Genomic DNA, 121,896 nt, shown 5'->3' with positions numbered 1-121,896 from the left:
ATATTTGGACTGTGATTGCATCCCTATTTCACTCCAACGTTGCTGCAAATGGCAGTTATATAGGTCTATGGTAATTTTAAGGCACTTTCCTTTTTAATGTTGTCGCACATAACTTTGTAAAACATTCCTTGCACCCAAACAGTGTCAAAAGCTTTTCTAAATCAGCAAGACAAACCAAAAGATATGTACCCTTTAATATCTTCCACAACCACTCAAATATATCACCTTTAGAGCCACTCTTATAGTTGGGTTTAATGATATAGTTTTTTTCCACATTTTGGGGAAATTTCCCTGAGAAGGAATAATGTTGAATACTGATAGCTCCGAAGCACATAAGAAGCTGATGTTTGGATTATTTCATTATCCTGGAGATTGGTTGGACTTAAGGGAGGCAATAGCAGAGGAAACCTCTATACCAGTAATATGACAGTCATATTCACAGGATTTAGTGGTATTCCTTAAAATAGAATCAGTATTAAAGACCTGTTGATTATAAAAGTCAGTTATTATTGTTTTAATTTTTGTCATAAGATTAGTAAAATGTGCCGGCCAGTCACCGTAATATCCTCTTGTGCATAGCTGTCTAGTTTCTTGTTCTCATCTAGATTTTGAAAAAAGCTTTGGGACTGTCAATTTGTATGTATGTAAAATATTAAATAATGTTGTTTTATAATGTTTGTGTTTCTCATTTATAATCTATTTATCTTTCATCTTAATAATGTAATACTGAAGTAAAAATTCATGTCAAATGGCTTCAGTTTCCCATGCTATTAACTTTATCAAGTCTTTTAAAGGTTAAGCACTCGTCATCAAGCCATGTTTGTGTGACTTTTTTGCATGAGTTTTGTTTTTAAGTGATACTATCCTTGGCAATCCTATTTTCAGATTGCACTTGGTCAGACTATCATGGATAGTACTGGTAACTTCCTGTGTCAGCTTGTTAAGATTTGTAAATTTTAGTTGTTGTCTTGTCAGTATGTGAAACTTCCTGTCTTGGCTAGTCTGTATCAGCATAATTTAATTTTTTTTTTAAATATAAAAAAAAGCTGCTTATCTTTTTCTGAAAGTTATCAAAAGTACAAGCATACTTAACTTTATTCCACTATAGTTATTACGCTGTGACAGGTTTTTGTAAGGCAAGGGAGACAACTCTTCTAGTGATGTATTAATGAACATCATTTCATCAGTTTCGAAAGACAGTACTTAGTGATCAGCGGTGACTAAGATATCTCCCACAGTAAAGGAAAGTAATTTTACTAACAGATGATTAGTTACAACATACCAATGGCAAGTGGCATCTCCCTGATTTATGCCATTTAGCACTCTTCAACTAGTTGATTTGCAATGATTTAGCAAGTTTTAGCACAATCTTTTAAATTTGTTGTATAACACCTTCTTCAGGCTCTTAATATTTTGGTAAATTTTAGCACAAAACATTATTATTGTACATTAAATTATTGTCAGCAGGATTAACTCTGGCTTCGAGACCTTTCACAGTACACCACTTTTGCCATATCAACTGGTACTGATGTAATTAGCTTTGGACAGAAGAAACCAAGTATTTTCCCTGCTGACTAATGATTCAAACTGAATACCATGTGTGATATGTCTTTTAACTAGCATAGCTAGACCTCCAGAGACAGTTTTTTCTAGTCTTGTTTCTCCATACTATCATGGATTTATAGCACTGGAGTTTTATAGCATCCTGTCAGTAAAGTGGTTTATCATCTTTTATTTATTTACATGATCATTTATTCTTGCAAAAAATTCATTGATGTTGCAGACAGTGACTGAGATTTTATTTTGCACTGACATCTAAATCCTATAATGACCACTGAATAATTATCTCTTTTTTCAAGTAAATCATTATGCATCTTGTAATACTCATTGTTATTTCCATGGTTTCTAGAATTGTTACTAAAGTGTTTATTTGTGTGTGGCTTGTGAAAACTACCAAGTTGATTTTAGCCCTTTTGATTCTCTCCACAACATCTGAAGTCTTCCTTGTCATTTTGGGTTTCTCATTTAGGAAATTAAGACAATGTAGTTGGGGCAAGAAGTGTATTGTCCCCGTTTTGACATATATCTGTTATTTCTAATATACAAGTCTTTATTACATGTTTCCTCTGTGTGATACAATGCTATTATTACATGCTGTTGCACTGTCCTATTTTCTGTCTACTGTAAAATAATACATGTGCAGTATATTGTAATAAGATGTACATATGGTACATGTATTAATTATTGGTAAATTGTCTGAATGTCGCTTTGTTTGTAGGTATTGTAAGCCTTGAAAATCAAGACTAACGGTAAAATCTAATCTGCATTGATTACTTGACATAGTCCAGAACATTGATTGTTGGACCTCTATGTAAGACTTTGAAGAAAAAGAGCTTGACTGTACATCATCTCATTGGTAAAGTGGGCTATCCAGTGGACTGCATGATCCTATATTTGTAAGAGTTCCTTGTACACTACTATAATAGTTGCTGTTCAATGTAAAAGCAGATGTGTGAAGTCTCCTATCTTGCCCTCTGTGTGTATGTGTGTGAGATTTACATTTTTACCATAGCTTTAAAAAAAAATCCAGTCATATCTCTACGATGTCTGCAGTGTGGCAGTTTATAGTGATGTCTAGCACTGGGGCATCATGCAGCAGAAATGTAGCATGATGTTCCACCCAGTCACATTATACTGACACCAGACCGACCAGTCCTAACACTAACCTCTTAATGCTGAGCATCTAGCAAGGCAGCTGCTAGTACCATTTTTTGTAAGTCTTTGGTATGACTCAGCAGGGGTTAAAACCCATGACCTCCTGCATCCAAGTTGGACGCTCTAACCACTTAGCCATTGGAGTGGTGTGTATAATGGGAGGAAATAGGTATACTGTTATGAACCCTGACATGTACATGAGAAACAAAGATAGGGACTAAATCATGCACAATGAGACTTATACCAAGTCCCCTTGTGAAATAAATTTTCTCTCCATGAAATAATGACTATTCCTTTATTCCACCAAAAAAATATATCGTGCAAATCAGGTTCAGCCTACAATAGTCTTTAGTACCTTGTAAATAAATGACCGAAAACCAATTGGATCAGATTTAACTGCAGTTCTTGTATAAGAAATACATGAATGAAAAAGCTAGTTGCACTTTAAACTTGATTGCAAAACAAAAATGTAATAACATACAACATGCTCCTGATTGTCTATATTTGGGACATGTGGACACAACTCTAAATTCAAATAAAACATTCAGATTTATTTTGTCAATACATGCGTATGGGCAAAATTTAATGATACATGCATATAGGCAAGATTTCTTAGAATACGGTGCCTTTAAATGTTAGTATATCTGATTCTGCCGATGTACATATTATCATGCTTTTTGCACTTATCTTTTCCAGCATGAAAGTTGAAATTAGCAATGGGTGCTTTCTATAAAATGTTGCTCTTTGCTGTTAGGATTGCAAGAAGTGGTTTAAAGACCAGGGTTGTGATAACAAAAGCACACTTTAAAGTAAATGAATATGAAAACTAGTCAAAGTAAAAGAAAAGTAGTTGTGTAGCATGGAATACAAAATTATATCTGTCTGCTACAGATACATATGTACAAAAGAACATAATTCTGGTGAAAAAAAATCCTTGACTGGCTTGTACATCTTCAATTTCAAATCTAAAATCATTGATCAGCCACTTGGGAAGCATTTCTTCAGAATAGCATGTAGATAGATGTACACATACGTACATACATACATACATACATACATACATACATACATACCATACATACATACATACATACATATATTTATTTTTAAAACCTTGATGACCATGAAGACTCAAACATTCCAATATACATCCTTGTATAATTCATTTTTGTGCCAAACTTTAAAGGTCCTTTGGAGCATATTGTGTGTTTTGGGAAAGGACCAACACAAGTTGGTCAAACTTTGTTCAATCTCATATTGTTTAATTAAATGACAATGAAATATGCTTAAAACAAATCAGGCTTTTTCTTCATATGTCTTCCTCTTTTCAAACAATTATTCATTACATTTTGTATTTATTATACTGTGTTAATGGAATAGCTTATTAATAATGGCATGGTAATAAATTTGTTTAAATATCCAGAACAGGTTTCATACTATGTAATTCAAGGAATGCAAAACTTACCACAATCACAACAACAATAATAATGATAAGAAATCAACAGGAATAATAATAATAATAATGACAACAACAGCAAATTTTCACCAAAACAGCATTACCACATTTATCAACTAAATATCTGTTGAAAAACATATTGGCAAAACACTTTCTTTGCACCCCATTAGTGAATGATTCAATCCTCAAACGAAAGCAGCAAGTTTGAGATGTGGTTATTGTTTGCCTATCCAAAATTATTGGTTTACTTCAGATTTCTCTCACCTCAGAATGCCAACTTCTAAGTCATCAAGAATGTGTAAAATATTTGTAGTTGTTGTAAACCAGAGGTAAAATAAAGAAGTTAAAACTATAAACTCATTTGCCTGGTTTATTGGCCATAATAATCTATTCCAGTAAATTCATTTGCCCAGATCCCATGACCCCAACAATCTATTCCAGTAAATTCATTTGCCCAGGTCACATGACCCCAACAATCTAATCCAGTAAACTCATTTGCCCTGGTCCCATGACCCCAACAATCTATTCCAGTAAACTTATTTGCCCTGGTCCCATGACCCCAACAATCTAATCCAGTAAACTCATTTGCCCTGGTCCCATGACCCCAATAATCTAATCCAGTAAACTTATTTGCCCTGGTCACATGACCCCAACAATCTAATCCAGTAAACTTATTTGCCCTGGTCCCACGTCCCAAACAATCTATTCCAGTAAACTCATTTGCCCTGGTCCCATGACCCCAATAATCTAATCCAGTAAACTTATTTGCCCTGGTCCCATGACCCCAACAATCTAATCCAGTAAACTCATTTGCCCTGGTCCCATGACCCCAATAATCTAATCCAGTAAACTTATTTGCCCTGGTCACATGACCCCAACAATCTAATCCAGTAAACTTATTTGCCCTGGTCCCACGTCCCAAACAATCTATTCCAGTAAATTTGTTTGCCCTGGTCACATGACCCCAACAATCTAATCCAGTAAACTTATTTGCCCTGGTCACATGACCCCAACAATCTAATCCAGTAAACTTATTTGCCCTGGTCCCACGTCCCAAACAATCTATTCCAGTAAATTTGTTTGCCCTAGTTCCATGTCCCCAACAATCTATTCCAGTAAATTTGTTTGCCCTAGTTCCATGTCCCCAACAATCTATTCCAAACCCATCATGAGTGATATAATAATCTAAAGCTTGTATACCTTAAAAACTACGTCCTATCCCCCAATTCCAAATGTGTATTTCCAGTTGTGAAAAATATATACTGCATCAATACAAACAATCATAGGCAAAAATGAAGCTATGACTGTCATTATGAAACAGTTTGGACATGGAATGAAAATAAACAAGACAATAGGAGGAAAATTATATTTTATACAGATTTGTGAATGTACACTTTACATTAAAAATTACATGCATATTTCATACAGGGCCTAATTTTCAATATTCAAATCATTCTTCAAGGATTTTCTTACTATAAAATTATTTCTACTGCAAAATAGTTTTAACAATATATCATACAACATATAAACTTCTTTTAGTTCCTGTAATGTATGCATCAAGTTGAAATAAATCACCTTTAACTTCTAATTTTAAAGAAACTTCATATTTAAGTCTGTCTCTATTTCATGAAGCTAGTCCTACACTATTATTTCAGGACCATAAATCTGCACTTTTCAAAACTAAAAAAAACAACAATAAAAAAACAACAATAATACCATAACCAGACACTATTTAATACTTAAAGAATTTTTAAAATTTTCACATAATGCCATTATCATTAAAATCTTTATAAAAGTTCATCTTCTTGAGGAAAACATTTTACTATTAATAATGGTAGTATGAATAATAATAAGAATAATAATTAGTATGATATTTTTAAACAACACCATCATTATTAATATTATTATTATTTTATACAGTATTTTCTACAAATAAAGTATTTTTAAAAATATTCCTTGTTTTTTCATAACCTCAAAGCTATATTCGTGTACAACCTTTTCTCCAACTTCAAAAAGTGAAGGAAATTATTTATGTTTTTAATTCACTCTGGTCAAGTTTAAAAGATAAAAGTTTTTATTAATTTTATTAGCAAGATATAGGACAATTCCAACCGAAAAAATCTATAATGAACTTAAACTTTGGAAAATGTCCAAAATATACTACCTTAAAAAATAAATGCATCAATCTTTTAAAACTGACACTTTCAATTCATGTATGATCCTTTGAAAATGGTTAATAGTGAAATTTCTTATATTTAGCAAGTTTCCCACAACAACAAAAAATCATTTAAAAAAATTTCAAGACATCAAAACATCTCTCTTTGAGTGAAGTGTATCAGGCCAGCACAGAAAAGTTATACAACAAATTCATTCTGGAAAATGAAATGTTTTCCTAAGTGATGCATTTCTTGTCTTTTTTAATGTAAGTATAACACTGTCTTGATTTAAATCTGAATCTGATTTCATCTAGCAAGATGCCTGAGTTCTTTCTGTCGCCATTGTTGCCGATTTTGTGGCTGTTGTTGTTGTGGTTGCCTCAGATTGTATCACAGGATAAACTGGATCACCTGGTACGCCCATTATAATCATCCAGTGGTTCACTTCCTTTTCTGCTCGATGAGAATCTAAGTAGGTGTGGGACGTTATCTCATACTCTCTTGATCCAAATGGAGTTCTTTCAAGGGAAAAATAAATTTATCTGGATTAGTAAATTAAAACTCAAAAAAGAGTTATTCTGCATCTGTATCAAATGTTGATTAAAATTATCAAAGACACAGTGGTTCCTTGCTATAAAACATATATATATATATATATATATATATATATATATATATATATATATATATATATATATATATATATATATTGCTGTATGAAATGTTTATTAAAATACATCAAAGATACAGTGGTTCCTTACTATAAAACATATATATATATATATATATTGATTGCTGTATGAAATGTTTATTAAAATACATCAAAGACACGGTAGCTCCTCAATATAAAACCCCTCTACTACTGTCCTGCTGATAACGTCCATTTTATCATACATCCAATTAAATAATTTAAATTGGGTTTCATCAATGCAACCTGATTTCACTTAATTTTACTCTGCAACTAATGACAACTGATTACATAATATTATTTTATATTATTAAAACACCCATTATTGTGTTCCTATGCAGTAATATGACACCCATATTGGAACATATCTCTGTATAAGCTTCCCTCAGTTATAATAGAATGGATCCAATAAACAGTATTCTAAAGATGGATCATATATCAACTACCTAGTGGCAGTTTGGTTGCTAAACTATAGTGCTTATTAATAGCAATGAAAAAATTCAATTAAAATGGGCAAGATACTGGGCTATAACTCTTAACAAAATATGGAGGCATGTCCACAATATAAGTATATCAAACGTTGGGCTATAACTACCACCAAACATTGGAGGCAATGTCCATGATATAAGTATATCAAATGTAGGGCTATAGCTACCACCAAACATTGGAGGCAATGTCCATGAGATAATTATATTAGATATAGGGCTATAACTACCACCAAACATTGGAGGCAATGTCCATGATATAAGTATATCAAATGTAGGACTATAGCTACCACCAAACATTGGAGGCAATGTCCATGATAGAAGTATATCAAATATTGGTCTATAGCTAAAACCGAACAATGGAGGCAATGTCCATGATATATCAGATACAGGGCTAAAACTACTACCAAACAATGGAGGCAATATCCATGACATAATTATATTAGATATAGGGCTATAACTACCACCAAACATTGGAGGCAATGTCCATGATATAAGTATATCAAATGTAGGGCTATAGCTACCACCAAACATTGGAGGCAATGTCCATGATATAAGTATATTAGATATAGGGCTATATATACCACCAAACAATGGAGGCAATGTCCATGATATATCACATACAGGGCTAAAACTACTACCAAACATTGGAGGCAATATCCATGACATAAGTATATTTGATATAGGGCTATTATTACCACCAAACATTGGAGGCAATGTCCATGACATAAGTATATTAGATATAGGGCTAAAACTACCACCAAACATTGGAGGCAATATCCATGACATAAGTATATTAGATATAGGGCTATTATTACCATCAAACATTGGAGGCAATGTCCATGACATAAGTATATTAGATATAGGGCTAAAACTACCACCAAACATTGGAGGTAATATCCATGACATAAGTATATTTGATATAGGGCTATTATTACCACCAAACATTGGAGGCAATGTCCATGACATAAGTATATTAGATATAGGGCTAAAACTACCACCAATCATTGGAGGCAATGTCCATGACATAAGTATATTAGATATAGGGCTATTATTACCACCAAACACTGGAGGCAATGTCCATGACATAAGTATATTAGATATAGGGTTATTATTACCATCAAACATTGGAGGCAATGTCCATGACATAAGTATACTAGATATAGGGCTATTATTACCATCAAACATTGGAGGCAATGTCTACAATAGCACTCATACTTTTTACTTCAATGATATATCACACACTGTGACACCAGTTCCTAAAGTAGCCAGCAACTTGATTAAGGACAAGGGGTACAAACATAATGACAGCCAGAGACCTTTATTTATATATATATATATATATATATATATATATATATATATATACATGCTTTCTTAATGAAAGGGTAACAACTCTGCCAAGACTATAGAAAACCTCCATACACTACTTATGTCCCTTAAATAATTATAAGATACAGCAAAAGTCTATTACTAACCTGATTGTAAATTCATCTTCTACAGCCAAGTTTTGGTTTGTTTTTCTGTGATTGATTATTACTCTTTCATTGGCCTGAAACAGAAATAGAATTTGTTTCTTCATGCAAGCATATGTGAGGGTTGTTTTCCTAGCTGTACCACACATTTACAAAATGATTTTTACAAGATCAAGAAAATCAATGCCACAGGAGTATCATTTCCAGTGTAAGGTCAACATTGTATTTTGACAACCAATTAAAAAAGACATGGACAGATGGACAGACAAAACTGAAACAAAAAGATCCTAATGTATCACCATCTTTCAATAAATGCTGCAACAAGAATAGAATTAGTCCTTTAAAAACTTACCCCCCCCAAAAAAGGATATTATTGAAATACTGCTTTCAAACCTAATGAAACATTTTACTCTTCTTTCATGCTTTTAATTGGTTAATTTGAAGCTTTGTGTTAAGACTAATCAAGAGGAAATTATGTTGAATGAAATCTTGCAAGCTTGAATCTAAATTACAATACATCATCCAAAATCTTTGCATAGCCAGTTTAGTATGAGAGGCAGGTCTTATCAGACACAATTTCCTTTTTATTGGTTTTAAACAGGGAACCAACTATTTCATTTCTGCAAGGAGGAGAGTAGCTCAAAATTTATTTGAAAACAAAATTCCCAGACCTTAGATGGCTTGGAAAAATATTCTTCCTCTGATTTATAGAAGAAAAAAATTTACAGTCATTATATTACTTGAAAACAATTAATTATATTCTGGTAAAAGAACAAGAATCCCAGCTTGAAAGAAAATCCAAGGTTCCCACCCCAATCCTCCAAAAACTATATGGTCAGTAACTACATGGTAGATCTGAATGCACACATGAAATTGCATGACCACACATGCAGTAGTGTCTAGGAAACTGAGCTATAAAGAGTCTGATGTATTTAGCCACGGCAATTATCATTGCTCTATATATATCAGATTATAATATGAGAGAGAGAAAACATTATAACATAAATTTTCACTCCATAACTTATTACATGATGCCCCATTATACAATAAATAACTTGCTTTATACACCTCTCTAAAACTTTTGGATCAAACTGTTTTACTTCTTGGGGACATATCACTGTGCATTAAAATAATTTTGTCCTATAGCAGTAAATAGTCTTTTATTTTCACAGAAAATAATGCGAAAGCATCTGGAGGTCTACCTGTTATTTACATCTCAGACTAAACAGTGCGGCATCAAGTGATTATATTAAACATGGTCAGGCTATTTTTACATTGGGAAAAAAAACTACACATATGTGTAAACTCTACCTTCTTTCAATGTGACTGTTGGCCTTGTACAGTGAATACAATACCAATTTCATAATTTTTAAGCATTCTGAATCTGACAGAAAAACAAATTGAAAGTAAAATTTGTGAATTATTAATAAAACAGTGTTCCTTAAAGTGTTGCCCTTAATTTTTTCTACAATAATATTAACTTTCTGTTAATAATAAAAATGTGTACAAATCTATTTTGAACTGACCCTATAAAGTGTTCAGCGTATTTTGCACAGACGCTATAAATTCCATGTCTGACTGAAGAATGCCCATTGTGCAAATAAGATAAATCTATCTGAAACTAAACTTTTTGTTAGTTTCTTAAGATCATGCATATAGCTTTAAAACTGCTACTTTCAATATTACCACAAATCACCTACCCTCCCACCCACCCATTAATTATGCACATGAAGCAGAAATGGGACATAATATCATCTATAAAAAAAATTGTGTCAGGTACACTTCTTTTTATTTTGTAACAGCAGGCCCAGCCACAGGGCAAGGTGAACAAGGCAACTGCCTTGGGCCCTGCACTAACTCGCAATGCAATTTTTTTGTTTGAGGTCCCGTGCTCATCACTTGCTGTCTTGCACCCCACATGCTGCCTAGGGCCACGCACATCCTAGGGCCAGGCCTGTGTAACAGTTAGGTACACTATTCTGTTCTTATAATGTAAACTTTACCTGATGCATCAAAAGTATCAAAGATGTTAAAATATTGTTGGGCACACTATTTTATTTACACCATGATACATGCCTGGTGCACCATTCCACAATTATCTTATGCTTTTCTTCATAAAGGTGAAAAAGATAGTCTAACAAGAAAGAACTCTTTTATTTTAAGAAATAAACAAGATACTCATATGTAAAACAAAACAATCTAATAAAGAGGATGCTCAAGCATGAAAGGCAATCATCAGTAGGCATTTACAGTAGTCCCCCTCTTGAACGGCCCCCCTGACCAGCGGACACCCGCTCTTTATGGCCAGACACCGTCGGCACCGACGAGTTTGTACTCAAAAGTACCCCTCATGAAAGGCCACCCGGCTAACACGACCAGCGACCAGCATATTAGTGCAATAATATACAATTTACCCCTCACAAGCAGCTGCATTTTATTTTGATATGTATCCAGAACCAGTACTTTATTCATAACATGTGTTAAGTAATCCGATTTGTTTCCCGATGTCAGGTTTTCGTTACTGAAAGAAGTGTTGACTAAAGTACATGTACCACTAAGGTTAATATTATATCATATATGCCTTACGAGAAGCCACATTTATTCCATAAAGCCAAGAAAGACTCAAATTTTAATCCATACAAAAGGGTAAGTACATGTAATCCAATTAGCCTTACTTCTGTGTTATCATAAGATGTCTGGTTTAGTCACTTCGATAACTGTTAAGATTACAATTATTGAACAGTAGTAACAGCTGAGAAATGGCAGCATCGATGTACAATACACAAGTCAGCAGGAAAATGGTTTGATAGTCTTTATGGCTTCCCTTAGTAAGATGTTCACTTTGATAATTAGTGGCTAATACTACTGACAATAATTGTCAAAATTACAAATCCTAAAGGCCGTGAGGTCAAATCTGCGTGATCGAAGCCATTTTGGCTTCACACACTTAGTGTAAAGAAATGTGCATAAAAACAATAGGGTACCAGACTGCGACTAACAAATCACGTAACAAGATCACTTCCTTTAAAAACACACGGCAATTTGTTTAGATGCATAAAAAATTGTTTTATCAGTATTGTAGTTGGCAACATGAGTAACTTACTGCAAAACGATCAACATGTCATTGAGGAAAAGAAAAATTATCGGTTTAGAAGAGAAAGTGAAAGTAATTCAACTAACCGAGAGGTTCGGGGGCGGGGGGGGGGGGGAGGGTCGAGGATCCTTGCAGAAAACTAATGTCGGAAAGACTCAGATAAACAATATGGTGAAAGATAAGGAAACAATTCTGCAGAAGTGGGAAGGTGAAATGGACGGAGAAAGGAAGATTGTATGAGCCAGGAGATGTTTGTATCCTGATTTGAGTGACAAGAAAAAGCAACAATTTTGTCAGTTGAACTGGGATATGACAACTTTTCCACAAGTAACAGATGGTTGCACAGATTTCAAGTGCGACACAATATTAAGTGTTCTGTCCTTACTGGAGAATCAGCTGATGTTAATAAAGAAGTTGTCGAAGATTGGAACAAAAGACTAAATGATATATGTTTTTTAGACTGTTACCAACAGAGTGACAGACGATGTGATCTGTAACATAATTATGAAGACGGTTTTAAAACTATATCAGTGGTTATTCATAACATTCTTTTGAAAATGATGAAACTGTTTTTCATTTATTTCACAACATGCATGTGATATTTTAATGAAAATATTAAATGTTTTAAAATTAAATGTACTTGTGACTTTCTTCATATGTATTACTATTCACATTTGTCATCCCCCTCTAGAAAAGCCACCCTCATTATAAGGCCACTTCCCTGCTGCAGTAGGGGTGGCCTTATAAGAGGGGGCCTAATGTATGTATCATCTTGAATTTTTGGTGCAACATTCAAATGGTAAATAATCATTAAATAGCCCCAAAAGTATGTTACATTCTCATTCTACAAAGTTATGATAAATTGAAAATGTGCAAAGAAATGATGATTATGGGTAAAAGATGGACATTGATAACTGATAAAGAGCATCAACTCTGCTAAATGAAGGCAAACAGCAAAGTTCAAGAGGGACAGCTATAATTACACTATATCGGCCAGTTAACATATCAGCATTAAATGGCATCAACATTGGTTACATGCTCATAGATGTTTCCTAACTGCAATAAAGGTGTTAAGATAAGGCCAAATATGTTTTTTCAATAGACATACAAACAGATTCGGCTAAATATGGTGTCCATGACAGCTCTATTGGGAGATGTAATAACCTTAATAATGGACACAGGCTGAAGTACTCAGCCCTAGCGATGATAATATTTTTACTTACTGGGACAGGAATTCCCTCATACTCCATCCTCAGGCGTGGATCAAAATGTAGCACTTGCCATTCAACAAGGAAAGAAGGATTTGAAACCAGACTGACATCCTGGTGGCGAGACTTGTTCACAGATTTACTGAGGGTTGCTCTGTCACTTTGCAAGAGCAACTGAAATTAAAGATATCAAATAAGTTTTAAAAAATATTTACCAAAATAGTACTTTTGTAGGAGTAACTGAAACTAAAGCAAACATGAATTTACTGTTGGTAGGATAAAAAATACCATTTAAAAGTTGTCTACTGCACATACCATTTTATAGTAAAATATAAAGCTTTTGAAAAATAAAAAAATTAAAACCAGTCTCTTGTGGATTGGAAATGGTATACCATTGTAATGATGTGTGGCTGAGTAAAAAGCTTAAGAAGGCTAACATGTGTACACAACAAGCTGTTAATTTGTTACCTTGTTGTTGTTCTCTGGAAAGTTTAAGGCCTATTGCAAACTATTTTATAAGGTGTAATAGTTAATACATAATTCAAATTGGTCAATTATGACTTTCAAGTCTTTGAATTAAAATCATCTGACTTTTGACATTTTTCAAGATATTTTTAGAGGAATATTTAATGGTAGCTGACATTTATATATTTCCATTCATATCAAAATGTTGAAACATTGGAAGAAGAAAAAAATCAGGAATACATCCAAATCAGGAACGTCCTTCTCAGGGTGAACCTATCTTGGAAGAGTACTTAAAGCTGCCATGGTCTTCAAAACTCAACCACAAGAAAACCTAAGTTAAAACTTCTTTGCAGGCTTGGCTTGGCAGTTTTTTCATTGCCAGTTCCAATGCTGATATAGAGTACATTCTCCATTCTTCATAAAATACACAGTAATTAAGTCTGGACCAGAAAACTATCAAGGAACTGTTAGGTGTGAAACTTAATGATCACAGTAAATGTCATTTGTGGTCACCAGTCAGTAACTTGTGAAGGAAACAGAACCTGATTGTGGATTTTTTTTTTAAATCTTTGCTGAGAACTATGAAATATACAACTCTAACTTTTCCATTTAATTGACAAAATACACTGACTAGTATTCATTCATTATTATTAAAACATTTTCTAGCAGAATCTAATTTATGTTCAAATGTTTTAAAAAGTATCTACCAATAATAGTCATTGTAAAAGTAACTGAAATAAAGTAACTCATTTGTAAGCAAACAAATTCATAGATATTTATCATTCCATAAACATGAATTTTGCTTATATGAATTTTCAATCTTTAAAAACATAAATTGCCAAAATGTCTTCATTATATATATCAATGACATGAAAATAAGTTGGATTATAAATTATCTTAAATTTCTTATATACTTACACTTCCTCCCTCACCATCCATTGTGGAAATATAAAATGGCTGACCATATCGCAACGGCTCGCTATTTTTTGAACCATCACAGCTAGAAAGATAAATCAGTCCATAAATAAAAATAAATACATGAATTGTGAAAGAAAAATGCATTTTAATGTTTTTTCTTTCAATTTAAAGCTGTCATTTTCCATGAAAGTTACATGAATAAGTGATAAGATATCACTTGTTAGATATTATTGTGATAAGTGCTTTGTATAACCACCAGTATGTATTCGTAAGTATTTCCCTTTAAATGGGCAAACAATTATTATAAGCCATATTGCTAAATTTTGAAATTAAAAATACTTGTAGAACTAATGGTTACATGCTAACATAATGGACATGGGTACACTGGGCAACCTTTATATCTGTGGGCATCATTACTAAGGCATGATTCCTGAACAATAATAAGAAAAGAATCTGCTTGGCTGCAGAATCCCTATAAGTGTGAACCTCCCAAGTGGGAGAGTAATTCTCCTGGTATCATTAATGCTTCCTGTTCTTACTGCGCCAATGTTAGAAAACTCCTGACTTCCATTTACAAAAAAATAAATATGCGATGCAAAAATCTGTATTCAAACACTACACTATCCTTGTTGGTAACAGCAATACAGTATGGTTCTGAATGCAATATGATCAGCTTGTATGCTACATATATATATATATATATATATATATATATATATATATATATATATATATATATATATATATATATATATATATATATATATATATATTAGAGAGAAGAAATTTTGTTTAAAGTACATTAATAATGTGACAATCTAAAATATGGTAAGGGCAAGATACATTGTCAACAAAAGTCTCCATTCACCATTAAACACTTTAGAATTATTAGTAAATCTAGGAGACATAAATTATATATGTCATGAGTAATGACTAGCTCAACAATTCATAGTGGTAAGATGTTGTATAATTCAGTGAGTGGTAAGATGTTGTACAATTCAGTAAGTGGTAAGATGTTGTACAATTCAGTAAGTGGTAAGATCCTCAACAATTCAGTGAGTGGTAGGATGCTGTACAATTCAGTGAGTGGTAAGATGCTGTACAATTCAGTGAGTGGTAAGATGTTGTATAATTCAGTGAGTGGGAAGATGTACAATTCAGTGAGTGGTAAGATGTTGTACAATTCAGAGAGTGGTAAGATGTTGTACAATTCAGTAAGTGGTAAGATCCTCAACAATTCAGTGAGTGGTAAGATGCTGTACAATTCAGTGAGTGGTAAGATGTACAATTCAGTGAGTGGTAAGATCCTCTACAATTCAGTGAGTGGTAAGATCCTCAACAGTTCAGTGAGTGGTAAGATGCTGTAGAATTTGGTGAGTGGTAAGATCCTCTACAATTCAGTGAGTGGTAAGATGATGTACAATTCAGTGAGTGGTAAGATGCAGTACAATTCAGTTAGTGGTAAGATGATGTACAATTCAGTGAGTGGTAAGATGATGTACAATTCAGTGAATGGTAAGATCCTCAACAATTCAATGAGTGGTAGGATGCTGTACAATTCAGTGAGTGGTAAGATGCTGTACAATTCAGTGAGTGGTAAGATGCTGTACAATTTAGTGAGTGGTAAGATGATGTACAATTCAGTGAGTGGTAAGATGCAGTACAATTCAGTTAGTGGTAAGATGATGTTACAATTCAGTGAGTGGTAAGATGTTGTACAATTCAGTGAGTGGTAAGATCCTCTACAATTCAGTGAGTGGTAAGATCCTCAACAGTTCAGTGAGTGGTAAGATGCTGTAGAATTTGGTGAGTGGTAAGATCCTCTACAATTCAGTGAGTGGTAAGATGATGTACAATTCAGTGAGTGGTAAGATGCAGTACAATTCAGTGAGTGGTAAGATGATGTACAATTCAGTGAGTGGTAAGATGCTGTACATTTCAGTGAGTGGTAAGATACTCTACAATTCAGTGAGTGATGCTCTACAATTCATTGAGTGGTAAGATGCTGTACAATTCAGTGAGTTGTAATATGCTGTACAATTCAGTGACTGGTAAGATGCTGTACAGTTCATTGAGTTGTAATATGCTGTGCAATTCAGTGAGTGATAAGATCCTCTACAATTCAGAGAGTGAAAGATGTTGTACAATTCAGTGAGTGTTAAGATGCTGTACAATTCAGTGAATGGTAAGACCCTCAACAATTCAATGAGTGGTAGGATGCTGTACAATTCAGTGAGTGGTAAGATCCTCTACAATTCAGTGAGTGTTAAGATGCTGTACAATTCAGTGAGTGGTAAGATCCTCTACAATTCAGTGAGTGGCCAAATGCTGTACAATTCAGCGAGTGTTAAGATGCTGTACAATCAGTGAGTGACAAAATGCTGTCAATTTAGCGAGTGGCAAGATACTGTACAATTCAGTGAGTGGTAATATGCTGTACAATTCAGTGAGTGGTAAGATGCTGTACATTTCAATGAGTGGTAAGATACTCTACAATTCAGTGAGTGATGCTCTACAACTCATTGAGTGGTAAGATGCTGTACAATTCAGTGAGTTATAATATGCTGTACAATTCAGTGACTGGTAAGATGCTGTACAATTCATTGAGTTGTAATATGCTGTGCAATTCAGTGAGTGATAAGATCCTCTACAATTCAGAGAGTGAAAGATGTTGTACAATTCAGTGAGTGTTAAGATGCTGTACAATCAGTGAGTGGTAAGATCCTCTACAATTCAGAGAGTGAAAGATGTTGTACAATTCATTGAGTGTTAAGATGCTGTACAATCAGTGAGTGATAAAATGCTGTCAGTTCAGTGAGTGGTAAGATACTCTACAATTCAGTGAGTTGTAATATGCTGTACAATTCAATGAGTGGCAACATGCTGTACAATTCAGTGAGTGGTAACATGCTGTACAATTCAATGAGTGGTAAAATGCTATGTAATTCAGTGAGTGGTAAAATCTTGTACAATTCAGTTAGTGGTAAGATCCTCTACAATTCAGAGAGCTAAAGATGTACAATTCAGTGAGTTGTAATATGCAGCACATTTCAGTGAGTGGTAAGATTCTCTACAATTCAGTGAGTGACAAGATGCTGTACAACTCAGTGAATTACATGACATTTAGGTGCAAATCTTTTTATACACTGATGGTATTTGATATGTCCTGCACCAACCTGATGCATCTTTCTAGTTAAAAATTAAAACAATAAATTAAACTTTAAACTATCATTGTTAATTGTTTCAAATCTGGCCAATCTTCATTCTGTCCCATCATTCATATTTATATGCATGAAATTTCAAAAGATATTGAAGTACAAAATTGATTATGATTTTTGTCCATTAACGGTAAATGAAACACTAAAAGCAAACAAATATACAAGTAATACAGTAAGTATGCATAAAATGACAAGACAGGAAACCTTCTAATCACAAAACAGCTCCTCAGGTTAGGTGTGAGGTCTCTTGCCCCCGTGATTCCACAGGGCTCCTCAAACTTGCTGGCTTCCAAGATCCTGTTAATTTCTGGATACACACTTAGCTGGCAGTCCTGTCGGGGTTCAAGATGCGCAAAATATTTTGTCTTATCCTTGGTTCCAGGACAGCGAATACTGACAATATCTCCAAAATGAACAAATCCATCCCTTGAAATAGTGAGATCAATCTGAAAAAAAGACACCAAAATTTATAAATACTATACAAGAATCTAAGACTCTTTCAGTAAGGATGATTTGTATCTTCTTAGTCACTTACTCAGATAGATCATTTATGACATTAGTTAAATTAAACAATTTGTTTTGACATTGTTTTATATCCTTTAATAGTGCTTCATTCCATAATAAAACAGCATAAACTATGCATGGAGTCCCTAAAGTGGAATCCTTTCAGGAGTCTGGTGTTGGGCAAAATAGGATGTCAGCCTGTACATGCAAGCTATTATAGGTCTGTTTTCTGTCTCACTGTAAATTTACTGGAAAATCTATATATTTGTTTTATTAATGCACCTGATTTAAATAGCTGCATCCAGTCTGTGTTGCTAACAGTAGGATGCAGATTAACAATTCAAAAGTACATATAACATGGATGGTGTGCATGCCTAACATAAATATTTAAATAGGCACCAATCCCTGTTATTTACAGTTTATACAGACTAACAGTACCAAAGCATCAAAGACACTGCATGATTATAATTAATGATGCAATGGGTACCAGTCTGTGTTTTTTACAGTCTGATACAGATAATAACAGTATAGACGCATCATGGACAGTGCATGTTTAAAATATTGTAAAGGAGTTGACTTAATAGCTGACAATCACATCAAATATTGACAAATTTATCCCTATATATTGAAACTTCCCTAAACCAGACTCTCTGTGATTCAGCTTGGTCGTAATTGGTCATAATTATTTAATACAATCAGACCATTCTGATATCTAAATTATTGGTCTCACCAGTATCTGGTCTATGGAAGTTTCACCATAGATTGAATGATATCTTTACCTTTTTGAAGATAGTTTGTTCAAACTTTGTCCTCTTCTGATACAACAGCTGCCCTTTGTCTCTCCTCTCAAGGAAGTCTTTCAGTGTGTCCTTTCAAAATTAAAAAATTCTCATTAGATGCTCTCCTAAATGGAGTTAATCATGACAAAACTCACATTTCTTGATGGATGGATGGACAAGAGCTTGCATCACTGCTTTATTACCTATAAATAATTAATATACACTTCATAATATTGTTTGTTTTTCATTTTGCAATTTATATTGTTACATGTATATGACTAAATTAGCAGCAATACAAGATTCTGTGGATGGTTGAATATTAGAATAGTTTGATGGATGTTCTGATTGGAAATATGTATGTACATTTGGCTGGATGAATGAATGGATGGACAGACAGATACACTTTCAAGGATGGATGGTTGATATGCACGGTCAGTTAGAGAACTGTTCAAACACTGAAATATGGATTTTTTTATTATTAAACTTGGCTAATTCTTCAATAGGCCCAAATTATGAAAGATTTTTGTTTTCTCAATTTATTGGTTTTCATACTATAGTTATAACTTAGTGCTATTAGTCATCTTTAGATATACTGGATTTTTACCTCAAAAAGTAACCATATTGAAATTGGATTGATTGACTGTCTAATTGCCCCTTTATGAGCTACATGAATAAAAAGGTATAGTCAATAAAATACTTAGGGGTAGAATGCCCTATAATGAAAACTACCACTGGTCAATTGGAAAGAACTTAATCAATCAATTAATAATCATGCAGCCTCGTTTACTATTTTTTTTGAGCTGGGAATTGAGATCAATTTTGTTTGGTGTGACATCATTACTGACACTCATGGAATGCCTGTATGAAACTATGATGAGAGTGTGTGTGATTTTGATTTTTTATGTAGCTTTAACAATTTTTCAGTCATAGTGCTACGATCTGCAGTGTGGCAGTTTATAGTGATGTCTAGCACCATTTTTAAAATTAGGGTAGATACAGTAGGTAGTTATTGTAAACATTATATGTAAGTACTGTATGTCTGTATATATATATATATATATATATATATATATATATATATATATATATATATATATATATATATGATTTGTATACATATTGAAAATTCATTTTTTTCCCATCTGGGTAGGGAATGTGCTAGGGTTGCTGGCAAAAAACGGAGATGGTAGGCCAGTGAGAAACACACATTTTTTTAAAACTTAATTCCAAGAAGAATTACACAACAAAGTCTGAGCCCAACTGGATTCCATGCAATATATTGAATGTTATTAAGGCAAGGGATAGATTTCATAAATTTAAAGATAACAACAAGTACAGGTTATGGAGAAACAGTCAAGTCAATGATTCAATAAGAAATATAATATGTCCATCTGTATACACATGACCTAACAAGAAGTTCAACAGGTAATGTACATTATGTTTTACTATTTTAGCTATAGGTGTATTCTGGGGGAACTTGATTGCACATACCTTTAAATGGTGATTATTCAGTTTATTTCTCTTAGTCATTCATCAGTATCCCTTGCAAGACAATTATATAACCATCACAGGAAATATATATGCCAAATTCAGTGTTATAGTACAATAAATGAAGACATTTTTTGAAAAAGTAAAACAAAAGGTGTTACCCAGTGTAACCCAAAATAAACATCACATGCTATGATGTCATAATAAAAGCACTGCATATTGGAGAAAATGTATACTACTATATGCTGCTGATATTTAGACATAATGTCCTCTTTTTAATACAGTTTAGGACCCCAATACCATTGTAAACTAGTCCAATATGTGATCAATAATTTTAGTCTGAATTTTATGATGACAACTAAAATGCAGATCAATCAACAATCGGCAATGTAAAGACTTTGGTAAAGTTATATTAGCGTTACAGTTTATTATTATAAAAAAAATTAATTTTATTGTAATATCAATAAAGGTGATCACTTGGATATGCACTGTAGACTTTGCCTATTTCATATCAGCACTACAAAGAGCTAATTCTAAATCATTAAATTGAAGATTTGCTTTTCCTTTTGTTTGGTTCCACCATATCAAAGACATCCATAAATACTTGTGAACTTTACGAGTGTGAAATAAAAATGAATTACCCACCCCACCCACTTTAAATATGGGCCTTTCAGTCAAAGGAAATGTGTCGTGCTACCTGCGAGTACAAAGGCGACAGGCAAATACAAACCTCCTCTAGCTGTATATCTTCATTCCAGTTTCCGACTCTAACGGACGGATTGTAAGTTCTGACACTCATGTTGAAGTTAGTTTTCCGCCTGTATCTGGTAGACCACGGCTGTTTTCCTTGACAACAGTCAATTTTGACATGAATAATAAACGATCATTTCATTTGTCAAAATAAGTTTACCAAAAGAAATTCCAGTACAGATATAGTTTCTTACGTTGAATTGTCTATATTTTATTATAACTTAATAATAAAGATTTTATTCTTCAAACTTTACTTTGTAGTATCGACGTCAATTTTGACCAATAATTGCTCAGATATTGACTTGTGTACGTCATGACCTGACGGACGGCCATCTTGGCAAACTGGAGGAGCAAATAACAAATCACAACATTGTCTCTTTTTAATTTTTTAAAATTTTGGTGTAGAATACAAGAGCAGGTGTGATGACAACAGAACAGACAGCAATTAAAAGAAGAAATGTGGCTAAATCTCAAGGAGCCGAAGGAGGTCCAAATGAAGCCGAGACAGATAAGCCCATTGAGGAAAACGAAGAGGATCTGGACTCGAAAGAGACACGTCTCACTCTCATGGAGGAAATTCTACTCCTGGGACTCAAAGATCGAGAGGTGTGCTTCAAGTTTAGTTTAAATTTTCAGGTTACAGACGAAGGGATTTTCTAACATGTCAAAATTCCTGAGTGAAACTCGTTTATGAATGGAATTGATAGTATTCGCACACCATCCCGTTCGTTCCTCCCTACCAATTAAAAAAAAAGCATCAGTGATATAAATAATGCACAATACCTAGTCATTTAATTCATTGGTTTGTAATTTCTAACCAGATTGTCGCTAGGGGGCGTCCCAAACCGTTCAATCACAAGGGCATGTATTGGTTGCAATGTATCCAAGAAATCCTGCATTTAAGGGGGCCGTCCATTTAGTACGCACGCTTGGAGGGGGGTAACCCAAATGCAAACCTAATCCTACATGTAAGACTTTGACACTGATATTTATGTTTTGGGCATCAGGGTCTTACTGCCTAACTAACAGCACTGTGTAGTGTGTTTTGATGTCGACTAACATCGTAATGAAAGTCAAATTTTCTGGAATATCTCACACAACTGGCAACAAAAAATAACAGTGCTTTTCTACAAAGTAAAGTCATAATGTTTTTGTCAGACTTTACTTACTCTAATGTATTTTCTGTAATAAATTCAAATTCTCACAAACGAAATGGACCTGTTTCCAAGTTTCATTGGCCTACATTTCAGTTGACTGGAAAGCGATGAAAGCCGGGAATGCCGAAATCAGAATAGGTTGAAATATTATTCTTCAACGAAACAAATAAAAATATATTATGCCTATTGGAACTGTAAAGCAACGTTTTGTTTCATTCAAGAAACATATCTGCCACATGAACCTACTTCAACATACTTCGGCATTCCTCGATTACTGTCGCATTGCAATAAATTCAAATGTATGCCAACGGAACATGAAGATGCGTCCATTTGCTGGTGTCATATTTTCATTCCGCCAGGATAAAGACAGAACAGTAAGTATATTAATTACACATAAATTAGTGGAAGAGTGTCGTTATATGCTGCCAGATGTGGAAGATATTCCTGAAACTGTGACTACTCGTTGCGATGTCAACGACATCGGAACACGCTATACAATACTGTTATTGGGATAGTAAGACATAGCACTAAAACGAAACCAACATGTGCTATGTCTTACATTGTATGACTAGGGTGTAACCTTGATAATAATTTGATACATAACCTGTTTGACTGGGTTCAGTCTGCATTTGAATTAAAGTGGACGCTAGACAAACTTTTTAAAGTTACGCAGATTATTTCTTTGATGCAGCCAGATATTCAGTGTCGGTGGAGTATCTGTTTTATTAAACACATTAATGTTATTAAACCTTGATCTTTTCTGTGCTGATTAAATAAAGACTGTTCTATACAATTTGGGGGGAATGCGTCAAGCATACATATGCACATGGAGGTGTAAAAAAGTATGCATATGTACAGGGAGGGGTCAGGCCTTGCTAGATTTTTTTTTGTATGTACTAAATGGATGGCCCCTAGTCAAGGATCTAATGTATTGCAGGTGTTAAGGTTAGCAATCAATGAACAAGTAAATAAAACCACTTACCTTTAAGATTATATTTATATATATATATATATATATATATATATATATATATATATATATATATATATATATATATAGTGTAAGTATGAAATGTAGGTAAATGGTATGGGCCTCTGGTCAAGAAGTTGTTTCATATCAAACAATAGTTTCTTTAGTAACATGGTCACCATATTTGCATGGGCAAGTCTGTTTCAGGTAACAATTGTGATATAGTTCACCGTCTTTGATAATTTCAGTGTCATAAAATTTGTAGTTACATCTCTTGAATACGTGTATAAAAAAAGTTCTTCATTTTCCAAAAGATAGGGCCCCTAGGTAGGTGAGTGGTCTAAAGTGCTGGCCATTACCAATCTCTGCCATCTCAGTTCTGTACAAGTGGTTCAGGTCTTGGACTTGGCCAATGTGGTTTTATTAGAAAGTTCCCTTTGGTGTGTGGTTCTTCCCATGGTTTTCCAGGTTCTTCATCCACCAGTAAAATAGGCTGCCATGTATAGCCTATGATGTGTTGAAAAATCAAATTAAACCCACAACTAGGGCATAACCGACTTTTGATCCGGAAATCGGATTCCACCGGATAGTATGAACTTCCGATTAATCGGAGTTGGACAAGGCAGGAACGACCGATTCGGATAATAAAAATAATGAAGTTGAATTTCTATAGCACCGTGTCTAACACTGCGTGTCATTCGATAGTGCGTTAATAAAGTTAAATAAGAAGTCAGAAAAATCCAATATGGTCAACACAACGGGGTGAAACGATAATACTTGAGTTAGACCGAAAGATTTAAATTTATTAAAATATATAATACAGTCCTACCCGTTTATGTCAACATCCTCAATAATGAAGGCATAATATTGAATACATTGACACATGCTAATGAGGTATTAAAAGAAAATGATTCCGCAAGAGGCCAACTTTATAGGACCAAACAAAAGCCTGTTTTATTTTTATTTGACATCGACATTAGAGCATGGCGGCAAGATCAACTAATTGTTGAATAAAGTACAGGATGGAACTGGCCGCTTGCCAACATAAATGATTAAGGCGGGAAAATAAAAGCCTGGCGGCAAGATCAACTAATTGTTGAACAAAGAATGGGTCGGAACTGGCAAAAAAATAAAAAATTTCATGGATTCTTTGTGGCTTTGAACTTCGTTGCATTTTGCTATAGTCCTGCCATATCCTTCCCCTTGTGACATCGGTGTGATATGCAAAACGTGTGTAACACGGTTTAAAAAGTTAATTTGAAAAACCTTTTAGTTTAGCATTTCCAATTAATTGAATCGTATCCGGAATCGGAAAAATTTCATGCCCAAAATCCGGAATCGGAAATCAGTAGAAAAATGCTAATCGGTTATGCCCTACCCACAACAACAACCAGAAGATTAAAGCTAAATGTGTTACCATTCTGTTAAAGGTATGATAAGCTTACGTGCGTTTTGGAACCCCGTGCATCTTGGTAAGGGGCTTAATCCCTCCATTTTACAATCACAATAAAACTCTGCAATAGAGCAGTAAAATACTTACAAATCACCACCATGTTCAGCCAGCATGCCGATGGATCTCCACCATGGAACAGCTGATCAGCATTACTGATTGACAGCCAGTCATTGAAGACCACTCGTGGAAAGATTTCGTTCATATATATGGACAAAAGAAATTAATATAAAGACTTGTATCTTTCATTTAGAAAACTTGTTCACTGACTTAAGAGACCCACCATATTAAGCTTCTCTTTAACACTGTAAATTTATCCTACTGTACAGACATGAAAAGTAATCCACTGAGGTATGGACAGTTAAATTCCAGATAGCAGCTTCTGTTTAAAAACACGGCAGGAAAAAAAAGAAAACAATGAATTTGCACTTAAATGTGAACATGTTTAGTCCTTAAGCAGTAATGGCCCAGTTATGAGATTGAATATACACACATACAACTATCAACTAGTTCAATTCTGAATGTGCGTATACTATAAAGGACTGGCCATTTAATTTTATGGGACTAATTTATTATTTCTAACTGGTATTCTTTTTTATTTTGTTCATCACAAAATAAGTTTCTTTCAGATAAAGCAAGGAATGTCACTGTCCTATTTTATACCAAACATCAGAATAAGACAGTATTTTCAAGCATGATGCGTGGAGTTTCGATAATACATATGAGCTGTACTGTATATAAAATAATTGGAAAAGTAAAAAAGTATGATCCTTAAAATATAGGGTCAGATTTGCATATGTTATTTGATCATTATAAGAAAAAGTTCATCATTGAGCAGGTGTAAAATGCATCTCACAGGAAAAGTTAACACACTTGATGATAATATGTTGCACTGCCTGTGGACACACACTGTAATTATATGGGTTAAGGTTCAGCCTTGAGGATGTATGCACAAAACCTGTCCACAATCAGCACAATACCAACTCGAGTCTGATTTGTTCTGTATGATGGAATGCCAGTTCATTGTTAGGCATGGTGTTCCAAAACTTGTGTGTGTAGTTTTCATTCCACATTTATTACTAAATATTTAGAACTTAGTCTTGTTTAATATTTGAAGTCGTTACATGGAATCTTCCATTGAGACATGAATGACTGCTTCATATGCATTTTTATTGCCCTTTATACCAATATGACTAAAAGATGGTGAAAACATTTTTGGAGAGGTTTCAGTGTAGTTCAGAGATTTGAGTGTGGCTCTAATTTATGTAGTAAAAATAGAGATGGTCCAATTATTGGGGTGTTGCAGCAGCAGTTGTAACCTTGTCTTCATTGTTCTGTTTTAAAGAAGAATTCTGCTTTTCTGCTGAGGAGAAGAATTGGATTCTCTATGTTGTTGTTTTTTTTTTTAATTGTCTCCACTCCAAACTGTCTGACCAGTCACATACCACAGTCACCTTTGTAAAGTATTAATTCTGTATATTATTTAACATGCGATGGTTGTAAATAGTATTCTGATTGGTCGTAAGTTTCTCCTCATCAAACAAATCTTCGTGTAATGGAAACTGATGGAATTGAAAGAAATAAACATGCATGCAAAATGTCATATTGAGTTTTTGAAAAAGAACAGGACACCAAAGGTTTGGATAAAGGTTTGAAAAATGTATGGGAATGGCTCAGACAAAAAGTAGATGGAAATGTAGTTGGTCAGTTCATTAAGAAAACTGAATGCAAGAGAACTGGCATTTTATGGTCTTTGCAAGAAAGATCTCGGTTGCCAGAGTTTGGAGCAGCAGTCAGCACCTCAAAAGAAGCTTCATATAGAGAAACTGAGTATCAGAAATGCAAATTACAGCCAATATGTAAAGTGATTTAGATGAACAAAAAATCTTGAAGGAAAAAAAAAGAAAAGATTGAACATTGAGGCAAAAACTTCAGTGGTGACTAAAAGTAAAGCAAAAGAAATATTTGTCAGGGCTGCAAAAAGAGTAAGATTGGTATATCAGTATCAACAGGTTGTGTCCAGCAGAGGAAGAGAAAAGGTAATTTGTGATTACCAATATTTGTATATGATTGATGTATTTAGGTATTTTATATTACATTTTTTCTAAAAAGAGGAATGAGTAATGTTTGCTGCAAAGATTGATATATTATTATTACTGAATTACTGTGTGAACACTGACATGCGCATGTAATAATTTCAGCATTAATAGTATTGGAGAACAAGTTGATGTATCAGTACTGTTAAATTCTTCAAGTATTGATGGAAAAGTTTCTTTTTTTAAATGATTTTGATTGGAGTGATAACAAGGTCCATCATGACCAGTTTTGTATGAATGTACAATGCATTTTTGGCTGTTGTACCACCATAGTATGGGGACTGCCACTGGAGACCCTGTTGCAGGAGGACCCCAAACTCCATTGCATATTTATTTATATTTTTTTTTTATGGTTGACCAAAATCATGTCTAATACAGGGATGTATGGCAATATTAAGAGGGTTTCATTTAAATGAAACAGTAACCATCAACTTTTCTTGTTACAGGGTTATACTTCCTTTTGGAATGACTGTATATCCTCAGGACTCCGTGGCTGTATATTGATAGAACTTGGGCTTAGGGGACGAGTGGAACTGGAAAAGGCTGGAATGCGTCGCAGGAGTCTTTTAAACCGCAAAATAGTCTTCAAATCCATTTCCCCAACAGGAGATGTCCTTTTGGATGAAGCCTTGAAACATATCAAAGAAACAGAACCTGCAGAGACTGTTCAGTCCTGGATTGAATACCTGAGTGGTGAGAGTTTATGAGTAAAATTCAAACTCATTGACACAAAGTCTTAAATCAGTATTTGTTTCAAAACTAGTTTCTTATTGGGATTATACTATAACAAGGGCTGAAATTTGAATGAATTTCATTCTTTTAGTGAGATGTATTTGCAAAGCTTCCAATATTTGAAACTTTGATGAACTAGATCAGATAATATGTTACCATTTTTGAGACATAACCATTTCAGTATCTTTTTGATGGCCATCTTCTGTTGGGCATCAACTGCAGGAAAAACCAGATATTTGTTACATTGCTAAAGCTTAGTTTCTATTATTGAATTTTCTTAAGTGCAAGTGTATTTGGGTATAAGATAAACCAGGAACCTTTTAAAAACAAAATGGTCAAAGAGGGCCTCATTCAGGTGAAAACAGTTTATGCTGTTCCAAAAATGCTAAATGTAAATTTTTCTAATTTATGTAGGTACATGTTCATTTTGTGTCCTCAAATTTAAATTCTTCTCAATAACTACAAAAGGACAATCAGTTTTTAAAGCAGATTTGGTGCCTGGCTTAATGGCATATGTATCACATTCAGTTTTTACATTTTTCTTTTAAAATATCTTGAAGTTCTGGCATCCTGTGAATGAGACATCTGGCCTTCCTCATCCATTTATCATAAAGAATTACATGGATTAAGGCCAGATTTGGTATTACACTGCAGAGGTAGAACAATGTTGGAAATCGTTGATTGTTCCAGAGCAACTAGCTTTAAAATCTGGTTACTCAACCAGTTTTTCTGGTTGTCTGGTAAATCACAGTTTCCCCAAGATTTCTGTAATTAAAATTAATCAGAAACTTTTGTCACATGTATAGTTAGTCCTTATTGCACATAGTGTTTGTAACACACCTTTAGTCACTAATGGATAGTGTAGTGTTGTGCTTGTTGATACACATATTTAATCTATTTTGATGTCAGGAAATACAAATTAAATGAAATGATGCCATTTTTGGACAGTGTCTTGTCTCGACCAATAAATCACCCCTCACCCATGATATTGATTTTCAGTTTAGGGGCTGATGTCACTATTCATTAAAAGCTGCACAAATCTGCAGCCAATTTTGGCTGCACACATCTTTCTGTATTTTATGCATTTACTGGTATTTCTTACGGCTGTGGAACTACCTTTGGATGAATGGTTCTTTTGGTGATGTACATTATATTTCCTGATCAAATCCTATGTTTGGTGACTTGCAAATCCATGTGGAATAGCACAACCATCTGTCCTGTGGCCATTTTGAATTGTATATCATCCATCAGTATTAACAGAGATTTAAGGGTTTATTTATTGGACTATGTCTGTCATATGCCTTCATTTTAATGATCAGCCGCCCCAGACCAGAACCTTATCCTTATTAATGTTTGTTAGAGTTGATGTCATTCTGGTTCATGTTATTGTTCATCGGATACTAGTAATCTTTTCTAAACTGTCAGGGAACTACATTTTCCAGATGGAATTTTTGGTTAACCAGTAATGACAATCCACAAACCTGCATAGAGAACAATAACAATTTTATTGTGTGGATTATGTTAACTTTATTCTTTGAGCTAAAGCTATACTAATAGAAGCACCTATCATGTGCTGAACAGTGGACACCCATTTCTTCAAAGAAGAATGTAGTTTGTTTTAGGGTTCATCCCAGGGGGATGGTTCTATGGACTGTCATTATTTAATCAGATGAGTAACTGGCACACAAGGATTAATGTGGCTTCTTACTGATAGCCATCACTTAATAATCAACTTAAGAATTATATGGAGACAAGTCCTTGCAGTAGTTACCCATTGGAACAATGCACGTGTGAATGTGCAAGAGTGAGTTTTTCTATGCATTTCATATCAACAACGCATACAATACATTTTGCCTTGGGCTGTAACTCACTCGCAGAACTTCCTGGCTACAGTGAGGGAGCATCACAAAACTCAAAAATTACTGGAACTCAATGTACATCTAAAAATATTAATATGGCGAAGTTGTTTTGCAACAAAAAAATGGGCAACGTTTACATTTTTTGGTGACTTAGTTGTCAACTTTGTCTGGTAGCTACTGGAATGACTATCAATAGTAGTACATGTATATTGCATATACAAGACTCTTTTCACATGATTTTATATTGTCAAATATACTAATCAATATAGAGACAATTGAGTCTTTATATGGTGTAAATAGTAAATCACTCTTGACATTTCACTGTTTCTATGGATGGTATTCATACATTGGCTTTTCTGTCACTCATTAGTGTCAACCAGCCCCCTCTGTGGTGGAGAAGTGCAAGATGTTTCTGTTGGGTTATGATAATGGTCTAGAGATATTTACCCTTCCAGCACAGCTTCATCATGGATGAGAGTGGATTGGATTAAATGCCCCACCTTATTATACAGAGAAACAAAAACTTGCATGACCTCTACTGTAACATGGGATTTTCTTATGATGATGGTACTAAATGAATATGGTGTCAGTCTGACATCAAACATGGCTACAATGATGAAATCATGCCATCTCTATTCCTTTTGAACAGCTGGACATAGGGAAGGACATGGGGTTTTCCCTAAAATACTTTATGTATTATAGGTTGTCCAAAATGAAATTGGTGATGATCTGACATAAAATCTGGTTGTCATGATGGCCACCTTGAAAATCTTGCTATTGCGTCTCTTCCTGAACAGATCAGTATGGGGTTTTCACTAGAAGACTTTTAGTAATGTGGACGGTCAGAAATGAAAATGGTACTTATCTGACATTCAGCATGGCTGTGTAGTTATCTTAACTAATCTTGTAATTGCTACTCCTGTACTGCAATGAAGGTTATATTGACATGTTTTTATTCACTTAATGGCATATAGTTGGTCTGAAATTAAAATAGTGCTGATTTATCATCCAGCATAGCCACTATTGTAGCCATCTAGAAAATTCTGTTTTTGCTAGTTCTTCTGAATGGATTGGTATATGGGCAGTGGATTGTCACTAAAAGACTTATTATGTTACATAGTTGTGTAGAATGAAAGTTAAAGATTTTGATGTTACAATATGGCCTTCACCATCTTAGATAACATGAAAATCTCATGACTACTTCATTTGACCACTTCTTGGAAATGTAGTTGGTTCACTGTTAAAATGATACTGATATTGCCTCCAAAATGGCTGCCTTGACAGCAATCTTAAATATCTTCTTGTACGCTACTTCTGAAATGGGTTGTTGTTGTTGTTGTTGTAGGGTTTAATGCCATTTTTCAACACATGATAGGCTATACATGGCGGCCAGTAGTAACGGTGGAGGAAGAACCCAGGAAAACCCCGGAAAGAACCACCGACCCATGAGAAGCTACTGGCAAGCTTTCTCACATACCCACATTAACCGAATCTGAGACTCGAACCCATGCAGACAGAGGTGAGATGGCAGTGATCCGTAACAGAGAGCACTTCAGACCACTAGGCCACTCAGGGCCCCCTGAATGGGTTGTGTATCAACATGGCATTTCATTAAAACAATATTTAGCATGTTGGCTAGTTGATTGATTTTAATGGTATTTTCAACAAATTACTGCTCTATCATGCCAAGGAAGTGGGAAGCTAAATGCCTGACACTGAGGCAGCCAACCTTGGCTGACCTAGACAGGTATGAAACTTGCAACCCTTGGATTACTGCGTCTCAGTCCTGAAAGAAAACGATCAAACCTTCAACAATGCAAGCATATTTATCATCTTGAAGGTCTTGTTATCTTTGTACCTTGAAAGAGTTTGCTTTGATATGACTTTTTCCCTAGAACACATCTTGCATGCAATGTGTAATTGGTTCTGGACCAGTTATGAGCAGATCTACTACCAACTAATCCTGCATTGCAAGACAGTGACTAATATACGTGACCTCTTACTTAGATGTCTTTTCCAAACCAAACTTAATCCCTATACAATCAAGTGGTTGCATATTCATACTCTATTGATGTCCAGTTCATTTGGCTGAAGTGCGATGATTGCCAAAAAATGAGGGAGTCAGTTGAACCTGGAGTAATTTTCTTTAATGAAATCGATTTGTGTGCAGGTATAATTACATTATGTTGAATCTGATTAAACATGTTACAGATTTCAATTGCATTGGCCATATGACCCAGTTGCCACTTACTGTTAAGAATTGGGCTTGATGATGTTTGTTCCTTGCTAGCTGATAACTATCATACAGTGTTTTCCAGTAGCCAATATAATGTTCCTGTTACCTGTTTATAACATCATTGTTGATGGTGATTTTAGCACATGATCTTGTTAGCATGCCTACTAACTTGCCTTATTATTTTTTTTGTCTTGGTGTCAAGAACCTCGTTCATGTGTCGGAAGTTAGAAATGTATTATCTCAGTTTTGCAATTTCTCCCACCCCCATCCCCAACATCTCTCTGAACAATTAAGAAAAAATAAAACTTAAATTTAATGTCTGTAACATATTTAAAACTTTAATGTTTTTCAAGGTAGTAAATATAATTCTCTCTCTCTCTCTCTCTCTCTCTCTCTTGTGTAATGGGGGTGGGGTTTTAAAAAATATAAGTTATCTTGTGATAAAAGAAAAAATAAATATAACAGATCAAAAGAAATCACATTTCCCCATTCATTTCAACATTTTTTCTCTTACCGATACTGTTTAAAATGTTAAATGTTCCTAAATATAATGAAGTAGTTTTAACAAAGTCAATTCATTGATGATTATTGAGTAATCTGCACCTTAGTTGTCATCACAAAACTTCTGGATAAAAAGTATTGATCACATTGGAATTTTACAGGTGGAGACCGGCATTAAATTGGTTCAGGAAAATCGAGTGACAAAACCTTCAGGGGTTAATGAGTTAAAGGTCTTGACTTTTGGATTTTGTCTTTTATTTGTGACGAGGATTAATAGACAAGTGGTGTTTCTTTTGACCATGAGGGTATGATAGTGTGGCTTCTTACGATAGCAATCACCTAATATAAGGCACAGATTTATTTTGGAGATTATTCTGGCACTTTGCTTAGGTACCTGGAAAGACAATTTTATGATCAGATGTTTGTTGCAGGTAAATATCATATTTTTTTAATAAATGTACACAATATTGCAGTTGCTGGCCAGCATTAGTTTTTAGTTATACTGGTCATAGACCAAAAGAAGTTTATTGGATGGCCTGTTGTCTTCCAGCTTTTAGCAAAGGTTTGTTTCACTACTGCTTGGGATTGGCAGGAACTTTAACACACACATTCATCCCAATGTCTAGTTGTTCTTAATAAAAATGCTGCTGCTCTGACATTCAATATATCACCCTAGCAGCCTTATTGAAACTTTTATAGCTACTACTCCTGTATGGATGGTTATATATTTACATTAGGTTTTCACTAAAAGATTTCTTATGCTGTCCCATGAAAATGGTGCAAGTCAGACATCCATTATGGCTGGCACAATAGCCATCTTGAAAATCTTTAATTAATTAGGTTTATATAAACAATAAGGGCTATAAAGACCTATCTGGGCTTAAAATCTTAAAATCCTTGTAAACTTGTACAAGAAATACAATAGCCATCATGTTATAGCATGTAATTATTTCTTTTGAAGGTGAGACATGGAATCCATTGAAATTACGTTACCAGCTACGGAATGTCCGTGAACGTCTTGCAAAGAACTTGGTGGAGAAGGGTGTCTGCACAACAGAAAAACAGAATTTCCTTCTATTCGACATGACAACACATCCTCTTGTGGATAGCGGAATAAAGCAAAAACTGATCAAGAAAGTTCAGGATTCAGTTCTCAGTAGATGGACAAATGATCCACAGCGCATGGACAGACGTATACTTTCCCTCATATATGTGGCTCATGCTTCAGATGTGCTTGAAAATGCATTTGCTCCACTCTCAGACGATGATTATGATGTTGCTATGAAAAGAGTCCGTGAACTGCTGGACTTAGATTTTGATGTGGAAAGCATGAAAGACGGTGCAAATGAAGTAATGTGGGCTGTGATTGCTGCATTCAGTAAATGATTCCATTGTCTTTCTACTTAGAAAGTAGCACACAACTGCTGCTCATCCAGTTTCCATATGTTTACATATTATCTCAAATGCAAATACTGTAAAATCTTTAAATATTGGTTTGTTATAGGGCTGTCCTCATTTCAGTCCAAATTGGAGTTTATATGAAATTGGTACCTATTTCATTTTTGCATCAAGTGTATTAAAAGGCATCCCTTTAAAACCAGAGGGCCTACTTGTAAACCACTTGTACAATTTATTACAGTGTATAAGACATTTGCAGTTCTCTTTCTGCATACTACTTTATTTGTGTTCACTTTTCATTGAGAAAAATTTAATAATAACATTGGAATTCCAACACTTTTTATACATCTGCCATAAGATGGAGCATTTTCTTGTATGATGTCTGTATATCCATACATCTTGTCACTATTTTGCTTCCATGCAATAACTCCTGTTCTCTGCCATATACATTTACCAAACTTTGTGAATGGCTTGCAGTTAGGTAAAGAAGAACCCTGTCAGTTTTAGGGCAAATGGTAAAAGTCACTGACAGAAAGAAGAGTAATGTTTTCTGTACAATGGCAGAAGTTTTACATCATATACCGGGACCAAATTTTGTTGATGGGTTGCACTTGGGATAAGAAAGAAGCTATTTAATTTTTGTATCAAAATGTATACGGTCATGGTCACTGTGAAAGAAACAATGGTTTTCATGTAATAACATTGTTTTTTATAAGAGACTTGAACCAAACATGTGGATGGCTTCACTCTGGAAAAGAAAGAAACCTATTGATTTGGGGTCAAAAAGTCAGTGGTCAAGATCATTATAAATGAAAGAAGAAAATAGTTTCTGTACAGTAACATTAATTCTATATTACAGTCCTGAACTAAACTGTGATTACTTTCTGCCTGGGATAAGGAAAAAAGTTTTGGGGTCCAAATTCCTACCCAGAAGAAATTAAGTAGTTGTTGGATTGCATAATACATGGGGAAAGAAAATAAGCCTTTTGATTTTGGTTGACAGTCAATTTGTCAGACTGAAAGAATAACAGTTGTTTTTGCATTATAATTTTAGTTCTGGACCACATACATTTACCAAATTTGTGATTGACTTGCACTTAAGGTGTGAAAGAGGCCTTTTGAAATTAGGGTCAAAGGTCACCATTGTGGCTGAAAGAAAAATGGGTTTTGCAGAATAACTTTTATTCAAGAAGTGTTCCTTGACCAGACTTCATGGATTGTTTGCAGTTAGGGTGATAAAGAAACCGATAGATACTAGGGTCTAAAGGCCATAGGTCATGATCTTGGTAAGTTTAATAAAAGTAATGGTGTCTGCACAGCAAGTTTGGGAATGTAGAAAAGGGATCTCAACTTGACCAAAGATGTATCCCATAATGATGTTCATGCTGATGTCTTTGATTTGATAAGATAGGTTTGTAAAAAAAAAATTGACTTTTCATTTTTATGGATTTTAGCCCTTTTTTGCCTTAGTCTTTGTTTTATATGCTTTGGGTGGGTGACTGTCCAGACCTGCTTGATACTGTAAAGCCAGGATGGCCATTAAATCCCTTACGTTACATACATGCATACATACCTTGAACAAAGATGCATGCATCCATACATATGCACATTGAAAACCACATACCTTAACCAAAGTTGCATGCATGCATGTATTTAAGCCTGCATCCCTTGACCAAATAATCCAGGTCATTGGGATCCGTTGGTGAGTACTCTCGAGAATCGTCTGTGCTTTGTTAGTGCCTACATTGAAGACTATTGAGTATGGAGGATGCATACATAATATGCCATTCATGTTACTCTGTTGAGAAATGGCTTTCATTCTTGATTACCCCAATTCTATTCATTTCCTTTTGTTACTTTTCTCCTTTTTTATCAGTTCTCTTTTTTTTTTCAGTACTCTTTCTTAACAGAATAAAAGAAAACCATCATCAAGCTATTGAACTAGTTTAATTGCAGGAATTAAACACAATTTGAAATGTAACTTTGCTCTTGCTCAAGCAGTGTGTTGTATGAGTTCAGTGAATTTGTTGTCTTCTCAAATAATCATGATATTTTTAATCAGGTGATTAAATGAAGACTAATCTGTATTATATTATTTACAGATGGACTCAACTTTACATGTGTTATAATGGATCTTTCTTGTGAAACCTAAATTGTCTGCTAGAGACATGATAGGCATCACTTGTAGGGAGCAATGGCAGCATTATCAGCAAATTTAAGATGGTATATTGAAGATTTAGAGTTGGATAAATACATCATGGAACAGTTTGCTTTTGAGACTGTGTTCAACCTTTGTTTCTGTTGGCAGGTAGAACCCATTTTGCATAGATCTTTGGTTTTATCACAAAGCCCACAGTGCATCGGGGTGAAACAACCTGTGTTGTGTATCATATATATTGCAATACACAACTTCTGATAAATACGTTATTGATATGTGTATCAACTTAAAGTTGCATTCAATTTAGAATTACTGTAAATGGTGTTGTGCCATTTCAGATGTGTTGATGCATTGGCCAAGATTCCATTATGCAGATTGCAGACAGACCCAAAAATACCTGCTCACAAGCCAATCTCACCCTTGCCAGAATAACCAATATACTTGCAAACAGACTACCTGCTGGTCATCGGTGATTCAATATGAGCATATTGCTTCATTTCAGGCTGCTCCCTTTGATTGGATTCAAGATTCAGCTTGATCACCATGCCTGTCATTTTGTACTGAATAAATGCATTTAGTTTATTTAACCCCCAATTTCATGTCTTCAGTTAAATTTTGAAGGCATTATGGCGTGGTCTTAAAGAAAGAGAAGAAATAGTGTGATTTCATCATGCAGTTATCCAGAACAGGTTCTGATGTGGGAATGGAGATGACTAACAATCAAATCCCTCACACTGTACCGCCTGCAGATGGAGAAAAAAAACTGTGACCACAGGCATACATTTCTGTCAGTTAAAAATAAAAACCATTGACAATACACTCCTGTTCTAGATACCTTGGTTAGTCCTTTCACACATTTAGCCACTGATAACATATATCAGACATTCCAAGCTTGTTCCCCGTGTACAATTTAACTACTTGACTGACCAATAGCCACTTTTTCATGAAGTTTCTTTTTTTGCTTTGTATCTTGTCTGCTTGGATTGAGTTTGGATATTTGCACTTCTGGTATGTTGTAGTGAACAAGCTGCTTTCAGATAATATTGGTGGCTATTGTTTTTGCTAGACTGGAACAAACAATAACCACCAGTCATAAATGAATATAGAATATTTCACTATATGATAAACTGGAAGTGTAAGCCCCCGACCCCAGTCTGTGATGACTGTCACTGAAGAATTCAAAAAAGGCTATAATTATTCCTGAATACTGAAGAATCTTTGGCCTGCAGCAAGGTACATATAATACACGTATAGTTACATTAATTCAGCACTTTCAAGGTGAATATAATTTGGCTTGTATTCATGATGTTAATGTTCGTTCAGAAACAAATGTTTAGTGTATATCTTTGAACAGGAAGATGCAGGTTGTACCACCTAATTTCACTGAATAATTTGGCATTTTCAGGATGGATGTAAGTTGACTTGTATTGGTGACTTTAGTGTTGTTTCTTGATAGTAATTCCTAGCCTAGTGCCTGACCAGATGTCACATATAGAATCCAATTGCATAAATTGTCAAGCACATGCAAGTAGCACTTACTATTCTGCTTGAAATAATGGGATTGTTTTCATAATGCAGTCATGGGGATGACATGTCTGTTACCTTAGTGTGTCATTGCATTGTGTACTTGGAGGCAAAAATTTATGGTTGTGAATTCTGTCTTTTATTAAATAATGTAAAAGACAGATTTGCAATTCATAAAATCGAAATAACAGACTGGTGAAAGAAATAGTAAAGTCAGCAAAAACTTAATTAGACCTTTGTAAATCACCATTGTGCTTTACAACCAGCCTTAAATTTGCCCTGCAGGCTTTTCATTGTTAAAATAATATTGTGACCTCAATAATTGTGTCAGATGAGCAATTTCACTCACCAACATGCACTCTTTCTGTAGTTAATCTGTGATCTTAAACTTGTGAAAATCTGATCACACTTTACTACTTATTCAACTATTATTTCATGGATAACTAGTGATAGTTTCATTTTCCATGCCTTTTATATTAAACGGCCCTTGCTTGGAGATTTCAGTTATGGGGAGCTGAAGAAAGTGCACACTGAGTTTGCTTTGCTTGGACCCCAAGGAATATAATGTATCAGTCTTTCAAAAGTCAAATATTCCAGCATTAATAAATCAGTACATTAACAAAGATGCATGAACGTATAATGTACCTTGAAACCTGTCTATAAAGGACACCCAAGGGGTCATGAGAATGTTATATACATGCATTGCTTACAAAGGGTAACAATTTTTTTATCTTTAATACATGTTTTGAAGGAGAGTTGAATTAGTATTGTTCTCCATGGTAAAACTTACTTTATGTGGGGCTGCCCACTAAGGCAGGTTTTACTCTTAATTGGTCTTGATGCTGAGTAGTTTATAATCATTTCACATTCTTGGTTCGGTTTAGATATTCAAGACCAAAATGGCTTTTTTTGTGCTTAAAACTGAAGTACATTGGATGGAGAAGTCTTTAAATGGGTTCGCCATCTACTGGAAAATTTAGAAAATGTTGGGGAAAGGATATATTTGTTCTGTATTAGGAAACGTTTAGTTTTGCAAATATTGATGGGGCAAATGAGTAATTTTCAACTGCAACTTGATAGCAGAAAAAAAAATAGCATAATTGAATCATAATAGAACTAATCATGAGTTAACTTTATTGATTTTGTGCCAGAATGTTTGGAGGATGGGATATGCTGCAAGTCATTTTTATAATTGCTGTGTGGCTCAATGAGTGTTCAGCCCTAAACATGTCCCACTGAACAGTTACTAAGTTACTACATGCTTGGAGACCGCTCTGGTGGCCTAGTGGTTAGAGCATCCACCTCAGAAGTGAGAGGTCGTGGGTTCGAAACCCAGCTGAGTCATACCAAAGACTTATAAAAATGGTACTAACAGCTGCCTCGATAGACACTCAGCATTAAGAGGTTAGTGTTAGGACTGGTCGGCCTGGTGTCAGGATAATGTGACTGGGTGGGACATCATGCTACATGTCTGCAGCATGATGCCCCAGTGCTAGACATCACTATAAACTGTCACACTGCTGACATCGTAGCAATATGACTGAATTTTTTTTAAAGCTGCGTTAAAAATCCTAACAGCCTGGATAGTGTGATGATAATAGAGACAAAAAATTCAAAGTGTTTGGCATGTTTGCTTGCTTTGAAATTATATTTGTTAAAGAATGAGTCACCTAGGTACGTGTATTTTAGCAAACCCATGCCAGACTGATCCAGTGGTTTGGTCTGTTTTATTTAGGTGTTCACAGAGTACAATTCATAATTTGTGATGAATTGAAAAGTAGATTTGAGGGATCAGTACAATGACATGAGCTGATCTTCAGTTTCCAGCCAACTCCTTATTTAAACATTGATTTCATCTGCATTTATCTGTTATTTTGGGGGTCTTTATTCAAGTGGGGTTTTTTGTGTGGCTTATTTTTATCTGAATTGTTACATTGTTTAGTCTGTTTCCAATGTTCTATGATTAATGTCAACATATTTGATCGTGAGAGGGATTATTTTATGTGGCTGTATGTAATAAAGTTCAATATTTATTTTTTTACTTCATTGTCATAAAGTTTATGTGTGGATCATGTATTATTACAAGTATAATATACTTACCGTGATTGCATTCATAGTTTGTTTTACAGCCTAATTCATGTCTTTTGTCAAGGGTTGTATCACCTTGACCAAAGTTACAGATTCCTCAGTTCTTAAGATTTTTTTTATAGAGAATGCCTTCCATCAGAAGGCATATGTAATAACAAAGTGACAGGTATTGTCAAAAGACTTTTTGACTGCTTCTGCATACTTTAATTATTCATCAAATTTTAATTTATTGATTTTATGTGTATGTTTTTGTTTGTGACTCCACATTTTGAAGTACATGTACAAACTGAAGGAAGGGCCCCCGAGTGGTACTAAAGCACTCACCGTTCTGGATCTCTGCCATCTTACGTCTGTCTGCGTGGGTTAGAGTCTCAGGCTCAGCTAATGTGAGTATGTGAGAAAGCTTGCCAGTAGATTCTCGTGGGTCTTCCCAGGGTTTTCCAGGGTTCTACCTTCACCAGTTATACTGGCCACCATGTATAGCCTATCTTGTGCTGAAAAAGGGCATTAAACCTTACAACAACAACAACAACAACAAACTGAAGGATATGGGATTCTCTCAAGAGTCTTCTAAATTGGTTTTGAACATGCTTAATATGATAATTAATGATAAATCCATGACAATCTTTTGGTCCATCATAATACATGCACAACTGAAAATGGTATAGATCTTAATTTGCCAGCACGTCATACACTTAAAGGTCAGGGTTCTTGCTGTTGTACAGAAGAGTTGCTCTGGTAGGTCTTAGTCGGTAATTTTTGCAGTTTGGTGTGTATTAATGGTGTGACATTTAAACACAATAATTGAATATATGTAAGAAAATTCAAATGAACAGGCATTTGATTATGATATTCCATATTTGAATATAAATGATTTTTTTAGTTCAAGTGGTCATTACACCAGAAGATTTGTTTTGTTTGGAAGGGGGGGGGGGTCTTTGTTTTAACAGCGCTTTTAATGTATTATCTATATTATGCAGAGGAAATGGGGGAGAAGTGCCTTTCCCCATGACAAAGGCAGCTGACCCTAACTGTTCTGGACAAATGTCCCAGATTACAAGTTTGCTGCTCTACCAACTGAAATATTGCAGCTCCCTTGACCAGATGAGCTTATGGGATGGCCTGTGATAGCACAAATTTGTTATTACTACTTGGAAGATTTTACTGAATCTTTACACACATATTCATCCCTTGGTTTAGTTGGTTCTTAATGAAAATCATGCTACTGGGACATTCAGAATGTCTGCCACAGTGGTCATCTTGAAAATCTTGTTATTGCTGCCACTCCTCAGTTGATGGTCATATCAACGAGGGTCTTTCATTTTAAAAACTTCTTATGATGTCTTTTTGAGCCTAAATGAAAATTGTCTGATCTGACATACAATATGGCATCCACTGCAGCAGTTGGGAAACTCGTACGTCAATTCCACAAGAATCAGTTTCTTACTAGAAGACTTTTTCTGATGCCTAAATGTTCTTGATGGAAATGGTGCCAATCTGACCACCATGATGGCCATCCTAAAACTATAGCTCATGCTTTTTTTTTAGGATGGCTGGTCTTATTGACATGAGATTTTCACCCAAAACTGTAAAATACTGAATTGATCGTAGATAAAAATGGTTCCAGTATGCAATACAAGCAAAGTTAATGATTACCAAATATGAGAAAACAACATATTAAATGAGATAAAAATAGAAAACATCTCCAGCTGATCAAGATCATTTGAGATGAAGCACTCAGATTCCCGGTGGTAAATATAAATGGGATAAATTGCTGCTAAGTTTAAAATGAGAAACATTTATTATGGTTTTTCCCTGGCAAAAGTCTTTTTCTTCTGATCTACTTGTATGTTAAAACACAATTACAATAAGAACCATTGTGGTAGAAGGTTGTCATTGGTGGCAGCTTAGGTTCAATTCTGTTCTTAAAATGTACAGAATGATTTATTGTTGTGCAGGAAAGAGATATACTAACATATTTTTGGCTGACAATTAGGAAAATGAACTAATTGTTATATTTACTTAACATGATGTTATTTTATTAATTGTAGATGATTAATCCTATATCTGTGGTATACATTTTTTTATCTAGACTATTTTGCACTATGGCTTCTAGCCATATATATTGGATGAATTTGTGTGTGTATGTTTGTGTGTGTGAATCTGCAATGTATGTGTACAGTGATTTTGTTAGCTCACCTTGCAGTAAAGCCAGATAAGCTTATGGTATGGTCCTGCATCTGGAGTGTTACGTCTTTCTAGCATTCCAATACATCATTTACAAGAGTTATGGCCCCTGATTGCAATTTGTTTGCCATCTGCAACTTTTGTCATACACATTACTTGGGCATTTTTCTACTATATTTTAGAGTATTCTGTTTTAGACCTTGCAGTTTGTCAGAACTAATACCAATTTTTCTGAAATATGGTTTATCCTACCAAAGCAAAACACTCAAAACTTTTAGGACTTCTCAGAAACCACATAACAGAATTTGACCAAATTAGAGAGGATGTATACCAATTGTTAGGATAATTTAAATTTATATAAATGATGTCCATCCATCTTCAGATAGTGACTCCTTTAAAGCACAACATAATTTCTAAATGCCTTGCCACTTCAGTATATTATTACCATTGTCTGTATGTCCTTCCATCACACCTTGGTTAAAGTTTTTATTTAGATCATTTCAGGGACTGTGATGGGTTATCTCTTTTACATGAACACACTTCTAGGTTTACCAAATTCTACATAAAGCATTCTGACATAAAGAAGACTTTCAAATTGTTAAAAATGTAGCAAATTTGGAGACTTTCACTTAAAACAGAAAACTGAAAATGGTTTTTTGGATTAAAAACATTGAGAAATTTTGGTAGAATTCTGGCATCAGGGCCTTTCAGGTATGTACAATACTAGCTGATCCACTATTTAGTATTGCTGGCATTATTTGAAATAGACAAATCTTTTATTGACTGATTTGTAAAAACTACTCTGAAGATTGGGCCCAAGTTAAACAAAAAACAAGAACTAATAACCCAGATTACTTGGTAAATTTTTCTTACATTTTGCTCTATCATGGATGTCAGCCAGATGAGAGATCTCAGAGACGTTCTTGAAACATTCATTTTGTATAAAATTCTTGCTTTCCATTGCTTTGTCATGTATGATTATTACAGTTTTACAGAATACACGGAACTTGAGGGATATGTAGCATTTATAAATGGTAGAAATAATAAAACACCATGAATTTGAAATTTGTTGCTTTGTCGTCTTTTTAAATAGGAGCCATAAAGCAAAGCCTGTCATATTATGACATCCAGCCTTTTGTTCCTCTATTATTTCTTGCCAAGCTTTGTCAATAGCTTGCTTTTAGGGTAAGGAAGAAGCTTATACATTTTGGGATCAAAAGGTAATGTCACAGTGACTGAAAGAAGAAAATAGTTTCTGCATAATAACATTAATCCTTCTTCACAGACCAGGATCAAATTTCGTGCATTGATTGCATTTGGGGCAAGGCCTGTCAATATTGGTGTCAAAAGTTTAGAGGGGAAATGGCACTGACTGAAAGAAGAAAAGAGGTTCTCTCTCTCTCTCTGTCCGGTCCTTTTCGCAGTGTCCTCTCAATCTATTGGGATCTTCACAATTTGTTGCTACCTCTGCTCATCGTTTTTGCCCTGTTCCTTCCTACTACCTCTTCTTTTTCTTTTTTCTTTTTTTTTTCTTCTTTGAGCACTCCTTTCTTGAGCTCTTTGGCCATAGTAGATCAGTGTTCATTTTAATAATCTGTTTGGAAAAAGAACTCGGTCCAGAAAGTTCTTGACGTTGTCTAAATTTACTCATTTTGTTCACCGTTTGGGATGGTCTGTTATCCATCGTCTGTCCGTCCGTTTGCACAAGGTTGTTATCGTTTACTCCTAAATTACTCGAAGGATTGCCTTGAAACTTTACAAACACATTCATCTCATGGTCTAGTTTGTCCCAAATGAAAGTGGTGCTGATCTGACAACCAATATGACCAACAAAGTGGCCCGCTTGAAAATCTTATTGCTATCCCTACTGGATGGATGATAATATCAATATGGGGTTTTCACTAAAAGATTTTCATGACGTCTAGTTGACCCTAAATGAACATGGTGCCGACCTGAATCCATATATGATGGCAGGGAAAGACATTTTGAAAATATTGTTATTGATACTTTTCATACATGAATAAGTCATATTAACCTGGGGATTTCACTAAAAGACTTATAATTATGTCTAGCTGGGTCTAACTGAATATGGTGTCGATCTGGTGTCCAGGGTGTACACCACGACAGCCATATTGAAAATCGTGTTATTGTTATCCGTCCTGCATGAACGATTAGATCAAAATAGAGTTTTTACGTTTTGTTAAAATTTAAAAATGAACTTTTGAGAGAGTGATAGCTGTATGGTGAAGTATTTTGCATTTGCAACATGCACAATGGAGCGAATGTTGGCATACTTCTATGTTACTTTCATGTACTATGGCTGAAATCTCGTTGACATTGTACATGGTCTAAGCACACAGCTAACCAAAATGAATGTTCCCGTGTGCACGAAATATCAGCCTGATTTAGTCTAAAGTACGATATATTTAGCAGTTATTAAAATGGAAAACGAATTTCGCTAACTAGACAATACCAGCTGCTAAAAGTGCAATGAATGAAATGCAAAGCATACAAAATGTAAAGAAAGTTATCGGCTTTTTTTAAAATGTTTACCTCATAAGTCCAGGAAGTGAAAATGACTAAGCGGAGAAGGCAGTTTTTTGAGAGATGTACATCTTAAGTAAGGTTAAGCTGTATAATCTATAACCTATATCACATCTATCAATCACTTACTAGAATAAAGGGAATTAAAGGTTTCAATGATACTTAAGATATAAACGTCTTGTTTTAAATAGCCAGTAAACTAGTGAGGTAAAAAGGGGGAAGTTCTTTAACTTTAAATGTCTAAAACACTATGCAAAATGCTACACTGTAGAGCGCCACCTAAATGAACATGATAAAGATGGAACGTTCAAACTAGCTGCAACAGTACCAATGTTAAGAATCTTGCTGTTGTTACGCCTTAATCGAAACTCTATCTTGAAAACATTGTATATCTGCTCCTCTCCAAATGGATGGCTATATCAACACATTTTTTCACCAGTTCTTATGATACCTAGTGGGTCCTTGATGAAAATGGTGCCAGTCCTACATCCAATATGGCTACAATAACGACAGTCTTAAACATCTTGTCAATACTTCTCTTGAATAAGTAATTATCATGAAAAGTTGGGGTTTTTTTTCTCTCACTAAGTCTTAAAAATCTGGCGACAGTCACAAATCCAAACTGGCTTCCATAACTTCAACCTAAACAATCTTGCCACTTCTCCCCTGAATGGGTCATCATTATGACATGTCATTTGCACTAAAAGACTTTTCATGATGTCTACTTATATTATAAAAGTAAATGTCGCAAAGCTGACATCAAACATGTGAACCACAGCAACTAATTTTAAAATAATATTATCGCTGAAGAATATCGGAGATGGGTTCAACACTCGACAGTTCAAAGAAAGAAACGATCGTATCTTGAATTCCTGAATTTTTTTTTCACCCATTAGATCATCAGTCCCTTCAAGGGAATAATGTTTCTTTGTCTGGTCAACGAATGGTGGCAACACTGATCACGACCACCACCATCATCATTATCATCATCATTGATTACGTTTATATAAGGTCATTCGGCCTTGTACGAGCGGTTAATGTCGGCATACACCGACTTCTTAACTGTTAGCCAAGTGAGAAACAGAACCACCACTCAATAAGATTACACCCCTGCTACGTGCAAGGCAAGCACTTCGGGGATTATAGTTGTGTGCACAGCACTCTAATTAATTGTTAGAATCATGGAACAAGACCACTGACGCTTTGTTGAATGCACAGCATGCTACTTATACATACATGTATGGGCGAGGAAAAGGAAAAGTCTGGTCGGAATCCCCAAACGTCAGCGAAACCTCTCTGAAACCGCATTGATGTACTAATGATCAAATTCTACCCAGTATTCTAATTTTCGGGCTATTCTCAACAAACAGTTGTGCGTAAGCCACATATTTTAATTAGGATCTCTCTGACCAGTTTCGAATTTTCCTACTCCGCGTTATTTTAGAATTTAGCGTACAATCATTTTTCGAAATAACAATAAAACAATACCAGGTCTTAGATGAAATAAGAGTAACTCCTTTTGAACGGTTGACGAATGGGCCATATATGATCATTAAAACTGTTGTTGCCGAAATTTGTTTTTATCCTATGTGAAAACCCTTAGGCATTTGAGGCAATTATTTTTGGCCCTTGAATGGTCGACCGCTCCGGTGGCCTAGTGGTAAGAGCGTCCGCCTCGGATGCGGGAGGTCGTGGGTTCGATCCCCATCCGAGTCATACCAAAGACTTACAAAATGGTACTAACAGCTGCCTCGCTTGGCGCTCAGCATTAAGAAGTTAGTGTTAGGACTGGTCGGCCTGGTGTCAGGATAATGTGACTGGGTGGTACATCATACTACATGTCTTCGGCATGATGCCCCAGTGCTAGGCATAACTATAAACTGTCACACTGCATACATCGTAGCGAAATGACTGAACAATTATTAAAGCTACGTTTAAAAAAAAAATCCAAATCCAACCCTTGAATGGGCTGATGGTTAACATCAAGGCGGGAACAGGAACGGCTTCAAGTATTCGTGCGGCATAAACATGTGTGTTGTTCGCCGCTGGGAGCAGTTTGGAGTATTCAGGTCAGCAACACGAGGTTATTCATTGGTAGCCAAAACTGTATGGGTGGGGCCTGAATTCTGTGTGCTTGAATGAACTCGTTCGTAATCAGTGTCACTGCGGGTAATAGACATCCACAGTATTTTCCTACGAACTTTGATTTTCCCCGCTGCCTGAAAAAAGTTTCATTTCGTTTTTTGCCCGTCCCTATTTTTAAGTCTCTTGGAGGCTGCAAAGATTATGGTTTACATTAGTTTACAGATATTATTGGTGAGAGAAATGGGTCGATATGAATTTATATTATTAGGATCTTTGCCCGGTTTAGGGATGGGGATAACTATGACATGTTTCCAGCTATTGGGTAAGTCTCCATTATTCCAAATCGTGTTTAGTAGCTTAATAATGGATGTTGTTATATTGCTGGGGAGATTTTTTATATATTATGTACCCTAATTTATCTTTGCCAAGGGACGTTTCTTTTTTTTTTTTTTCTCTCTCTTTTTGTTGTTGAGCTAATTGCTATATCCCATTCATATATTGTGATTTCGCTATTTAGGTTCGAATCATAGGTTCCTAGGTCTTGGAAGAGGTGGGGTTGTGATTTTTCTATTTCCTTTCTATGATCTTGAAAAAAACATTGTAAGGTTAATGTTGCTGCTCATGTTAGTAGTGAAGGGGGATAGATTAGCGTCAATGGGAATTAGCATTAAAAACACCCGTGGGTCAGATTAGCGTCAATGGAAATTTAACATGGAGAAAAATCGTGGGTCAGATTAGCGTCAAGGGAAATTAACATGGAGAAAAATCGTGGGACGGTTTAGCGTCAAGGGAAATTAAACAGGGTGGGACTTTATAGCGTCAAGGGAAATTGAACATGGGATTTTTTTTTAAAAAAAATAAAAAATAAAAAAGGGGTAGGCAATTGAAAAGTCATTCTCTTTTCGAGAAATATGGCTGGCCCTGAAAAGGGCCTTTGGGTTTATGTTAATGTATTCATTAACATAAAGGGCACCGCATTGGTCTTCTTCTTGTCCTTAGGCTGCGTCTTACTGTTGGTCCGTAAATCAGCACTCTTTTCAGGCATCCTTGTCTTTCAACGTAGATCCTACGTATCCACAGGCTGGTGTTTGTCCTGTGGACAACGGTCCACTTGGATCGGACATACATGAGCATGTCCGTCCGGAACATCATGGAAGACACAAGCGTAGAAGATTGCACATCGGTCCACATCTTGAAGCGACGAGAACAGGTGAATCAATGCAGTGAACTGCGCTTATTTATAGGTAGAGGAAGGATTGAAACGGATTGAGTTCATTCACCAATCCGAACACGCGTTACAAAATTCAGTCAGCCCGCATCCAATCCGAAGAGAGCAGTCTGTGACGTCACGTAGTCTATATAGATTCGCTAGCACTTGTGTGCAGTCAATCTATGCGACAGTGATTCAACATGACGGAAATTCAGAAAACGATCCATTGGGGTGCACCAAGAGGGGAGACTGCCCAAGGGAACCCGGACTTACTTTCAGAAGAGGTGAATTGGGATTTTGTGGATTTTCTCTCCTCGCAAGAATTTGTTCCGGAACCTTCGTTACCTTCTTCATTACCGCAAGTGGAGAATTTTAGACAGAGACAGAAAGAAGAATTGGAGAAATTTATACAACGATAAAAGGAAGCGGAACAAGCTTTTCTCCTACAGCAACAGCAGCAAGAAGAAGAGGTAAGAAAAAAACAACAGCAAGAAGAAGTAGCAGCAAAGAAACAAGAGGGTGAAAATCAAACGGTCACGGTACTGTTGGACATTTTAGCGGAGTTAAGAAGTCTGAAACAAATGTATCAGACTTCTTTATCACGACCGAAGAGAATACGACCTTCCCGAGCTAAACACGTTAACCCTGTGACTAAGCCTACCGTACCACCCTTAGTGATTTCAACCCAATCATCATCAACATTACGCAGTCCAGAAGTAGGCCTTGGCCGTGGCAAAGGCTTAAAGCAGTTAAAGTTGATTGCTTAAACTCACCCCTTCACCATGAAGAAAAAAGGCCCTTTTCAGGGCCACCCACATTTCTCGAAAAGAGATAGCCTTTCAATTTGCCAATAACTAAAAAAAAATATTAAACAGCCCATTTTACCCTTATAGTACGTTTCTGTGTATGAGTGCGTGAGTGTACGTTCTTATTTTAAAATCGTAACTCAAAGACATTTACCTTATATCATTAATTTATTCTTTTCTCCATTTTTTACAATCCAATTCACAATTCACAACATAACACATTTTTGAAAAGTTCATTGACTTCTTCTTTCTCCTTGTTTAATCTCTCTGTTTTTTAAATTTCTTCACCGTCTTTTCCTCATTTTCTTCCCTTCTTCTTTTCTTCTCCTGTTTCTTTGCCTCTTGTAAATAGAATTGTCTTCTTTCTTCCTCTTCTTCCTCTGAAGAATCCCTCTCTTCTTCCGAAGAATCCCTCTCTTCTTCTGAAGAATCCCTCTTTTCTTCTGACTCCTCTTGTTTCTTTTTTGGGCAATCTGGAGACCAATGTCCTTTTTCTTTACAATAATAACATGTATCTTGACTTTTGTCTTTTTTAGCCCCTGTTTTTGTTCTTTTTTGACGGTCTGGACACTCTGAAGACCAATGCCCTTTCTTCTGACAGATATAGCAAGTATCTTGACTTTTATCTCGAAAGGAAGGAGAGTAGTCCGTAGGCTGATCTGAAGAGAATTTTCTAATGACCCCTCGCAAAGCTCTGACGAAACGTTCGATTTGGTTAGTCTCTTCCATCGTTGTGCTCGGCTTGAGAGTGAAATGAATAGTGAAAGAACAAGACACACACCCTTTTATATACGCTAGTCTGCCATGACTATAAATTAGTCTATGGTGTTTGAACTTGAGTCATTTGACGTTTTTCACTCAAGATGAAACGATCCTATTCATTCGAGAAGAAAGAAGAAGAAAGTAAGAGGCAGAAACGTGATCTATCGCCTCGTACCAGAGCTGAAGTCTTGGCACAAATTCATGCCAGTGATTTTGAAGAGGACATGAGTGAACCAGAATCCGAACCCTCTAAACCAAGTTCACCACCCTTAGTCAACCCTGAAAAATACTATTCCATTCGAGAGACGGAAAAGCGCTCCTCTAGAAAATTTAGAACCACGGCTTACAAATACACGGTGAAGTTTAAAGATTTCAAGGCTGAAGTGCCGTTAGAGAAAGCAGAAGTGTTTATCACTGGGGTGTGGGATTCTTTGCTCACTGCACTCAAGCGACAATGTCAACCCAAAGAAGACGATCGCTTGAGACTTTCCATACAACACGACGGTTTGAAATCCCCTGTTTGGATCGAGTTTAGCACCCCTGCAGAATTGACCGCTTCCAAAGTCATGGACAAGATTCAACACGTGCAACAATCTAATGATCAGTTTGACATCACCGATGGTAAAGCCACACTGGACATGACCCACGTCTCTCCTCCTCAAGGGACTGGATGCAAAAAGATGTTATTGGTGAACGACCTTCGCAGCACCAAAAAGAGTCTCGTCCAAATTAACAACCCTCAAGACCAGATGTGCTTAGCCCGAGCCATCGTGGTGGGACGAACCTAAGCCAACAAGAACGACACGGCAGAATGGAAAAGAGCCTGGAAAACTATTCAACAATCGGACCGAGCCAAACAACGAAACGAAGCAGAACTCCTGTTGCAACAAGCTGGCCTGTCCAAAGACACACCCTGTGGCATTCCTGAGATGCAAAAATTGCAAGATGTCCTAGCTCCACGATACACCTTGAAAGTGCACCCTCAAGAAATGCGCGGGCCTTTGTTGTTTCGAGGCCAAGATTTTAAGGACGGAAAATACATTCACCTTTATCATCACGATGACCATTTCGATACCATTACCAGTATCACCGGATTCCTGGGATACGGTTATTACTGTGAGAAATGTGACCATGGTTATAATAATCGAGAGCAACACAAGCATTGTGGATACTGGAAATGCTCAGGATGTTTGGCCTCTTCACCCTGTCTGAGCGAAGAACCAGTGCCTTGTTCAACTTGTCTGCGCACGTTTGTCAGCCCTACCTGTTACCAACAACATCTGAAAACGCAAGGTTCACAGAAAAAATGTGCTTGTCAACTCCTGAGATTGTGCCCTACGTGTGAACAAGTCATACGTACCAATAATACCAAGGCACACGTATGTTCAGGAAAGAAAAAATGTCACATTTGTCACCACATCGTGGACTTGGAACACCAATGCTACTTGCAAAAATACCAACCCCCACCAGAGAAAGAGGACGGTCACAAGAAGAAAGGCAATTTCATCTTTTTCGATTTCGAATCCATGCAAGAAACCGGCATTCACATTCCTAATTTCTGCGTGGCTCATCGAGCGTGTGAGAAGTGCATTCAAGAACCTATCTTCAGTCATTGCCCTCACTGCAGCAAGATTCCTGGAGGGCGTGAAAAAATCTTTCGGGGACCGAACACGTTAGCCGATTTTGCCCAATGGGTTTTAGACCCCATCGACAGACGTGGAGCCAAGAGGACATCGAACGTTACGGAGATTGGCATCGTCATGCCACGGTGATGGCTCACAATTTCTCCGGATACGATGGACAGTTTCTTTTGAGGTACTATACGGAACAAGGCACCGAGCGTCCTAAAGTGACTTTGAACGGAGCCAAAATCATTTTCATGCAAGTGGGACAAGTACAGTTTAAAGATTCCATAAGCTACTTGGCCATGCCTTTGAGTCGAATGCCTAAAACGTTTGGAATGACAGAAATGGCTAAAGGGTACTTTCCACACTTTTTCAATACGGAAGCCAATCAACACGCCGTTCTACCCCATTTACCTGAGGCTCACTATTACGACCCCGACAACATGCGTACCGAACAACGAGAAGCTTTCTACGCTTGGTACCAGGCTCACGCCTCGGACCCTTTCGACTTTCAGGAAGAAATGCTAAAGTATTGTCGTTCCGACGTGGACATTTTACGGCGTTGCTGTGGAAAATTTCGAGAACTGTTCATGGAACACGGAGGGGTCGATCCTTTGAAAGAAGCTTGCACCATTGCCAAAGCGTGTTCCTTAGTGTATCGACAACGATTCATGCCTGAAAACACCGTGGCTGTCATCAGTCCTCAAACGACCCACTTTGTCAAACGTCAATACTCGGTCAAAGCCCTACGTTGGTTACATTACTTGTGCGACAAGGAAGACAAGTGGATTCAGCATGCCCGCAACGGAGGGGGCGAAAAGACCATCGGAACGTATTCGGTCGATGGCTGGGACTTAGAAAACCCCAAGATCGTGTACGAGTTTAACGGTTGCTTATTTCACGGATGTCCCGTCTGTTACCCTGACCGTGGCACTAAAAATCAGTTTTTGCAACAAACCATGGAAGACTTGTACCAGGACACTTGTCAGCGACGCCTAAAGTTGGAACAGGAAGGATACCAAGTGGTGGAAATGTGGGAACACGAGTACGATCACCGTATGAAAACCGATCCCGAGTTTAAACGCCTCGTGGAAAGTTACCAGTTCATGGACCCGCTGAACCCGAGGGATAGTTTGTACGGAGGAAGAACCAATGCCACCTGTTTGCTGTACCAAGCCGACGAAGAGAAAGGAGAAGAAATCAAATACTTGGACGTGTGTTCGCTGTATCCCTACGTGTGCAAATATTGTCGCTTTCCTGTAGGGCACCCACAATTGCTGACGGAACACATCGACCTGAAAAACATTCGACAATACGAAGGCTTGATCAAGTGCAAAGTTTTGCCTCCCACGAACCTATACCATCCCGTCTTACCTCACCATTGTCAAGGCAAACTGATGTTTCCATTGTGCCGTACTTGTGCCTAAACGTGCAACCAAGACCAACCATGTCAGCACAGCCAGGAAGAACGTGCCTTGACGGGAACCTGGGTCAGCGTAGAATTGTTCAAAGCTCTGGACATGGGATACCAACTGTTAGAAGTGTACGAAATTTGCCACTTTCCCAAGACACAACAATACCACAAGGGTGATCCCAGTCAGAAAGGCATTTTCGCCGACTACGTGGATGCCTTTTTGATACTGAAACAAGAAGTCAGCGGCTATCCTTCCTGGTGTCACACTCCCGAAGACCAAATACAATTCAAAGAGAAATACTATGAACAAGAAGGCATCACTTTAGACCACATCGAGAAAAACGAAGGCAGGCGATCGTTTGCCAAAGTGATGTTAAATTGCTTGTGGGGTAAAATGGCACAACGACCGTGTTTACCCAAGACGGAATATTTGACAGAACCTTCCCGCTACTTCCAGATGATTCACGACAAAACCAAATACATGAAACACGTGGACGTCGTTCGAGAGAATTTGATCTTGGTCAATTACGAAGAAGATTTGGACTTTGTACAAGACGACCCTTTTGGAAATGTCATCATTGCGGCTTACGTGACAGCTCATGCTCGCTTAAAATTGTACGAAGCGTTAGAACTGTTAGGGGAACGCGTCCTGTACTTTGACACGGACAGTTGCATTTACATCCATCACCCGAGTCAACAGCACCCTAACATCGAAGGAGACCGTTTAGGAGCCTGGACAGACGAGCATCCCGACGACAAGATTCTAAGTTTCGTCAGTGGTGGTCCCAAAAATTACGGCTACGAATACCGGGACAAACAAGGAGAAGTGCACACGACGTGCAAAGTGAAAGGACTGACTCTGAATTATCGTACCAGTCGTGTGGTCAATTTTGGGGTATTGAAAGAAGCCTTGCAATCGGGAGAGGATGGAAACTTTAAAGTGACCACCTATCAGCCGAACAAGATTGTACGTTTACCCACTCACCACATCGTCAGTCGACCGCTAGAAAAAGTCTATCAAATCGTGTACCAGAAGCGAGTGAGACTTCCCAATCATTTCACCTTACCGTATGGACACGTTGGTATAAAACATTGGTTGTAAGAGGATAGTTACCCTACCAGAAAGATGACTTCGCCACAGCAAGAATCGAGTGAGAAACCCGATGAGAACTCAAACCCTACCATTTTCCAGTCTTCTTACCTGACTCTTGTGATTGTGCCCGTCGATTAGACACGTTTCAGAAATGGCCTACGGATAGGGAAGGATTACCTTCTTCGCATGTTTTAGCTAGAACAGGATTTGTCTACTTGGGACCTGAGTCAGGATTGGGATACGAGGTACAGTGTTTCGCTTGCGGACTGAAGTTACGAATGGATCTATGTATCTATAAAGATTCAGCTATTCTGGAACATACTCGATGGTCTCCGCACTGCCCTTACCTTTCTATGGCCTTTCCACCCATCACACTACGGTACAATGTTGACGGTACCTTAGAGACGGTACCTTCCAGAACTGGACATAAAAAACGTAAAAAAGGAAAGATGTACAAGCTGGAGACTGCATTGCGACTAGTATAAAAAGGGGGCTATGGTCAAGATCAATAGTTCATTGTGACTACCAAGACCGAGCTAACAAGATGAATACTTTGAAAGAGACATCGTTCCAGTTTGGGGATTGTAAAAAAGTTGTATCTTCCTCTAGTGTGACTAATACTGGATGGATAAGACCCAGGCATTGCGACGGAAAATGTCCGGAAGGAAACTGCGATTGTCCATGTGGTTACCATTGTAATTGCGTAACGGAGTTTGCAGACGAGTGCGATTGTGAGCCTTGCGATGTGTACGATGCTGTACCTTGTGACCTGAGCGATGCCGTAAAGCATCATGGGAACTTTAGTGTCCCTACCCCTATCATGGAAAGGGATGCTGTGCGTGTCAAACCTGTGGGATGCGAAAGTGATGCCGCTCGTCCTCTTGGACACTTTACTGGGTTTAAAGGGGAATGTTCACCTTCACGTCTAGTTCCCTACGGATATCATCCAGCCTTGAGCAAATTCCTGTTCATGTCACCCAACCCTCATCGAAACGAACCTGTGAAAGACGAATATTCGTTTCCTGTGCGTTTGTCGGAATACTGCGACTTTGAAAATCGTCTTCAATCGTTCAAAGGAAAATGGCCAAAGTATCTGGGAGGACCGACCGCCGAAGAATTAGCCAGAGCCGGATTTTTCTACTTGGGCGAAGGAGATAAAGTCAAGTGCTTCAGTTGCGGTGTGTCACTTCACCACTGGGAACCGCAAGATTCGGCCTACGTTTAACATGCTAGATGGTCACCGAATTGTCATTACTTACCCTTAGTGGGACCGAGACATTGAAGTAACTTCTTACCATAATCTGTTCATGGATACTTTACAAGAGAACATTCGTGCTTTGCCTGTGGAGTTGAGAGAACGCATTTACCGAGAGCTGGTCAAAATACAAGTGAAACGTAAAGAACAATTGCATCCGTTACGTCACCGGTGTTTGAACCACTGGTACCTGAAGGCTATACAAGGATTGATTCAACTGAAAGTGTTCCATCGGACAGACATTGATGAACGATCCTCTAGTTTTAAAAAGGATTGGTTTGGTATGGACGATTGTAGGTACATCATTGTAAACGTACTGCATCGAATTCCAGAGGAAGAGTTAATGAATTACCAACATCTTGAACACAATGTCAACTTGGTGAAAGAGGAAACTTCTGAACGAATTGTAATGTGCAAATTAGTGACTGAACGATTTAAATTCGACACTGAAGTAAAACCATGTTTGTGCAAACAGTACATTTCTTGTGTCAGACCAAAGAGGATTTAGTATGACCTATTCATGGATACTTTGCTAGAGAACATTCGTGCTTTGCCTGTGGAGTTGAGAGAACGCATTTACCGAGAACTGATCAAAATACAAGTGAAACGCAAACTCAAAGTGATTCGTCCGTTTTTGAATTATGCTATGTTCCAAAATACAAGAAGACTGATTATGAGTGGATATTACATTAGGCACAAAGTTAAACGAGGCTATTGGCCACCACCCAACGATTCCAAAAACAGTGTATATACTTATGGATACTTTACAAGAGAACATTTTGGGCTTGCCTGAGGAGTTGAGAGAAAAGATTTACCGAGAGCTGGTGAAAATACAAGTGAAACGTAAAGAACGATTGCATCCGTTACGTCACCAGATCTTTAACCACGGGTACCTGAATGGTATAAGAGGACTGATTCGTCAGAAATTTTTTCAGTGGTCAGACCTTGTTGAACACTTTCAGTTTGTGAATGATGATGATGGACCAGACGTTCGTAATTTTGGTTACTTCGAGATTCACTTACTGCAACGTATTGAGGAAGACGAGTTAAAGGATTACCAACATTTGTTACATGGAATCTGCTTAGAGAAAGACGAAACATCTAGACAAACTCTGACGTTTCAGTTACAGTATGTAACATTTAAATTCCCTACTGGAGAACGAACATGTTTGGTTAGAAATTACCTTTATTGCTTCCGAAACAAAGACACTATAAAATCAAGTTGCCATGCCACGGATTATGTCACATATCATTCAACAGATTCCGTGGAAGGTACTCAATGCCCATATTCAAACCGTGGATCATTACCATCAATTATTACAAGAATTTTATCCATTCAATTTGGGACGACAAGTGGTGTGTGTCTTAGTGACTTGTTTTCTGGGATTTCGTTTACCAGCCGATTCTTTGTGGACTCTTTACGATCAGTACTTACCACCTCAATGGCCTTAAATGGTCACGAAAAACTCCTTTTGCTCAAAGCCTTGCGTTTTCATCTGGATACTTCTCGACCTCAACAGGAAAAAAAGATTCGTCAACTTTTAGCTACCCAAGACGTGTATGACGACGTGTGTGTAGCTTGTGACTTACATCCCCACTGGACAGATGTCCGTGCCTGGAAAGAATGGGGTTTTGAGGCTTGGACCCAAGAAGTGGCCCAGTATGCACGAGAGTTGTTCAAGGAAAAAAGTTACTTTTCAACCCGTGTTAGTGACGGTGCCAGAAGAACCCGTCACCCAGGACAGGACTGTCGTGGACAGGCCTGAAAGACCCTTTCGGGAGGACACTTGTGTGACCTTACCCCCTACTATAGAACTGGTTAGAACATTACCCAAAACATGTTGTACAGACACTTGTTTTCATTCCACGTTCATAGTTATCATGTGCCTTTTATCCTTGTACTTAAGCCTTTGGCTTTTATGTATTTTTGTCTTTCGTATTCATGTTTGAAAAAAAAAATTCAATAAACGTGTTCTGAAAAAGTATATAAACTCTTGTCTTGTTTGTTTTTCGTGTCACAAGTGACATTTCTCACACAATGGCTACCTCTGCTGTCTCTGCTCCCTCTTCCTCCACTGTCAAAGTCATCGACGAACACTTAGATCGTGCCAGCTGGGAGGCTTTGTATCTTCGCCATCCCTTTAACATGCTCATTGCTGGACCTAGCGGTTCAGGCAAAACCGAATTCGTCAAACGTTTGATCGAACATAAACATCATTTGATTGATCGACCACCTCAACGGATCGTGTGGTGTTACAAAGAGTGGCAATCGCCGTACAACCTCTTGCGAGAAAGTCAAGGCGATTCCATCGTGTTTGTGGAAGGCATTCCTAAAGAAGACGACAGCATCGTCTCTGACTCCCGTCAAACCCATTTGGTCATTTTCGACGACATGTTAGGAGAAGACGAAGAAGAAATTAAATTGTGGTTCACGCGCAAAGGGCATCACCGTAATGCCAGTGTCGTTTACATCACCCAAAATTTGTTTCAACAAAGTAAAGCCCATCGCACCATCAGTCTCAATGCGCATTACGTGGTCTTGTTTAAAAGCCCTCGAGATAAATCGCAAGTGCAAGTCTTAGCCAAACAGTTAGGAACGCCTTGGCTGACTCAGGCGTACGACGATGCCACTCAAACGCCACACGCCTATTTACTCGTCGTTTGAAACCTACGACCCAAGAGGATTTGCGATTTCGTACCCACTTGTTTCACCAATGGTGCCAAGACGGAGGGCCTGTCCTGTACACGTCTCCGTCCTCGACTTCATTTCACTCCCCATAAAAAAATCTATAAAAACCTCAGACCCTTTTTCGTCTGTCTCACACAGTGTGAACATGACGTCCCTTCAGTCGCATCTTCCCGTCAAATTGATTCGTGCCTTGTATGGCATCAGTCGAGAAAAAAATCCACAAACACGAGCTCGTGTCTTAGAAGCTAGTCTCAAAGAAGTCTTACGATGGTTCACGGTGACAGCACGTCAATTACTCCAAGGAATCATTCAGATTCCTCATCAAACCAAACGCTTTTTCGATCGAAACAAAGTCGCTTTGGTCCAACTGGCCGATCCCCGCATCGACACTCAAACCAAAAAACAAATCATTTTGAAACCTGGAGGGAGCGGTACTCTAGGAGGGGTCATCATTCGCTCTCTCTTAAGATGGGATCCTAATGCTCCCAAAGTTATCCCAAAAAAAAAAGTCCAACGAAGCCCCAAGAAGAAAAAGACCAGGTCCCCAAGGAGAACTTCTCCAGTGGCGGGACCCTCCTCTTATCAGACACCACCACCCCGGAAAAAGAAAAGAAGCCCCCAGAAAAAGAAACAGAGAAAAAGTCTCCAGAAAAAGAAAAGCCCACAGAAGAAAACTAGTCGCAAGAGAAGCACTTCGGCCAGGACGCAACTTTACACTCGCAAACCACGATCTGCCACGGCAGTGACTGCGTCTCCGGCATCCTCACGTTCATCCACTTCTCCGTTGATGACACCAAGAACTGAAGAGTACTTGGAGACGTTGATTACACCAAGAACTTCTCCGTTGATGACCCCAAAAAGAACTTTCCCAGTGGCAGGACCCTCCAATTTAGTGGCAGTGGCTGCTGCTCACAAAGTACCTGCTCCCAAAATCAAAGTCCAAGAAAGATCGGGCATGTTACAAAGTTTACTGGATTTGTCCAAGCAAGAACTGGCTCGATTTAGTCCGTTACGTACCCCTGCACGACGTGTCATGCCTGTCCTCAAACTGATACGACGTAAAGACAATCAGTGGCGACGCGTTCCAGTATAAAAAAGGCCTGTGACCAAGTAGGGGTATCAGTGAACTTGTAAAAAATGTCACCTCCAAGAAGCCAAAAAAGAAAGAGACAAAGGCAGACGCGTCATCCGACAAAGCGCTTAGCCAAGCATCGACATTACCCTAAGAAAAGACACAGTCGTTCCAAGAAAAAGAGGCGTCAACAAAGGGGAGGATTCCTTGGCGATTTTGGGAAAAACATTGTCACCTTTATGACAAAGCGATAGTCCCAAAAAAGATAAAAGGGTGTGTGTTAAGTCATCGACGTTATTGTCTGTTTGGTGAATGTCCCGGAACCCACAAGCAAAGATGTCACCCTCCAGAAAACCCCAAGGAAAGAAAAGGAAAGGATTGCCTCCACGTTTAGTCAAACATGGGGACATGTTATCTGTCCTGTCCAAAGCTTCTCCACTCCTACGAAAAAAACTCATTCAATCGGCCTCCAAAGAGGTCATCGATACCGTGTGCGAATGTTGTTTGAACGTCTTGAAAGGCACGATCCCTTTGTCCAAACACCAGAAACAATGCTTAGGCAAACATCGTCACGTTCTTCGGAAAATGGTTCAAAAGAAAATTCCCATTCGTCAAAAAAAGAAGATGTTAGTGCAACGTGGAGGCATTTTACCTCTCTTGTTAGGCCCCATACTGAAAGGAGTCTTGGGAACCATGTTGGGAGGACTAGTGGGAGCAAGATAAAAAGGCCCTCGGAAGTCCCAAGATCTCAGAATCGACCGCTGACAACCCCATGGAAGGACGAAAACTAGCTTTAGTGCCTTACAAACGATGGATGGAATACCATCGGTGGCAAGAACAGCGCACCCCGCATTTACCTCCCAATCCCAATTTGAGCGAGATGTCCCAGTTACAACACGAATTGCAGTCCTTGATGGATCGCCAAGATTTGTCCGAAACAGAAAAATCGCAAAAGTACGGTCAACTCTTGCAACGACTGCAACTCTTTCACCAGAAAGCTTTAGACGAAACAGCTCTACCCACTCTGAAAGATTTTAAGACCTTGATGAAAAGTCCAGCACCATCACCAGTACCAGTACCAGTACCAGTGACCAAGACAGAAAAAGGAGAAGAAGAAGAAGAAGGGTTTCAAACTCCACCAGAAAAAGTACGCAAGTTAACAACACCACCTACCTCCAGAATTGGATGGATTAAAAAGATGATGGCCACCCCTTCTTCAGCACAAGAGAAAAAGAAAGTGAAGACAGAAGTGAAACAAGAACCGATATCCCCCGCTCAGACATCCTCCTCCTCTTCAACACCTATTGCCGGTCGCACACGCAAAGCATTGCAGTCCAAGAAAATACCCCAAGAGAAAAAGAGTAGCCTCTTCCAAGAGTGGGTGCCTTATTAACACACCAACCAACACAAAAATAAAAAATGGAAAAAGTCTTAGCCAGCATTTACTACGATCCCTCGCATCCTGCAGGTTACGCAGGAGTTCAAAAATTGTATCGTGCTGCCAAAACTCGACTGAAAAGTCTCCGTTTACCTCAAGTGCAACGATGGTTACAAGAACAAGCTACCTACACTTTACACAAACCCATTCGACGCAAGTTTGCCAGAAGTCGCACCCGAGTGGAAGGCATCGATCATCAATGGCAAGCCGATTTAGCCGATGTCTCTCATTTGGCCAGCTACAATCGTGGCTACAAATATTTGTTTTGTGTCATCGACGTCTTTTCCAAATTTGCCTGGGTCGTGCCCTTGACTTCCAAATCCAGCAGCGAGTTAGTGCGAGCCCTGCAACGGGTGTTGAAACAAAGCGGTAGTCACCCTCTTCGATGGCAAACGGACAAAGGCACCGAATTTCTGAACCAAGCTTTCCAAAAAGAATTAAAGAAACGTGACATTCATTTTTTTACCACCGAGAATCCCGAAACCAAAGCCAGCATCGTGGAACGTTTTCAACGCACTTTGAAAGAACGCATGTGGAAATATTTTACGCATCACCACACTCTGAAGTACATCGACATCTTACCGCACCTGGTGCAAGCGTACAACCAATCTTACCATCGAAGCATCGGACGTGCCCCGCAAGACGTGACTCCCGAGAACGAAGTGCTGGTGTTCGAGCGTCTGTTTGGTACGTCCCCGACGAGGGCTGTCCCCGAGAAAAGTGGAGAGTTGGCCGTAGGAGATTGGGTGCGCATTGGCAAAACCAAACGCACTTTCGACAAAGGTTACTTACCTAACTGGACGACCGAATTGTTTCGCGTCACTGGACGAGAGCATGGCCGTCATCGTACCGTCTATAAATTGGAAGACATGAACGGAGAAGTGCTCAAAGGAACGTTTTATTTGCCCGAGTTACAACGTGTCACCAAAAAAGAAGACGACGTGTACGACATCGAAAGCATTCTCGAACGCAGAACCCGTAAAGTGGGCAAACGACGTGTCAAAGAAGTCAAAGTACGTTGGAAAGGATATCCACCCAGTTTTGATTCTTGGATCGACGCTTCGCAAGTCATCGACTATAAAAAGAAGTGACCATCATGCCCTTTCACACAGCAGACGCAGCTACGTCGACCACTCCTTCTTCACCTAGTTCTTCTGTGCAAGATTTACAAAAACAACCCTTGTGGGTGTGGTGTGGAGAACGTGTGCCTAAAACGCAAATCGTCTTTTTCTACCAAATCTTCGTGGTGTATTGTGTCATCGGGGCAGCCATCGCCAATTTGAGTTTGCAACAAGGAGACAAACAATTGTGGACCATTTTATTGAGCAGTTGCATCGGTTACCTGCTTCCCAATCCCTCCCTGAAATTCTCCTCGAACGGGAACCACGGGAACCTTGTGTCCAGTGCCAGTGTCAGTCACCACTCCAACCACAACCACAACCAGAACCCCATTTTGGGCGGAGACACGCCTCTGACGTCCAGTAACCCCTCGGACAGCCACAGAACTCTGGAATTATGAGTCACCAAAACCAATTTTACTTAACCTTACCCAGTGACAGTTCCATGGAGGTGTTTCCCCACAACACGTTGTGCTGTTACACGGCTAAATTACCTCAAGCCATCCCCTTAGATCACGAAGCCCATTGGGAAGTGGCTTTAGTAGAAATCATTCACCCGACCCAAGTCCTCAATGTCCTTCCCAATCAAAATTTTTTTACGGTGGAAGTTCTTGACGAGCCATTGCAACAGGATTTGGATAAGAGAGCCACCATATCTGATATTAAAACCTATAATGACAAAACTAAAACCACGACCTACCACTTGTCCATTCTCCCAGGCTATTACTTTAGTGGTCATCATTTGGTCAGCGCCATAGCCTCCAAGTTTAATGGCGTGTTTGGGAAAGCTTTTGAGATTGTCAGGAACAAAAGTGTCACCATGGAGTACCACAAAGTAGCTCGTCGCTTCTTGATGAAATTTGAGCGGAGTAAAATCCTGTCCATTGTATTTTGTCCTGAATTGTTTGACATGTTGGGCGGTGACATGGAGCTGAGGAAGAAAGTAGAACGAAAAGGACAACCCGAATCATCAGGCATTTACGACAACGAGACTTTTGCCAAGTTTTTTCGTGCCCCGGTAGAACTGAACCAAGGACTGAATTTGATCTTTGTGTAATCTGATGTGGTGGAGTACAACGTAGTGGGACACACCTCCGTGCCGTTACTGCGTGTCATTCCTTTCAAAGTGGACTCTGCCACGTCCGCTGACGAGGAAGGTGGAAACACTTACCACTTCCACCGCGAATTTGTCCATCCTCACTATTTGCCTGTCAGCAAGTCGTATTTGGACACGGTCAACCTTACTATAAAAGGAGATTTGGGACAAAATATTCCATTCACCAAAGGAAAAGTCACGGTGAAACTCCATTTTCGAAAACGGTTCTCTCACGACTCGTAAGTCATGTATCCAGTGTACCGAGGGGTTGCACGACAGCGAGGACACGGTTTAGGATATATGTTAAAATCGGCCTTTCGTTCGGTGGCCCCGGTGTTGAAACCGATGGTGACACGCGGATTGCACGCCTTGAAAGATGTGGCACTGACGCAAGGCAAAGAATTTCTCCAAAATGTCATCATCGACAAACAAAACCCTAAAGAAGCCTTCATGAGGGCAGGCAAAAATGTCTTGCTACAAACGGGCAAAGATATTTTAGGCCGACGAGACACACCTATAAATGCCCTGCACGCTACCGAGTCAGGCATTCAGCAAGGACAAGGCAAAAAGAGACGACGAAGAAGAAAACACCCTTTCACCAGACTTCAAGCGAGAAAAGCCAAGAAAAGAAGAACCGTTCGAGACTTAGACGTTTTCGATTATTGAGAAAGAACAAAAAAATGATGCATCGAGAGTCTTGCGCTTGTTCCAAGACGGAACTGGATCTGTTTGCCATGCCCCCCACCATGACGACGATGCAAGAATCCCAATGGGTGGAATTTCACCCCGTCTCCTCTTTGACGGATTCCGCTCCCATCGAGTTTGAAATCAAAGGACAACCCGAAGATTACATCGATCTGAATAGCAGTCACCTGTACTTGAAAGTCAAAGTGAGCAAAACGGACAACAGCAATCCCGGAGCCAATGATAGGGTAGCTCCTGTTAACAATTTCATGCATTCCTTGTTCAGTGAAGTGGACTTGTACTTGAATAACAAACTGGTCAGCAGCAGCATGGATACTTATCCGTATCGTGCCTACCTGGAAAATCTCTTGACGTACGGAAAAGAAGCCAAGAATACTCATCTGGATGCTTGCGTAGTATGGAAACCTGACACGGCCGGTGCAAACACGTTTAACGACACAGCCCTGACAGAAGATGACAATGATCACAATGTGGGGTTTAACACACGTAGAACTAAAATTCTGCAAGGGCGAAGTTTAGAACTGATGGATCGTTTGCATTTGGACATGTGGTTACAAGAAAAGTATTTGCTGAACGGCGTGGATATCCGCCTGAGACTGAATCGTAGCACTGCCGCTTTCCATTTGATGGCCCATGCCAACGAATACAAAACTGTTATCCAAGAAGCCCGACTTTACGTGCGTCGTGTGGAAGTGTTACCTAAAGTGGGAAACGACGTCAGTCAGACATTGAGCAGAACGACCGCCAAGTATCCCATACGACGCGTGGAAGTGAAAACGTTCACCATTCCTGTTGGACAGCGATCCATGATCGAAGATCATCTGTTCCAAGGACAGTTACCCAAGCGTTTGATCGTTGGTATCGTCAGGAATTCAGCTTTCAATGGACTTCACAACGAAAATCCTTTTGAGTTTCGACACTCTAGCGTGTCCAAGATCGAAGTCAGTCGCGACCGCAAGACCTTGTGTACCCGACCCTTTGAGCCTAACTTTACCCGGAACAATTACTTGAGATCGTACTTGTCCCTGTACGAAGCCACCGGACAGTTAGGAACCAACACCAGTCACGGTATTACGTACGACGATTATGCAGGAGGCTATGCTTTGTGGGCTTTCGATTTCACTCCAGACCAAGGCAGCGACGAGGGACATTTCCACCCTATAAAATCCGACCAGATTCGTGTGGAAATTCAGTTTGCAAACCGAGACCCTGCTGATCCAACGTTGAACGTCATCCTGTATGCAGAATTTGACAATACGATAGAAATCAACAGTTTGAGAGAAGTCATTCTAGACTATTAGAAGCTATGGAAGACTGTTATCCCTCTTTACCTAGTGGAGAAACTTTGGACATGGAATGTAAGGAGACTGTGGAAGAAGAAATGATCATGATGAAGTCAAGATGGCCAGAACAAGAAGCCCATTTAGTCTCCTGTTTTGCCAAACACTTGGTCGAAAAAATGACGGAATTGATCAAGAAAAATTGCTATGGATGTCAAAACGATCATCCCAGTCAAATTCAACACGATAAATGCCTGATGTTGAGTCAAGAAGAAAAATTGGACGAGTATCTGGACGATGCTTGGAGTCTCATCTCGGACAAAGACGTGTTGCACCAGTGGTATAAAGACTTGCGTGAACATTCTTGTCCACCATTAACCACTCAAGAGATCCATCGTATCGAAGCTCTCCTGAATCAAAGTGAGGAGACGAAACGAAGAAACGGTTATTTGTCAGACATTTTCAAGCAAAAAGTCAGGATCGAATTGACGACTTATTATTACCTGTGAGGAAAAATACCACACAAATGGATACCTGGGAACTTTATTACCTTTTGAACCACAGTTCGTACACTGCTTCTTGGAATCCTGTCGTCTGTGCTAAAGCTGAACTCCCTCATCGCAAACCTAAAGACCATCAAGCTTACGTGATCAACACGGACGACAGTCATCTCCCAGGAACCCACTGGGTAGCCGTCTACTTTCCTCAAGAAGGATGTGTGGAATATTTCGATTCGTACGGATTGCCCCCTTTGGAAGACGATATCATCGACTTTATGAGAAGAAATGCTCAAACCACCCGATTCAATAATGTGAAATTACAAGGCACAGATTCCTTGGTGTGTGGACAGTACTGTGTGTATTTTCTGCATCATCGCAGCCTGGGCTATTTCCTTAGAACATTTAGTGACTCATTTCGATCCTCGTTCTTCTTCTAGAAATGATGTGAAAGTAGATCGATGGTTTTGTGACCATTATGCTTATCTTTTGTCTCAAGCTAGGAAACGTAGTGTCCATCAATGGCCTAATGATTTCCAACAGTGGAAATCACAATTTCATTCACAACGTTGTCAGCCCTGTTTATAGTAGATTGTAAATTGAGAAAAAATGTTTGTGATTTGAAAAAAATGTTTAATGTTATATTGTTGGATTATTGTTAAAAATGTTAGAGTTGTTGTTTAGTGTTAAGTGATTTTTTAATAAAAAATGTTGTGTTTTGAAACAAATGCCTTTGTGGTTTGTTTAGCTATAAGAATGTTGGATTCATGCTCTTTCATTTCTTACTATCCCTCTCATGACACTCACTGAACGTTGCGACTCGAAATCCGTGTGGGGATGTTTTCCTTCACGTCCGCGCTTTGACTTTAAGAACCGGGTTGTTTCCAGTCTAACCATCCATTGTCGACTCATCCTCCTGCGAAGATGTGCTCCAAACTAGCTAAACTCAACGAAGCCTACGTGAATTTGCATAGGGTCAGACACAGTCTGATACCGAAGCCAGAAGAAATAGAGAATGTGAGAATGCCAAAAGTCACTGAAGACCTGATAGGAAAGCTCTTCAGAGAAGAAATGAACAGAGAGAAAGAAGAATGGACAGAGAAGTACAGACTTCAGAGACAGCAGCAACAGCAGCAACAACAGCAACAACAACAACAACAACAACAACAGCAGCAGCAACCTGAACCTGACAGAGGCTTTGTCGATTGCCGTATCGACACCAAAGAGTTCTTCTTCTCTTTCCGAAGAAGCAGACCTATCGCCAGAAAGTCTATCCTCAGAGGACATCGCATTCTTAGAAACTAAAAAAGATTGCCATAGCAAACAAAAAAAAAACAGCCCTTTTCAGGGCTACCCCAATACTCTAGAAAAGAAATAACCATCAATTTGCCAATGTGAGTAGGTAGAGTAGTGTGAAAATAAACACTAACTCTTTTTTAAAAAAATGTGAGGGTATGTGTTTGTGTGTTTGTATGTGCTCAAGTAAGTTGGTATGGATAGTTGATTAAAATGATTGGGTTTTTTTTGCTGTTAGAGGTGTAGATTTGGGGGTTAGATTGGATTGCTTTGCGTATGTAAATAGTCAATTGAAGTGATTTATAAAAAAATTTAGAATAGTGATGGGTAGCATAAAAAAGTGAGTGAGTGTTTCTTTTAGGTCCGCGCGTTGATGGGTTATGATCTAGGTAAGATCAATTTTATGTTTTAGGGGGATGTTTTCCTTCATGTCCGCGCTTTCACTATAAATTGAAACTCGTTCGGCAGTCCAGCTACCCTTGTTGATTGATCAACACCAAAAATGAACACGAGACTGGAGAAACTGTTGGAACTTCATGTGCATCTAGAATATGCCAGGCGCATATTAAATGGACTGGCCGCGGAAGCTATTGTGGAGGAGGGAAGGATAAGAGAGGAGGAGGAAAGAAGAAACAAAGAAGAGGAGGAGAGAAGATATAAAGAAGAAGAGGAAAGAAGATACAAAGAGGAGGAGAGAAGATACAAAGAAGAGGAGGAGGAGGAAAAGGAGAGAAGAAGAAATTTCAGAATCCCAAAGAGCGAAAATTGGGATTCTGAAGCGACATATCCTGCCTCTGCTCTCTCCCCCCAAAAGGTAAAAAGTAACTGGGGGATAAGATGTGTATGTGGCGCCAGGCCTGGAAGGTGCCACCATTAACCAGGTGTCCATGAAGTTCCAAAAAAACAGCCCTTTTCAGGGCTACCCAATACTCTAGAAAAGAAATAACGATCCATTTGCCAATGTGTGTAGGTAGAGTAGTGTGAAAATAAACACTAACTCTTTTTTAATTGTGTGAGGGTATGTGTTTGTGTGTTAGTGTTTGTAAGAGCTCAGGTATGTTTGTGTGAATAGTAGATTATGGGTTTATTTATTGTTTCTTAGCGTATGTGGAGAGTATAGTTTTGGTTTTTATTATATGAAATGAGAAAGTAGGGGATGTTTTCCTTGACGTCCGCGCGTTGTTGGGTCATGATCTAGGTAAGATCAATTTTATGTTTTCAGGGGATGTTTTCCTTCACGTACGCGCTTTCACTATAAGAACCCACAGTATTCGTCGTTCAAACCATTCTACAAAGAAGATGGCTTCTAACCAAATTGACAAAATGCAAACATTGCAAGACGTTTTAGACAACTTAGGAATGATGGAGCAGATGTTAATAAGACTCGTTGAAGACCACTATTCCTATAGTCCCCATCGTGTAAAGATGGAAATTAATAACTTAAGAAAGGTAAAGGAAAAGATAAGTGGTGTCATGAAAGAGATAAAGGAGGAGAAGGAGGATGAAGAGGAAAGAATAAGAATATGCAAATGGAACGAAAAAATTGAAAAAGAAGAAGAAAATGAGAAGACGAAGAAAGAAGAGGAGGAAGAGAAGAAGAAAGAAGAGCAGGAGAAAAAAAAGAAAGAAAAGAAGAGAAAGAGTGTAGGAGATAAAATAAGAACTTGGTGGAGAAAAAGAAGAAATTAGAAGAAGAAGAAGAAGAAAACCCAAAGGCCCTTTTCAGGGCCAGCCATATTTCTCGAGAAGAGAATGACTTTTCAATTGCCTACCCCTTTTTTATTTTTTATTTTTTTTAAAAAAAAAATCCCATGTTCAATTTCCCTTGACGCTATAAAGTCCCACCCTGTTTAATTTCCCTTGACGCTAAACCGTCCCACGATTTTTGTCCATGTTAATTTCCCATGACGCTAATCTGAACCACGATTTTTCTCCATGTTAAATTTCCATTGACGCTAATCTGACCCACGGGTGTTTTTAATGCTAATTCCCATTGACGCTAATCTATCCCCCTTCACTACTCATGTTGGAGAAATGACTGGCTAGTATATTGGCTTTTTCTTTATTGGTGGTAGCACCTCTTAGTTTGTGGGTTGTGTAGGTTGTTTTTCCCCTAATAGTTTTAATTTTATCCCAGACTTGTTTGGAATTTGAGTTTAAGTTTAGTTTGAAGCAAAACGACTGCCAGGATATGTCTTTAGCTAATTTTATGGTTTGTTTAAGTAAAAAAAAATATCTTCTTTTTCTTTGTAGTGGATGAAGTTCATTGAGTCTTTTGTGTGTTTTTATTTATTTAGGACTCTTTTTTTTTTCCTTATGTGCTATTCTGCATTGATCACTCCACCATGGTACTGTCTGTTTATTATGGGAGTTTCAGGGTTTTGAGATGCTTAATTTGGCTGCATTGAAGATTGTACTTATTATATTATCATGGTAAATGTTAATATCTTGATTTTCTAAGTCTTTAGTGTTTATAGTAGTTAACATGTTTTTAAACTGATCTCAGTCTGCTTGGTCATTTTTCTATCTTGGGGGGACTTCAATGGGGGTATGTTGAGTTTTTATTTGGAGGGTTATGATAATTGGGAAATGATCGCTACCTAATGAATCTCCTTGATCTACACACCAATTAGTAATTTGTGCTATTTTAGAGGTGCTTATTGTTAGGTCTATGGCTGGGAGGGAGCCGGGTTTAGTCTGGTTTTGCCCCGTCATTTAGGATGACTAGATTACATTCAGTTAACCACTCTTCGATCATTTTCCCTCTTATGTCTTTCCTACCCCACCCCCACCCCATAATTCACTGTGTGCATTGAAGTCACCACAGATGATTAAGTAGTTGGAAGTGTTGTTGGTAATCTGGCGGAAGGTGGTTAAGTTGACTGGGTGGTTTCTGCCTCCTAGATCGTATATATTCATAATTTGGATGTTTGTGGTGCCTGTACTTATAAATATTGATTGCATCTTTAAATTATTGCAATTATTTTGGGCAAGTGGAACTGGTATTGTTTCAGAATAAGTTATAGTTTCTAATGAAAATATTGCCAGGCTGCCTCCGTTTTGACCATTGGGTCGGTGTTTAAATATACCTGGGGAGTATCCTTGTATTATAGGTAGGCGTTTTAGATTTTCAGTTAGGTGGGTTTCTTGGAGGCAGATACTGTCCGGTTTGGTGGTTATGTTGTTAAGTTTGTGTTGTGGCTCTGGGAGATTTTTAATTAATCCCCTACAGTTCCATTGCCAAAAGAGTGAGTTCATTTTTCATTGTATTATCCATGGTGGGCGTTGTAATTATCTACTATACTGGAGAAGAAGGAATCTAAATTAAATTAACTATCTAACTAGTCTAGCTACAAACGGACGTGCGGTTGTGTTCTTGTTGCGGGGAGAAGTGCTTTGTTTAGCGGGAGCCTGTAGAAAAACATCACCAAGTAAAGATCAAGAAAGAAGAAGTATAAGGAGAAGAAGAACAGTAACCCCTCCAGCTATAAAGAACAAAGGAAGCCCGCCAACCGACACAAAGGAACAAAGCAACACGCCATCCAAGAACTAGGTAGAATCTCACAATAAACCTACGGGTACTTTAAAATTATGTGCTGTTTTAACTGATCTGTTTATTTGCTATTATTATTATTATTATTATTAAATATTCCTCTATGAACCGTCCCTCTTTCTACGTAACAATTAACCACTTTTTGGCGCCATTATCATAAAACATGTGCTAGGTCTCATACTAGCGTACACTTGGAAAAAATCCTTGCACATTTTCAAGCACCAGAAAATCATTGTAAGACTCTCGGTTATTAGATAACGCCAACTACTAACTGTTACCTAATTCTTCCACTTAACAACTAAATAATATAACATCTCCTTCTTTACCGCTTTTTTCCGAAAACAGGTGCTAGGACACACATTAGTAAACACCTGGACCGTGTCCCTACACATTTTCAAGCTCAAAATAAAATCACTGTACGATTCACGGTCAGTGGAAAAACTAACATTTCTAAATCACACTGTTAGTAGTGTAGTGGGACACCGCAGGTTCAAGGGGACTTTAGTGTTAAAAAAGGGTATATCCACTATAGGGTCTATGGGAATTTAACATGGGAAATTTTAACATGAATGGGACAGTATAGCGTCAAGGGAAAATGAACATGGATGGGACTGTATAGCGTCAAAGGAAAATGAACATAGATGGGACTGTATAGCGTCAAGGGAAAATGAACATGGATGGGACTGTAAAGCGTCAAGGGAAAATGAACATGGCTGTGTCTGTATGGCGTCAAGGGAAATTGAACATGGGGATGGAGATAACACAGGCAAGAGACAAACACTGATACAACATTTAAAAACATTGAGGCAAGAAAGTCATTTCTTTTCGAGGCCTATGATGGGCCCTGAAAAGGGCCTTTGGCTTCTTCTTCTTCTTCTTCTTCTTCTTCTTCTATTTCCTCCACTTCTTCAGCCATCTCCTAACCTTTCCCACTATTCCTGTCTTCTTCTTCTTCTTTTGGGACTCTGGTATCCAGTCAAGGTGGCCCATGGTTCTAAACTTGTTCTGGATTTTGATCCAGTTATGGTTCAGCCTCTCAAACACTTCCTTTTTCTTTATATTTTCTCTTTCTTTCCTCTCCTTTACCACCTGTCCTTGATCTCCTTCACTTCTACATCTATCACCTTTCTTATCTGTTCTTCCGCTTTCTTCATTTGTTCACCACCCATTTTGACAAAGGGCCACTCTGACCATTGCTCTATCTCTTCCAAATAGCATCTGACTTCTATTACCTTATCCAGAGACTCTTTTATTGTCCCTACTCTCAAATAGGGGGGATTAATTAATCCTCTCAACCTCTTCACTTCTTCCTCTATCATCCCCTCTATCATCTCCCTGGCTAATTTTAGTTGGTTGACATAGGCAAGACTGTTTGTTAGCCTCCATTCTCTTTCAATTCTTTCAACAGCATATTCCCCATCCATCATCCAAAAGTAAGTATTTCTTAAATCATTGAACAAAGCTGACACTGCCATCTTCTCTGCTTATTCCGTAGAATGGTGCGAACGACGAACGCTTTGAGTTGTTATATCTAAAGCACGGACGTGAAGGAAAACATACCCTATTTTTTCTCTTTTCATATTATTTACTATCCACACAAAGGTGAAGAGACAAAAAACATAACCAAAATCTACTATCCACACACGCGGAGAAGCCAAATCAAACCCAAAGTCTACTATCCACACACGGAAGAAGCTAACAACATAACCACAATCTACTATCCACACACGGGAAAAGCTAAAAACATAACCATAATTTACCATCTACACACGCCAAGAAGCCAAATCAAACCCAAAATCTACCATCCACACACGCCAAGAAGCAAAAACAAACCCATCATTTACTATCCACACACGCAGAGATGTCAAATCAAACCCAAAATTTACTATCTACACACGTTGAGAAGCTAAAACATAACCACAGTATACTATCCCTACACGGGAAGGAGAAAAACAAACCCTTATTATACTATCCACAAACCCCAATATATACTATTCACACACGCGAAGGAGCCAAAACATAACCAAAATCTACAATCCACACACGCGAAGAAGCCAAATCAAATCCAAACTATACTATCCACACACGCCGAGAAGCAGAAACATAACCAAACTATACTATCCACACACGCCGAGAAGCATAAAAAACCCAAAATCTACCATACACACACGGGAGAAACTAAAACATAACCACAATCTACTAATCACACCCGAGAAGAAGCCAAATTAAACACAAAATTTACTATCCACACACGAGAAGAAGCAGAAACAAAGCCACCATTTACTATCCACACATGCAGAGATGCCAAATCAAACCCCAAAATCTACCATCCACACACGGGAGAAGCTAAAAACATAACCACAATCTACTATCCACACCCGAGAAGAAGCCAAGTCAAACCCAAAATTTACTATCCACACACGCTGAGAAGCACAAAAATAACCATAATCTACTATTCACACACGCGGAGATGCCAAATCAAACCCAAAATTTACCATTCACACACGCCAAGAAGCAGAAACAAACCCACTATTTACTATCCACACACGCAGAGATGCCAAATCAAACCTAAAAATCTACTATCCACACACGGAGAAAGCCAAACCATAACCAAACTTTACTATCCACACACAGGGAGAAGCCAAACCATAACCAAAATCTACTATCCACACACGCCGAGAAGCATAACAAACCCAAAATATACTATCCACACACGCGAAGAAGCCAAATTAAACCCTAACTATACTATCCACACACGCGAAGAAGCCAAATCATAACCACAATCTACTATCCACACACGGGAAGAAGCAAAAAACAAACCCAAAATCTACCATCCACACACGGGAGAAGCTAAAAACATAACCACAATCTACTATCCACACCCGAGAAAAAGCCAAATTAAACCCAAAATGTACTATCCACACACGAGAAGAAGCAGAAACAAACCTACCATTTACTATCCACACACGCAGAGATGCCAAATCAAACCCTAAATCTACCACCCACACACGGGAGAAGCTAAAAACATAACCACAATCTACTATCCACACCCGAGAAAAAGCCAAATGAATCCCAAAATTTACTATCCACACACGAGAAGAAGCAGAAACAAACACACCATTTACTATCCACAGACTGCTCTCTTCGGATTGGACGTGTGGTGACTGAATTTTGTAACGCGTGTTTGGATTGGTCAACCAGCTCAATCCGTTTCGATCCTCCCTTCCCCTATAAATAATCGCAGTTCACTGCATTCCTTCACCTGTTCTCGTCACCAACATGTGGACCGACATAGAATCCTCTATTCTCGTATCGTCAATGCTGTTCCATACGGACTTACCCATGTATGTCAGATCATCGTGGGTCATTGTCAGGAGGACGGATACAAGCGTTTGGAAAAGAAGAATTTATGTGGAGAGACGAGGCTGTTTAAAGAGAGTTATGATCTACGGACCAAAAATCAGACAAAGTTTGAGGAAAAGAAGAAGACCAATGCCATGCCCTCTGTGTTAACGGAAGGATGTTAACATAAACCCAAAGGCCCTTTTCAGGGCCACTCATTGGTCTCGAAAAGAAATTGACTTTTTTTTCCTTCTGTGTGGATAGTAGATTGTGGGTTAGATTTTGCTTCTTCGCGTGTGTGGATAGTATAGTTTGGGTTTGGTTTTACTTCTTCGCGTGTGTGGATAGTAGATTTTGGGTTTGTTATGCTTCTTGGCGTGTGTGGATAGTATATTATTGGGGTTGGTAAGCACTCACGTAAGTCTGTGTAGATAGTAGAGTGTTTTTGTTTAACTTTCCTTCTGTGTGGATGGTATAATGGGGTTTGTTTCTGCTTCTCGGCGTGTGTGGATAGTATAGTTAGGGTTTAATTTGGCTTCTTGGCGTTTGTGGATAGTAGATTATGGGTTTAATTTGGCTTCTTGGCGTGTGTGGATAGTATATTTTGGGTTTGTTATGCTTCTCAGCGTGTGTGGATAGTATATTTTGGGTTTGTTATGCTTCGGCGTGTGGATAGTAGATTGTGGTCATGTTTTTAGCTTCTCCCGTGTGTGGATGGTAGATTTTGGGGTTTCATTTGGCATCTCTGCGTGTGTGGATTATATAGTTCTGTACTTGTACTTCTCCGTCCATTCTTTTTGCTTTTTCCTGATTTCCTCTCTGAAGAGCTCTTCTATTAGGTCTTCTGTCACTTTCAACAATCGAAAATTCACTATCTCTTCAGGCTTCGGTATCAGGCTTTGCCTGACACGATGTAAATTCATGTAAGCTTCGTTCAGCTTGCTTAGTCTTTAACACATCTTCATAGGAGGATGAGTCAACAATGGATGGTCAGACTACCCCGCTGTATATGGTTCAAGCGCGGACACGATAGCAAAGACCCCTACAACTTTTAGAGTCGGAACGTTATGATGGTTTGATTTGAGGGTGAGGGATAGAGAGAAGTCAAAGAGCATGTATCATAATAAAAATTGAAAACAAACGACAGACACGATTTTTTCAAAACAAAACATTATTATTCAAATAACTAACAACCAACAATTAACAAATAACAAACAAACATTTTTCAAATAACTATTTTTGACAAGGATGACAAAGTTGTGAAGTGAAGCTAGACTCCCACTGATGGATGTCATTGGGCCATTGATGTACACCACATTTCCTAGCTAAAGACAACAGATAGCCATAATGGACACTAAACCATTGATCTACTTTGTCATCGTTTCTAGAAGAGTGGCGATCATAATAGGTCACTAAATGTTCTAAAGAATATCCAAGACTGTGTTGATGAAGAAATACACACAATATTGTCCACACAACATGGAATCTGTGCCTTGTAATTTAACATTATTGAATCGTGTCGTCTGGACATTTCATCTCATAAAGTCGATGATGTCGTCTTCCAAAGGTGTCAATCTTCCGAGATGAGACTCCAAGCTTCGTCCAAATACCTGCCCAATTTTTCTTCTTGACTCAGCATCAGACATTTATCGTGCTGAATTTGACTGGGATGATAGTTTTGACCTCCATAACAATCTTTCTTGATCAATTCCGTATTTTTTTCTGCCAAGTGTTTGGCAAAACAGGAGATTAAATGTTGTTCTTGTTCGCACCATCTAGACTTCATCACTATGTCCTCTTCGTCTTTGTCTTGGGGTTTTACTTCCACGGTATCCTCCCATTCCATTTCCATAGATTCTACACTATTCAAAGAAGGATTACAGGCTTCCATAGTTTCTAATAGTCTATAATGATTTCTCTCAAACTGTTGATTTATATCGTATTTCGAATTCCTCATATAGGATGACATTTATCGTGTTATCTAAGGGTAGAGGATTTGCAAACGAAAGTTCCACACGAATATGGCCGGATTTTATATGGTGAAAATGTTCCTGCCTTGGTCTGGAGTGAAATCAAAAGCCCACAAAGCATAACCTCCTGCATAATCCATGAACGTAATACCGTGGCTGCTGTTGGTCCCTAACTGTCCGGTGGCTTCGTACAGGGACAAGTACGATCTCAAGTAATTCTTTTTCACCAAACGTAGGTTCGAAGGGTCTGGTACATAGTGTCTTGCCATCGCGACTCACTTCTATCTTGGTCACTTGGTCACGCTGTAATGCTTAAACTCGAAAGGATTTTTAATGTGAAGTCCGTTGAAGGCTGAATTCTTGACGATGTCAATGATGAAGTGCTTGCGAAATTATCCTTGGAACATATGATCTTCGATCATGGATCGCTGTCCAACGGGAATGGCGAAATTTTTCACTTCGAGGCGTCGTACTGGATACTTCGCGGTCGTTCTGCTCAAAGCGCGACTGGTGTAGTTTCCCACTTTAAGTAACACTTCCACACGACGCCCGTAGAGTCTGGCTTCTTGTGTGATGTTTTGGTATTCGTTGGTATGGGCCATCAGATGGAAAGCGGCACTGCTACGATTCGGTCTCAGTCGTATATCCACTCCGTTTTGGAAATACATTTCTTGCAACCACATGTCTAAATGAAAACGATCCAACAGTTCTAAACTATGGCCTTGCAGGATTTTCTTTCGACGGACATTAAAGCCCACATTGTGAGGATCGTCATCAACTGTCAGTACTATGTCGTTAAACGTGTTCTCACCTGTTGTGTCAAGTTCCTACAACGCACGCAAGCATCCAGATGAGTGTTCTTTGCCTCTTCTCCGTACGTCAAAAGCTGTTCCAGGTACGCTCGATAAGGTAGATATCCATGCTGCTGCTGACGAATTTGTTATTCAAGTACAAATCCAATTCACTGAAAAGGAATGTAAGAAATTGTTGAAGGGAGCTACTTTAGCGTCGGCTCCTGGAACGTTTTCGTCCGTTTTGATCACTTTGACTTTCAAATACAAGTAACTTCTATTCAGATCGATGTAATCTTCAGGCTGCCCTTTGATTTAAAACTCGATGGGAGCTGAATCCGTCAAAGAGGAGAAGGGGTGAAATTCTACCCATTGGGATCCTTACATCGTCAAGACTTGGAACATGAGCAAGACTCTCGGTTCACCATTTTTTTGTCTCTATTATTTAATAATCAAGAACGTCAAAGTCTCAGACGGTTCTTCTTTTCTGTCTTTCTAGCTTGATGAGTGTGATGTCCCCTGAAGGGGTATTTTCTTCTTTCTGCGTTGACCTTGCTGTGGCATCGGGGAAGTAGGAATGCCTGACTCGGTAGCGTCCAGGGCATTTATAGGAGTTTCTCGTCGGCCTGAAATGTCTTTGCCCGTTTGCAGCAAGACATTTGCGACTCCTCTCAAGAAAGCTTCTTAGTTGTTTTGTTCGTAGATGAATACATTTTGGTGAAATTCTTTGCCGTGCGTCAATGCGACATCTTTCAAAGCGTGCAATCCTCGTGTCACCATCGGTTTCAACATCGGGGCCACCGAACGAAAGGCCGATTTCAACATATCTCCTAAACCATGTCCTCGCTGCCGAGCGACGCCTCTGTGCACTGGATACATGACTTACATGTCGTTAGAGAATAGCTTTCGAAAATGGAGTTCACAGTGACTTTCCCTTTGGTAAATGGAATATTTTTTCCCAGATCTCCTTTTAAAGCAATGTTGACAGTGTCAAAATACGACTTCCTGATGGGTAAATAGTGAGGATGTACAAATTCGCAGTGAATGTGATAGGTGTTTGCACCTTCCTCCTCAGCGTTCGTGGCAGAATCCACTTTGAAAGAAATGACACGCAATAATGGCACGGAGGTGTGTCCCACCACATTCTACTCCACCACATCGGACTACACAAAGATCAAGTTCAGTCCTTGGTTTATTTCTACCGGGGAAACAAATAACTTGGTAAAAAAATCGTTGTAGGAAATTACTGATAATTTATTTTCCCTGATCATTGTCATCCTCATTTCCATGTCCCCGCCCAAAATGTCAAACAATTCAGGACAAAATAAAATTTTATCAAACAGTGCATTGAACCTGACAGCAATTGTAATCACCAAATGTTAACCACTAAAGTAATAGCCTGGTGGAATTACAATGTTATAGGCCCATCTTTGAGTTTCTGGAAAGAAGGTAACCGATGCAACAGGTCAGTAAAATGGCCCAGAATTGTTTGTCTCCTTGTTGTAAACTCAAACTGGCAATGGCAGCACCGATGACACAATACACCACAAAGATTTGGCAGAAAAAAAAAACGATTTGCGTTTTCGGCACACGTTCTCCACACCACACCCACAAAGGTTGCTTTTTCAGATCTTGCAGAAAAGAACTGGGCGAATGAGTGGTCACTGCGGTGGTAGAGGTAGCTGAGGCTGTGTGGAAGGGTGTGAAGGTCACTTCTTTTTATAGTCGATGACTTGCGAAGCGTCGATCCAAGCTTGGAGGATATCATTTCCAACGTACTTTGACTTCTCTGACACGTAGTGTTCCCACTTTCGTTCGAGAATGCTTTCGATGTCTTACACTTCGTCTTCTTTTTTGGACACTCGTTGTAACTCGAACAAGTAAAACGTTCCTTTTAACACTTCTCCGTTCATGTCTTTCAATTTATAGACGGCATGATGACGGCCACGCACTCGTCCAGTGATACGAAACAATTCGGTGGTCCAGTTTGGTAAATAACCTTTATCGAAAGTGCGTTTGGTTTTGCCAATGCGCACCCAATCTCCTGCTGACAACACTCCACCATTCTTGGGGACAGCCACCGTCGGGGACGTACCAAACATGCGCTCGAAAACGGTCACTTCGTTGTCAGGAGTCACTTCTTGGGGAGGGGCACGTCCGATGCTCCAATGGTAAGATTGGTTGTACGCTTGGACCAAGTGCGAAAAGACGTCTATGTACTTGAGAATGTGTTGATGCGTAAAATATTTCCGCATGCGTTGAAAACGTTCCACGGTGCTGGCTTTGGTTTCAGGATTTCTGGTGGTGAAGAAAATTAATGTCACGTTTCTTTAATTCTTTTTGGAAAGCTTGGTTCAAAAATTCGGTGCCTTTGTCGGTTTGCCTTCGAAGAGGGTGACAACAAAACTGTTTCAATACCAGTTTGAGGGCTCCAACTAATTCACTGCTCGATTTGGAAGTCAATGGCACGACCCAGGAACGCTTAGAAAAGACGTCGATAACACAAAACAAATATTTGTAGCCACGACTGTAGGGGGCCAAATGGGAGACATCGCTATTGATGATCCATGTCCTCCACTCGGATGCGACTTCCGGAACACTTTTGTCGAATGGGTTTGTGCAAAGTGTACGTGGCTTGTTCTTGTAAGCATCATTGCACAGGAGGTAAATGGAGACTTTTCAAATGGGTTTTGGCAGCACGATACAATTTCTGAAAGCTTTCGTAACCTGCAGGATGGGATGGATCGTAATAAATCGTAGTAAATGTTGGCTAACACCTTCTCCATTTTCTCTAATGAGTCACCCACTCTTAACTGATGCTACTTTTGATAAGGAAAAATGGTGGTTTGGAAACGGATTAACGTGTCCGATGAGCTACGGGAGTAGAAGTCGAGGGTGGAGGGGTGGGGGTGGTAATGGAACGGCTTTGATCCTCTTTTCCTTTTTCACTTCCGGTTTCCCTTCTTTCTTTTTGACTTCTGTCGAAGGAGGAGTGAACATTATCTTTTTATCCCAAGCTTAAAGTTCATCTCGTTGGGGTGTGGGGGAAAGGGTCAACAAGGACGCTGCAATCTTACTAGGAAAGGGAGCTGCTGACGGTGTTTGAACGACTTCTCGCACTTCTTCTTCCTCAGGCATTTGTGGAGTTGCGTCTGTCTCGAATGCCGGGGGTGGTGGTGGTAATAGCCTTTTCATCAGGGTTTTAAAATCTTTTAGAGTTAGCAGAGCTGTTTCGCCTAAAGCTTTCTGGTGAAAGAGTTGCAGTCGTTGTAATAGTTGACCGTACTTTTGAGATTTTTCTGTTTCAGACAAATCGTTGCGATCCATCAACGACTGCCAATCGTGTTGTAACTGGAACATCTCGGTCAAATGAGGATTGGGAGGCAAATGCGGGGTCCGTTGTTCTTGCCAACGATGATATTCTATCCATCATTTGTAAGGCACTAAAGCCGGATTTCGTCCTTCCATCGGATTTCAGTGGTCACGTCTGAGATTTTTGGACCCAAAAAGTATATTTTATCTTCTTCGTCCTCTTTATCTTGCTCCTATGAGTCATCTCAGCATTGTTCCCAATAATCCTTTCAGCAATGGTCCTAACAACATGGGCAAAACTCCTCCGCGTTGTACCAACATCTTTTTCTTTTGACGAATGGGTTTATTCTTTTGAACCATTTGGCGAACAACGTGACGAAGTTTGGATAATCATTTTTTCTGGTCTTTAGACAAAGGAATCGTGCCTTTTAAAACGTTCAAGGAACATTCACACACGGTATTGATGACGTCTTTTGAGGCTGTTTGAATGGGGGTTTATTTTTGCATGGGTAGAGAAGCTTTGGACAGGACGGACAACATGTCCCCATGTTCGAATAAACCAGGAGGTAGTCCTTTCCTTTTCATTCCATGGGGGTTACAAGAAAGATATATTCTAGGGGATGACATCTTTGGGTGTTCGGGAGCACAAAACTCTGATTCCCATTCCTTGCCTCAGGTCTTTTTAATACTGGAATGCGTCGTCACTGATAGTCTTTACGTCGTATCAACTTGATGACAGGCATCACACGTCGTGGAGGGGTTCGCAATGGACTAAATCGGGACAGTTCTTGATTGGACAAATCCAGTAAACTCTTTAACACGCCCGATCTCTCTTGGACTTTGATTTTGGGACCAGGTAGTTTGTGAGCAGCTGCCACTGCAGCTAAAGAGGAGTAGGGTGTCACCGCTGGAAGAGAAGATTTTGGAGTTGCGGGTTTCCATTGTGGCATCGTCAAAGTAATTCATCGAACCTTTAAACTACACTTGTCCCGCTTCCATGGAAATGATTTTGTCTCCGTTCAAAGTCCCTTTAGGACGTTTTGTACTTCTGTATAGTAACTGAGAAAAAAAATTGTCCATCTTAAATTGTGAGCCATCACCGTGGCATGGCGATGACCATCTCCGTAACGTTCCATGTCCTCTTGTCTGCATGTCTCGTCGATGGAGTCTAAGATACATTGGGCGAAATCGGCTAGCTAGTTCGGTCCCCGAAAGATTTTTCACGACCTCCAGAAATCTTGCTGCACTGAGGGCAATGCCTAAATATAGGCTCTTGTATGCACGTTTTGCACGCTCGATGAGCCACACAGAAATTGGGAATGTTAATTCCGGTCTCTTGCATGCATTCGCAATGGAAAAAGATTAAATTCCTTTTCTTGAAGTCATCTTCCTCCTCTTGTTTGGAATTGTATTTTTTATGTAGCATTCGTGTTCCAAGTGCAAGATTTGGCGACAAATGTGATATCGTTTCTTTCCTCGACAAGCGTCTGGATTTGCACTATTAGTACGTATGCCTTGTTCACAAGTTGGGCACAATCTTAAGAGTTGACGAGCACTTTTCTATTGTGAAAGTTACGTTTTTAGATGTTGTTGGTAACAGACAGGGCTGACAAAAGTGCGCTGATAAGCAGGACAGTGCACCCGTTCTTGTCCTTCGTCCAGGCAGGGTTGACAGACAAAACGTCCCTCACATTTCGATCCACAATGCTTGTGTTGCTCTCGATTGTAATAGCCATAGTCACATTTCTCACAGTAATAACTGTATCCCTGAAATGGGGCCATACTGGTAATGACATCGCAATGTCCATCGTGATAATAGACGTGAATATATTTTGCGTCTTTGAAATATTTGCCTCGAAACAACATAGGTCCACGCACTTCTTGAGGGTGCGTTTCAAGGTGTAGCGTGGAGTTAAGACGTCTTGCAATTTTTGCATTTCAGGAATGCCACAGGATGTGTCTTTGGATAGCCTCGCTTGCTGTAACATGAGTTCTGCTTCTCTTTCTTGTTTGGTTCGGTTTGATTTTCGAATGTTCGCCGAGGCTCTTTTCATTCTGCCGTGTCGTTCTTGTCGACATACGTTCGTCCCACCACGATGGCACGGGCTAAACACATCTGGTCTTGAGTGTTGTTAATTTGACCGAGACTCTTTTTGATGCTGCGTTTTCCGGTCCCTTTGGGAAGAGACACGTGCGTCATGAACAGTGTCGCTTTTCCATCGGTGATGTGAAACTTGTCGTTGGATTGTTGCACATGTTGAATCTTGTCGATGACTTTGGAAGGTGTCGATTCTGCTGGGCTGTTAAACTCGATCCAAACAGAGGATTTTAAACTGTCGTGATGAATGTAAAGTCTCAAGCGATCACCTTCTTTGCCTTCGCATTGTCGTTTCCGTGTGGTTAACAAAGAATCCCATGCATCGGTGATAAACTCTTCTGCTTTCTCCACCGGTACGTCGGACTTGAAATCTTTAAACTTCACCGTGTACTTTTAGGCTGTGGTTCTAAATGTTCTAGAGGAGCGCTTTTCCGTCTCTGGAATGTGGTAGTACTTTTTAGGGTTTACTGGTGACTGTGATGGACGTTGGTTGGGTGTAGACTCTCTGGGTCTGGATTATGGTTCACTCATGTCATCTTCAAAATCGCTGGCATGAATTTGAGCCAAGACTTCAGCTACTGTGCGAGGTGATAAGTCACATTTCTGCCTTTTACTTTCTTGTCTTTTCTCCACGAAATGATGCGATCGTTTCATCTTGACTGCAAAAGGTCAAATGACTATATTTTAAACGCCATGTGTCCCTTTATATCCATGTCAGACTAGTGTCTTCCCTATATAAAGAGTCAGTGTCTTCCCTTCTAGTATTCATTTCACTCTCAAACCGACCAGAACGATGGAAGAGCCAACACAGATAGAACTTCTGACCAGAGCTCTGCGAGGTGTTATACGAATGTTTTCTTCAGACAAGCCGACGGACTACTCCCCCTCCTTTCGAGATAAAAGTCAAGATACTTGCTATATCTGTATGAAGAAAGGATATTAGTCTTCAAAATGTCCAGACAGTGATAAAAGCAAAACAGGTGTCAGAAGAGACAAAAGTCAAGATACCTGTTATCACTGTCAAGAGAAAGGACATTGGTCTTCAGGCTGCTCTAAGGAACAACAGGAGCAGGAAGCGGAGAGGAGTTCAGAACAGGAAGTAGAAGAGGTACCCTCTCCAAAGATAGAACCCCGACACGTCCAGATAGAGAAAAAAGAGAAAAAATGAAGACAAGACGAAAATGAGGAAGAAAAGGAGAAAAAAACTATGAAAGTGAAGAAATTCAAAAAAGGAGAGAGTGAACAAAGGCACAGAAGAAGCTCATGAACGTTTCAAATGTGTGTTGTGTTGTGAATTGGATTGTAAAATTTGTACCAGAATAGACCAGATAGAAAGAAGGTAAGTGTCTCTTGGTTTTGATTTTATTTAGGATAAGAACCTACACTCACGCATTCACACACGTACATCATGGGGTAAAAAGGGATTTCGAGCTTTAATTGATTTTGGCAAAATAAATACTATCTCTTTTCGAGAGAAGTGAGTCGCCCTGAAAAGGACCGTGGGGTGTTTATTTGTTGGGTTTTTTAAAACTCAGAAACGGGACGTAATCAGCTTTATCTGACTTAAGCCTTTGCCACGGCCAAGGCCTACTTCTCGACTGGCTCTTGTCGATGATGATTTGATAGAAATCACTAGGGTGGGTATCTCAGGCGTAGTAACATGGTTGGGCTGTTTGGCTCGGGAAGGTCTTTTTCTTTTTGGTCATAATAAAGAAGTCTGATACATTTGTTTCAGACTCCTTAACTCTACCAAGATGTCTAAGAGTACCGTCACCGTTTGACTTTCATTGTCCTCCTTCTCTCCTGGACCTTCTTCTCTGCTGCTGCTTCTTCTTCTTCTTGTCGTTTCCTTCTTCTTGCCTCTTCTTCTCGCGAGTGTATAGAAACACAGAATCGCACCGAAACGCTGGAACGCACTAAAAACACAGAAACGCACTTCAATTATATCGTATATACCATATTGTATATTGGTTGTGTATGTATAATTCATATCTGTGACATTTAATATTAGTTATATAGTAAATTAGTATGTACTTTCTTTTCTGCAAGGGATGCAATATCAAATTAAAAAGAAGCTGGAAACTGCGAATTTTGGCGACAGTTCGAAAGGTTTAAAAAAATTAATATTAGCAGGGTGTATTGCAATTTATACATGAGTTTATTGCTTCAACTACTAAAAATAAACACATTAATATTGGTTTATTAAGCTGATTGTTATATTGTGGTTATTAAACATTACATTGTTCTTATTATGTTACGTTGCAGGATGTGTGAGATTTGTGCAAACCAGCACTGAACTTAGACACAAAGACACAGTGATCACATTCAAGAGGGCTCTCAAAACTCACTTATTTCGACTGCAAGAACAAAGTTAAAGACCTAATAATGTTTCCTACCTGAAAATTCTCAGCATGTTTTTTTTTTTTTTGTTTTTTGATGTTTTTCTAATTTCATGGTGTTTGTTTTTGTAATAATATTATTATATGTTTTTATCTTATAGGTGTTGTCTAATGTTGTAAAGCGCTTAGAGCTTCTAAAGATTAGGCGCTATACAAAGTCCTCATTATTATTATTATTATTATTATTATTATTATTATTATTATTATTATTATTATTAAACAGCTATATAGTTTACGTGTAACTATCATGAATTATGCACGATAATGGTCTAAATGCAAAGAAACATGCAAGAATGGCGTGTTACACCATTTCCGTCTTTCGTTGACAGTTTTTTAAAACCTATTCTGATATTGGAAGAAGTGTATGGGATACTGGATAGTGCCAGAAATGGGTTTAATACACAAAGACAATTTTTGGAACATCTTCCAAAATGTATTTGTTTCATATAACACATAAATGTTTAAAATTATTATACAAACACGGCGTTTGTGTGTGTGTGTGTGTGTCAATCCTGCGCTGCTCTTTGCTGATGGGTCCTCATGTGGCTGATGCTTCCGATACGAAATACGCATGTCCTGGAGCAGTGTGTACACTAGAGGCATGGTTTGGTTCTTAACGTTGAGGCCTTTCTGCGTTCCTTGGTGTTGGCGACTTTCCTTCCGCGGGCATCTTCCAAACGTTTTCACCCATTACTAACAGCTGCACGCCAGCCAGATCTATATTTGGCGCAGGACTTGAGGTTTGTCATGGATACTGAGCAGCATCTCAGGCTGTCCTTGATAGAATCTTTGAATATTTTCTTGGGGCGACCAATTTTTCTGTGTACAAAATCTGACGTGGCATTTGAGTCTTCTCAATACGGATGACATGACCCGTCCACCGGAGTTGGGCTCTCATGACCATCGCTTCGATACAGCAGCAGAGAGGGTGAACAGACCACTTAAGGGAATGGTCACCCTTGTGTTTAGACCAAAAAAAACAGTGACCCTTCATAGAGGTCAATACCACGTCTACGATTATTGTTTGTCCCAAACAGAATTGTAGACGAACCCTCTCTGCTGCTATCAATATTGGGAATCATCATCTGAATCATGGGAATCTTTTGTTTTGTTCTTCAAGTAATATTCAAGTTCTGATGGTGGTTTTTCTATTTTTGGATTTATGTTCTTTCTTTTTCTGTAATAGTTCATCAAACTTCTGTATCGATCTCCACCGCAATTTTTACAAATCTGATATAATCCTCTAACGCCGTTGTTACATCCAACACAACTTCGTGAACCTTCATGAGGATTTTTCTTTAAAATATAATGATGTTTTTTACAATATTCTCCACGACACCTTTTGTTGCATTTATATGTTGTTCCTTGAATTAACCACGCACAGTTGTTCATTATATGAATGATATCTGTTTAATTAAATTTATTAATTTATCCAAATATTTTATCAAGACCCACACGATATCTTCTTCTAGGATCATGTAAATTTATTGTTATAAATCCATGCGGAGTAGCTTGCGCTCGTGAAAAGAAATTTTTGAATTTAATTATATCCATGTCACCGCTGCACCAAGTTTGATGAATATTTCGCAGCGTGTGTGTGTCTACGCCATTAAACACAACTAAAATATTACAATTGTCCCTGATCACTTTTGGTATTTATGTATATCGCTGAGTAACATAGATCACATCTGTATTTTTATGTCTGCCGCGAGAAAATATTATGGCTGGATTTGATTGTTTATCTAGCATCATATCATCATACACAACTAAATTATTAATAAATCCGTCTAAAAAATCAACGGACGGTGCTTCATCAATATCTGTTATAAACTCTATGACATCATTATCTTCGTCCAGTAATCGCGCGTTTTCGTTAAAATCTTTTAATACTTCATAACATCGTTGATCATCAGCGGATGGTGCTACCAAATACAACTGATCCCATTTCAACCATCTCATTATCAGATTAAGTAATAACTGCGTCTTACCCGATCAAGATGGTCCTATGATAATCATTCTGATGGAATTCGGTAGCGCAGGATGATGCTTAACAGGTTCTCGCTGCCGAGTTGCTGAGAAATCAATTATATCCATATATATTATAACATGAATTTATATTGTTTACGCTGTAGAGTTAAAACTCCGACTACTGATTTAGCTACAGTTATAACAAAAAATAAAAAAATAGCGTATGGTGGAAAATGTTCTGTGTGCGGTAGAAAGAAATTTTCGTTTTTACCTAATAAGCGCGGTGGTGATATTGCTAATTTGATGTCAAAGTTTCCGGGTACTCCATGGGCTAAATACCCAGGAGAAAAACATCTACCAGGATATAGTTATTGCGGTCCTGGTACTCGACTCGATATCAGACTTGATAATCAAGATCAACCAAAACAAGTTGAGGAACCAGTAAACGCTATTGATCGAGCTTGTCACGTTCATGATGTGGCTTATAAAAATAAAGATCTACAACATAGGCATATTGCAGATGTGAAATTAATTCACGCGTTAAATTCCATAAAAAATAAAAATGTCAGAGAATCATTAGCTAGTTGGTTAGTAAGATCTGCGATGAAAAGTAAATTAGCGTTTAAGGCTGGTAATTAATAATGAAATTAATTTATTATTCACCAAGAGGATATTGGAGAGGCAAAGCAGCAATTGGTAAACTCGCTGATGCAGCAGCGGTTAAACATTCTACTGCTAGCGCGTGGTTATCCAAACAGGCAATATGGCAAATTTATCTACCACCACCGAAACGAATTCAGTACGCGTATTTCGATGTCAGTGTTCCTAATGAAGTTCATCAAGCTGATATTCTGTTTTTACCACATGATACTGTGCGTGGAAAAACGTACACGTACGCGTTAACTGTAGTTGATGTTGCAAGTAGATATAAAGAGGCAGAGCCGCTATCAACGAAAACATCATCTGAAGTAGCCGATGCGTTTGAACGAATTTATCAACGAGGTGGTGGACCACAAAGTGGTCTGCGATGGCCACAGCTGCTACAGGTTGATCCTGGTAAGGAATTTCTTGGTCCAGTATCATCTTTGATGAAACGACATAATACCAAAATACGACGAGGTCATACTGCAATTCACCGTGATCAGGCAATTATTGAGCGATTTAATCGAACACTTGCTGAGCGGTTATTTGGATATCAATATGCTAAGGAATTTATTCAAGATAAAAGATCTCGTGAATGGGTTGCAAGATTACCAAGCGTGATAGCTGCATTAAATAGGAGATCACACGAACAACCAACATGAAACCCATTAGCGCAGTCACCAAAAAAAAAATATACCAACGCAACGAAAAGGTACTGAAAAACAAAAAATATTGGGTGATGTTACAGTTAGATATTTATATGAACTGGGTGAACTTGAAGGTGGTAGCGCAAGAGCGACTGATCCTATTTGGAGTGTTACCACACACAAAATATCCACCGTGACAAGATCGCCAGGTAGACCTGCAATCTACAGATTAGATTCGGCTGCTCCTCAACGTGGATTTGTACGTGAATAATTCCCACGGATACACAATTACCACCGCGATCACTTAACTAGCACTAGTGGCAGCACCCAAGGCGCTGGCGCCTCTACGTCGATTACACTCAAGACAGGTCAACATGGTATTTTCTCGTGTATGACCGCGACTATTATCTTTTCTGTCTACGGTAAATTGTCTTGAATCATTTCTCGAATACCTCCACAGCATTATACAATTGCAACTTGCGCAATGATTATTCTGCTGCTGTTTTAACTCAATAATAAATTCAACATCAAGATCAAAGTCGCGTTTACTTTTTTTAATCAGATTGTTTGTATCCGATTAATTTTTTTCTTATTATATCATCATCGATGACGTTGAATTTATTAACGATTTCAGGAATTATAATTCTACGTAATTGAGATATATTTCTGACCCTCGATACCGCTAAATAAACTAAATTTGACCACTCGATGTGATCGTCTACAATCCAGACTCGTGTGTCAGAAATAGTTAATCCCTGAGACGAGTGGATCGTCATAGCGTATCCCAACACCCATGGAGATTTGTCAGCGCGTAATGAATCTTCGACCACACGGATATCAACGGCGACAATATCATTTAATACGATATTTTGATTCTCAGTCTGTCCTGGAATATCAACATTAATATTCTGTTTTCGTGTATCTGATGGTCTGTAACATAACGGTACGGGTAATTCTGAATATTTTTCTTCATGCAGCTGAAATAACTGCTGTTGTAAATCGTCTCTGACTATTTTTCTGCTTGCTACGATCAAATCGTTGGGTCTCCATAAATTCAAAACATTACTCATTGAGGTCTCTGAGATTACTCCGCGTACTATTTCACACTGAATTTTGTTTGATTGTAATCTGATTAATTTTTTAAATTCCTTTAAATTTGCATCAAGAGCTCTATGATCATCGTCTATTTCTTCGTAATAATCGACGAAATTTTTTAACCAATCATGTGGAGATGGTCCAACAAAAGGCGGCGGTTGACCATGATCGCCACACACCACCACAGCGGTATTTTTCGTCAGCAACCAATCAAGAAACATTTTTAATGTATCCAATGACACCGTGCATATCTCGTCCCAAATAATTATTTTAGGTATATACTTTTCTCCCATTCGTTCAGGAGTCCATGTATCCCCGCGCCACCGAAAGAAACTATGATACGTACACGATTGTACTTGCCGTTGTTTCATCTCCCGTGCAAGTCTGTGTGTGGGTGTCAGCACGATCATATCTGAATTTCTAAAAACATTAATCGCTCGAGTCGTTTTGCCGCATCCACCAGGTTCATTGAGATATACTGTCTTATATCTAGTTATTGGATCACTCAACGATGGCGCTTTCGACATTTCTGATATTTTATTACACTTACGTTAAAAATGTCTCATCGGAACATCTGCTGATTCTGTATAATTGTGTAATATTTCCTTTTTTATTCTCCACGAACTCCATCGTTCATCATTACTTGTAAATTTCATAACAGACTCTAAATATTTACTCGAAATATAAAACGAATCTGTTGCGACTCTGACTGCGGTCTCAGGAAATCTATTAATCATCGATAATAAATTTATAGAAACATAAGCCAACATGGAAGATCTTAGATGAGTATACTGTGGGGAGATATCATTTATGTAACTAACGATCGTACCCAATTTTGTTCCGTCGGATAAATAAACACTTTCTCGATTTACAAATATATTTCTCGCTGTTGTATCAGCGATTATAAAATCGTACTCGGCATCATCTAAAATTAATCGTGTGTAATGTCTTTTATGATCATATGCAACACCTTGAGTAAATTTACCTATAATTTTTCTGCCGAGATCTTTTGCGGTTTTGAGTTTAATCTCGAGAATTTTAGGAGCTTCTTTGATAATATCATCTTCGGAAACATCAGGACATTTTTCCTTAAACTCGCTAATAACTTCATCAACACTGATAGAATCTGGCATGGGCAACCAAACTTCGGTCTGCGCGTGATATGATATAATTGCCTCACTAACTACCAACGATGTCAGTATCGCACAATCTAGCATATATCGTAACAAACCTATAGGCGCCCAACGTTTTTCACAAAAATGTCTACCAAACCAAACATAACAAATCTTGTGAAGATTTTCCTTAAGCTCGAATGATTCAACACAAGCGAATCCAGTCAGATCAAAATCAGGTAATGGTCCATTAATTGCCACTCGCGTCATCTCGTTTGTAGGGTGACCGAATCTTTTAAAGTATACAGAACAATCTCCGTATCCTAGAAAACTTCCTGGATAACATGCAACATATCGACCGAAATAACACCGTTGTAATTATATTTGGTATTCCACAATCCGCCATGTCCGTATTCGATGCAACTTGCGCGTACATCCTCGAGTAAATCAAATCGTGTTGGTTTCCATGAATTTCTTTCTCTAGCGAAATGAGCCGCAACAGTTGGAACGGTAAAGCAATTAGTTAGTAATTTGTCAGTATTTTCCGCGGAGTGCTTGCACTCTAAAAACTTTTCCGCGAGATTTTTCATCTCATCATGGAGAGATTCTGTTCGATATATTTCACCGTTTGGTCTAACAAACTGATCAACTTCACCTTCCTCATTACTTTTAAATAACCATACCGATACAGGATCGTTTTTACTTATTTCGTTGATAAAATCAAACATATCTGGGGGGTAAAATCTAATAGTTCGATCACGTGGAAATATTGTTACTGCGCTGGTCCATGCGTGCGCGTTATGATCAATAATATTTATTGAAGCTCCTTTTGATTTATATTTTGATTCGTACAGTACCTCTCCCGTTATTGTCGCTACGGTTATTGGAAATTTTAATATTTTTCCTAACTCAGCAACATCTTTTATTGTAGCACCGGTATCCTTAACTGAATCAGCCCACGAGTTTATTTTTTTTACGTCTTAAATCAGTTAATCCATTTCCACGCATCGCGTTTGTAAAGTGTTCTATTACTTGCTCGGCTACACAATTTAACCTTGAAAATTTCATGGGTGTCAGTTTATCAACGTTGGTTTTTTATTTATCTCATAGATTCCATAAATAACCGCTGTTACAGGATACGCTCGCTCATAATACAGTTTGTCAATACCCGTCAGTAGACCCGGTCTGGAATTTTTACTTAATATGGCGATTTTATTATTGCCAAGGACAGGATCATACTTGTCACGGATAATCCAACTACCTGTTTCTGTTAATACAATAAATTTTACTCTGAAGAAATATTTTTGATTGCCCTCATACTCAACGATGTAGTTAATGATAGTTGCCGCTCGCATGTCATTCACTGTGGCGTCCTTGACAGTATTGCATATAATCTTGAACGTTGACCATGTATGAGATGCACCATCCGTGTAAAATTCTTTCTTGGCGTCGTGAATTTTATTGAACAAACTTTTATTTTTCGGATCAACCAAATCTCGTACTGGCAAGTCTGGAGATAATCTGTCGAGGTTGAATTTATATTTAACAGGCCTAGTTTGGGATAATCTCTCAAACTCATTCATATAATTAAAACAAATATTTAAATAAAGAAAATTCTATATATACAATGTCTCAATGCAAATGGTTGATGATCGGCTCAGTAAATCGATGCAACAAATCCTGCAGAAAGGAATTTTGTTGGATGCACTCACAAAGTATACGACGAGGAAGTCTAGGACCAATACCGTGTCTGCGATGTGGTATTGGAGTGCGAGAAAAAACAGAATCATGTGGAAAGTGCGGTGGAAAACGGTTCAGAGAACTTAAAAGATATAATGACAAAAAAATTAATAATAGTGAAAACGCTATAAAATCCGTGGAGGATTATATATCAAGATTTCAGACAAACAATGATTTAAACAAATAATATTATTGCATATATGGAGCAAAATATATTTGTCCCACATCCCACAATAACAAACTATGAATCAGATCGTAATGGTGTCATCAGAAATTGTAGGTTGAAGAGACCAGTTGGCGTTGTTTCTAATACTGGCTATCTAAGGTTCAACGCTGGAAGAAATAAAATGTATCATTGTCATCGATTCACGTATGAGTGTTTCTTCGGAGTGATCAAAGATGGTCTTGTTATTGATCATATTGACGAGGATCATCAGAACAACTCCTTATCCAATCTGAGGGTTGTCACGCAAGGTCAGAACTCTGCACGTGGTAATACTGGAAGATGTAAGACAGTTTCTAGAAGGGCGGTAAATTCCACAAACACAGAATCTGGCGAAGTAATTATATTTCGTTCGATATGTTCAGCTGCGAAATACTTTAATATTCACCCCTATTCAGTACAAAAAGTAGCAGAAAATATATATAAAACTGCTTTCTCAAAAAAATATAAGCAGAAAATCACCTTTCAGTACTGTTAACTATCATCACCACCTCGAATTATATTTATTTTTGGGGGGTCAGAAATTGTCATTATTATACTACTTATTTTTTGACTCACGAAAGGGAGGTAATTTATGGTGATAATCATACACAACATCCAAGGTCTGTGATGCCTGGTGGATACAGTATGCATTACAGATTTCTAACTTACAGTTCGTGTATTTTTCTGCCCTATTAGAACAGCGCAACAAGACACAGACAGGTTATTCTCCCTACTGACCATAATGGTTTGTTTTGTTTTGTTTTGTTGGTTTTGACAGCATCTTTAACACATAACTGGCTATATTATGCTGAGGAAATGGAAGCTATCTGCGTTTCTCAAGGTCATGATTACATTGTATCGTGTGGCAATGTACTGACTCATAGGTCCACGATAGTGTTTGGAATTAAAAATCAGTGCATTTTCCTTGTTCAGTGCAGAAATATAATGGTTATGGTGGTGATATATTTTCAGGTTTACCAGAAGGAAAACTTCGTATTCATGTTAATGAAGACGAAATTAAAAGAACTATTGACAGTTCCAATCTTGATCATAAAGATCAACTAAATAAACTGCGTGAACGCCTCACTGAGTATCTTTTCGATATAACATCCCACGAGACACGAGGGGAAATTATCAAACAAATAAAAATTCTGAATTATATTGCAGAAGCTATAGAACGCAATCACAACAAAATTATAGATCTAATTTTAAAATCATCTCCCGCTGCAAAAAAGTTTTTAATTGATAAATATAAAATCAAGGAATCTGATATACCGACGTTCAAATTTCCCGATTATGACCCGTACGCTCGGAGAAAATCTGTCAGTGATGTCATTGATGAATATTTTCCTAAAATACTCGATGCGTGGAAAAAACTAACACCACCTCCAACTGTTCTCAGATATAATAATGATCCACATGGCGGCGGCAGACACGTTTTTCCGGGAATCGTTAATATAACCAGCACGATTGTGGTCAATCTGGTTTGTGATGTAGTCGATGGCAGCTATCAAATAGATCTCGGAAAATCAAATCAGGCTCAACAAGGATATATTTTATATACATTTACACCACAAATTCCCCCTGGAAGTTTAATCGTGCAAGAACCAACTAATCCTGTGTATCTGCGGTGTCACAATAATATGTTAACACGAATAAATTTTAAGCTCACAGACCACCTTAATCGCTTAATTGACATGCGTGGAGAAGAGCTTGTGATAAATCTGTGTGTGAAATCTTAATTAATCCAGTAAATGTGATATAATGTACCAGCACGTGATTGTTTTTCATACACTTGAAAAACGCCATCAGAACAGTGTTTTCAAAACAGAGAGCAATTTAGTTATTGATGAATACGGAAGCGAGAACAGTTAGATGAGCTCCGCCGAGAATATATTATCGAGATCAGATTCTAAATTATACACACTCCTGTATTAAACTCGACCAACTTAAAAAAATAAATAAATATAATTACTGATGGGATAAATTAATTAATTTTGTACAATCTGATGGGATAAATTATACAAATCAATCAGTTTGCTTATTCTGATGGGGTAATTGGTACTGAAAATTATACAAATCAATCAGTTTGCTAATTCTGATGGGGTAATTGGTACTGAAAATTATACAAATTAATCAGTTTTCCAAAAAATACTACAAAAAAATATTGTATTATTATTCTGAAATATTTTTATTATTATTCTGAAATATTTTATTTTTTTATGAATCAATCTGATGGGGTGGTTGCTACTCAAAAGTATACAAATCAATCAGTTTGCTAATTTTGATGGGGTGATTGCCACTTAAAAGTACACAAATCAATCAGTTTGCTAATTCTGATGGGGTGGTTGGTACTTAAAAGTATAGAAATCAATCAGTTTTCCAAAACATATTTTATTATTATTCTTAAATTTTTGTAAATTAATTCTGATGTGATATACAGTGAGGAAAATTATATTACTACTCAGTCGTTACCCGCTGACATAATTTTTCTTAAGTATCTTATGCGGGTACTGATTGTTTTTTTTTTGTTTTTTTGTTTCGTATTCGCTGGATGATCCCGACCTGATCTTTTCTATTGCAACAGAAAGAGGAATAAATTCATTTACTTGATCATCGTTCACCATAGCCAGTGACTGAAACATAACTGCCTGAATCCGCTTTATGAACTTATATTGAGATGATAGAACATACTTATTTTCATTTTTAAGTTCTTCTAACGTTTCAAAATCAGATATTATTTTTTTCAGGATTTAGTTCATAAGATATATTAATTAAATCATCCAAACTAATATCCCAAGTGTGAAGTCCACGCCACCACCACCAAATAAGTGTCATTGTAACTTCATGACGAGAGCTACTTGTTGACGTAAAATCAGATTTTTTCGGTTCTGGTGGTCCTTCATACACCGGAGGAATTTCAGGCCAACCTAGTACGGATCTTATCGTGGATTGATAAATATCAACTGCATAATCAGGAAAATGTATCTCAACCGTCGAGGACAGCGTCGGTTCATAAACGTTAATTGATATTTTTGCTTCTTTTCCGGTTATTGATTTTATTCTACGTTGAAATTCTTCATTGATTTGTTCGATCTCATAACTACCAGTGGGTATTCCAACATCTATACAGTCAGGAGTACCATCTGGTTTGTTCTTGTTAGCAAATACAAGCGAATTATTTGCTGGTGTACCATTAAATGATTTTGATCTGATATTTGGCCAGCTGTAATATACCCGTAATTGAGCTAATGCTATTTCTTTTACTGGAATTGCAGCAGGAAAGTTAATACTAAATTCAGGATTAGTTGAACTTACCGAGATCATCGTTATCTTTGGCGGAGTTGTGTTAGTCACGATCTGCTGCAGTAATTCTGTCATTATTAGTATTTATGTCTTTAATACCGATACCTTCGTGATATATTTTAGTCATCATTGAAAATTCGACATCAGATATAATTCCATCACTGAGACTCGCTGACAACAACGAGGATAACTTCGAGTATGCGACCGTCGCTGTATGCAATCTTATCATGTAATCAGATAATTTTTCATTCATGCAGGTGCATATTTTTTTGTGATGATATTAAGCACACCTGCAATCGTTGTTGCTGCTGAAATACAGATTGTCACAGCTACTGGTGCCATCATTGTCACCGCTGATAATATCACACCGGTTCCAGCAACAACAGCGGATACTGAATAAACAATCACGTCCACGATAACTAATCGTCGTCGATATTTATTTACTTTTACTGTATATTGTTCGACTTGATCTTTTAGCGCCGCCTGCCATTCACGCGCTTGATTGTATCTGTATTGTGCACCGTCCATATATTTTTATGCAGTAAACAATTGAGGTGTTTCAGCTACAAATTCCAAACACCACCAGTAAGATGTTGAGTCTAATGTCTTATCATCTGCTTCCAGAATAAATATTTCTTCGGTTCCGCTATTTAATATAACAGATACAACTCCGGAAAACCTATTCGTTGAATGACGCCATGGATACGTTGTAAATATCTCAAATCGCGCAGCACTGAACACAGACAACCTGTACACGCCAGTGACTGTTGCGGTATATTTGATGGTTTTATTTTGCTGCGACCATGTTGCGAATCCCGATGATACAGTGCGTACGATGTTTGTGATATGCCCAGGAGTTATTCCGGCTGCAATTTTAATCAAATTGGTTTTATTAACGATCTCAGGAATCCCCGATACGATGTCTTGCTGTGTTCGTTTGATCGTGTCGATGTTCGTATTGATATCAGCGAGATTTATGTCAACGGAGTGCGGAGTGCCGAAGAATTCTTCTGCGGTTCTTCGATGGTTTCTGCGAAATCTTGAAAAAGCGCCCACGTGAACGTCATACTCGGCTCTCAGCGTGGATAATTTACCATCTACGGTGTCGACATATTTTTTTGTTGCTGCATCTTCGTCGGATGTTGGATCTCTTAAAACCACTATTTTATTTCCGTTCATGCTGAGTTCACCCGTCATTGTGTCACCGGTATTTCTCACACGATTAGCAACGCTTCTTGCAATTTCATTTCTAATTGTTGCAAATGATACACTTGAATCTCTGATTCTACCACCGTCAGTAAACACGGGAATATTATCCGTAACTGCACCAAGTACTCGTCGAACTATATCATTCCATCTGATATTGCTCGTTTTTAGTTTACCATATCGATCTTGAAAAATGACGACCTCATCTGGATCAACTTCCAGCCAGGCTCATGATATCAGCAAGTTCATCTTTAGTCGCATACTTCGACAGATCAACATCGCCGGATTTTCTCTTAACGCGGAAAGATCTTCTTCCGTAAATATCAACCATTATATATGATCCAAGATCTATTTAAAACGCTTTACGCGCAACGAATCGGTTGCTTGTATAATCATGCACAACTTTATGTGGCGGTTTGGATGATTTTGATATAGCGTCGAGTACATTAATTACTTCACGGCCGCATATTGGCGGATCTGTCATTGTTTGTGTGGGTAGCGTTGAATACCAAACTTTGGAACCTCTGGTTCTTGCGTGGAGTGTTGCGACATACTTGATAAATTCAGCAGGTGGAGCTAACCCGTATGAATCAAAATAAACAATTCCACGTGGATCAACCGCGTATGATACCCAATGAGTACCGGGTCCTGAAGTCGAGTCTAGATTAACAATACCTGTTTCGAGTTTGTTTGGTTGTTTTGGTGATTGATCTCGCATAAAAACACCTCTAAAGGCTTTTATTTTTAATCGTTTAGCAGCATCAAGTAAATCAAAATTTGATGCTGGAACATCTAACGTGGGAGCCTCAGACCGCTCCCCAGCGAGATCCCGGTAATCTTAGACCGCGTCCCTTTTTGTTTGCTATATCGTCCACCAGTTGCTTTCTTTAGAGCCATTCCAGCAGCTGTTCCAACAGCACCTAACGCGGCTGCGTTTGCTACGGCTGGAGCGGCAGCAGCTATTAACGCTGGAATAGGCGCAAGAAGTGGAAATATACCACCCGTTTTAACCATGTCTTTGATGGCGCTCGGAGAAAGACGTAATTGAAGTCCAGTTTTTGATTCTAGGGCTTTATTGAAATGTTTAATCTGATTATTTGTCAATGATAATTTGTTTGGACCACCACCCATCTGATCTCGTTTTAGTGATATTTTAGTTCCGCATTTGCTGGTGGTTTTTGATTGAAGCTTTTTGACCTGACCGGGAGTCAGAGTAACATTAACATGACTATACGACATTTTTATATAAATAATATTTTTCAGAATAATTAAAGATTTTCCACTGGTGCATCAACGACTCTCATTCGACCACTACCACCTTCAAGTAACATAGCTTTATCGCTGATTATGACCGCGATTGCTCTATAATTAGCACCACCTGTATTCAATGTTGCTTTAAGATGTACATCAACGACAGATTGTTTTGATAGATCAAGATGTTCCAGTGAAAAATAATAAATCGGATACAAAGTTCTGAAATCATATTGTGATATTTGCAATCCAGTATCAACATTTTGATCACGTCCCATGAATGACATTAAACGATGATATGCACGTCCTATGCGATTCTGTTCATAATTTAGTTGTATATTTTCTGTTGGTTCTTGTTGTCCGTTTATCCGTAAAGAAATATCTGTGATACCTAGTTTATCAAATATCATATGAGAGTGAACTTGTGAGCCTAATCGATTAGTTTCCTGAAACGCAACAAAAATATGTCGCGGTGCAGAAACACCCTGTTGTGATGCTATATGCCATGTAATCTGACCGTTAACGTTAGTTTGCATACTATCTGTGCTTGTTGTTAACCATGACAATAGGGATTTACCACCAGTGTCCATGAAAGAAATTAATTTTTGTTCTACTGCGATCGTTGGAGTCATTACCGGCATCCATAGTGAAAGTTTAGACAATATTACTTTACCAGCATCACCAATAGGCCTCCAAGCAGCAGGGGGGCGAATCCGACATTTTGTCCAATCGTCATTTGGCTTAATTAATACTTTCTGCACTCAGCGGATCCGGTGTCGTCAGCGCCTGGTAAAAAAAAAACGACGTCGTCGTCGAGGGGATCGTCCGGACGTCATTTGGTTTAATTAATACCTTCTGCGCGCCGATCCCAGCGTCGTCAGCGCCTGGTAAGCACAGCGACGACCGCGTCGATGTCATCGCCCCCCCTGCTGCTATGATCTTACAAACAGAGTGATCACTAACTCCTCCTCTTGTAGGTCAATTAGGTTATTTGACTGATCGGTAATTCTAAAATTAATTCTCGTTAAAAACCGATCATGGCATCGCATATAGACCGGATTAATTGGACTCTCAACGATTAAAAATCCCGGAGGGGCTGTTGGTGAAAATGAATAAAGGATATACCCCTGTTGAGCCTGATTTGATTGCTTGGTATCCACCTGGTAACTCCCTTCGATAACATCGCACACTAGATTAATCGCTATCACCGATGCGATATTTACGTTGTATGGAGCAATATGCCTACCACCATCTCCGTTATCGTGTCTGAGGATATAAGTTGATGGACCGAGAAAATCATTAAGAGACTTTCTTAGTTCTGTCGCGTTGTATCCTGGAAACTTGAAATCGGGTAAATCGGCTTCTGTGATATTATACTCGGTTAGGAATTTTTGTTTACTACCATCGCTGTTATCGGATATCATTTTAACGATTCGTTCATTGATATATTCCATGTCTGATATAAGTTGATTTAACACCTCAACGTGTTTTCGTTCTTTTGTTTCCCGTAGCTGTTCTAGTTGCAATTGGTAATAATGATTAATCTCGACAAAAGTATCAGTGATATCACTTAAAATAAATGTTAATATGGCGACCGATTCAGTAGTTTCCTTATGCTGAAAATACCACTGCATGATATTCCTGTCTTGAAACAAAAACCAACTGGGTGATAACGTGCTTTTTATAATAGATAATTTATCTAGATACCGGGGGGTAATTTCATGATACGATTGCGCATTCGTGTGCAAGTCCTCGGGGGTTTCACGAGGTGGATTCTCGGGCCATCCTAGTATGGTTCTTATTGAACTGTTATAAATATCAACCATGTACCCCGGTGTGCTTATTTCAATCGTCGACGATAACGTCGGTTCATGAACCGTAATAGCTATTTTTGATTCCTTTCCTGTGATCGATTTTATCCTGCGCTGAAATTCTCCATTGATTTGTTCTATTTGGTATGACCCAGTTGGTATTGTAACCTCCTCCCAGTCTGGGGTCCCATCGGGTTTATTTGTCCGTGCAAAAACCAGCGAGTTATTAGGTTGTTGTCCGTTAAATGCGTCCGCTCGAATATTAGGCCAACTGTGATATATTCGCAATTTTGTCAGCGCTATTTCCTTCACTGGAACCGGCGATGGGAAGTTCACACTGAATTCGGGTTTCGTTGACGTTATCGATATCATATTTGTTTGTACCGGAGTGGTGTTCTCCGCGATCCGCTGAAGTAATAGAAACCCTTCGGGGTTCAGCGACATTATTATTATTCGTTGTGTCTAATTTCAACAACCAGGTGGTTCCGGCTTCCAGTTAAAAATCCTCGATTTTTGACATCGCGGAGCTATACAACTGGACCATCGTGGAGAATTCAACATCGGATACGAACAAATTATCAATCGATAACGAGATCAACCCGGATAATTTCGAGTACGCGTCGGATACTATTTGATGTTTTACTGTATACTCGTTGAGTTTTTTCTGAAAACACGATGATATCTTCCTAGTGATTGCGTTGGCGACTCCAGCAACTGTTGTCATTGCGGAGATAGCGATTGGAACAGCGATCGGGGCTATCGTGGTCACCGTGGATAAAATAACACCGGTACCGGCTACTATACCCGACACAGAGTACACGACCGCGTCGATGGTGGTTATTTTTCTGCGGTATTTTTTTATTTTTGCACGGTATTGTTCGGAAAGCGTTTTCAAGTTCGCGGAGAATTCTTTTGCGGTATCGAATTGATATTGATGTGACGTCGGTGATACCTCTGATTCAATTACCCTGGTGGTCATTTTTATTTTAAAAGAGCTAGTGTTTTTAATTACTTAGATTCGCTACAAATTCCACATACCATGTGATGTTTGCCCCGGCTAGATTTCCATCAACGGCATAAATTGTAAACTGTTCAGTTGCGTTCCTGTCTATAATTGTTGATATTGTATTGTTAAACCCGGATGAACTCGACGATAATATATTAAACTGCATCATTGAAACCAGTGTCAATCGATAAATGCCCTTAACAGTCGCGGTGATATTTACTGTATTCTGTGTAGGAGTCCAATCGAATGATCCATGCCGAATTGTGTATACCGTGTTGATGGTGTTCTCATGAGGGATTTTTATTTTTTCGAATTGCTCTACTACTCTCGGTAGTCCGTCTTTAATCGCTTCAACATCAGTTTTGATTGTTTCTATTTCCCGTGTATTCTCGGTCATACTTTTTTTGTTCGCTGCAACATCAAGTTTGATTGTTCCTATTTCATATGTATGCACGTCTATACCTTTTTTGTTCGCTGCAACATCAGTTTTGATTATTCCTATTCCCCGCCAATACGCGTCTATATTTTTTTTGTTCGCTTCAATATCAGTTTTGATTGTTCCTATTTCCTGTGTATGCGCGTCTACACCCTTTTTGTTCGCTTCAATATCAGTTTTGATTGTTCTTATTTCCTGTGTATGCGCGCTCATATTATTTATGATCATTGTAACATCAGTTTTGATTGTTTCTATTTTCCGTCCATGCGAGTCTACATTATTTATGATCGTTGCAACATTAGCGCCGATTATTTCTATTTCCCGCTCATGTACTACTACACCATTTCTGTTCTCTGCAACATCAAGTTTGATTGTTTTTATTTCCTGTCCATACGCAGTGATATCATTTATAGTTGTTGTAATCTCATCCAGCTTGGTATTTTTTTTACCAAAGAATTTATCAAAGTTGTCATCGATCCTGTTAACATTTTTTCGTAACGTGTAAAATTGGCCCGACAGCGTTGCAAAATCCAAAATAGTATTCCTTATTGTTGTAATATTCGGTTCGGTTACCGTCGGGGTCCCGAAAAAACTAGCGGTAGTGAGTTGTATATCGGTGATAGATTTTTTCACCTCGGTGGCAGATTTTTTCACCTGCGCGTCAAGTTCGGTCACCGATTTATCCAACCTTATAAAACCGTCTTTGACTAATGTTACCGCCGATATATGTTCACCCGGTTTGAGTCGTCCGTCGCCGGTATACAACGCGATAGTGTCCTCGGCGGCATCACGCTGTCGTGTTAAAACATCATCCAGCGACACATTACTGGATTTCAATTTACCCTGGCGGTCTTGAAATACGACTATTTCACCTGGGTCAACACTGGTTAAATTCAACGTATCAGCGATTTCATCCTCGATTAGTTTTTTTATGTCATCGGTGGCGAGCGTTTCCGTGGATCCCTTTAGCGCCGAAACCGGTCGTCCCCAAATATCAATCATCGTTATTATAAAAAAAAACGGCGTTTCTAATTAACCCGCCGGGCCTCTACGGCCCCACTAGTGTATTCGTTTACAACCACATGAGGTGGTTTACGCGATGATGAAATCGCCGCGAGTACGTTCAATACCTCACGGCCACATATCGGTGGGTCACTTAATTGTTGTGTTGGCAGCGTGGAATAAAAAACCCGGGCTGAACACGCCCGGATATACCGCATGAACTCTTTCGGCGGGGCTAACCCGTATGAATCAAAATAGACGATCGCACGCGGATCAATCGCGTACGCAACCCAATGAGTTCCCGCTCCGGAGGACCCATCGAGGTTAATTATGCCGGTTTCAATATTCCTTGGTGCCGCCGGTAATTGATCCCTCATAAAAACACCTCTGAAGTTTTTTATCGCTAGCGCGTTTGCGGCGTCTATTAAATCAAAATTAGACATGGGGGTCAATAAACGGTCCCCGGTAGTCTTAGACCCTTTCCCGAGTACCATGAATACGGAGTTCCCGGTAGTCTTAGACCCTTTCCGGCCACGGGTCGTTTTTTTTTTGTAGCCTTTCCCGGTTGCCTTTTTCAATGCCATTCCCGCCGCGGTACCAACGGCTCCTAACGCTGCCGCCTTAGCCACTGCTGGTGCGGCCGCGGCAATCAATGCCGGAATCGCGGCTAACAGCGGAAATATCCCACCGGTCTTTTCCATGTTTTTAATCGCTGCGGCTGAAAAATCTATTTGAACACCCTTTTTATTCTTCATCGCATCATTGAAATGTTTTATTTGACGCGCCGTCAACGATATCTTATGATTACCACCTGCCATCTGTGACGGCTTCAGCGTTATTGTGGTTCCGCATTGTTTAGCCGACTTTGATCGTAATTTCTTGACTTGACCATCAGTCAACTCTACACTGACGACACTATACGACATTTTATTGTAAACGCGTTTGTGCTTTCAATTACATGTTTTCCACTGGTGCATCAATGATTCTCATTCGTCCGCCAACGCCTTCTAGCAGCATTGATTTATCGCTGAGAATGACAGCAACCGCTCTATAATTAACACCAGCCGGGGCTATACGAGCTCGGAAGTGTATATCAACGACGGATTGTCTCGTTAAATCAAGATGTTCCAACGAAAAATAATAAATCGGATACAGCTTTTTAAAATCAAGTTGTGATATTTGCAAACCGGTGTCGACGTTTTGATCACGACCCATATATGACAGCAATCGATGATACACACGTGCGATATGGTTGTCGCCGTAATTAAGCTGTATATCCTCGCATGGTTCCTGTTGTCCGTTTATTCTCAGCGAAACATCCCTGACTCCTAATTGATCAAATATCATATGGCTGCGTTCTTGATTACCCAATCGTTCCCTATTCTGTAGCGCTATAAAAATATGACGCGGGGCTGAAACACCCTGTTTTGATGCCAAGTGCCATGTAAACGTATCGGCGACGTTATCCTCTTTAGCATCAGTTGTTACCGCTAGCCAACTCAACAACGATTTTCCTCCCTGTTCCATAAATGCTAACAATCGTGCTTCCGTGGTAACTGATGGAGTCAGCACCGGCATCCACAATGCCATTTTAGTTAAAATGACTTTATCGGCAGCGACGCCAGCAGCACGCCATATTGCATTGTTATCATCGCCCCTTCGCGTCAGCGCGATTGTATGCTTGGCCCCATAGATAACCCTCCTGACATTTCTGCAGAATCCAAATATGTGATGGAGTGGAATCGCGCATGAAAACTGTCGGCGTGGTCTTTTTAGCATCAATATTCGTGCTGCGAATCCCATATTGTAATCATTGTTGATACTCTTTATAATATTGAAATTAGCGCCTGGTCTTGCTCTGCGGTCTGGGTTATTTGCTTCAGCCTGTGGGTCAACTGCGGTATCTCTTTCTACCAGCACGTTGATGTACTGAAAATGGTCAGCGTTATCGGTGGTGTCCTTCGCAAACATCATAGATGGACCCGCCGATCTTGTATAATCATCCGAATATCTCGCTAACCCAATTATCGTCGTTGCAACATCAACCTCGCGTTCTATTGATTCAATTTCTCGCCCGTCAATAAGATATCTGGCGCTCTCAAATAACGCCATGATACCGTTGTTAACGAAGCCAACTCGAACACGATCGTCATCTGCGTATGGTGCATTATCGGCGGCATTTGTCACGAGTTCTCCCTCAATTTCGATAAACGCTTCACACGGCAAAAAATATTTACTGGTATCTTGGACTTGAAGTTCAATTCGCGATCGTAGGTCGGGTTGCGCTGCATAATAAGAATAATATTGATAATCACGGACAGAATCATCCCTGCGCACTGGGGCATCCATATCAAACGCGGGATCAGCGGTTCGCGCAAACATTTTATTATTTATCATGTTGATGTTTTCAATTGCGATTTTTTCGTCGTAAATTCTTTGAATTCTGTTTAAGACCACTCCCCCGCTATTGCGTTTATGGGCGCGTTGGTGGACGACTGGGCTGCCAACGACTCTAGTTTTTCTTCCACGGCGTTATTTATTACTTTACTGACATTTGCAGGCATCACCGTCGTTGATGGCATCACCGGTGGTTTCTGTTTTTTTCTCCTCACCAACGACATTAGTTTGTCCTTTGCTGCAGAAAGCGCCTTTCCGGCAACGTCTCCAATAGCACTAATACCCTTATCACGAATAACATCAGTAGCCTTCATTCCTAATTGTTTGGCTAACGGCGCTACTTTTGGAGCCATTCTTGTAAATAACCCCGCAATGGTGCTACCGAGACCATCTCCATAGTACGCGCGGTAAACAGGCAATCGCGAGTTTACCACGTAGACGAGTACTGGTTTATCGTGGTTGTAGTGTATGATCATCTTTATTATAAAAACACCGGTTTTTCAATTAGTGATTGTGATCACCAGTGATTGATCACCCCCTTCCCCACCGCCGTGTGGAAAACCGGAATAAATTTTATCAAAATTTCCTTGGGTTTTTGCCCTCGATAAAAATCCGGTTTTTTTCCGGTTTTTTCTTGATTTTTAGTCATTTTTGGTCATTTTTTGTTGCCTATAGTCGTTTTTTTTTTCGATTTTTCAGCAAAAACATCGATTTTCTCTAAATGATTTCCTGGGGTTTTTGCCCTCAAAAAATTGCCAAAAACCAACCAAAAACGACCAAAAACAGTCAAAAAATGGCAAAAAACGACCAAAAACGGTCAAAAAACGACCAAAAACGGTCAAAATTAACAAAACGATAATTTTTTTAATCATCCACGAGTTCGTCTATGAGCGTTCGATACGCACTAACGTCCATGATACCGCCCGTAAATAACCGCTTGCAAATATCAGCGGCCTCATTGATTATTTCCGGAGAGTTATTCCGGCTCGTTTTCCTCCGATTAGTACCTCTAGCCGTGATATATCACTGAGAACACTGTTAGGACAGGTAACGCCGTAGGATTCTTTACCAACAGAGTATCCTTTTCCTTTTTTTGGTTTTGCCTTTTTAACCCTATCGAGGAATGCTTTGTAATCGGGATCACCACGTGGTATCGCATTCTTATGTTTACTCGCTAAATACACCATTCTTGTCCATTTTTCCGTCGAATTTACACTTTCCTCGTAACCGCTATTGACATACGTCTCTCGAGGGTTCTTATCAAGGTTTGCAACAGTAAAATTAAATAATTCTTCATCGCCGTCGAGGGCTCTAATTTCATCTATCGCGGACTTTGTAAATACGTTACGGGGTATATTCTCCTTTTTCTTTTTTTCTTCCGGTGCTTCTTCCGGTATTTCTTCCGGTATTTCTTCTTCTGGTTCTCTTGCGGTGGCGCCTAGTTCTTCCTCGTCGGCCATTGTAACATAAGGTTCTTGTGGTTCGGTTATAGCGAGTGGTGGTGGCCTCCGTGTTGTAGCGAATGCTATTTTCGCAGGGAGTGTTTCTAAAGACCTTTTTGTTTGTTCGGTCTGAGCCGCTATCTTTTCAAGCGCATCGAGGACGGGTACAGTTGCCGCCGTAACATCTTTGGTCGCTTTAGTTACCGGGGCAAAGAGTTGTTCGCTTCCAACAGTAAAATCGGTTTGTAGTTGCTGCCGCGTTTGAAGTTGCTCTCGGACCCTGTCTCGTAACGGTATGAACTTTTTAAGCGCCGCTAGCCGCTCTCTGGCTAGCCGAGTAGTAAGTGATTCGCCTACCATTATTGCAATTGCGAAGCAATTTCTAATTTCTCGCCGGAGTTTTCGTCTATAATCCTTCTAATGTTTTTGATCTTACTAGAAATCTCCCGGCGTCGTTCATAAACACGTCCGAGTTTTTTTCGTATTATTTCAACGGCAGTGAATAGTCCAATGAATGCATTTGCGTCATTGTGGTACAAGTTTTCATTGATCGTATGTTGTAATCGTTTTATAAAAAAGTACTCGCGGGCCAGGGTAAAACGTCCCCGTTTTGATTGCTCGTTAATAATTTCATAATCGGATAATATTTTTTCACTGTCGAGACCATCAGATAATTCAATTCCTTGATTTTTTAATTTTGAAATCTCGGCTAATATATTATTGATGTCTTCGATATTCATTATTCCTATAAAACATATTGTTTTTAAATAAAAAAAAATGAAACCCCGTGTATCAATCCCGAGGTGTTCAACAATACTGAATACTTTGTTTTCTTCCGGAACAGACGATTTGTTGTAGCGTTCGCACTGTCATGGCGACTTCGTCAGCGCCATAGGCGCCGGTGGCCTTGTCACGGTGACTTCGTCACTCGCTAATTTCTGTTATATATGAAAATCGAATTCTGTGCCCAGTCTTTTTTGAGATCGCTGAATTCTGTATTCCTTCTGCAACAAATCGTACTGAGGTTATACAAATGTCAAAATATTTTCCTGCCGCATTCATGGAGTGAAATGTTTTTTCTTCGTGCGTTGTTGTATCAAACGATTTGACACCCCTTGCTTTCTTTGGGTATTTACCAGTTTGGCCTTTTTTGGCATTCTGACTTTGCGAGATAGCTTGCAAGTTTATAAGAGAATTATCAGTCTTATTAATATTAATATGATCAATCACAAGTCCATTCTCGATTAATCCGTTGAATACCTCAAATACCGCCCTATGAACATAGTACTTCTTCTTTCCGGCACCAAACATCAAATACCCCTGATTATTTTTCCATCCAACCGGCTTCTTCAGTCTACAATTTCTAACAATGCCGTCGCGAGATGCCTCGTAATTGACGAGCAAGGGGTGAGGTCTGAACTCTTGGTCCAATTATATAATAATACTACTTGTCTAATTTATTATTTGGTTTAATTATGAATCTTTCAACGTAGTCTTGGGGGGTTTTGATGACGAAGTCAGCGGTAGGGTCAATGACGGCGTTTTTAATTCGCTTGTCATAATAGCGTTTTAACTCTCTGTATCGCTTTCCGCAACAATTGATACACAACTGCGATTTTCCTCTTACACCGACGTGGCAAACCAAGCACGGGAGGGGGCCAAGAGAACCATTACGAACGCTTTGTAAATGGTACCCGCAGAATTCACCTCTACATGATTTATTGCACGGGGTTGTCGACCCAATCATCAACCATTTGCAGTGATTCATTATACTATATTCTTTCATTTAAATACTTGTTTTAATTATATGGATGAGTTCGAGAGATTAGCAGCAATTAAGCCCTGGAAAAATATTAAGTTCAATCTCGACAGAGTCCTCAAGGACGCACCAAAAGCGTTAATAAACGATAGAACCCTGTTGAGTAAAATACGCGATTGTATCAATGAATTCAAGCGTGATGGCGCATCTCATAGTTGGTCAACATTTCGAATTGATGGCGTTGTTGATGCTACCATGAACGACAACCGCGCAGCAACGATAATATCACAACTTGGCTCCAGCAAGTATTTCTTCAGAGTAAAATTCATTGTCCGGGTGGAATCAGGTGATTGGATCATACGTGATAAATTTGAACCAGTTCTCAGCGACAAGAAAACAGTCATTGTTAGCCGCGACTCCAAGCCGGGGCTGTTAACCGGAATTGACAGACCATACTATGAACGAGCGTATCCTGAAACAGCAGTTGTTTATGGAATATACCCGTTAAATAAGAAACCTGATATCGGAAAACTGAAACCAATGAAACAGTCAACGGGGATAAATTGTGTAGCAGAACGAGTAATAGAGCATTTTACAAATGCGTGTCGAGGAAACAAATTGACTGATTTACGACGTAGCAAAATCAACCAGTGGGAACTAACCGTAAAAGAGCGTGGAGCAACCATCAGCGACATAGCGAGATTAGAAACGTCGTTGAGATTTCCAATAACCGTTACAACGATAACCGGTGAAGTATTATACGAATCAAAGTACAAATCAAATGGGGCCCCAATCAAAATTATTGATCATAACGAACACGCATGGACGCCCGCGATCACAGTGTTTCCACGGGATAGAACGGTAAAATATATACCTGAAGAATTTTCGGGAGAAGAATTCTCCCGGGATGGTTTTCTCGCGGAGAGGAAACTATTTGATGCTATCGCTTATTTGTGTAAAAACGACCCTGTATCAGTGTGGTTACCTCGCAGCGCTGATACCTTTGATCAGTTTGTAAGACCAAACGGTGAATTATATCGCACTGAAGCATTTCACAACAGGATGAAAAAAACCGCCATAGAATTTGAGGAGCATGATGAACAACTGCTAACAAATTGTTTTACGATTCCATCGGTTGTAGCTCATGTTGCAGCAAGGAAAAATGCGTGGAGTCCAACGCGCAAGGAATTTCTACCGGATGTACAATCCAGTTGTTTGGAATACTATCACGGTGGACTATGGAACACTGAATACAACCGCGACGCTATGATTTCCGTTGATATGGTTGCCTGTTATCCAGCGAGTTTTCTCGGGTATGGATCCGCCGCTGAGTATTTCAAACGATTTGGACACCCCAGACATGAAATGACTCGTGTTGCTATTAATGGACCACTGCCTGATTTTGATTTAACCGGATTCGCTCGCGTAGTATCATTTGAATTCGCGGCAGGACTTCATCGCTGTTGCTATATTTGGATCGGTAGACACATGGCTGAAAAGAAGTGGCTGCCAATAGCGCTGCTACGGTATATGATTGATTGTAAAATGCTTGTATCGTTGATTGTCAGTGACGCGATTATATCATACCGGGCACAGACTGAAGTCTGGTTACCAGAACCGGAGCGTCTAGATAGCATAATTGACGAGTCCAGAAAACAGATTGATGCCGACGAGGAATATATCATCGAATGGTCCAGGAGGATATTCAACCAACGAAACCGCGAGGCAAAAGATCTCGGTAGAAGAATAATCGGTAAGTTCACACAAGGTGGAAGAAACTGCGACTACAAACGATATTGCTCACGGCTGATTATAGATGACGCAGAATATGATTTCGTAATCAAGGACGCAGTGGCGAAAAATAGATACGTGAACTGCGAAACAGCTTTCTTGTCCAATGGAACAAGGTTGGGTACAGTTGTTACCTACAGCGATGGAGACAGCCCGGCATACCCGCATTTGAGGGCGTCTATGCTGGGTTATGCCGCTATCAATTTATTCTCGATGATAAATAGATTTCCTAACACCGCGATTAGAGTAGCCGTTGATTCATTTTACACAGACGTAGCGTACAAGGAAAACGTAGCCGGGTTTACTAGTCCGGACGAGAGTTGGGGTACATGGAGAATTAAAAATGAAATACGACGCGATTATTCCCCGTCAGCAGATGTCACCGTTGAGAACAACTACTTACGCGGTGATAAATTATCGGAATGGTCTAATGCACCACCGTGTTCTGATCCAATTTGCAGACACAAGACGGTTTATTTAAGCGGCTGTGGCGGGTCAGGAAAGACGACTCGGGCAATTGAATTATTTCGAACGCGGGCAAGTATAATCGTGCTTACACCGACCCATAGACTAGCGCGAGAGATAAAACAACGAAATGTTGACGCCGTTACTTATCACAGCTTTTTTCGATACAGCGGCGGTGAGTGGACTCCTGATCGAATGGGGGAAAAATTTATTCCTGAGGTTATCATCTGGGATGAGATATGTACTGTTTCGTTAGATGTTTTACAAATGTTTCTTGAGTGGTTGCTGCGCGCGAATACAGCGGTGATCATGTGTGGCGACCATGGCCAACCACCACCATTTGTCGGCGATGGTCCACATGATTGGTTAAAGGGTTTTGTGGACTATTATGAAGAAACCGATACTGATTACCGAGCACTTGATGAACAACTGCACGAGGTTAAAAAATTAATCAGATTACAGCCGGATAGAATTCAATGTGAAATAATTCGCGAGGTGATTCCGGAAACGCCGTTAAATGAATTTTGGGAAACATGGAGACCAAACGATTTGATTGTAGCGAGTAGAAAGATAGTCAGAGACACACTTCAGCGGAAGTTGTTTACGTTGCATAAGGAAAAGTTTCCAACGCGTCCAGTGCCGTTATGCTATAGACCCGCGGACACAAGGCGGCAGAACATTGAAGTTGAAATCCCGGCCCCGACAGCGTCAGGGACAAAAAAACAAATTCTCGTGCTGAATGATATCGTGCTCGTTGATATCAGCGTCGTCGAGGACGCGCTACGTGCTGATAAATCCCCGTGGACGCTAGGATACGCAACAACAATACATTCCTCGCAGGGACTAACCATCACGGACACAATTGTTTGGATAGTTGATAATCGCATCGAATGGTCGAATCTAGTCTATCTTGCAGTGTCCCGAGTACGGAGGATAAATCAGCTTCGAAGAATTGTTGTTGACGGAGTCACCATCGATGCAAGCGTCATTGATAGAAAACTCTCGGGTTACCGCCAACAGGATAAAAAAAAACAACGGCGTTTTGATATTGATGCAAAATTAATAATTGCGTTACGACAACAACAGAATAATCACTGCGCGAGTTGCAATTGTATAATGAGTTGGCGTTATTCGGATAAAGACGCTCGCCAATTTACCGTGGACAGGATTGATAACAGTCTCGGTCATGTCAAAAACAATGTGAGGTTGACATGTCTTGAGTGTAATAGACGCAACGGCGCTAGTTAAGACCACGCGGGGGTAATTGAGTATCGTCAGGTATCACTTGTAGTTGCTCGCGTGTAAACCCCGCTGTGGGGCAGTTGAATCCAGTCTATAGATCGGTGGTCTATCAGTTGATCGTGTTATCGTTGATATGTTATGTGTGGTAACACTCCAAATAGGATCAGTAGCTCTTTTTTTACCGCCTTCAAGCTCTCCTGGTTCATATAGATATCTAACAGTGACGTCGCCGAGAATCGGCTTGGAAACGCTATCTATTTTTGATCTTCCGGGTATATACTCGTATTTAATCGCGTCGCTGGGCTTCATGTTGATTGCTCGGGTAATCTCGTTATTTAACGCTGCAATTACGCCTGGCAACCTTTTGACCCATTCACGAGATCGTTTTTCTTGGATAAATTCCTTCGCGTATTGATATCCAAATAACCGTTCAGCAAGAGTCCGATTGAATCGTTCAACAATTGCCTGATCACGATGTAGCGCAGTATGACCTCGTCGTACCGCGACGCTATGATGTTTCAGCGTTGATAAAACAGCGCCGCGAAATTCACTACCAGGATCAACTTGTAATAGATTTGGCCAGCGCAGAGGACCTCTTCGATAAATCCGCTCAAACGCATCGGCCACTTCAGTTGCTGACTTTGTTTTTAACGGCTCCGCTTGTTTGTATCGACTCGCAACATCAACTACGGTTAGCGCGTATTTGTAACCGTTGTCATGCGGCAGAAATAGTATATCAGCCTGATGAACTTCATTAGGTACGATGACATCAAAGCGCGAGAAGTTGATTTGTTTAGGCGGTGGTAGATAGATTTGCCATATAGCCTGTTTGGATAACCAATTAGCCGCAACGGTCCTCGTTACTTTTGCAGCGCTTGCAAGCTTACCAATTGCGGCCTTCCCCTTCCAGTATCCTCTCGGAGAATAATAGATGGATTCCATGTTGTTATTATAAACGCTAGCGTTTTCAATTACCAGCGCGAGAAGCTCCGCTTCCAATCATTAATTTACCTTTCATAGCCGATTTTACCAACCATGAGGCCAATTTTTCTTTGAAGGATTTATCAGGAATAACATTTAGCGCGTGAATTAATTTTACGTCCGCGATATGACGCTGTTGCAGATCGCTACTTTTGTAAGCAACATCATGAGCATGACACGCCTTATCGATAGCGTTTATTGGATACTCACCGGCCCGGGGTTGATTTTGATCATCGAGTCTGATATCTAATCGCGTTCCGGGGCCACAGTAGCTATATCCTGGGAGGTGCTTTTCTCCTGGATACTTTGCCCACGGGGTTCCGGGGAGTTTTGATAACTTGGCTGCAATATCACCTCCTCGCTTTTTTTTAAAACATCCCCGGGTTTAATAGAAATAAATCTAAATTTCTTTGTACCGCATTGTACACACTTGCCAGTAAGCGCCGATCTGTTATTTCTTGTTGTAACGGTTGTCATATCATTTGTGCCAGTACGCACTCTACACTTTACACAATATAGATCCATAATTTATGTATAGAGACATGAATATAATTGACTTTTCAGCGACTAAAACAAGAGAACCAGTTAAGCATGTTGCAGCGTTACCAAACTCGATCTGGATGATTATCATCGGACCATCTGGATCCGGCAAGACGCAATTGTTACTTAATTTAATAATGAGATGGATGAAGTGGGATAAGTTGTATTTGGTTGCTCCTAGCGTAGATGATCAACGATGCTACGAGGTGTTGAAAGATTTCAACGAGAATGCATCAGCAATCGCTAAAAAAAATGTCATCGAGTTTATTACAGATATCAATGATGCACCAGGTATCGATGATATTGATGGCGACGTTAACAATCTAGTCGTGTACGATGATGTTATGTTAGACAATCAAAAGAACCCAGCTAGGATATTTTCCAGAGGCAGGCATAAAAACACTGACGTGATATATGTCACTCAACGGTATACTCAGATTCCAAAAGTAATCAGAGACAACTGTAATATTCTTGCTGTATTCAACGGCGTTGATACACACACGCTACGAAATATTTGGCAGACATGGTGCGGCGGTGACATGGACTTTAATGTTTTTCGAAACTTTTTTAGTCATGCTCAATCGACCTCACATGGATTCGTAACGATAAATTTACATGACCCTCGGACACGATATCGTATCGGACTTGACCAAATATTCGGTTAAATTGTAAGCAGCAGGGGGGACGATGACATCGACGCGGTCGTCGATGTGTTTACCGGACGCTGACGACGCTGGGATCGGCGCGCAGAAGGTATTAATTAAACCAAATGACGTCCGGACAATTGTCAATTTGGCCCCTCGACGATGACAACGACGACGACGTCGTTTTTTTTTTACCAGGCGCTGACGACACCGGATCCGCTGAGTGCAGAAAGTACTAATTAAGCCAAATGACGTTTGGACAAAATGTCGGATTCGCCCCCCCTGCTGCTCTCCACAGAGCATCGTTATCATCACCTTTTCGCACAAGAACAACCGTGTGTCTAGCTCCAAAAATAACCTTTCTAAAATTTCTACAAAATCCAAAAATATGCGATAATGGAATTGCACATGAAAATCTTCTATTGTCTCCTATCAACATACTTCTACGTGCTGCAAATCCCAAGTTGAAATTTTCGCTAGAACCATGAACCACTGGGGCCACATCAGCATCAGCGTTATTGGCAAAATTTCTTGGTCGTCTTATATTATACGGATCGCTTTCAGGGTTATTGGAGTTATCTTTCACAAACATCATTGTAGGACCTGCTGATCTTGTATAATCATCAGAATATCTTGCTAATCCTATTATTGTTGTAGCAACGTCTACATCTTTCTGAATCGATTCAATATTTTTTCCATCGATCATATAAGTGGCGCTATCAAACAACGCCATAATCCCATTGTTGACAAAACCAACTTTTACTGCACCTCCGTAATTAGTGTCATCCGTTTTTATAATTGTACCTTCTACCTCAAGAAAAGCCACAGCGGGTAAAAAGTATCTACTTGTATCATGAACTTGTAGTTCAATTCTTCCACGTTGATCCGGTATTCGTGCCTCATAAGAATAAAACTGATAATCACGTACCGATTCATCTTAAAGGACAGGTGCCTCCATATCAGATGCTTCATCGGATTCACGTTTAAACATTTTATTATAATTATTTTCGTCTAACACGAAAACCGGGTTTGGACACTCCACTTCCTGATATCATGCTTGAAATATTATTTCCTGATTCACTGAGTCTTTGATCTATCAAATTTGATGTTATATTTCTTTCTGCCTCTTTAGATAATTCCGCTAATTTTTTATTTGCAGCCTGATTTATTATTTTACTTACGTCTGCGGGCATAATTTCAGTACTTGCCAGTTTCACTGGTGGTTGTTGTTTTCGTCGTAATAATCGTGCTAGTCTTTCTTTGATTGCCGAAAACGCCTTACCAGCAACATTGACAATTGCTCCAGGAGCTTTTTCACGAACAATATCGATAGCTTTCATCGATATTTGTTTTGCAACGGGTGCTGCTTTTGGAGCTATCCTTGTGAATAATCCCCGCACAACATCACCAAGTCCATCTCCGTAAGTAGCTCTGTAGATTGGTAATCGTGAGTTTACCGCTCTGACCTGTACAGGTTTACGATGATTATTATGTATGATCATCTTTTTTAATTTACCATTTATCTAACAATTAGTCATCAACAAGTTCATCGATAAGTTCTCGGTAAACTCCGATATCCATGATACCACCTTGAAATAATCGCCGACAAATATCAGCTGCTTCATTAATTATTTCTGGTGAATTATTTCCGGCACGTTTTCCTCCTATGAGAACTTCTAACCATGACACGTCATTGAGGATATTATCAGGACAAATAAAATTATTTCCTTCTGATGTAGTCAGGAACCCACTTCCTACAGCGTCAGGATCTCTTTCTTTACCCAGTGAACGTAATTTCTCCTGTTGTTTAGTTTCTATGTCTCTAAATATTTCTTCTTCTTGTTTCCATTTTTCTTCTGCTTTTTGCTTCATTTCCTTTGCCATCTGCTTCCTTTGCTCTCTAGATGGTTTCAACATCAATTGCTGTTGTTCTATTTGTTGTAAAGGTGGTGGAAGTTGATACTGGGCGAGTTGTTCTTGTTGTTTCAGTCTCTCTCTATAAAGTCTTTTTACTTCTTCATTAATAATTTTATATTCTTGACCTTTACCTTGTTTTTTGTTGTAATATACGCGATATATATATATTTAATAAGATTATCATCATTTACTTTTTCATAATGGGGTTTTAAAATACTAGATTTATTAAACATACTATTTAATATTGCTTCGGGTAATTGTTCTTCTTTAGTATTTATAATTTCTTCAACAACCCCCTTCCTAAATTTTGCAATCAATTCTAAGTTTTTTTCTACTAGTTCGGGTTCAGGTGCATGTTCTTTTTGCACATCGGCAACGTCAGTACGAAGTTTTCCAATACTTTCAAGTATTTCTTCGCCAACAGGTGGAGGTTGAGCCGCAGCTATATCAGTTGGAAGATCTCGTAAAATCTTCTTTGTCTATTTAGTTCTTCTTGCTATTTTTTCAGTTTGTTCTGCTGTTTGTTTTGATACCGGAAGAAGATCTTCTTTGATGACAGCTGTAACCTTTTCAGTAGCTGCAGTGACGGGTTTAAACAGTTTTTTAGTTTCTTCTTCGTACTCAACTTGTGCTTCTTGCTGCGCTTGTAGATTTTTTCTAAATGAGTCTCTGACAGGAAGAAAATTTTTAATTGCTTCTAATCGTTCTCGTGCCATTCTTGCAGTATGAGATTCTGGATGTACCATTATTTTAAATATAAAATTTTTTTAATTGATATCAGCAGAGAGGGTGTAAATTTAATTAAACAGATATCATTCATATAATGAACAACTGTGCGTGGTTAATTCAAGGAACAACAGATAAATGCAACAAAAGGTGTCGTGGAGAATATTGTAAAAAACATAATTATATTTTAAAGAAAAATCCTCATGCTGGTTCATGAAGTTGTGTTGGATGTAACAACGGCGTTAGAGGATTATATCAGATTTGTAAAAATTGCGGTGGAGATCGATACAGAAGTTTGATGAACTATTACAGAAAAAGAAAGAACATAAATCCAAAAATAGAAAAACCACCATCAGAACTTGAATATTACTTGAAGAACAAAACAAAAGATTCCCATGATTCAGATGATGATTCCCAATATTGACAGCAGCAGAGAGGGTTCGTCTACAATTCTGTTTGGGACAAACAATAATCGTAGACGTGGTATTGACCTCTATGAAGAGTCACTGTTTTTTTTTTTTTTTGGTCTAAACACAAGGGTGACCATTCCCTTAAGTGGTCTGTTCACCCTCTCTGCTGCTGATACTGGTTAAGCCTGCTCTATCCTGCACTTCTAGGTTCGTCACTCTGTCTTGCCATCTGACGCCCAAAATCCAGGTCAGGGCTCTCGTGTGGAAGCGCTCAAGTCGCTTGATGTGCTTCTTGTATGTTGTCCAGGTCTCACACCCATGTAGGAGGCTTGTTAGCACAACTGCTTTATATACTTTTATATTGGTGGACAGTTTAATATTCCTGTCATTCAACACGCGAGAGTAGAAACGTCCAAATGATTGACTGGCGCTAATGATGCGTGCCGTTATCTCTTTGTCTAGCGATACATCGGAAGACATGATGCTTCCAAGGTACTTGAGGTGATCAACAGCTTTCAGTTGGGTGTCTTCGATAGACACAACCGGAGACCTATGGTGCCTGGGACAGGTTGGTGAAGTACCCCTGTATTGTTCAGACTGATAGGGAGTCCGAAAAGTTTCGAGGCTTCTGCAAAGCGAGTAACTATAATCTGGAGATCTGCTTCCGTGTGTGCTATGAGAACACAGTCATCCATAAAAAGTATTTCAAGAATAAGTTTCTACGCTATTTTGGACCAGGCATTCAGTCGGCGAAGGTCGAAGAAAGAGCCATCCAGTCTGCACTTTACGCACACATCTTTCTGGAGATCACGTGTAGCATGGTTCAGGACACATGTAAAGAATACGTTGAATACTACTGGGGCGAGAACGCAACCATGCTTCACGCCGTTAGAAACTTTGAGTGGCTTGGAGACATCCCATTTGTAGAGAAAGAGTCTCATCATGCCGTCGTGGAAAAGTCGCATCAACTTAATGAACTTCCTAGGGCAACTGAGTCGCGCTTAGATGACCCATAGTGCAACACTGTTAACCGTATCGAAGGCCCTAGTGAGGTCTGTGAAGACACCGTTGAAGGTCATGTTTTGTTCAATGCACTTTTCCTGTATGACTTCCGAGACATTACCGACCAGATGGTTGAGAAGGACTATATATATATATATATATATATATATATATATATATATATATATATATATATATATATATATATATATATATATATATATATATATATATATATATCGTTCCTTAAAATATACTAATGTAAATCAGCATGCATGGCCTACGAACCTTACATTTTCGGTTCATGTGGTTCGCGGGTTGAAGAAAATAAACCACCCTGTTCTAATATATACATGTTTATATACACTGCATCACATAATCAGTAGTAAAATTATAATATAAGTCTTATTAATACGAAATTTGAACATGATCAAAAATATGTACAATAACTGAGGGCATTTAAAGATATCAACTTATTAGCAATCAAACAGTTGATTTGCAATAGTAGATTTAGGTTTAAACACGGGATAACAGAAATACCATGTGATAAGTTCGTTTGTTGCAATATGCCATATCTATTATGCTATTTGTTTGTCTTATTCTTTTTTTTGTTTTGTTTTTGTTTCAGTGTCATGATAAATTCAGCATCGAGATCAGAGTCGCATTTATTTTTTTGTCACACTGCTAATAACTAATTGTTTCCTTACTATATCATCGCCGTTGCTATCAATGTTTTCCTGAGTCATCGCGCACTCTATGATAACCTTCTGCAGCTGAGATATTCTTCTGACTCGAGACACTGCCAAATGAATTAAATTTGACCATTCATTACAATCATTGACGCTCCAAACATTAGTATCCGCATTAGGTTATCCCTGTGATGAATGAATCATTATAGCATATCCTATAGTCCTATAGCATATCCTATAGTCCATGGAGATTTATCCATCGTTAACGCATACTCTGCAACATCAACATGAACCAAAACAATATCATTTAGTACAAGAGTTTGTTTGTCATTAAGTCCAGGAATTTCAATGTCGATATTTTGCCATCGTGTATCTGCTGGTCGATACCATAATGGTACAGGTAGATTTGAAAATTTCTCTTATGCAACAAAATAATTGTTGTTGAAGTGTATCACGAACTATCTTCCGACTTTCAACTATCAAATCATTTGGTCTCCTCAGATTCCAAAAATCACTCTTCACAGTCTCTGTAATTACCTCATGCATTATTTTACATTGAATTTTATCTGGCTTCAGTCTGATTAATTTTTTTAACTCTTTTAATAAATCATCAAGTGTTCGGTAATCATTAGTTATTTCCTCATAATAATCTCCAAACATTTTTAGCCATTCATGCAGAGATAATTAACCCATAAAAAGGTGGTGGTTTACCATGATCGCCACACATAATAACGGCTGTATTTCTCGTCAACAACTAATCAAGAAACGTTTTTATTATATTCTAAAGACACCGTGCATAATTCATCCCAAATAATAGTTTTATGAATGTATTTTTCGCCCATTCGTTCAGGAGTCCATGCATCTCCTTTCCGTCTAAAGAAGCTGTGATACATGTGAGATTTCATCCCATGCTTGCTCATCTCTCTGGCGAGTCTATGTATAGGTGTCAAAACAACCATATCAAAATTATGAAATTATTCAATCCATCACCTGTGGAATCTATGTCACAGCAGTGGAATCATGAGGTACACTGATAGGTTCACAGATTTCTGCAGCTCTTACCTTGTGCAGAGGAAATCCCAGAACAGGTCGCAGAACTACCATCATTAACAGACTGGGAGTGATACTGTCCATGTTAGTACAAAGTGCTCTTCTTGCATTTCATTGTTTTCTGCAGGGAAATGACCATTAGGCAGCCTGGTTACAACATTCCAAACTTGCTTCATTTCTCTCAGGTTCAGATCAATGAAGATGTTTTAGTTGTCCAGTTTATACATTACAAACACTCTAGCGTTACCCTTTCTCGCTTAAATGTCGTGCCTCAAGATGTACAAGACCAGTGCCATGTCCATGTGCTGCACCATTATTTACAACTGCAGGGTTGTCAGGCGGGATCACTCTTCCTTACCTCTCAAGTGTTCCCATAACTAGGCAATAGTTCAACCAAGCACTACGAAATGCGGTTTTAACCCTCAGTTATTCGAAACTCATAGTTTTAGGATAGGGGCAGCCACAGAGGGTGCTAAGCAGGGTCTCACAGACAGTCTTATTTGGGTCTTGGGGTCGGTGGAGGTCTGATGCCTTTAAGAAATATATATGCCAAAGCGATAGAATTTCCAGTCTGTGATTTAGTGCTGACTTCCGTTGGGGTACACGTCATCCTACCACTTCCTACTGCCGTGTTCTGCTTTCCAATTCTTCTACCAGGTCTCGTGGGTGCACAGACCGCTACAGTCGTCCAGATCAAACAGGCACTGCTCTTCATATGGGTTCAATGAAGAGCATTTCACTTCGCACAGGTTCACTGAAGGTGACCATCTTGCACAAACATTCTTCCAGTGGCCTTCTGCAACATGTAATACAGCATTTTCGCAATGTGGGGTCCAAAATTCGGCATTATCTGTATGCTTATACATATGAAATATATGTTCTTTTATGTTTTTATTTTTATATGTTAATTTTGATGCATGGACTTGCGTTGTTGTACATGTCATCATGTCACTTCCTACTGTTGTGATCTGCTTTCCAATTCTTCTTCTTCCAGATCTCGTAGCATCCACAGACCAATACAACCGTCAATACGGGCACTGCTCTTCATATGGGTTCATTGGAGAGCATTTCACTTCACATGGGTTCATTGAAGGTTTGACCATCTTGCAAAATATTCTTCCAATGGCGTTATGCGACATGTAATACACCCTTTCGCCATATGGGGTGGACAATTCGGCATTATCTGTATACTTGTACATATGATATATATTCTTTTATGTTTACATTGTTTTACTTTATATCTTAATTTAGATGTATGAACTATGTAGTCTGAATGTTAGAATTCCTATCTTATCTTATAATGCTTTCTTTTCCTTCCATGGTTGATTGCTGCAGGTATTACCCCTCCCCACTTTTTTTTCCATTTTGGGCTACACAGAGAGCGCTAGATGTGGCGGGCCCTCTATGTATGATGGCTGTCAGAGCCCAAAATTTTAAGCACTTGAGCTTCATTATGTATGTAAAGTAAGGCTAAAGAATGTATGAAGTGTACATAGAGAAGCTCTGCCATCATAGCAGTAGCTTTGATATACATTTGTATATCTTTTTACTTGAATTACGTTTTACTTCTATATATAATCTATACTGAGGTCACTAAAAGTGGCCTGCAGCAACAATCATGAAGTATGTTATTATTTCTTCAATGATGCCTAACTCTAAACACGCTCACCTTGCATTATCATTCCTGATTTAATTATCTGTCTCCTCAGTCTTGCTGTCCCTCGGGCTATAAACAAACACCTAACCATAAAACTACTTACGCCCGCGTAAATACATTTATAGGTGGTGTCATGAGGTTTGGTCTCCTTTTTACCTTACTCTGTAATGACATTGAGCAAAGCCTGGAAGGGCCAATTGAATTGCCCCATAGTGATCACATGGGTTTCATTGGCCAATCATTTGGCAGGGCTTGCAACTGTGCACAGTTACTTGAATTGTAATTAGCGTTGCTTTCAAGTGAACTGCAGAGGAGCAGAGACTCGATTCCAGTTTCAGTAACATATTTTGTGGGGAATTTTAATTCCCACCTCCACCCCTACACAGCCTCCCTTTAAATAATTACATGCATTTCTATGTTTGTGTGCATATGGATATGAATACTATATATATATATATATATATATATATATATATATATATATATATATATATATATATATATATATATATATATATATATATTGGATTGTAGTACATGTACATTCAATTTTTATGATGTGAATATGTATGTATGTATGTATATATATATATATATATATATATATATATATATATATATATATATATATATATATATATATATAGAGAGAGAGAGAGAGAGAGAGAGAGAGAGAGAGAGAGAGATATGGTGATATTGTATGCATCAAGTGTCATGAACAATAATGAACTTTGTTACTGCTGTAATCTCCTGGCTTAATAGTAATTCGTTCTTCCTCATTGTGCATTTCATTATTGATATTTCATTACTGATATTTCTTGCTATCCCTTGGGCTATAAACAAACACCTAACCATAAAAGACCCTGCTGTCTTATATTTGTCACAACTTTCAGCTCACCTGGCCACAAAGCCAAATGAGCTTTTCTTGTATACATACTGTATCATCCATCATTTGACATGCATCATCTGTCATGAATTATCAACTGTCAGCCATGATCTGTCATGCATTATCCATTGTGTCATCCATCATTTGTCATACATTATCTATTTTGTCATCCATCATTTGTCATCCATTATCCATTGTGTCATGCATTATCCACTGTGTCATCTATCGTCTGTCATGCAGTATCCACTGTGTCATCTATCATCTGTCATGCATTATCCATTGTGCTTCACCTATCATTAGTCATACATTATCCATTGTTTGTCATCCATTATTTGTCATGCATTATCCATTGTGTGTCAACTATCATTTGTCATACATTATCCATTGTGTGTTGTCCATCATTTGTCATACATTATCCATTGTTTGTCGTCCAATGTCAGTCATGCATTGCCCATCGGCAATTAGAAACCACTCTATCAATTTCAACCAAACTTAGCAGAGAGCATTCTGTCATGAAGTCTTCAAATTTATTTATTGCTGATCTTATTAACTTATGACTATGCAGTACTTTTTTGTCTCAATGTACCTATCTTCAAGGGGCCCCGAGTGGTCTAAAGCGCTGTCCATTACGGATCACTGCCATCTCACCTCTGTCTGCGTGGGTTCGAGTCTCAGATTTGGCCAATGTGGGTATGTGAGAAAACTTGCCAGTAGCTTCTCGTGGGTCGGTGGTTCTTTCCGGGGTTTTCCCGGGTTCTTCCTCCACCATTAATACTGGCCGCCATGTATAGCCTATCGTGTGCTGAAAAATGCCGTTAAACCACACAACACCAACACCAACACACCTATCTTCATATTTTACCCATACCTAAACCCATACCTAAAACTACTTTATCTAAACATTTTTCAAAAAATTTTGTTGGAAAGACTAGTTTGGGGATGATAGTGTGAAACTGATTCATAATGTCATACATGTGTGTGTGTATGTCTGATTAGGATTTTTTACGTAGCTTTAACAATTTTTTCAGTCATGTCGCTACAATGTCTACAGTGTGGCAGTTTATAGTGATGTCTAGCACTTGGGCATCATGCCGCAGACATGTAGCATGATGACACACCTAGTCACATTATCCTGACACCAGGCCAGCCAGTCCTAACACTAACCTCTTAATGCTGAGCGCCTAGCAAGGGAGCTGTTAGTACCATTTTTTAAATCTTTGGTATGACTCACCCGCGGTTTGAACCCACAACCTCCCACTTCCAAGGCGGACACTCTAACCACTAGTCCACCGGAGCAGTACAGTGCCCTACATGAACAATCCAGTAATTATTCAGTGTTGCATAGAATGGTTTATGGCCTCAAATTTCCATACCTTTGAACCTATCAACACCAGCCTGCATAGTAGATGCATCTTATGATTTAGGTTTGTCAACACTATAATTTGGTTATGGTGCCCTACTTTCAAAGCCCAACACACACACACACACACACACACACACACACACACACACACACACACACACACACACACACAAAGAGATTTAAATACATATACACATAAATGATTATTGACATTACAAATCTTGTGATATGGGGTTGCAGACATGGGCCTATGGGCCCTCCTGCATGTCATCAGAGGCAATCAAGGAAAGCAGGAGCCATGGA

At 38.6% G+C, this 121,896-nt stretch overlaps 2 protein-coding genes and 1 non-coding gene across 3 annotated transcripts; 2 read left to right on the top strand and 1 right to left on the bottom strand.

Annotated features, from left to right (window-relative positions):
• Nucleotides 1-5,523: 5,523 nt before the first annotated feature.
• Nucleotides 5,524-21,643, bottom strand: LOC149802306 (cilia- and flagella-associated protein 161-like). Its single transcript, XM_089956731.1, has 7 exons — nt 21,380-21,643; nt 19,162-19,251; nt 18,083-18,324; nt 14,661-14,742; nt 13,293-13,451; nt 8,979-9,052; nt 5,524-6,845 (listed from the first exon to the last, which is right to left on the bottom strand). The coding sequence occupies exons 1-7, from the start codon at nt 21,446-21,448 to the stop codon at nt 6,638-6,640; spliced, it is 924 nt and encodes a 307-aa protein (XP_089812857.1). The 5' UTR covers nt 21,449-21,643; the 3' UTR covers nt 5,524-6,637.
• A 41-nt stretch (nt 21,644-21,684) lies between these two features.
• On the top strand, nt 21,685-42,820 carry LOC149802305 (Golgi phosphoprotein 3 homolog sauron-like). Its single transcript, XM_089956732.1, has 3 exons — nt 21,685-22,005; nt 27,519-27,765; nt 33,362-42,820. The coding sequence occupies exons 1-3, from the start codon at nt 21,823-21,825 to the stop codon at nt 33,784-33,786; spliced, it is 855 nt and encodes a 284-aa protein (XP_089812858.1). The 5' UTR covers nt 21,685-21,822; the 3' UTR covers nt 33,787-42,820.
• Nucleotides 42,821-45,938: 3,118 nt separating this feature from the next.
• Nucleotides 45,939-46,015, top strand: Trnap-cgg (transfer RNA proline (anticodon CGG)). Its single transcript has one exon. It is a non-coding gene; the product is annotated as a tRNA-Pro (tRNA).
• Nucleotides 46,016-121,896: the final 75,881 nt, after the last annotated feature.

The sequence above is a fragment of the Sinohyriopsis cumingii genome, chromosome 4 (genome assembly GCF_028554795.1).
Source record: "Sinohyriopsis cumingii isolate HCF-2022 chromosome 4, ASM2855479v2, whole genome shotgun sequence".
NCBI classification, from domain to species: domain Eukaryota; kingdom Metazoa; phylum Mollusca; class Bivalvia; order Unionida; family Unionidae; genus Sinohyriopsis; species Sinohyriopsis cumingii.
The sequence above is the reverse complement of the archived record's forward strand: the minus strand, read 5'-3'. Positions and strand labels throughout refer to the sequence as shown.

Excerpts from the sequence above, each read along its gene's own strand:
- LOC149802306 (XM_089956731.1), bottom strand. The coding sequence starts at position 21,448 with ATGAGTGTCAGAACTTACAATCCGTCCGTTAGAGTCGGAAACTGGAAT. Across the intron at positions 18,325-19,161 it reads AACAAACTATCTTCAAAAAG|ATTGATCTCACTATTTCAAG; the intron begins GTAAAGATATCA and ends TCTTTTTTTCAG. Across the intron at positions 14,743-18,082 it reads AGCTGTTTTGTGATTAGAAG|CTGTGATGGTTCAAAAAATA; the intron begins GTTTCCTGTCTT and ends TTATCTTTCTAG.
- LOC149802305 (XM_089956732.1), top strand. The coding sequence starts at position 21,823 with ATGACAACAGAACAGACAGCAATTAAAAGAAGAAATGTGGCTAAATCT. Across the intron at positions 22,006-27,518 it reads TGGGACTCAAAGATCGAGAG|GGTTATACTTCCTTTTGGAA; the intron begins GTGTGCTTCAAG and ends TTCTTGTTACAG. Across the intron at positions 27,766-33,361 it reads CTGGATTGAATACCTGAGTG|GTGAGACATGGAATCCATTG; the intron begins GTGAGAGTTTAT and ends TTTCTTTTGAAG.